Raw genomic sequence first — 123,229 nt, 5'->3', positions numbered from 1 at the left:
TACTTGGCTAATAAAAAGGATTCTGATTCTGATTCTGAAAAGCATTTTGTGTTGGTCTTTCCAGCGATGCAAAATAGGGCTCCGGGACACTTGGCTCACAATAAAAGCTCAGTCAGCAAAACTGCCAGGAAAGGATTTATGTAAGCTATGCTAAAATGCATTTTTTTTTTTTTTCCCCCCTTGTCGTGTCCGGCAGTTTAGCAAGCAGGATGTTAGTCTGGGTGCCTTATTGTGCCAACACTTTTATTTTAACAAGTGGAGCTTCGGATTTAAGCTCCTCTTGTTACTTGAGGTATACTCTTTATTAATCATTTTTATGTCAATGCGCCACAAAGCCGGAGCTGACAGGGGGGGTTAGTGGGAAGGAGATAGAGAAAGTGAGAAAGGAGAGAAAGGGGTGAGAGACAGAGGAAGCAGAAAAATAAATAAATACATAATAAAAATAAAAATAAAATAAGGAGGGGGGTCAGAGAGAGAGAGAGACAGGGAAGAGAAATAATACATAACAAACAGTAGAACAAAAAGGAAAGAGTAATAAGAGGACAGCTTCTGCATCTTGCTGCTTTACACCGTATCATCACACCAGCTGCTGTATCTGAAAGATAAGATCCAGGGACACACACAAACAGTATACACACAAAGAAACCAGTGGTACCATTATGACATGGGAATGTGCTTGTGCCAGTATCTGCTTCTGGAATTAAATACGTTAATACCAACGAAAGAAAATAAATATATATGCATAAGCAGACCACCAGGAACACTGTCTAAATATCGTCGTACCCGTATCTGCATCTGAGAGGAGGGAGTGGAAGCCACACATCAACTTTCACACACACTCTCACACACACACACACCCAGACAAGGGGAAAGAGGGATAAAATAGGGGAAGAGAGCCCTAGGCTCTCTTGTGTGTGTGTGTGTGTGCATTCTAAGTGTATGTGTGTTGATATGAAAGTGTGTGTATGTGTGTGCGTGTGCATATGTACGTGTATGTGTGTGTGTGTACGCATACGTGTATGTGTACGCATACGTGTATGTGTGTGTGTGTATGTTTGTGTGTTGTGAGTGTATGTATGAGTGTGCAGGTTAACATGGAATGATTCCCAGTGTGTGTGCGAGGCCACAACAACACCGCCCTGGGGCCCCCAGACGGCCGGGAGAGCCCCGACGGGTCATGGACCCAGCCGCCCCACAGCGGCCAGGTACCCGGGCCCCCGCCACCGGACGGCTGCGCGCCCACCCAAGGAAGGCAGGGGGGGAGGCACCGGGCGCCCCCCACCGGCGAGCACAAGGCAGGAACCCCATGGCCACAGGGCGCCGCCCCCCCCCGGGAGGCCGGCCACGCAGGCACGGACAGAGCCCGGACCACCCGCACACCCCGCAGGGAGATCCGCCCCCCCCCAAGACCCCCACCCGGGGGACCAGGGGGACGCCCTGAGAGCCACCAAGCACACCCGCCCCTGACCCCCCCTCCCCCAAGCCCAGATCCCAACCCTCCCTCCCCAGCCCCCGCACCCTCCCTCCCCCAAGTCCCCTCACTGCCGCCCCCACACCGCCCCATCATCCACATGCTCCCCGTACCAGGACAAACCTGCAGACACACAGATCCATGCATGCACTCATACACACACTCAGACACACACTCCCAGTCACACCTGCCCGTCTTTGAGGTCCGGCCGCAGATGCCCTGGACTTGCCCAGTGGACGGCCCAGAGTATGTTTCCCACCCCCCCAGATCGCAGGCGAGCGGGCACCCCGCCGGAGACCGACAGCACCCCCCAGATGCAGCCGACCCCCCCCGAGCCCACCCGCCGGCGCCCGCCGCCCCCGCCACACCCAGGTTTTCCAATTTCCAATTCACAAGAATAGTTTTCTTGGCGATGCACAAGGCGGTGAGAACCATTTGTGTTGCACTACCCTCCAGATCCATATTACTTACATCGCCTAGCAAGCATAATCTCGGGGAGGCCGGAATATTATACCCTAAATACGTAGATAAGTCTTCGCATACCCTCTGCCAAAATAGGTGAACAGCTGTGCATTCCCACATAGCGTGCATATAGTTGTCTGGTGTATTATTTGTGCAGTAAGGGCAGGTGTCGGAATCTATGAGGCCCATCTTGAACATCCTTTGTCCTGTGTAGTGTGTTCTATGGAGAGTCTTATATTGTATGAGTTGCAGATTGGGTTTTTTGGTCATTCTAAAAGTATTTAAACATATTTGTGTCCAGATGTTCTGGTCTATATTAATCGATAAATCAATTTCCCATTTTGAGGTTGGGAGAGATAGTGAGTCGTTTAAATCTGACACTGATCTATATATTTTTGACATTGTTTTAGGCGCATGGATTCTCAGTAGTTGGGTTACCTTTGTAGGTAATTGTAGATTTAATTCATCATGTCTTTATTTACCCCTTATTATAGATTTAAGTTGCTGATACTCTAGAAACTTGCTTCTCTGAATATTGTACTTTGAGACAAGTTCTTCAAATGGAATAAATTGTCCATTTTGGATAATATGCTCTAGATACCATATGCCTTTATCCCTCCATACAGTGAAATTTAACACTTTCTTGTTCAGAAGGATGTCTGGATTGTTCCAGATGGGCGTTCGTTGGCATGGGGTTAGCGAGGATTTGTTTAATTTAAGAAAGTCCCACCAGGCTGTCAGAGATGTTCTAATATTAATACTTAGGAAACATTTATGGTGTTTGATACTAGAGCTGATAAATGGCAAATCGGAGATATCTAAATTATCACAGAACTCCTGTTCTATATTTAGCCATAGTCTGTCTAGCGGGCTAGGATTAATCCATTTCAAAACATATTGTAATCTATTGGCAAGAAAGTAGTAGTAAAAATTTGGCAAATCTAAACCTCCGCATTGTTTAGTCTTTTGTAAGGTTTTTATACTAATTCTTGGTGGTTTATCCTGCCATAAAAATTTGGGAATGTGTGAATTTAATGAATTGAACCAGGCAGAAGAGGGTTTATAGGGGATCATTGAGAACAAATAGTTAATTTTGGGTAGAACCATCATTTTGATAGAGGCCACCCTCCCCATGAGTGACATGGGCTGGGTTTTCCACCGTATAAGATCGTCTTCTATTGTTTTAATAAGTGGAGCAAAGTTTAATTTTTGCAGGTCTGACAGCCTGGGGGAAATATTTATACCTAAATATTTGATATTTTCTGATTGTAATGTAGTAGTTGGCGCATTTTGAAAATCGCAGTTTATTGGCAGAACTGTGGATTTTGACCAGTTGATGGAATACTCAGAGATTGATGAAAATCTTTCTATGACTGAAATTGTGTGAGATAGGGAGGATTGAGAGTTTGGAAGGAAAATTAATACATCATCTGCATAAAGACTTATCTTATTAAGCTCATTTTTAATTTGAATACCTGTAATATCTCTATTTTGTCTTATCTTGGCTGCTAGAGGTTCAATAAAAATAGCGAAGAGAGAGGGGGAGAGTGGGCAGCCTTGTCTAGTACCCCTCTGGAGAAGAAAGCTTGGTGAAGTTTGGTCGTTTGTCCTGACTGATGCATTAGGAGAGCTATATAGAATTTTAATCCAGTTAATAAAAGATGATCCAAACCCAAATTTATTTAGTGCTGCTATAAGAAATTTCCAATTCACCCTGTCGAAAGCCTTTTCTGCATCTAAAGAAATAATTGTAGTTTCTAGTTTGTTGATGGTAGAGTAATCCATTAAGTTAATTAACCTGCGTGTGTTGGCTGCCGACTGTCTACCTTTGATGAAGCCTGTTTGATCAGTTTTTTTGCTAAAGCTTTACATATTAATTTAAGATCTGTGTTTATTAGTGATATGGGACGATAACTAGATGGGAGCGTGTGGTCCTTACCTGGTTTTAGGAGTAAACTAATATTGGCCGAGTTCATAGTTAAAGGTAATTCGCCGCTTTCTTTAATATGACATACCATTCTATGGAAAGTGGGCTCTAACGTAGTCCAAAATTCTTTATAGAAATCTGCTGGAAAACCATCTGGTCCCGGAGCCTTATTGTTGGCCATATGCTGAAGGGCATCATGGAGTTCTGCTGCTGAAATGGGTGCCTCCAGTGCCATTACCTGATCTTCCTGTAATTTTGGAAGATTTATATTGTTAAGGAATTCATCAATATCAGCCTGTGGTGGATCAATCTGTGACTTATATAAATTTTCATAGAAATTTCTAAAGGTGTTGTTTATTTCATCTGGGTCATGTGTAATGTTACCTAATAGGTCTTTTACGGAAGAGATTGTTGTTTTTTCCTTGTTCAGTTTTAATTGGTTGGCTAAAAATCTACCTGATCTGTTGCTTAGTTCGAAATTTTCCAGTCTAAGCCTTTGCACCAAGAACTGTGTTTTTTTATCGTTAATCTCGTTTAATTTAAGTTTTGTTTTCCTTAATTCATCCAGAATGCATTCCTGGGATGCGGCTGCATATTCACTTTCTAAAGTTTTAATCTTTTGCTCTAGTTCTAATATTAGTGAATTTTCTACTCTTTTCTTATGTGAGGAATAAGAAATTATCTTACCTCGCATGACTGCTTTCCCTGCCTCCCAAAGAACACAAGCTGAGATTCTTGGTGTGTCATTGTCCTCCAAGTATAGTGCCCACTCCTGTTTGAAATAATTTATAAAATTTTGATCTTTAAGTAATGATGTATTAAATCTCCAATGTTTGATTGGCGGAGTGACCTTTGTGTTAGTCAGAGTGAGGGAGACTGGGACGTGGTCGCTGATAGTGATAGGGTGGATCTGAACCGCTGAAGTGTCCCTCATTTTGGAGCTACTGATTAGAAAGTGGTCTAGGCGGGAGTATGATCGGTGTACAGACGAGAAAAAAGTATATTCTCTAAGAGTGGGATGATGAGAACGCCAAACATCACATAGACCAAGGTCCCTCATATATTGTTTCAGGATTTCTGGGGATTGCCAGTTCCTATAGCTACCTGCATTACTAAACCTATCAATTTCAGGGTTAAAAATCAGGTTGAAGTCCCCTCCTATAAGAAGTGTGGTGTCAGAATGATCAGAAAGGGCAGTGAAAAGAGTGTGAAAAAAGGAGGAGTCGTCAACATTTGGGCCATATACACTAGCGATACATATGTTCATGTTTTGGATAGATAAGTTGACTATAATGAATCTACCTTCTGGCTCTGTAATAGTGTTAATGGTAGTAAAGTGTATTTTTTTATTAATCAGTATGGCCACTCCTCTCTGTTTTGAGTTGTATCCAGCAGAATATACATGAGGGAACTGCGGTGAGGTGAGTGCATCTGCAGCTGTTTTGGACAGATGTGTCTCTTGTAGGAGGACAATGTCTGCTTGTAAATCTTTCTGGTGATTAAAAACTTTTAGCCTCTTTACTCTGGAGGCGACACCACGTACATTCCATGTGACAAACCTTATTGTGCTCATGTTTAAACTAACTCGCCGGGTGTAAGGAGCTTGCTAGGTGTGTGTGTCTGTGCGTGCGCATGCGCGTGCCTATGCTCACCTGTGCTTATATGTGCGCATGAGTGCCTATGTACCTCTGTGTGCGTGTGAAGTACATATGTGTGTGATGTGTCTATGTGTATGGTCTGTTTATGTGCTGCTTGTGTGCGTACGTTATGTGTGATGCATTTATGCATAATCATGGTGTTATACATTATATATAGGAGAAGAGAGAAGAAGAAAAGAGGAGAGAAAATAACAGCTAAATTAAAGAAGAGAAAGAGAAAAAGCAGGGTGCAGTCACTAGTAAGACGTGGGCACATCTTACCTCAGGCTATGCTTTGAGACCAGCAGTTATTATATTAACGGAGACATACCTTGGAAAAGTTAGCGTTTTTTTTTAATTTTTTTCCCCTCCGGATTATTTTACTCTAGTATAGCCAGGGGGTAGTATCCCGATCGCGGTAAAGTTGTCCGTTGACATACAACCTGTCCACGGTGATGACCGCTCGGGAACCTCCATCTATGAGACGCTTCCTTACGGGAAACAGGACCCGGCGTCGCTCCAGGATCTCCTTAGGGAACTGGTCGTTGACACTGAAGTTCGTCCCCTTCACTTCCCTGCCTCAGCTTTTAACCAGCTCCTTTTGTTTGAAGTGCTCGAATTTTGCCACGATGGGTCATGGTCTGTGGCCGTCGGGTCTTTTTCCTCCAAGGCGGTACACACTGATTCTTCTATCAGCTTGAATCAGTCGCCCATTCTCCTCTGACCTCTAGCATCAACAAGGCATTTTCGCCCACAGGACTGCCGCATACTGGATGTTTTTCCCTTTGCACACCATTCTTTGTAAACCGTAGAAATGGTTGTGCGTGAAAATCCCAGTAACTGAGCAGATTGTGAAATACTCAGACCGGCCCGTCTGGCACCAACAACCATGCCACGCTCAAAATTGCTTAAATCACCTTTCTTTCCCATTCTGACATTCAGTTCGGAGTTCCGGAGATTGTCTTGACCAGGACTACACCCCTAAATGCATTGAAGCAACTGCCATGTGATTGGTTGATTAGATAATTGCATTAATGAGAAATTGAACAGGTGTTCCTAATAATCCTTTAGGTGAGTGTATATGGATAAGATTAAGATAGGATAGAAGATAAGGTTAAGATTGTATAAAATAAGGTAATATAGGATAGGTTAAGATAAGATAAATATTGTATTTCTGTTAAATAAATATGAATTATTTTGCATTCAGTTTCTGTCTGTGTGTTCATTTAAAACATCGTGAACTTTGACAAAAAATTTGCTGAGTTAAAATAATGATTAGTTAAACTCATGTACATGTTGAAAATCGCTATGTACACTTGCTATTGAATTACAAGCTTCTTCATATTTCAAGTGCAATGCAATAAAACAGAGGCAATTCATTGAGTGCTGCAAGTACAGGGATTTTCTGTGTTAAACCCAAATTGCATGGCCATTCTGCTGCTGATACAGACCTTTAGGCCTAATTGTGCCTTAGAATTCCACTTTAAAAACATGTAAAACCGATAAAGTACATGTTTTTTTGGTTTCAACACAAATGCATCCACCAACCAGAGGGGCCTGATAATGGCATTGAGAGTCTGCAGATGTATATTATGGCAGCAGTTCATAGCCAGCCCCTGGAGATGAAATTCTCGTCACGTCCCCTCGTCCACGACCAAAAGTGCATGCAGAGAAGTGAAGTATGCATTGGCCATAAGTGTCACGTAAGATGCCTGAATTGCCTACCCTATTATCTTGAAGATAAACAATGTTTATGATAAATGCAACAGTAGACTAAACTAATTTCCCTGATTTCTAAGTTTACAAGCAATCATTTGAAGAGACAGTAAATATTTTCTGTGTGAGAAAGAGCAGTGCTTCTCCCAGCTTAATCAAGTAAAACACATAAAACATATTCTCCTTCATTTACCCCCTTACATTACAATCTATCCATTGCAATTTAGCTTTTTAGCACAACTACAACCCTTCCATTTCAGCTTAGTTGATTTTTAGCACAGCTAACTTCTCCAACAGTAATTCAGTCTGCATATATGACAAACCCCAATATGCCACTGCCTTGGCATGCCTGTGAAGTTAACTAGAATGTCACTAGCAGGCTAGCAAGTTAATCCACAGGTTCTAGAGCACAGCACTGCTGTTTGCTAATTGCTTTATTTTTCTCTCCTATAATTACATTCATTGAGCAATATTTGCTAACATATGTTCCTACATACTTTGCCATGGCAATTTTCACCGGGCACCAAAGCAGCTTCTTTCCTTGGTTTACTGGTCATAGGAAAATAATGTTCACATTGAGCAAGCTGGGCCCAACAGGGTGTCACGTGATTTACTGGTATCTAGCCAAAGACAGTGAGGGGCTACATTTAAAAGTCTGTAAGCCTGGTAATCAAAGTTCTTAAAATGACAGAAAACAAACAAACAAATACATAAAATTACTCATTTTGTCAATTATTTTAAATGCGCATAAAATACAATCTCTCAAAGTCTTTGAAATACTGCCCATCTGTTCACAAAAGCGGCTTCATTCTCTGATGGTGCTTTTATTGTGATGTGTGTGCGTGCATACAATAGCACTGACAGCATTAGGAGAGGCAGAGGTTTTTGCAAATTGCGCTGTAGTATTGGCCTATACATCCACACTAGGGAAACTTAATATACTGTCTTGACAGTCAGTTAAAACCAGCCACAACTTGAGGAATAATAGACCTCAGAATGGGCTGGGATATCCCTGACCTGTCAGCCACTTCCTGTTGGTATGTTCCAGGGCCATTTCACTTGTAGACATCATGAACTGTCATTCTGAAGTGAGTTTTCACTGGATCAAACGTTTAACCCCTTGAACTCCTGCCTGGAAACCATCACCTATTGACAACCAATGTGTCAGCAGTGGTTACATCTTCAAGTTTACTGTACTGTTACGTTACTACATGGCAGTGTCATGTACCGTGTAAAGACCGTGGCACGTGACAGCGCTTTGACGGGACAGTGGCATGCGCTGCATGACAGTGGCATGCTAAAGCCCCTAGTGGTACATGACAGTCATTACAACGTGGTTTGTCCTATGTGACAGTGGCATGCGCTGCATGACAGTGGCACTCTAGAGCCTCTAATGGTACATGACAGTCATTGCAACGTGGTTTACTCTACGTGACAGTGGGTAATCTATTGGCCCATTACGATGGTACAGAACTCCTCTCCCCTGGCGGTACATGACAGTCATTGCCACCTGGTTTGCCATACATGACAATGGATAGTCTGTGGATATTGTGCCGCTCCGTTATCGCTAAAGGCCCTGTACAAATTTGGTCACTGATTTATCAAAAGTATAATCTAAATTAAAAGCAATTATACATAAAGTTTTTTTGGTATTATATATTCCTTGCCAATTGAAAAATGTAATCCCGTTTATCATTTGGTATTGTCTATTTCAAAATAGCGATTAAACATCTGTTAATTAAGTCATAGCGATTAATAAAGTGTCTGGCTAGGATGGTTTCTCACATATTTTCTCCATTCTATGTCGCACCTCCCCAGAGTTATCCCCTGATAACTATAAGTCGTGGTGACGGCGACTGCAACAACTTTGATTGGTCCGCCTGGTTTTGGCAGTGAAACTGCAGAGCGACAGACGTGACAATGCAGACGATACAACTGCAGGCACATTCTGCAATGTGTATGTGCGCTCTATTATGCCAATAACTTAAGAAATCCTTATGTCAATAAAAGAGAAATTGGCTTGCCAGAATCACTGTACCTATTATATCAGCAATTCATTGCCCCTCAAGGTCAGATGGCATTAGATCACAAACGGGAAATTACTGGAACAGACTGCATTTGTCCATTAATATTTCACGCAGAACAAAAGTAACGAGGCCATGTACATTTCAGTACTTTTAAATGCGCTATTTAATTTGAAAACGTAATTAGTTACAGTACCCCTTATGGCCAAATGTAGGCAGTACACCTTGCTACAGCCTGCGGGTTGGGGCGGGGCAACATGTGACTCTATATGTGTTACTATATAAGGGTAACATCACGTTAATGGTACCGAAGGCGGATCAGGGGAATAAGGTTGGGATTAGGGTTTGGGTTATAGTTACAAGATGTAAAAATAGCACGGTGAGTATTGTTTGGTTGTTCAGGTTGTTGTTTCGTAATATATTTTTGATAAAATTTTTATATGCCTGGCAGTTGTAACGTTCCTCGTAATTTAAGTAGTAACATTATTGACGATATTTTCCTAATCTCATGTCAGTGAACAGCTGACCTACAGGTTAACCCAAAAACCTGCATACACACCGGCCCTTTGCGGATAAGATTGGTCACCCCTGTTTTAGGGGTTAGGGTAAGGATTTTAGGGGTTTTTTTGGGGCTAGCGTTAGGGCTATCTATTAGCACTATCCTCCTGACTCTCGGGCTTTTGTTTGGTGTGCATGTGTTATTTCCTTTAGCCATTTAGGATTAGTAGGACCTCATAATCATAAAAACCAAACATTTTTTTGAACAATTAATAGTTTTAAACAAAAATGATGTCCTTATATGAGGACGTAGGGTCTCAGGAGGTTAAGGTAGCCTAACTCGACAAAGTACTGTAGCTCAACTCGACAGAACACCGGAACCATCCGCATCTGAATGTAACATGAAAGCGCAGGAAAGCACATGCAGAAAACTTAAATATCAATACGAAACTATAGCTAACTTGCACATAAAATTTTGATAGAATTAACGCAGTAGCCCGAAACAGTAAACATATTTTAATATACATGCAAGTTTGACAGATACTAAATAATAAGATCATTTATACGATAATATGGGAGCAGAAACTTAACGTACCTCGCCATCTTGGTCCAGAAATGGAAGTGAGGCTGCGTGTTTCAAACTGGCAGCGTACGTCCCACATGCCATATGATGCCTAATACGTAACCAAGCAAAGCGGCCATAATGTGATTAAATAATAACATACCAATAATTCGCGTTGTTATGTAATAATAAGAACAGAATTCTATAAGATTAATTTTAAAGATTAGTATACAACAGCATAAAAATGATGACACTGAAAGTTTGATGAATCACACGATCAGCTCTGGATAATATCAAACAATGACTTAAAGAGACACGTGAAATGAAGTGATAAATACACGTGAAATATAAAGTGATATCGGTATGTCAAAACGTTATGTTACACACACCGCCCAACAATTCAAGAAGCTGTAGCTAGATTAAGGCCGTATTCACAATTTACCCGTGTGCCTTATACTGTAACCGAGCACGATTATCCCCGGCTGGTCTGCACTCTCCACATTGCACTTAATGATCCTGGTCTGAGCGATTTTTTGTGTTGAAGAAAACGAGCGAAGGGAAGTGCTGTGGCATAACTGACTGAAATTCATGATTAATGACTTTATTTTACGGCTTATCTGGAGTCGTTTTCAGCACGATGTCACACATAGATTAATTGACTATGCAATGCAGCGATTTTTATTTATTGACATTTACCAAAGAGTTTTTGCAGACTAGCTGCATGTTATACCGCCATTGAAAAGGTACCATGCTACCGCATTTTTGAAAGCTGTTGTGTATTACATTTCATTAGTACAGGTGTTTTGACATTGTAGCATACCTATCAGAATAGCACACTCTCAGTTAAAGCGCATGCGTAGAACAGAATTACATGTCCGCTAGCTCATAAATGTAGCATATTGCTGCAAGAATTTTCGGCAGAAAGTAAGCAATTATGCTTTCCGGTTATTACGTGCAGTTACAGTTATAATAATAATTGATACTTTTATTGATCCCTGTGGGGACTTAGCCCATGTACTGAGCCACACCCCCCCCCCCCCCAGTTGTGTATTAGTAGCATTTATGATGTTTCTCTAATGTGAGCTAGTACATAACCCAGCTAGTACCAACCGTTGCAACAATACTCTAGTTTTCTGTCATACTCATTGTTTTATTTTCTTGCATTGTCCATTTTTGTTCATAGTCTTTAATATTCCAAATAACGACAATTTCAGATAACTACTGGAACAATGAGTTCTGGAGGGGAGCAAGCTCCGTTACATGCTATAGATATGTTGATCTGATACCTTTCCGTATCAGATTGTTACCACTGTTAAAAACCACAGGTATTTTATTCTGATTGTATGTATTTCCTTATTAGGGCACATTAGTTACTCCTGTTAAAAAATCAGTTTATTCTGACATTGTAAATTTCCTGAAGAGTTTACCCTCTTTAAAATGATGGAGTTCCACTTGTGCCAAAAATATGCTGATATGCATATGAGCTTTCCGTTTCTGCCAAAAATATGTAAACAGCACACAGTCCATGTCGGCTGAGCATGTGACAAAGCATTTGTCTGTGACGACTCTATTTTGTCAATGAGTTTGTCTGTGGAGCCCCTGAAGGAACCAAAAGGTGTCTGCTAATTAGATACCCAGGAATAAACTGTGTGGCCCCTGCCCAAGCATTGCTGCCCAAACAGCAGTCTCCTCCTTATGCCGCCGAGGGAGGAGTAGCAACTGGTTCCCCTGCCCCTTCCCCTCTCCCCCCTGCAGATGAGGATCATAACCATTCAGCGCCCGACTCCACCTCCTTATCAGTGACGACGTGCCGCGGTCAAAAACTCAGGCAGTAGGACGAGGCAGAAAAAATTCTTGCCCCTATGTTGTTATTTACAAATCCTCAAGAGGGAGATAACTTTGGTCATCTGACACTGTAGATGAAGGAGTTGAAGGACATTGTCAGTGACCTGCTGGATCCCAGGCAGAACAGACCTCGCTATGTGGCAACCCTTCTGATACAGGTCGCCCCGCGCATGGACTGGATGATGATGCATCAGTTTAAGCAGGAGCCTAGTAAATCCTGCGAGTGCTACACCGAACGACTGATGGCAGCTTTCTCCAACTACAGTGGGATGGACCGCCCAGCGAACCAAGAGTGTATGTGATGTAAAATACACTAAGAGAGCTCAGTTCCTTTAAAGAGAGGTACTTATAATACTCTGTATTAGTTTTCGTGAGCTGTCCTCTTAAAAAGTACAACACCAGTACTCCATATTCAAATTGTCCCATGAAAAACTACAACCTCCAAACATCAAACTACATGCTTCTATGTCACCTACACTTCAGACTTCATCCTCAAAATCAAAGCAGTATTAACACAAGCAACATCCATCACTTAAAGCCAATATAAGTCTGCTACAACTGGACTTATATCTAAGCAAAACAAACATTTTATGTTCAAGTTTTCTTAAAACTACTGAAACAAATAAATGGCTGCCCTACAGTTCCGCTGTTTTGTTTGTCACCCTGAATTATGTCCTTCATAGTGTGGAAAAAACTGAAGGCTGAGGAATGTTACGTAACACAGCTAGAATGCAATATCTCTCTCTGGTGTAATTCACTGTGTGGTCTAAAGTGTGGTGTCTTCTTCATAACACTCCCTAACTCTTGTATTCATGACCATGAGATAGGGTGGGCTGCTTTTCTTCCTTGCTTTGGCTAGTATTCCTCCCTTTCCTCCCCAGCCTTGGTTGGTGGTTCAGGCAGCATCACCTTGTTTTAGTAGACCCAGGTGCCATACATTTTGAAAGTAGGCTCAAGTGCACAAAATGTTCTAGCAGAAGTCTTAGACAAACTCTGAATTACAAAGTAATCTGACTCCTTCTGAAGCTGTGAGAAATTGTTCATCTGTATTTGCTGCATTGTCACTTGTTGATCTGCGTGTGCCCTGCTCCAGCAGTAAAGGGGAGATCGCGTGCAGAGCTGGTTTTCTGTAGGTCTGAGTAAAAATAAAATATCCTCTTCATACAGGAACCAAGTCTATGGCTGGAAATTTCTGCAACAGAGCCATTTAGTTATTTCTAGAAAAACATATAGAGCCAATGAAGGAACCTGATGTCATAGTAACACAGGTCACTGTCCGTGGTGCTGAATTCTCTACTAGATGGGCTGGTGCTGAATGAATAGGACAGCTGGCCAACGTGTCTGTGTGCTTCCACTGACAGGCACCCTGACAACGAGGGGGAAAAATTCATACAGTAAATTAGTTAACAATAATTAGTAATCACGTATAGTTCTCATTTATCATGATGTAAAATTCAAAAACCATTTCTGACTATTAATCTGCACATTTTAATAATTTAATTAATATTACCTAATTTGTTTATCATTTTCTGCAATCACTGTGCGTTAAAGCAAGTTTTAAAACTAGCTGTGAAATTGTTGATGCTGTTGTTGATCTGAATGTTGCTGACGGAGCCTTAGGATACGTCTTCATACAGATGAGTGAGGGGATGGATGCACTATTCTATGGAGGCCTCTGAAGAGAAAAAATTATCCCAATTTTATATTGAGAGGGATGGTTAATTCCTTTTTAATGCAGACTGCGTTAAAAGTCCCTGTTCTGCCGTTGATCTTTTGCATGCATGCTATCATGTATTAGTTTACTCTGTATTTTGATCACATGTCAAACTAAAGAATTTTTGGTCGTATTTTTGTTCCTAATTTTGAAGTAATTGTAAAATAAAAATGTTGTTCTTTTCCGCCGCCATGCTTCGTCTTACTTGTGAAGGTTATGCTTGCATTGAACTTGCTTTGTAGACAGTAAGATCCTGCCGGCATTAATTCTCCACTGTGTGGTAATTTTGAGAAATTGCGCACGTTTCTTATCCCGTCAGAATCGGTAAAACTAACGCCATGCGAATGTGTCTTAGCGCAGAGTTTAGAATATTTACGGTTTCCGGTCAATGAAGGCAGTTTGAAATAAAACAAAAACGTTTAAACTTTCTGGATGCGCAAACTCTCGCTTTTGGCAAGATGGTGCAGATAGTCGAGATAAAGGACTGTTATTCGATGAGAATTCGAATCCATCACTCCTTAAACATGGAGAACATGGATCCAGAAGGTATTAATGATTATAATGATTAAATGATAATAAGGTTGTAGCTCCTGGTATGTGACAAACGAAATGAACGGCCAAGTCTGCATTGGCCTAATGCTTGTTAGTTTTGAGGTAAAGCTGATAAGTAACACATTTGGTTTTCGAGGTAAAATAACCGACCGGTTGAATAATTCAACTTTTATCTACAGAAATGAATGTATTTAGAACTGCAAACGGATACATTGGAAGCGGAGTTTTAAAATGAGAAAATGTAACGATGTGATAGGAAATGCCGTTCGTTATACTCCCCTTCTGTCTCCCATTCTTGCTCATCTTGTTTAAATAATAAGAAAATGAAAAGCAAGATCACTGTTAGTGACAAAAGTGCAGGACTAAATGTGTTTCATTTAATATTTATTCATTTGGATATGTGTGAGAGTAAGCGTATGCATGGATGTTGTCTTCTGGTTTAGCTTTCTTAGCTTTATCGGTAATTCACATTATTTCATTTATCTGACAATCTGAAGCCCATGGACTCATTTTATACGGATTTTGTAGTAGAGTATTTATCCAGTTATTGTCATGTTCTTATATATCTCTCTGTGTTCCATTTTGTCCCAGTTCATGAGTTTTTGGAGGACAAGTTCATCTCCATTCTGGTCGTGAACTTCGAGAGGAGCCCACTGACCATGGAGAACTTGCAGTCTCTGGCCCTCAGTGTCCCTTCATTTTATTGGCGGCTCACTGGGGAGGAGCTGGATCCCAGCCTATTGCACGTAGCACCTGCACGACTGCAAGTGGTACATCATGGTACAGAGACTGGTGTCCAGCATGGGGATGGAGAATCACCAGCTGAGGAGGATGACCATTACGGACAGGAGCTGCCATCATCCAGCTCTATAAGGGAGGCTTCCCCTGCAGCTCCAGCATCCACGACTGAGGATGCTAATGGGCTTCCTGAGGCTCTCCCCTTGACCTGGGGTGAAGATGAGCCCTCATCTCCATCCTTATCTGTGCCTTCTGACACTCAACCTGGAAGTCAGATTGAGCCAGAACATGCTGAGCCCTCCAGCTCCACCTTCTGGATCCCTGTGGGCCCTAACAGCACGTGGCAGCAGCTTGAGATCGAAGGCCGCAACTACCTGCGGAAGCTGGATGAGCTCAGCATCTACGATGGACTCTGGGGCATTACGGACTACGGTGATGACCACACCGTGGTCATGTCCGTGCATGTCTCCGTGCATGTGAGCAGTTCTCTGCGAACATGGGGCGTGAGGCAGGAGGAGAGGCCTCCTCAGAGGCCCGCTGGCACCAGACAGAGGAAGCGCAAGGCCGAGCCCGACGACACCAGCGGCTCAAGTTCTCCTCCACCGCACAAGAGGCCCATGCGCTTCTGACTTGATTCCATGTTTTTACGCTGTAAGTTACATTTTTATTTCAACATAATTAGAAGATCCCGCAGGAAAATATTAGTCAGTTACTTAATAAATGACCAAAAAGTAGTTGAATAGGACAGCTGGCCAACGTGTCTGTGTGCTTCCACTGACTGGCACCCTGACATATAATGATTTTTAACAACGAGGGGGAAAAATTCATACAGTAAATTAGTTAACATTAATTAGTAATCAAGTATTGTTCTCATTTATAATAATGTAAAATTCAATAACCTTTTCTGACTATTAATCTGCACAATTTAATAATTTAATTAATATTACCTAATTTGTTTATCATTTTCTGCAATCACTGTGCGTTTAAGCAAGTTTTAAAACTAGCTGTGAAATTGTTGATGCTGTTGTTGATCTGAATGTTGCTGACAGAGCCTTAGGATACGTCTCTATACACATGAGTGAGGGGATGGATGCACTATTATATGGAGGCCTCTGAAGAGAAAAAAATTATCCCAATTTTATATTGAGAGGGATGGTTAATTCCTTTTTAATGCAGACAACGTTAAAAGTCCCTGTTCTGCCGTTGATCTTTTGCATGCATGCTATCATGTATTAGTTTACTCTGTATTTTGATCACATGTCAAACTAAAGAATTTTTGGTCGTATTTTTGTTCCTAATTTTGAAGTAATTGTAAAATAAAAATGTTGTTCTTTTCCGCCGCCATGCTTCGTCTTACTTGTGAAGGTTATACTTGCATTGAACTTGCTTTGTAGACAGTAAGATCCTGCCGGCATTAATTCTCCACTGTGTGGTAATTTTGAGAAATTGCGCACGTTTCTTATCCCGTCAGAATCGGTAAAACTAACGCCATGCGAATGTGTCTTAGCGCAGAGTTTAAAATATTTACGGTTTCCGGTCAATGAAGGCAGTTTGAAATAAAACAAAAACGGTTAAACTTTCTGGATGCGCAAACTCTCGCTCTTGGCAAAATGGTGCAGATAGTTGAGATAAAGGACTGTTACTCGATGAGATTTCGAATCCATCACTCCTTAAACGTGGAGAACATGGATCCAGAAGGTATTAATGATTATAGTGATTAAATGATAATAAAGTTGTAGCTCCCGGTATGTGACAGACGAAATGAACGGCCAAGTCTGCATTTGCCTAATGCTTGTTAGTTTTGAGGTAAAGCTGATAAGTAACACCTTTGGTTTTCGAGGTAAAATAACCGACCTGTTGAATAATTCAACTTTAATCTACAGAAACAAATGTATTTTGAACTGCAAACGGATACATTGGAAGCAGAGTTTTAAAATGAGAAAATGTAACGATGTGATAGGAAATGCCGTTCGTTATACTCCCCTTCTGTCTCCCATTCTTGCTCATCTTTTTTAAATAATAAGAAAATGAAAAGCAAGATCACTGTTAGTGACAAAAGTGCAGGACTAAATGTGTTTCATTTAATATTTATTCATTTGGATATGTGTGAGAGTAAGCGTATGCATGGATGTTGTCTTCTGGTTTAGCTTTCTTAGCTTTATCGGTAATTCACATTATTTAATTTATCTGACAATCTGAAGCCCATGGACTCATTTTAAACTGATTTTGTAGTAGAGTATTTATCCAGTTATTGTCATGTTCTTATATATCTCTCTGTGTTCCATTTTGTCCCAGTTCATGAGTTTGTGGAGGACAAGTTCATCTCCATTCTGGTCGTGAACTTCGAGAGGAGCCCACTGACCATGGAGAACTTGCAGTCTCTGGCCCTCAGTGTCCCTTCATTTTATTGGCGGCTCACTGGGGAGGAGTTGGATCCCAGCCTATTGCACGTAGCAACTGCACGGCTGCAAGTGGTACATCATGGTACAGAGACTGGTGTCCAGCATGGGGATGGAGAATCACCAGCTGAGGAGGATGACCATTACGGACAGGAGCTGCCATCACCCTGCTCTAGAAGGGAGGCTTCCCCTGCAGCTCCAGCATCCACGACTGAGGATGCTAATGGGCTTCCTGAGGCTCTCCCCTTGGCCTGGGGTGAAGATGAGCCCTCATCTCCATCCTTATCTGTGGCTTCTGACACTCAACCTGGAAGTCAGATTGAGCCAGAACATGCTGAGCCCTCCAGCTCCACCTTCTGGATCCCTGTGGGCCCTAACAGCACGTGGCAGCAGCTTGAGATCGAAGGCCGCAACTACCTGCGGAAGCTGGATGAGCTCAGCATCCCCGAGGGACTCTGGGGCATTACGGACTACGGTGATGACCACACCGTGGTCATGTCCGTGCATGTCCCCGTGCATGTGAGCAGTTCTCTGCGAACATGGGGCATGAGGCAGGAGGAGAGGCCTCCTCAGAGGCCCGCTGGCACCAGTCAGAGGAAGCGCAAGGCCGAGCCCGACGACACCAGCGGCTCAAGTTCTCCTCCACCGCACAAGAGGCCCATGCGCTTCTGACTGGATTCCATGTTTTTACGCTGTAAGTTACATTTTTATTTCAACATAATTAGAAGATCCCGCAGGAAAATATTAGTCAGTTACTTAATAAATGACCAAAAAGTAGTTGAATAGGACAGCTGGCCAACGTGTCTGTGTGCTTCCACTGACTGGCACCCTGACATATAATGATTTTTAACAACGAGGGGGAAAAATTCATACAGTAAATTAGTTAACAATAATTAGTAATCACGTATAGTTCTCATTTATCATAATGTAAAATTCAATAACCTTTTCTGTCTATTAATCTGCACAATTTAATAATTTAATTAATATTACCTAATTTGTTTATCATTTTCTGCAATCACTGTGCGTTTAAGCAAGTTTTAAAACTAGCTGTGAAATTGTTGATGCTGTTGTTGATCTGAATGTTGCTGACAGAGCCTTAGGATACGTCTCTATACACATGAGTGAGGGGATGGATGCACTATTCTATGGAGGCCTCTGAAGAGAAAAAAATTATCCCAATTTTATATTGAGAGGGATGGTTAATTCCTTTTTAATGCAGACAACGTTAAAAGTCCCTGTTCTGCCGTTGATCTTTTGCATGCATGCTATCATGTATTAGTTTACTCTGTATTTTGATCACATGTCAAACTAAAGAATTTTTGGTCGTATTTTTGTTCCTAATTTTGAAGTAATTGTAAAATAAAAATGTTGTTCTTTTCCGCCGCCATGCTTCGTCTTACTTGTGAAGGTTATACTTGCATTGAACTTGCTTTGTAGACAGTAAGATCCTGCCGGCATTAATTCTCCACTGTGTGGTAATTTTGAGAAATTGCGCACGTTTCTTATCCCGTCAGAATCGGTAAAACTAACGCCATGCGAATGTGTCTTAGCGCAGAGTTTAAAATATTTACGGTTTCCGGTCAATGAAGGCAGTTTGAAATAAAACAAAAACGGTTAAACTTTCTGGATGCGCAAACTCTCGCTCTTGGCAAAATGGTGCAGATAGTTGAGATAAAGGACTGTTACTCGATGAGATTTCGAATCCATCACTCCTTAAACGTGGAGAACATGGATCCAGAAGGTATTAATGATTATAGTGATTAAATGATAATAAAGTTGTAGCTCCCGGTATGTGACAGACGACATGAACGGCCAAGTCTGCATTGGCCTAATGCTTGTTAGTTTTGAGGTAAAGCTGATAAGTAACACCTTTGGTTTTCGAGGTAAAATAACCGACCTGTTGAATAATTCAACTTTTATCTACAGAAACAAATGTATTTTGAACTGCAAACGGATACATTGGAAGCAGAGTTTTAAAATGAGAAAATGTAACGATGTGATAGGAAATGCCGTTCGTTATACTCCCCTTCTGTCTCCCATTCTTGCTCATCTTGTTTAAATAATAAGAAAATGAAAAGCAAGATCACTGTTAGTGAAAAAAGTGCAGGACTAAATGTGTTTCATTTAATATTTATTCATTTGGATATGTGTGAGAGTAAGCGTATGCATGGATGTTGTCTTCTGGTTTAGCTTTCTTAGCTTTATCGGTAATTCACATTATTTCATTTATCTGACAATCTGAAGCCCATGGACTCATTTTAAACTGATTTTGTAGTAGAGTATTTATCCAGTTATTGTCATGTTCTTATATATCTCTCTGTGTTCCATTTTGTCCCAGTTCATGAGTTTGTGGAGGACAAGTTCATCTCCATTCTGGTCGTGAACTTCGAGAGGAGCCCACTGACCATGGAGAACTTGCAGTCTCTGGCCCTCAGTGTCCCTTCATTTTATTGGCGGCTCACTGGGGAGGAGTTGGATCCCAGCCTATTGCACGTAGCACCTGCACGACTGCAAGTGGTACATCATGGTACAGAGACTGGTGTCCAGCATGGGGATGGAGAATCACCAGCTGGGGAGGATGACCATTACGGACAGGAGCTGCCATCACCCAGCTCTAGAAGGGAGGCTTCCCCTGCAGCTCCAGCATCCACGACTGAGGATGCTAATGGTCTTCCTGAGGCTCTCCCCTTGGCCTGGGGTGAAGATGAGCCCTCATCTCCATCCTTATCTGTGGCTTCTGACACTCAACCTGGAAGTCAGATTGAGCCAGAACATGCTGAGCCCTCCAGCTCCACCTTCTGGATCCCTGTGGGCCCTAACAGCACGTGGCAGCAGCTTGAGATCGAAGGCCGCAACTACCTGCGGATGCTGGATGAGCTCAGCATCCCCGAGGGACTCTGGGGCATTACGGACTACGGTGATGACCACACCGTGGTCATGTCCGTGCATGTCTCCGTGCATGTGAGCAGTTCTCTGCGAACATGGGGCGTGAGGCAGGAGGAGAGGCCTCCTCAGAGGCCCGCTGGCACCAGTCAGAGGAAGCGCAAGGCCGAGCCCGACGACACCAGCGGCTCAAGTTCTCCTCCACCGCACAAGAGGCCCATGCGCTTCTGACTGGATTCCATGTTTTTACGCTGTAAGTTACATTTTTATTTCAACATAATTAGAAGATCCCGCAGGAAAATATTAGTCAGTTACTTAATAAATGACCAAAAAGTAGTTGCTGCAGTATATATTCCATAAATTTACTGCAGTTTTATGAGTCCTTATAAAGTAATAACTGTAAGCGTTCTTTAAGTATGAAAGAGTTTAATACACCTGCAGCGGACGGGCACGTGTCCCCATAATTATAACTTTAGGTTACATTTCTGCATGACTTAGTATTCAGTAAGTTCCAGGTAGTGTTGGGTGGTACTCACGTCTCGTATTTACCATTTATATCAGTCTTCAAAGTCTTTAGATAATTAAGGTTGGTCTTGGTTGTTTTCTTGCCTGGAGAAACAGACTTTTGATGCCATGACGCCACAGCAGCACAACAGCTGTCAGTACGGTGGAGGTAAGAGTTTGAAACGTTCATCAGCCTCTCAGCCACGCATCTCGCCTGGATACGGGATTCAGCTTTTATTCTTCTGTATTACTCCCTAAGTCCCTCACTCTGCACAATCTCTATACCGTTTGCTTTATAGGAGGGAGGAGCAGCACAAATGCAGCTGACAGACGTAAAGCCATGTGCTGGCAGCAGATGCTTCGCACCCCTTAATAGCGGATCTGTTGCTGGTAAGACTGTCTGTGCTGCCTGGCATCTCAGTAACCAGGTGAAACTCCCCAGGCAAGGTAAGGATCATATTGTGTTGAGTTTGTGAGTTTCCTGTGTGTAAAGACAGTTTTAGGGTCAGTATGGAGCCTGGCACAGGCATGAGCTGGGGAGACGTGACCAAAGACTCATTCACAGTCTGCACTGTTACTCTTGTTTGTCTTTTCATTCAAATCTCTTTCCCCACAGTGTCCATCATCTTGAGCAGCACCGGCTGTGATTTAGCATGAAGGATGCCTGTTCAGTTTTCCACCTGAACAAGTGCCCTCTGGACCCAGGTGTGCACTACATGAGCACTTTATGTTCCTGACTCCTTATCAGCGTTTACATTTACATTCTCAGCCAGTATTTAATCTGTAAAGTTCCACTCGGTGAGATTTATACAGACACGAATAAAGAGCACAGTCAAAGGATGTTTTTGCTTCTGCCTCATTTAACAGGCTATTCCCAATTTCCCTCTGGGTCTGTGTTTTCACCTCTTGAATGCTGGGATTTGTAGGCCCCGAGGTGCTGCCAGCGAGGGTGAGAGGGTTCAGAGATGGAGGAAGCCAGGGTGTTGCTGCAGTCCAGCAGTCAGAGCCACATTAACGCAGGTACACCCCCTCAGTATGTGTCTTGTATGCATATCAGATCTGGCTGAACATAGTCCTCCAAAGCTGTAGTGTAATCCTGGTCAACCTCTGGGGTTAGTTGCTCTGTTGGCCTGTGGAAAAATGGGTACTCTTAATGTATTCTGTGTGTTTTGCAGGAATATTTCCAGGCACTCTACACCAACCTGGCTCACCTGGACAATAAAATCTGTTATATCAGGCTGCTGCTTGTGGACTACAGCTGAGCCTTCAACAGAATCATTCCATGCTGGCTCACGGCTAAGCTCCTGAACTTGGGGTCAGCTCTTCACCATGTACTGTAACTGGATTCTGGACTTTCTCACCGGCAGACTCCCAACAAGTGTGCATTGGTGGGAAGAACTCTTCCTCCATCATCACCAACACGGGCAACCCCGCAGGGCAGTGTGCTGAGCCCCCTGCTCTACTCCATCTTCACCCACGACTGCATAACCAAGTTTCGCTCCAACTCCATCTTGAAGCTGCTGACGACACCACCGTCATTGGTCTGATCTGCAACGATGATGAGGAGGTCAGAGATCCTGAAGGATGCTGTCGAGATAACAACCTCACCGTCAACGTTAGCAAAACCAAGTAGCTGATCCTGGACTTTGACAAGCAGGTGACTCTCCAAAGTCCTAGCTACATCGCAGAGGATGGTGTGGAGCAGATCAACAGGGTCAAGTTCCTCGGGCACACAGCTTCCAAGACATCGTCTTCACACACTGTCTGACATGACACTAACATTTCCTCACACTGCCACTATTACCTCATGCTGTACCGTTGCTGTGTCTGTCTATGTTGTTTCCATTACTTTAATTTTATTTATATTGTTTTATCACTGGTGCTCTCTGTTTATACTGTTGACGTTAGGGCTGCCACTACCGACTATTGTTTTTTTTTGTTTTTTGTTTTTTTTCTCTCATCAGCAGCGAGTTACAGCAGCTCTGTCCTGTTTATTGTTTTGTTTGGTGTGTTTTAATGTTTATTTTTTTGTTTTTCTCTCATTTTTTTAAAACCTTCATGGGGTGAGGGACCACGTGACGCTCAGTGGTGCATGGCGGCGTTTTAGTCTCGCTCCCCAAGTCCTACCGCCGGTTTCCCGTTTTTTTGAATGTCTATCAGGCACTTTTATTTTGGTTTACTTTGCTGAACTCGTCCGCATAACTTTACTGCTATTATGGATCACTCTGGGCGCAGAACACCTCCTCAATCTTCGACCGCAAGTCCGGCGAAGAAAGCACAAAAACATGTGCGGGCATGTTGCGTCAGCGCTGGCAACATGGCGGGCAGCGCTGACGCGCTGAGTTCGGATGTTTGCAGGTTAAAAGAGTTTGTTAAGGAGCAGATCGAGTCTCTCCATACAAACCTGCCGTCCTCCTTCCAGAGGAATTTTACAGATCTGAGGGCTGATGTCGGCGATCTGAAGGTGGAGCAGCAAAAGCTCGGTAAATCTTTTGAGTTGTTTCAAGGCCAAGTCCAGAAACACGAAATTGAACTGGGGTTCAATTTCGAAGTTGGTCTCCTTCGTAATAAGCTTGCCGAGCAGGAGGATAGGGAGCGGAGAAATAATATCAGGATCGTCGGGGTTCCGGAAGACGTGGAGAAGGGCAACTTACTGCGGTTTTTGGATCTTCAGTGGGCAAAGTGGTTTCCGGGTCTTACCAACTTCAGTCCCGAAGTGATGAGGGCTCATCGGGTGTCTGCCGGCAGTGGCAATGGTTTGCGCCCGCGCCCCATTGTTCTGAATCTCCTACGCTACACCGAACGGCAGATTATACTGCAGGAGGCTCGGAGATCGCCGGTTCGTTTCGAGGGACGAAAAATCCTTTTTTTCGCCGATTACAGCGCCCAGACGGCCCGAGCTCGCAAGGCTATGTCCCCCGTTCTGAAGAAGGCTCGGGAAGCTGGTGTTCCTGCTTTTCTGTTGTACCCGACTAAAGTTCGCCTTTCTTTTGCGGGTAACCAGTGGTTTTTTACCGACCCAGATGAAGCTCTTCAGGCAATCGGCGCTTTCACCTCCACCGGGTCCTGGCCAATTTAATATGCTTATTCGGTCTGCTTTGTTGTTTGCCTGTTATTATATTGCGGTCACACTGTGCGTGTGGAGTATATAAATCGGGTGCTTTTCTGTTAACGATTTTGTGTCTGTTCTATAGTTGATTTTGCTTTGTAGTTTACGCCGGGGGTGGTCGGCGGGCTTGAGTATTCACGCATGCCTTATCCCCTGCGTGTCACGTGCTGGCTTTTGGCCCCGCGCTGTTCTGGGGGGATGGGGGGGAGGGGGGTGTTTTGTGGTTGTTTTGCCTTGGGGTTCGCGCCCTTCGGCTCATTGGATGATGGTGTTCTGTCTTATGGGGTGTTAGGGGTTTGTATTACTGGAGCTTATTTGTTTATGGGTTTTCACTAATTCCTTCTCTAACGATGTGCTACTCTATTGACGTCTCCCTCTTTGTCTCTCTCTCTCCAGTATTGTGCTGTGGATCTATGTCTTTTATAGCTGCTGATGGCTAACTTAGTTATGGCTACCTGGAACGTGAGGACGCTTTCGACCCCTCAGAAGCGCTCTAGTGTCACAGACATTTTGTTTAGAAATAGGGTGGACATTGCTTTTTTGCAGGAGACACATTTGGAGTGCATTGGTGCATTTGGACCAAGCGCATGAGGCTCGTATCGCCAGGGTGCGGGCCGAACGCAATGGTTTACTTTTGCGTAAGGCTGAATTTCTTGTACATCGCACTAGGACACGGTATTACGCTAGTGGCCTGGTAAGTTGTTGGCGCTTAGGCTCCGCCAGTGTGACACTTTTCAAGTGTAAAATTCAAGGATGGAGCTGTAACCACCAACCCTTCTGAAATTAATGACCGTTTTCTTGATTTCTATAAGGATCTCTACTTATCCGACAGCCCTCCATCTCAGACAGCCCTCCATCTCAGACAGCCCTGGACTCGCCTTTTTCCCTGGCTTCTCTCCCTATACTTGCTCAGCAGGATGCCTTACTACTGGAAGCCCCCATTACATTTTGTGAGCTCACTGAGGCCCTTAAGTCATTTTCTAAGAATAAAGCTCCTGGGATGGATGGTATTCAAGCTGAGGTGCTGCTCACCTTCTGGGCACAGTTAGCCTCCCCTCTGTTTCGTATGCTGTCCTCCGCCATACGCTCCTCTCAGCTCCACCCCGCTTTAAATTCTGTGATAATCTCTTTGCTTTTAAAACAGGGCAAAGACTCTGCTGATTGTTCCAGCTACCGTCCCCTATCTTTAATGAACTCTGATGTTAAGCTATTGGCTAAGGTGTTGGCTCGCCGCCTTCAGTTAATGATAGCTAAGATTGTACATCCCGATCAGACTGGTTTTATTTCAGCTCGCTACGCAGCCGACAATATGCGTCGTCTTCTGCATATTGTTAAAAATGATTATTCTTCCTCTCCTCCCACTGCTCTTTTCTGATTGGATGCCGAGAAGGCCTTTGACAGGCTTAATTGGAGTTTCCTCTGGGAAATTTTTTTTTTGCCCCGCTTAAATTTCTTAAGTGCTATGCTTCCTTTGCCGCCCCCTTCCCACTTTTTGAAAGATGTCCGGTCGACAGTAACGTCCTTTCTCTGGAATGCCCGCAAGCCTCGCATAAGGTACTCCTTTCTTACTCTTTCTAGAGATGATGGGGGTCTCGCTCTACCGGAATATGAATGGTACCACTGGTCCTTTGTTCTCCGTTCGGTCTGGCACTGGCTTCAGCCTCCCCCATCACCGCCTTCCTGGTTTCCAATAGAGGAGAATCTGGCGCGTCCGCATCAGCTGCAACATCTCCCTTTTCTCTCCCTGAAAGCTAAGGCAGCTAAACCTGTGCTAGGCTCAATTGTGTCTTATGCTGTGCAGATTTTCCATCGGGTCGAGAAGCGCACTGGCTCTGTCCCTGTCTGGCACTCAAATACACCAGTATTTCTTAATAGAGCGCTTAACATTGGTGGTCAGCCCATCACAAACTCCCGGTGGATCTCGTCCGGAATCCGTGTTTTGGGTGATCTATTTGATGACTCTGGCCTCCTCACGTTCCAGGCTCTCAGCTCTAAATTTCCTATCCCTCCTTCTTCCTTCTTTTTCTTTCTACAACTGCGATCTGTCTTCAGAACATGTGGGATTTCCTTCTCTGCTCCTTTGCCTATTCACCCCTTTTGCAAATTTGTGGCTTCCCTGTCCAAATCTAATAGACCAGTCTCCACGCTGGACATGTTTTTGCGTAATGCTGGTCAGGTTATTCCACCTGTTGCCCGTAAATGGGGTGATATCTCTTCTCCTTCTCCATTGTGCTGGCGCACCATTTTTAAAAATATTAAGCGGGCTTCTAGAAATCCCAATCACCAGCACGTTCAGTTTAGTTTTGTGCACAGGATGTACTGTACTCCACGATTGCGCTTCGCTATGGCTCTCGATCCTGATACCCTTTGTAAATTGTGCCCACTTAGAGCCCTTGGTATGTTCTGGGAATGTCCACCTGTGGCCGCTCTTTGGTATGCGGTCTCCTCCTTTCTTTCTGATCTGCTGGATGTGACTGTCCCTTGTTCTCCTCAATCTCTGTTACTCTTAGATTTCTCTCTCCTTTCTTTTTCCCCTTCTCAGCAACAGACGATTTCTTTATCCTCTGTCGCTGCAAAGCTTCTGTTGGTCTCAAGGTGGAAAGACCCGAGTCGTTGCACTTTCATAGTCTGGAGGGCTTCCCTTTACAATCTGATCATGTTGGAGCTGTCTGCTGCTTGAATAAATGGTGCCTCAGACGTTACTATCAACAATTGGGAGCGTAATGCTTCACTTGTACTACAGTACATTGAGGAGAGCACATCACCTATTGTGTCTGGTTAATTTCTTATGTTCTTATGTTCTGGTACGGTTATGTAGATATGCTATATGGCAATATATTTGGTGTGTGTGTTGTGTATCTATGTGGATGTCTGGGGGTGTGCATGCATTTGCATTTATAGGTGTATGTGTTTTATTTATTATTGCTGTATGTATATTACTGTGTATGTATATAGATGTATATTCTTTTGTTTCCTTTAATGTCTTGGGGGGGGGGGGGGTTTGGTTCTGGTGTTTTTTTTGTTTTGTATGTTGAACAGTTTTTGATGTGTCACTTTTTTGTGCATTGTAGTAAAACCCAATAAAAAATTGGTTGCAAAAAAAAAAACCAGAATGATCATTTAAAAAAAACAAAACCTTTATGAGGTTGTGCAAAGAGGGGTACGACTTTCATCACGTTTGCACTTCTCTACATCATTTTTGGCCAATTTTTTTAGTCTTAATGGCGGTGTCATCTGAGAACTTCTTTTTATAAAATGCATATTATGTTTAAAAAAATTCCAGCTTTATGGTTTCAGGACAGAACAGCCACTCTGTTATGATGAACATTACGGTATTTTGAGTGTTATTAGTTGTGGCGCCCCTTACTGTACACTGACTACGCCACCCCTTGCGATTCACTACCTACTGAGTGTGCCAGAGCAAGGGAACAATGCTCTAATAAGAAGTACAGATGCAGGTTTTACAGAAATATAAAAGTACAACCTTTAACAACAAATATTCTTGATTGGTCACCAATTAAATAGGTCACTACCTTGATGTTGGGGAAGGGACAGTAAACAGACAAAAAGGGGAAGATGAAAAAAGAAAACAAATCACCAAGACATTGGGACAGAGGCCTATTGAACCAAGGGCGGGTAGACACACTGGTGGGAAGCTAGGGTTTCTATACCACACGTGACTGTGCAAACCCACTTATCCTAATATACACTTCAATCCAATACCCTGCAACCCTCACAGTACTCAGGTACCTTAAGTGACCATTGAAAGTCTTGCAGTTCAGGACTTGGTAGGACCACAGCAGGGGCTGACCCTGACACACACTGAATAAAGCAACACTTAACTCCCAATTGGGTAGTATACAAAACAGTTTAAAACAGCCGGGGCAAACAATACATGCAACAGGTTACCCCAGACTGCAGTGTAATGTTCTGAAACAAACAATACAACATGGACACGGTAAAAATGCAAACAGGCCAATCATAATATCCTGACATGACAAAGACATGTACAGGATTAACAACACATACCTGTCCCAGTATTAGCAGGATACGCCAGAAGTTAAGCTTGGAGATACATCAGTCCCAGCATGGTCATAGCTACCAGCGTCCACGCTGATTACACGCCAACTCGGAAGTCTTAAGTAGTTCTAACAGCGCCTGCTGTTAAAACCGGAAACGGGTGGAGTCATATTTTCATCTTCATGACTCCCGCCGACTGTGGCAAGGAATATATACAATCATGGACTATAAGAATAAACACGCCGTTGCGTTGAGCACTTACGCTGTGTTCGCTGACGAGCTGAACGCGTTCTTCGCACGGTTTGAGATAAACAGCTCTCACCGCGGAGACAACAACAGTCTGATCTCGGTGAGCGAGGACAGCAGCGCGGCTCTGGTTAGCCTGGCAGAGCGCGATGTGCGCCGGGCTCTGAAGCAGGTGAGCATCAGAAAAGCAGCGGGACCAGACGGGATTTCAGGACGAGTCCTGCGATGCTGCGCTGATCAGCTGACTGGTGTTTTCACTAAGATCTTCAATGAGTCCCTAGCTCTGTCTATTGTGCCAACGTGTTTTAAACGGTCCACCACAGTTCCCGTCCCGAAGCACAACAAGCCCTCCAGCCTGAATGACTACCGCCCGGTAGCCCTAACATCTCTGGCCATGAAGGTGTTTGAAAGGCTGGTAAAGAACTTAATCTGTTCATCCATCCCAAATTCCATAGACCCATTACAGTTCGCCTACCGCCCAAACAGATCCACTGAGGCGTTACCTGCAAGATCGCTATTTTTCTTTATGCTGCAATTGTTTTCATTATTACTTTGTTTAACTTGACACATCACATCTTTAAATTCTCATCCTTGCATTAGAATATAGACCAGTTAATACTGATGGTATCTCATCCTGTGTCATATGTTTTAAAATGACTACACACTGAATATTGAACTGAAGCTTGACATTAAAAAATTAAATCGCAAATCAAATCGTAATCGCAATTTCTGTCAGAAAAATGGCGATTCGATATTTTCCCCAAATCGTGCAGCCCTAGTTGGCACCACGTCCTGGGTTATTCCCTGCTTTGTGCCCATAGCTTTCAGGATAGTCTCCAGACCCCCTGTGACCCTGCACAGGAAGTTGACCATCCCCGGCCAGCCCCCAGAGTTCTGTGGAAGTTAAAAACACTTTAGTCAAACAACAGACTAACCAAATCTCAGGCTGGAGTAAGCTTCAAAAAAGGAGCTGGTCATTACCTGAACAGAAGGGGAACATAAGAAGGAGACTAGAGCTCAGCTGACAACATATATCTCTCCCGTTCCTTGCTGATGATGGGAGGTCACTGAGACGAGGTGAGACAAGTAAATAGAAAGTCAGCTGGCTCCTGCTGACACCCAACAGTGTGACACAAAACGGGTGGCATTGCCGAAGACCTCACAGCTAAATATGGAAAGAGGAGAAATATTTTTAAAATGTAAATAAAATGTGGAGCACCTATAATAAAAGCACAGCTATTAGGTGCTAATGATCCAGTTCACACTCAAGATGCCTAAGTTTGATCAGGTCAATCCTGCGATGTAACATGGACAGGCAGGCGTAATGTACTCACTGTCTGCAGTATGAACAACATGGTCCCACACAGACAGGTGACCCCATAGAAGCGCCTCTCCAGGTTAACAAATACCTTCACTCAGATACTTATGCTCAAATGCTGTTCGCTGTCAGACTCTGCAACAAAGTCCTTGCAGCTGACCCCACACACATAGACTAACAAACACACACATCCAATACACCATGGTAGTTTCAAGAACATAAGAACATAAGAACATAAGAACTATACAAACGAGAGGAGGCCATTCGGCCCATCGAGCTCGCTTGGGGAGAACTTAACTAATAGCTCAGAGTTGTTAAAATCTTATCTAGCTCTGATTTAAAGGAACCCAAGGATTCAGCTTGCACTACGTTATCAGGAAGACTATTCCATACTCTGACTACACGCTGTGTAAAGAAGTGCTTCCTTAAATCCAGTTTGAAATGTTCTCCCGCTAATTTCCACCTATGGCCACGAGTTCTTGTATTTGAACTAATGCTGAAGTAACTATTCGGTTGAACAGCATCCAAACCTGTTAGAATCTTATAGACCTGGATCATGTCCCCCCTCAGTCTCCTTTGCTTGAGGCTGAACAGATTTAGCTCAAATAACCTTTCCTCGTATGACATTCCTCTAAGACCAGGAATCATTCTTGTGGCCCTACGCTGCACCTTTTCTAAGGCCGCTATGTCCTTTTTAAGATATGGTGACCAAACCTGTACACAATATTCTAGGTGAGGTCTCACCAAGGAATTGTATAATCTTAGCATTACCTCCCTTGACTTAAACTCCACACACCTGGAGATGTACCCCAACATCCTATTGGCCTTTTTTATTGCTTCCCCACACTGGCGAGAATGAGACATGGAAGCATCAACATACACACCAAGGTCTTTCTCATAATCAGCTACCTTTATTTCAGTAGGTCCCATAAAATACCTGTACTTTATATTTCTGCTCCCTACATGGAGTACCTTACATTTGTCTATGTTAAATTTCATCTGCCAGGTGTCAGCCCAGTCACTAATTAAATTAAGATCCCGCTGTAGCTGCTGAGCCGCTAGTTCAGTATCTGCTACACCACCCACCTTGGTGTCATCTGCAAATTTCACCAGTTTACTGTATATATTGGTGTCTATATCATTTATGTAAATTAGGAACAAAAGTGGTCCTAAAATTGAACCCTGCGGTACCCCACTATGAACGCAGGCCCACTGTGACATCGAGCCTCTTATAACTACTCGCTGCTTCCTATCCGTTAACCAGTTATCAATCCAAGTCGCTACAGTTCCTAAAATACCTGTCGCTTTGAGTTTAAGTGAGAGCCTCTTGTGGGGAACAACATCAAAAGCCTTTTGGAAATCTAAATAGATGACATCATAGGCCTTCTTATCATCAACTTCCTGAGTAGCTTCCTCAAAAAACTCCAACAGATTTGTTAAACAGGATCTACCTCTCCTAAATCCATGCTGGCTATCCCTCAAAATGTTATTTGAGTCCAGGTAATCTACCATTTTCTCTTTGATTATAGCCTCCATAACTTTACCAGTTATACAAGTTAGACTGATTGGCCTATAGTTTGACAAATTACTTCTATCCCCTTTTTTGAAAATGGGCGTTATGTTGGCATGCTTCCAATCAGAAGGTACCACACCTTCAGATAAGGATTTTTGAAACTTCAGATAAGGATTTTTGAAACAAAAAATCTATGTGCAAAATTAGTTCTTGTCAATCCCTGTCACTCCATTGCGTGCCTGTCCATATAGATATATCCAGTGTTGTACATATATTTATATATCCACTCTGTACATATATTTATATATCCACTCTGTACATATATTTATATATCCACTCTGTACATATATTTATATATCCACTCTGTACATAATATACATACACTCTATTTATACATACATATATTTATCTGTTTACATATACACACATATATATATAAATATTTTTCAATATCCTCATCCAAATTTATGTTTCCAGATTGTTTGTATAGTGCACTTTTTATACTGTACTGTTGGTACAGTTTTTATTCTATTATTTTTAATTTTGCTACTCTTGTCTTGCACTGTCCACTTTTCTGCCGTGACGATGCAATTTTCCACTTGTGGGACTAATAAAGACAAATTTGCTGCGATCTCTGACATTTGGACATGCTTCACTAAGAACTGTGCTGAGAGTTTCACTCCAGGAGAACACATGACCATAGATGAACGGCTGTTCCCTACCAAGGTTCCTTGTCCATTCAAGCAGTATATCGTATCCAAGCCGGACAAATTTGGGATCAAGTTCTGGATGGCCGCAGATTTGGAGACCGAATATGTCTGCAATGCATCCCCTTACTTCGGAAAGGACCCCAGTCGTCAGAAGTGGGAGAGGCTGGCAGAGAACGTGGTCATGAATCTGATGGAGCCATTTTTGGATGATGAGAGAAATGTCACAACGGACAATTTCTTCACCTCACTGGCACTGTCACACAGACTGCTTCAGCGCAAAACAACGCTACTGGGCACGGTGAATAAAGTTCGGCATGAACTTCCTCCACTTGCAAAGGACACTGCACAGCGGGAGGAATTCTCCACGTCAGTGCTTTGCAAAGCCTAGCTAAGCTCAAAATAAATAAATCACAGGGCCCTGATGGCATCTTACCTATAGTTTTAAAAGAGATGAGGGATATTATTTGCCGACCTTTAACTTTAATATTCCAGAAATCGTTATCTGCGGGTGTGGTACCTTCTGATTGGAAGCATGCCAACATAACGCCCATATTCAAAAAAGGGGATAGAAGTAATCCAGCAAACTATAGGCCAATCAGTTTAACTAGCATTACTGGAAAAATAATGGAAGCTATAATTCAAGTGAAAATGGTAGATTACCTAGATGCAAATAACATTATAAAGGATAGCCAACATGGATTTAGGAGAGGTAGATCCTGCTTAACGAATCTACTTGAGTTCTTTGAGGAAGCTACAAGTGAAATTGATCACAAAAAGGCCTATGATGTGATTTACTTAGATTTCCAGAAGGCCTTTGATGTTGTCCCCCACAAACGGCTCTTGTTAAAGCTTAAAGCTGCAGGGATTTTAGGAACTGTGGCAGTTTGGATCAAAAACTGGCTAACTGACAGGAAGCAGCGAGTAGTTATTAGAGGCACAATGTCACAGTGGGCCTCCGTTCATAGTGGGGTACCGCAGGGTTCAATTTTAGGACCACTATTGTTCCTAATTTACATTAATGATATTGACACAAATACATACAGTAAATTGGTTACATTTGCAGACGACACCAAGGTGGGCGGTGTAGCAGATACTGATCTAGCAGCAGAGAGGCTTCAAAGGGATCTGGATTTAATTAGCGAATGGGCTGATACTTGGCAGATGAAATTTAACACAGATAAATGTAAGGTAATCCATGCAGGGAGCAGAAATATAAAGTACAGATATTTTATGGGTTCCACTGAAATAAAGGTAGCTGATTACGAGAAAGATCTAGGTATGTATGTTGATGCTTCCATGTCCCACTCTCGCCAGTGTGGGGAAGCAATAAAAAAGGCCAATAGAATGTTGGGTTATATCTCTAGGTGTGTGGAGTTTAAGTCAAGGGAGGTGATGTTACACTTATATAATTCCTTGGTAAGACCCCACCTAGAATACTGTGTGCAGGTTTGGTCACCATACCTCAAGAAGGACATTGCTGCTTTAGAAAAGGTGCAACGAAGAGCTACGAGAATGATTCCTGGTCTTAGAGGAATGTCTTATGAGGAGAGGTTAGCGGAACTGAATCTGTTTAGCCTTGAGCAAAGGAGACTAAGGGGGGATATGATTCAGGTCTATAAGATTCTAACGGGTCTGGATGCTGTTCAGCCAAACTACTATTTCAATATTAGTCTAAATACCAGAACTCGTGGCCATAAGTGGAAATTAGCGGGAGAACATTTTAAAACAAATTTGAGGAAGCACTTCTTTACACAGCGTGTAGTTAGAGTATGGAATAGTCTTCCTGCTAGTGTAGTGGAAGCTAAAACCATGGGTTCCTTTAAATCAGAGCTAGATAAGATTTTAACAACTCTGAGCTATTAGTTAAGTTCTCCCCAAATGAGCTTGATGGGCCGAATGGCCTCCTCTCGTTTGTAAATTTCTTATGTTCATATGTGGGCAGTGTGGTGGCACAGTGGTTTCTGCTGCCGCCTCACAGTGAGAAGGTCCTGGGTTTGATCCCCGGGTTGAATGCCCGTTGAGGCTTTCTTTGTGGATCTTGCATGCTCTCCCCGTGTGGGTTAGGGCTAGTTAAGTCTTTGTTCCAAAAGGTCCAGTTGAATTCTGTACATTTTTTGGAAGCTGTGCAGTTGTTACCTAAGGTTATTAAGGTTATTTGTCCCAAGTTGGAGACTAATTTGCTTACTGTATTTTTTCCATTTCAATAGGTAATGTGCTGAAATAATGAAAAAGCAAAATAAACTATCTTGCCACCTGATCTTTTTGTCTTTTTATGTGGTACATATAGATAACTGGTCCTTCCAAAACCAGACAAGGCTTGTTTAGTTATAGCTTAAAAACCTTCAAATTACAGGTTAAATTAAATGTTTTACAGGATATTTAAAATTGACAGTTTTCCATTTTTTTTCACAAAAATATTTAGTGATTTAACAACTTATTTTTACAGATAATCATTCAATCTTGAAAAATGTTATTAAACTTACTTAATGTGATAGAAAACTTACAAAACCTGTTGAAGTATGGCATAAATTTGTATTCCTATCAGTTAAAGTTACTGTATTTTAACAGATTTTAACCATCTTATCTGAAAATATTTTTCACCGTTAACAGGTTTTGTCTGGCAGACTTTTGACTTATTTTACAGATGTTTTTTACAGTGTGATAACACAGAGAGTTACCTAGAATAAAAGTCTGGACCTCTCAGTTTGGTGAGTAAAGAAAATCTCTTTTATTCCAGCAATTCCAACAAACGCTCCCGTCACACTCTGGCGCTCGGTACCAAGTACCCCGAGCACACAGAGCAACCAGTTGATAAAGCATAACTCCCAATTCCCTATAAGGACTTCTAAGTCCTGATTGGTCACAAAACACCAACAAATGGAGCTCAAACGTAGAGCAGTGTTCAAAACAATCTCTTCTTGCCTAAAGCCTAAGACATAACAGACCCAATATGCCTCCCCTCCCGGGCCTACCAATGTCCAATTTTTCTTCTACACTCCCCCCTTTTGAACACGCGAGATCCGCGCTGTTCACAAATAATCAGAGTCCACGGTGTAGTAGTCCTCTGGACGAAAGCGCAACGGGCAGAAGTGGGCCGGTGGCGGTTGGATGGAACACGAGTCACCAGCGGTGTTGGTGTTGCTGGTGACATTGATGACGACCGGGGTCTGAGGTCCATAGAGCCAGGCAGGAATGGGAGGATCATCCACGTATGGAAAAGAGGGAGCCCGCAGGAACATAAGAGATTTTGCCTGGGAAGACAGAACTAGCAATATGATTAGTAGCAACACTACAAGCAAAAGCAATATACTAAAAACTAATGGTTTAATCACCCCGGATAAACCCGGAATCAGTGAGGAGAACCAATTGTCCCAGCTGTACTCAAACAGGCCATGCTCTTCATGTATCTCAGACAGCTGTTTGTGCACTGCGTCCTCTAGATCCTGCACAGCCTGAGAGGAATCAGGGATGTACGTGCAACTTTCTTTCCCCACTATAGCACCTTTCTCAGCTAATAGGAGATCCAATGCCTCAGGGTTTTGCAGAGCTACCTGCTTCACTGTGGATAATTCACCTTTAACGGCCTTCACAGTGTCAAGTGTCTGACTGGTCACTTTTTCAACTGCAGCCTGCAGGGCAGCCACCTCTGTCTGAAGGTCTGCTACACCAAGGGATGGAATAAACCCCAAACCATTGCTCAGTTCGACTAAGAGACCGTCTGCTCCGTGAATAGGCACGCAGTCAGCAGAGCAGCCATGACGGACAAAGAGCCGGAGCATGTTTGATTTAGGACTGCCATATCATGATTGGTGTACGGAATCCCGTAGATTCCACACAATTGTGACCCTCTCGGGGGCCAGTCTTGAAGGAACCACCAGGGTCGGACACGCGTCTGCAGTGGACCCGATGGACCCAGGCGTCGATTCCCTCCACTTTCACTGCGTGAGGGGTCACCATCAGGACCTGGTGTGGTCCCCTCCATCTCGGCGTGGTCCATCTCTTCCCTCTCAAGTCACGAACTAACACCCAGTTCCCTGGTTCGAGCGGTGTCACAGCTTGTAATGGGTTACCGTCCGCATTCCTCCAATTGGCACGAACCTGGTCCCAGGCTGCACCTATCGCTCACCGCAGACCTGTGAGATAAGTCAGAAAATCCCCATCCACGGTCTCCAGTGTAACATATCGTGAGGGAGACAAAACACGCATCGGCCTTCCTGCATCGACCCAGGGCAGGCCTGTCGTCTCTGAAATTTTGGCCAATTTCCGTTTCAGCGTTTGATTTGCCCTCTCCACCATCCCTCTAACCTGAGTTCGCCACAGCATGTTTTGGGACTGTGGGGGGAAACCCCATGATGACACGGGGAGACTGGGGCATAAACAGCCACCACACGGTCCTTGACAGAGACAAACCTATTATCAACGGCATGGACTCCAAAACAGTTGAAGGTCCATCTCTGCTTCAGCCTTCTTCCACCTTCACAGCCGTTGTTGTGATCCACCTGCATGCCTGGACATGCTCCGCCTGCTCCGCTGTTGAGGTCTTTCTTGGGTCGCGCTTTGTCTGGCACCTCCCCCTCAACCTTACCGCCAAGGGTGACCCTACCAGGAGCGTGGCTCCAGACGGTATCGCTCTTGGGATCTTTGGCACACGCAAGCCTCCCCACCACGACAAGGTGGCGACTCTCCGGAGAAGACACACACAGACACACAGGCAGGTACACCGACAGGCACGCATGCACGCACACAGGCATGCATACAGGCACATACACAGTCAGGGACACACGCAGACACACACAGACACACACAGGCACGCATGCAGACACACACAGGCACGCATGCAGACACATACTTGCACGCATGCAGACACATACAGGCACGCACGCACAATTGCACGCAGGCAGGCACGCACACACACACAGGCCCACGCACGCTCACAGGTACGCAGACAGGCAGGCACGCACGCAAGCACACAGGCATGCACAGTTACACTTGCACACACACACACAGGCATGCATACAGGCACACACACACATGCACGAAGGCACGGAGAACACACAGGCACACACGCAGACACACACAGGTACGGACACACGCACAGTGGTGCAGTGGTTAGCCTCTGGGACCATCCATCCATCCATTTTCTGAAACCGCTTCTCCTGTTCAGGGCTGCAGGGGCTCCGAAGCAGGACACAAAGCAGGAAACAACCCTGGATGGGGCGCCAACCCATCACAGAGCACATTCACCATTCACTCACACCTACAGGCAATTTGGTAACTTGAGATAGCCTCAGCATGTTTTGGGACTGTGGGGGGAAACCCCATGATGACACGGGGAGAATATGCAAACTGCACACATGGAACCCTGGCAGAAACTCAAACCCAGGTCCCAGAGATGTGAGACGACAGTGCTAAGCACTGCAGCACCGTGCTACCCGCCTCTGGGAACATACTGAGGTTAATTGGAGTTACCAAGTTGACCATAGGTGTGAATGGTGCACACAGGTACACACGTACACAGTCAGGCACTCATGCACACAGGCACGCACGTACGCAGGCATACAGGCATGCATGCACACAGAGACACACAGGCATCATCGGCGATCACTCGCAATCGAGTATGATGGTCCACCTGGGGGGTCCTTATTGTGGATCTTCAGATGGCTGAAGAGGCCAATTCTCGAACCACAAACCTTATCCCAACAGGTGGATGCCTGTGCGTGGCTTCTTATAATGTGGGGAGACTGGGGCATAAACAGCCACCACACGGTCCTTGACAGAGACAAACCTATTATCAACGGCATGGACTCCAAGACAGCTGAAGGTCCATCTCTGCTGCAGCCTTCTTCCACCTTCACAGCCGTTGTTGTGATCCACCTGCATGCCTGGACACAATCCTCCGCCTGCTCCGCTGTTGAGGTCTTTCTTGAGTCGCGCTTTGTCTGGCACCTCCCCCTCAACCTTACCGCCAAGGGTGACCCTACCAGGAGCGTGGCTCCAGACGGTATCGCTCTCGGGATCTTTGGCACACGCAAGCCTCCCCACCACGACAAGGTGGCGACTCTCCGGAGAAGACACACACAGGCACACAGACAGGTACACCGACAGGCACGCATGCACGCACACAGGCATGCATACAGGTACATACACAGTCAGGGACGCACGCAGACACACACAGACACGCACGCAGACACATACTGGCCGCACAATTGCATACAGGCAGGCACGCACACACACAGGTACGGACACACGCATGTACACAGGCACGCACACACACAGGCCCACACACACGCACAGGCACACATGCACGCAGACAGGGACGCACGCAAGCAGACAGGGACGCACGCACGCAAGCACACAGGCATGCACAGTTTCATTTGCAACCACACACACACACAGGCATACATACAGGCACTTACAGACGCACACACAGGCACGCACGCAGACACACACAGGCACGCATGCAGACACATACAGGCAGGTACGCACAATTGCACGCAGGCAGGCACGCACACACACACAGGCCCACGCACGCTCACAGGTACGCATACAGGCAGGCACGCACACAAGCACACAGGCATGCACAGTTACACTTGCACACACACACACAGGCACACATGCCCACAGGTACGCATACAGGCAGGCACGCACGCAGACACACACAGGCACGCACGCACAATTGCACGCAGACAGGGACGCACACACGCAAGCACACAGGCATGCACAGTTACACTTGCACACACACACACAGGCATACATACAGGCATGCACACACATGCACAAAGGCAAGGACACACACACAGGCACGCACGCAGACACACACAGGCACGCACGCATACACAGGCACGCATGCAGACACATTCTGGCACGCATGCAGACACATACAGGCACGCACGAACGCACAATTGCACGCAGGCAGGCACGCACACACGCAGGCACACAGACAGGTACAGACACACGCATGTACATGGGCATGCACAAGAACACAGGCAAGCGCACACACACAGGCCCACACACACGCACTGGCACGCACGCCCATAGGTACGCATACATACAGGCACACACACACAGGCACACACGCAGACACACACAGGCACGCGCGCAGACACACACAGGCACGCACGCACGCACAATTGCACGCATGCAGGCACGCACACACGCAGGCACACAGACAGGTACAGACACACGCATGTACATAGGCATGCACAAGAACAAAGGCAAGCGCACACACACATGCCCACACACACTCACCCAACAATAGATATGACAAGCTTCAGTGAAGGTTCCCATGTCACACACAGGTTCAGGCTGCCTTGAATTTCAGCTAGCAGTATGAGTACACAAATGCAAATGTGCCAGGGTTCACAGGTAATTGCCGTGTTTGCACAACAAAAGCAGGAGGACAATGGGGCTGAAGGCCTGCACGGGCTTAGGAGGAGCTGTAGGGAGTTCTAGGGAATTTACGGAAATCTGCGCAGGATAGTAGTTCTAGTGCAGGGATTCATAACCCCGGTTGTAAAAGGAGCAAAAATGTGAGCTGCAGCACTTCCCTTCTAATGGTGATGATCCACTTCTCTGTGCCTTCAAACTGGCTCATTTCCACCCCTTGATGGCCATATATTTGACAAGAATTATACATTAATACTTTACAACACTACAGAGACTTAAACTGTGCCTTACTGGCTCTTAAGCTCAGAATCTCTCGATTCACCTTTGGGAACAGACTGGCTCATGTGATTTGACATCTGTCACACACTGGATAACTTGTTACAGTTTTCTTCTACAAATCCCATACATGGGGATGGCACAGTGGTGCAGTGGTTAGCCTCTGGGACCATCCATCCATCCATTTTCTGAAACCGCTTCTCCTGTTCAGGGCTGCAGGGGCTCCAAAGCAGGACACAAAGCAGGAAACAACCCTGGATGGGGCGCCAACCCATCACAGAGCACATTCACCATTCACTCACACCTACAGGCAATTTGGTAACTTGAGATAGCCTCAGCATGTTTTGGGACTGTGGGGGGAAACCCCATGATGACACGGGGAGAATATGCAAACTGCACACATGGAACCCTGGCAGAAACTCAAACCCAGGTCACAGAGATGTGAGACGACAGTGCTAAGCACTGCAGCACCGTGCTACCCGCCTCTGGGAACATACTGAGGTTAATTGGAGTTACCAAGTTGACCATAGGTGTGAATGGTGCACACAGGTACACACGTACACAGTCAGGCACTCATGCACACAGGCACGCACGTACGCAGGCATACAGGCATGCATGCACACAGAGACACACAGGCATCATCGGCGATCACTCGCAATCGAGTATGATGGTCCACCTGGGGGGTCCTTATTGTGGATCTTCAGATGGCTGAAGAGACCAATTCTCGAACCACAAACCTTATCCCAACAGGTGGATGCCTGTGCGTGGCTTCTTATAATGTGGGGAGACTGGGGCATAAACAGCCACCACACGGTCCTTGACAGAGACAAACCTATTATCAACGGCATGGACTCCAAGACAGCTGAAGGTCCATCTCTGCTGCAGCCTTCTTCCACCTTCACAGCCGTTGTTGTGATCCATCTGCATGCCTGGACACAATCCTCCGCCTGCTCCGCTGTTGAGGTCTTTCTTGAGTCGCGCTTTGTCTGGCACCTCCCACTCAACCTTACCGCCAAGGGTGACCCTACCAGGAGCGTGGCTCCAGACGGTATCGCTCTCGGGATCTTTGGCACACGCAAGCCTCCCCACCACGACAAGGTGGCGACTCTCCGGAGAAGACACACACAGGCACACAGACAGGTACACCGACAGGCACGCATGCACGCACACAGGCATGCATACAGGTACATACACAGTCAGGGACGCACGCAGACACACACAGACACGCACGCAGACACATACTGGCCGCACAATTGCACACAGGCAGGCACGCACACACACAGGTACGGACACACGCATGTACACAGGCACGCACACACACAGGCCCACACACACGCACAGGCACACATGCACGCAGACAGGGACGCACGCAAGCAGACAGGGACGCACGCACGCAAGCACACAGGCATGCACAGTTTCATTTGCAACCACACACACACACAGGCATACATACAGGCACTTACAGACGCACACACAGGCACGCACGCAGACACACACAGGCACGCATGCAGACACATACAGGCAGGTACGCACAATTGCACGCAGGCAGGCACGCACACACACACAGGCCCACGCACGCTCACAGGTACGCATACAGGCAGGCACGCACACAAGCACACAGGCATGCACAGTTACACTTGCACACACACACACAGGCACACATGCCCACAGGTACGCATACAGGCAGGCACGCACGCAGACACACACAGACACACACAGGCACACACGCACAATTGCACGCAGACAGGGATGCACACACGCAAGCACACAGGCATGCACAGTTACACTTGCACACACACACACAGGCATACATACAGGCATGCACACACATGCACAAAGGCAAGGACACACACACAGGCACGCACGCAGACACACACAGGCACGCACGCATACACAGGCACGCATGCAGACACATACTGGCACGCATGCAGACACATACAGGCACGCACGCACGCACAATTGCACGCAGGCAGGCACGCACACACGCAGGCACACAGACAGGTACAGACACACGCATGTACATGGGCATGCACAAGAACACAGGCAAGCGCACACACACAGGCCCACAAACACGCACGCACGCCCACAGGTACGCACACAGGCAGGCACGCACGCAGACAGGGATGCACGCACGCAAGCACACAGACATGCACAGTTACACTTGCACACACACACACACACACACAGGCATGCATACAGGCACACACACACATGCACGAAGGCATGGACGCACACACAGGCACGCACGCAGACACACACAAGTACAGACACACGCATGTACACAGGCATGCACAGAAGAACACAGGCATGCGCACACACACAGGCCCACACACACGCACTGGCACGCACGCCCATAGGTACGCATACATACAGGCACACACACACAGGCACACACGCAGACACACACAGGCACGCGCGCAGACACACACAGGCACGCACGCACGCACAATTGCACGCATGCAGGCACGCACACACGCAGGCACACAGACAGGTACAGACACACGCATGTACATAGGCATGCACAAGAACAAAGGCAAGCGCACACACACAGGCCCACACACACTCACCCAACAATAGATATGACAAGCTTCAGTGAAGGTTCCCATGTCACACACAGGTTCAGGCTGCCTTGAATTTCAGCTAGCAGTCTGAGTACACAAATGCAAATGTGCCAGGGTTCACAGGTAATTGCCGTGTTTGCACAACAAAAGCAGGAGGACAATGGGGCTGAAGGCCTGCACGGGCTTAGGAGGAGCTGTAGGGAGTTCTAGGGAATTTACGGAAATCTGCGCAGGATAGTAGTTCTAGTGCAGGGATTCATAACCCCGGTTGTAAAAGGAGCAAAAATGTGAGCTGCAGCACTTCCCTTCTAATGGTGATGATCCACTTCTCTGTGCCTTCAAACTGGCTCATTTCCACCCCTTGATGGTGTTGGAGCACGGCGTCTCCACCGGGTCCGTGGATGAGAAGAGATTCACAGCTGACACGGGGAGAAGTTGCAAATCACCGGTCTATTGTCTGACAGATTGCAATCCGGGAGCGGCCGTCTGACATACATTCAGCATGTACAGGAGGAGGCTCTGCCATATGTATCAGTTGTATCCCTTTTAAAGCCCTTTGGGCATCCCCCCCCCCTTTCTCGGTACCTTCCGTGTACGTGACAACCACATGTGTGGTTCCAGCCGGCTCGTACTGTTCTTGGCCTTCTGGAAGGCTAAAAGATAAGTAGGGGCCGCTGATGTTCTCTGTCGCCCCCCCATCTGTTCCGATTAGGTAGCCTTGGCTTGCCGGCGCGCCAGTCAGTTCTTGTTTTGCCTAGTTACAGCCTTATAGAATCATTCCCTTTATTTTATTAATTATTCCCTCAATTCCCCCTTTTGATCTCCGCAAGGAGATCACCCTGATTATGTGGATTAGTAATATTTTCCCTTATTTATGAAATTTTGCATTCCCCCTTTTGATCTCCACTAGGAGATCACCCTATTGGCGGGGGAGTTGTAGTTCAAAGCTGTCCAAATTACCTTTGCCCCTCTCCGGCCCGACAGGCAGGAGAGGCATCATCCGCGCATAGGTGTCATCCCGCTTCTCTCTCACGGTAGTGATGAGACGAACTGACAGTGCGCGCAGGCAGGGAATACAACAACACCCGCAAGTAACTAAAATCGCAGCAAAAGTAGCAAAGGATAATAAAAGCGAGCTCATTAAGCCTTTCCACTGTCCGAACGCTGAGGTCAGCCAAGCATCCCAGATGTTATTGATCCCGGATTGTGCATGCATCATTTTGGAGAGGGTCCGGAGACCCTCGAGTGCCCTGGTCACTGAGCCGTCTGGTGCTGTGTTATTAGGAATGTAAGTACAGCATACTTCCCCAAACATAGCGCACACTCCCCCCTTTAGGACTCCAAAGAGTTCCACACACAATCTGTCCATCCAGCCTAGGAAGGAGGGCAAAAACCCTGAGCTTCAGGGAAATTCCACTCCCAGCCCGCCACAGGCGCGGCCCCCCTTCGGGGTCCATGGCTGGCATGGCTCACAAACCACTAATCATTAACATTTTAAGCATCACACATAACACACTTGTTTCCCCCAACATTCCCCTTTTTATCTTGATCTCCATCCTGGTCCTAGTGTTGTCTGGCGGTGGATGAGGTGCTTTTGTTCTTTCTGGTCGTTGGAGCAGGGGTGGACTACCCTGCTCTGGTTGCTCAGGTCAGAGGATTATTCTGCCCCTTCTGTTGAGACCTGAGTTGCGTCTAGTTCAGCCGAACTGACGTTCTGGATTCCTTCCCTCAGGGCCTCCTGGATCTCTGCTGTGGTTCTCCCTGGGTCCTCTGCAGCCGCGCACTGGCTCCAGTGAAACCACGTGTCGCGTTTGCCTTTCAGACGAACCGCATGTGACGTCCTCTCCGTAACCTGGAAGGGGCCCGTCCACCTGGGCTCTGACCACTTCCGTTTGATGACTTTCAGTAGGACCCACTCTGCCGTGTGTGGTTTGGCTGGCTGGTTCTCTGGTCTCGCCTCCTGGATGTGTTTAGAGAAATCTGCAACGAGACCTTGCAAACAATCATAATATGCTCTAGGATTTTGCTCCCCCTCCTCGTCGGGGGTCCAGGTTAACCCTTTCTGGGGTCCTAGGAACTGCCTGCCTGACTGGAGCTCAAAGGGGGTGAACCCGGTCCCCCTGTTTATGGAACACCTCACTGACATCAGGGTGCGTCAACTCAATTCATTTTGGTCTGCGCGCAGATTTCTGCCAATTTTTGTTTTATTGTTTGGTTCATTCGCTCCACTTTTCCCTGGGACTGCGGATGATACACAGTTCCGAACGCATGTCTCAATCCCAACGCTTTCTCCAGGGTCAGTCGGTAATTCGGGTGAAGTTCCTTCTCTACCGTGATCATCTGTTTGGACACCACATACCCTGTGACCCTCTTTGCTTCCTCATCTGCGGCCTGATTTCCTTTCGCTACCATTGTTCCTAACCCTTCATGTCCCTTGCACTTGACCACTGCCACTTTTTTGGGAAGCATCAAGGCCTTTGCCAATTCCCTCATTTCTGCTTCGTGTTTTATTGGCTTGTTTCCCGCGGTCAAGAATCCTGCCCTCAGCCATTGGCTGAGTCCCACATGCACTGCGCCTACAGCATATGCTGAGTCTGAGTATATGGTAACTTCTTTCCCTTCTGCTAATTTCAGTGCCTCGATAACCGCTATCACCTCGGCTCTCTGGGCTGACTGGGCTCCCCCCAGTCTGTCTGCCTTCAAGGTTACATAATCCTGGCCTTGTCTGGCCACCACTGCATACCCTGCCTGCAAACCTCCTGTGTCTGTTCTTCTCTTGCCTTCTTGCTTTCCCCTCTTCCTGTGCTATTTTTTCATAGCACTCCCCCCTTGCGCAATGGTCAAGACCATGCGCATGCATTATTAAGGTGTCAACCACACGACAAAGGCACAACCAAAAATCCATCACGGTCGTAAAACAGACCATCAGAGTCCTTAGCATCCCCTTTGTTTCCACACAGAGGCCTCATAAGGCCCCTCCCGTGGCTGAACTCACACCCCAAGCATGCAGCCTGTTCTTATCAGTATTGCAGCTTAGCTTTGTGCACCTCAAGCCCCCCTTTCGCTAAGACCTTCAGCAACGGCGGCTTCAGTGCCTGTGCATATAACACAGAGCAGATCACCCACATACTGTAGCAATGTGATTCAATCCATCCAAATCTGCCCTAAGCATGTGTTCACATCCTTGCAGTATCCTCACGTGGATGAACTGCTGACCCCTATAGATGATCGCAAACAAAAACTGTGACTGTTGTGTTAGGGACACACTGAAAAATGCCATCTACAAATCCACAACTGTGAGCCACTCTGCACTGGGTGGCACATCTGTTAGCAGGGTGTGAGGACTGGGATCTCCCACCGATTGATCCTCCACTAACTATTTCGCTGCACACAAATCATAAACTAACCTCCACATTTTGTCTCCTGCCAACATTCCTCTACACTTCATTTCCCTTCACACTGCACTCCTATCATGCTCCACAGCCACAAACCTCTTAAGTCTCCTACATACTCTGCACTCCACTGACTCTCACCAACTCACCTTCGGTAGCAGCCTGCATTCCCTCACACTGAAATCTCTCCATCGCAACAAACAAGTATGTTTGTTCTATGTCCAATTCAGCCTATTGCTATATTGTTCCTGTATAAATGGGCCCCACTGTTCTAGAATTTCCCAAACTTTATTAGTAACATCTTCAATCCCGTATGAACTATGCTGTCCCCTATTGAACAACAAATTTTGTCGCAGAACGCTGTACTGTCCACTGAGCACCTCTACGCCCCCCTCTGTACATTTTATGTCTATCTGCAGCTGACACAAAGCATCTCTGCCTGACAAATTCACTGGGATATGCTCTAATATTAGTATGGGCATATTTACATGTTTGTAACCTATCTGAACTTCCACTAAACAAGATTTTGGAACATACAGGTGCGTCCTGGCTGATCACAGCTCCAGCACACCAGCTGAACCACCCTGTTCCCCAGTCTCTCCAGAGTCTGGGCTCATCAAATTTGTGGGTAAATGGGTGCCCTTTGAGGAAACCCCCATCCATTGTATCTACTCACTCTGTTCCAATTAGGGACCTGAGGCCAATTAGTGTCCTGGGGGGCCCCAGCGACAGGAGACTGTCGGTTGTCCACAGGCTGCCCCCGGGGCTTGGGTCTGGAGAGACCACTGGTGCCTGGACTTTTTTCTTTTTAGCGGTCAGCTCCTCCAGCTGCATCTGATTCCATTTCTTTGTCAGTTCCCTCTCACGCTCTTTAGCAAAGTCCTCCTCCTCTCTCTGAATGCCGGATTCTGCAGGTCCTGCTCCGTCTCAGTGCGCCGCCGCTTTTCTTGAGCTTGCAGATAGGCAGCTGGGCTCTCCCCCTCCTTAATGGGCTCCACCTTCATTTCAACCACACTCAGCCGTGGAGGAAACATTAGTCGCAGCTGATGCCAGCAGTTACAGTAGCACGGTAACCGTCAGAGTGACATGCATCATTCACAGGAGTCCCTGTCGCCGCTGCCAGGCCATTGCTTCGCAGCAGTCTCTCCATTCCGTCTACCCCCAAAACGCAAGCCAGAACCGCCTTTATGTCCCCCATCGCCAGGAGCCGACCCATAGTTTCCTCCTCAAATGCTTTTATCCATTTTCTGGTCCCTTCTGCCAGAACTGGGAGTCTGAGAATCAGGCCCTCCAGATCCTGTCCTGCCCACGGCGCATACTGTGTCTGTGCTCCGTTCACCCTCAGCGGAAGCATCGGAGTGTCCCTGGTGGGGGGCTTCACAGCCCTCCTGCTTCTCACTATTCTATGATCTGCATTATCCTCCTCTACTCCTTCCTCACTCTCTGTTTCTTTCTCCTTCCCCTGAAACTGACTCCATCCTTTAGATGGAGGGTTAGGGGTGTCCAGCAGATGCACCAGCCCTTCTGTATTACTACCACTTGCTCCGTACCCCACCTTTATCTCACTCCCTTGTTTCTCAGGCCCACATGCCTGGCCTTCTGTTCTTCTCTCACTCCCTCGCAGTCCTTCCTGCACTGCCTGCCGCAGCAATGCACTCACTTCCCTGTATCCATCTAAACAACTTGCCGTTCCGTTCTGCTCCCTACTTCCTTCATCCTTCTGTGTCACCTCACCACTGAATTCTACCTTCCCCTCTATTACTGGAAACTGACCCTTGTATGAAGGAGGGGGGGCGTCCACTAACGGACACTGACTTTGATATGACAGTGGCCATATTTCTTCCTGCCTCATCTCTTCTTTCTCACCCCCCTTCTTCTCATTTAGTGCCTTTCTCATGGCTTTCTGCTCCCTTCTCCAGGCCTCTCCCTTTGCTTTAAATAACCTCAGTACCTCCAGTTCCTCACTCCTTTTCTTTTTACGTCTTTCTGTGTTCTTATTAGCCTTATGATACTTTATCAGAGTCTCCATCTCCTCACACACTGCCACATCCCATGTGCCCCCTTTAGGCCACTTAGTTACCAGGGCCTTTGTTCTATTCCCCCACTTTTTAGACATCTTTTCTATCCTCGCTTTAAGCAGGGGGTGCTCTCTCCCCAACTGCTGTACTGGTGTTTCTGCTGCCTTTACCGGGGCCTGCATTTTAATGCTTTTCTGCACTCTACTGTCACTTGAACTGTTTTCCTGTCTAAAAATGAACAGAGTTCCTCACAGTCAACCCTTGCTCTATTCTTTTTTTTTTTCGAATTCTCTCCCTGACTGTAGCTACTTCACCTTGATGTGTGGCTCTAAATTATTTGTTGTTATTTTTTATTATTATTTATTTTCTACTTATTTCCTCTCCTAACTAAAATCCCTAACACTGCACCCAATTATCTACGGGCACACATATACTAAAACCTCTTGTCTATAAACTGTTATTTTTCTCACAAAGATGTGCTTTAATACCCTTTATCTCTAAACTTAGTCTCTATAATCCATAAAATCTATTAATCACAATATTTTATTCAAATACATTATTTTAAGATTTATCAAAGTTCTAAACTTTACCAACCCGCACTTCCACTACTGTCAATGACGTTTTATGGAAATGCAAAAATGCTCTATCCTGACCCCTGCTAACTTGATCTCTTCTACTTTGTACTTATTTCTGCTTTATACATCTTTACTTGCAACTTATCTGTTGAACATATACGTGGGCTTCCCCCGATTTAGCCCAAAACTGCGTACGTAATTACTTTCCCCACTTCTGCATCAAATTAGCGCTCGCTCTCTGGCGTGCTGCTTCATCCCTCTGCCTAGCATGCTCTCTCTCCGTTTTCCACAGTAATTCTCCCAGTGAGCGTTTATCCTCTACTCGACATCCGGCGCTCCGAACCGCCCCACACATACGCTCCCCGGCATCAGCTACCTCCTTATCCTAGTCGAATGTCCTACTAACAAACACCACCAATACATAAATCAACAACTTCTAAAATAATAAGACTATATTCAAAGCAGCTTACTGTTGTGTCCCCCCTGAACAGGGCACGTCTAAGCTCACTCCCAGTCAAACAGGCCCGCTCCCAGCCGAAACCCCCCCCCGATCTCCAGCAATGTCAACTTGGAAGGGGGTGTTCTGTGAGAACTCCCCTTCGGTTCTGACAAACTGTAAGACCGCAAGCAGTGACAGCAGAGCCACGGGCAAGTTCAACCAACAGAGAGCAAGCGACACGCACCCAGGACAGGAAGAACCCACAACACTGCTCACACACAACCCAGTACAACTGCACCCAAGCTGGTGCTTTGATTCACCCCTTCTTTTTTTTTTTTTTTTTTTCCTTAGTTAGAGAGGGGGACCTTATTCCCTCCTCCCAATCTAGAGTTCGGGGTCCTGAATTCCCTGGGTCTCCCACCCAGCTTTTCTACCACTCGTAAAATTCTATTTCCCTGCGGGGGTTCCCGTACCCTCCGCTCCTTATAATTCTATTTCCCTGCGGGGGTTCCCGTACCCTCCGCTCCTTATAATTCTATTTCCCTGCGGGGGTTCCCGTACCCTCCGCTCCTTAAGGTTCTATTTCTCTGCGCACGATACCTAGACACAATGCATACACAACACATAGACCACACAATATACTGTATAAACACAGTGCGTGCAACCTCTCCTCCGTCTTACTTTACCGACGGGCCACTGGACACTTCAAACTGCTGAATTTGACATATCCAATGTGCAGATTTTGATGTAACAGGCTCTGCTCACCTCTTCTAGTCGGCGCCTCGCAGTTCTCTGTGTCCAAGTAGGCCGCGTCTACCCTTAGCCGAATCTTGCGAATCTCCTGGGGATCCCGGACGAGCCCCCAAATTGTTGGAGCACGGCGTCTCCACCGGGTCCGTGGATGAGAAGAGATTCACAGCTGACACGGGGAGAAGTTGCAAATCACCGGTCTATTGTCTGACAGATTGCAATCCGGGAGCGGCCGTCTGACATACATTCAGCATGTACAGGAGGAGGCTCTGCCATATGTATCAGTTGTATCCCTTTTAAAGCCCTTTGGGCATCCCCCCCCCCTTTCTCGGTACCTTCCGTGTACGTGACAACCACATGTGTGGTTCCAGCCGGCTCGTACTGTTCTTGGCCTTCTGGAAGGCTAAAAGATAAGTAGGGGCCGCTGATGTTCTCTGTCGCCCCCCCATCTGTTCCGATTAGGTAGCCTTGGCTTGCCGGCGCGCCAGTCAGTTCTTGTTTTGCCTAGTTACAGCCTTATAGAATCATTCCCTTTATTTTATTAATTATTCCCTCAATGGCCATATATTTGACAAGAATTATACATTAATACTTTACAACACTACAGAGACTTACTGTAAACTGTGCCTTACTGGCTCTTAAGCTCAGAATCTCTCGATTCACCTTTGGGAACAGACTGGCTCATGTGATTTGACATCTGTCACACACTGGATAACCTGTTACAGTTTTCTTCTACATATCCCATACATGGGGATGGCACAGTGGTGCAGTGGTTAGCCTCTGGGACCATCCATCCATCCATACATCCATTTTCTGAAACCGCTTCTCCTGTTCAGGGCTGCAGGGGCTCCGGAGCAGGACACAAAGCAGGAAACAACCCTGGATGGGGCGCCAACCCATCACAGAGCACATTCACCATTCACTCACACCTACAGGCAATTTGGTAACTTGAGATAGCCTCAGCATGTTTTTGGACTAGGGGGAGAAACCCCACGATGACACGGCGAGAACATGCAAACTCCACACATGGAACCCTGGCAGAAACTCAAACCCAGATCCCAGAGGTGTGAGGTGACAGTGCCAACCACCATCACCGTGCCACCCACCCCTGGGAACAAACTGAGGTTAACTGGAATTACCAAGTTGACCATAGGTGTGAATGGTGCACAAAGGCAGGCAGGCAGGCAAACAGACAGGCACACACACAGGCACGTGCGAACACAGGCAAGCACACAGGCAGGCACACACACAGGCAGGTATGCAGAGACAAAGGCACGAACGCACGCAGACATGCACACAGGCACGCACGAACATAGGCAGGCACACACACAGGCAGGTACGCTGAGACAAAGGCACAGACACATGCAAACACGTACACAGGCATGAATGCGCGCAGGCAGGCAGAAACGCATGCACGCACACATTAACGCACACAGACATGGACGGACACAGGCAAGCAAGCACACAGGGACGCACGCACGCACACTGGCATGCATGCACACAGGCATGGAAGCACAGAGGCACACACACGTGCACGCAAGCACACGTGCATGCAAGCACACGTGCACGCAAGCACACGTGCACGCAAGCACACGTGCATGCACACGTGCAGATAAGCAGGCACGAACGCACACACGTACTCAGGCACGCACACAGGCAAGCACGCGCCACGCACGTAGCCACGCAAGCACACAGGTATGCACGCACGCACACAGGCACTCCCGCACACATGCACGCAAGCACACAGGTACGCAAGCACACAGGCAGGCACGCATGCCAGCACACAGGCACAGAGACACGCACACACATAAGCACACAGGCAGGTAGGCACGCAGGCAGTCACACACACACAGGCACGCACACGTGAAGGCACATACACAGGCACGAAAGCACTCAAGCACAAAGGCACACACGCATGTAGGCATGCACACTGGCATGAATTCACACAGGCACGCACAGACACGAATGCACATAAGCACGCACACATACAGGGACGCCCACACATACACGTGAAACCACAAACGCGCACACACAGGCAGTTATGCACATAGGCATGCAAGCACACAGACACGCGCACACACAGGCACGCACACACGCATGCAAGCACACAGGCACAGAGACACGCACACACACAAGCACGAAGGCAGGCACACAGGCAAGCACGAACACAGGCACACATGCACAAAGGCACACACGCTTGCACGTAGGCACGAACACACAGGCACGCATGCAGGCAGTCACGCACACACACATGCAGGCACGCATGCACGTACACAGGCATGCATGCATGCACACAAGCTCACAGGCAGGAATGCACACAGGCATGCACGCACATTGGCACATACACAGGCACGCACGCACATTGGCACATACACAGGCACGCATGCAGGCACACACACAGGCATGCACGCAGGCTCACAGGCATGCACATAGGGACACATGCATGTAAACACACAGGCACGCACGCAGGCTCATACACAGGCACAAAGGCACTCAAGCACAAAGGCACGCAGACACACAGGCACGCACGCACACAGGTAGGCACTTACACAGGCATACACGCATGCACACATGCTGGCAGGCAGGCATGCACACAGGTACGCACGCATGCAAGCACGCCACAGGCACGCAAGCTCACAGGCAGGTATGCACACAGGCACGCATGCACAGACACGCACTCACGCATGAAGGCAAGCACACAGGCACGTACAATAGCATGTGCACAGGCACGCACGCCCACAGAGCCACACACACACAGGCACGAATGCACTCAAGCACAAAGGCATTCACACAGGCATGCATGCACACAGAAAGGCGCTTACACACAGGCACACACGCATGCACACAGGCACGCACACAGGCAGGCATGCACACATGTGCGCACAGCGACACCCAAGCACAAAGGCATGCATGCATGCACACAGACATGCTTCAAGCAGACAGGCAAGCACACAGGCATTTACAGGCACACACGGGTATGAATGCACACAAGAACGCATGCAGGCACACACACGGGCACGAACGTACACATGCACTCAGGCACGTACACACGCAAGCAGGCATGCAGGCACACAGGCAGGCACACAAGCGACACAGGCACGAACGCAGGCACACACGCAGACAGCCAGGTATGCACGCACACAGGCAGGCATGCAGGTACGGCCACAGGCACTCACACAGGCACACACACAGGCAAGAACGCATGCACGCACTGAGGCACACACACACACACACAGGCACGCACGCACACAAAAACTCTACAAAAACTCTGGTTCTAAGCTAGGTGTCCTTAACCCAGGACTTCCAAACATAAGCAAAACAGAGTTACATTATTATTATTATTATTATTCATTATTATTAGCATTAATAAGATTCCCCTTACATTGCTAATAGGAAAGACATAAATGGATGTAGGGAAGAAACATGTTTACAATTTAAAGTGTTTTAGAGATGTTGTAAGTATGTATGTGAAGGGTACAATGGGGCTAATCCCACAATGATTTAAAACAATTTGACAAATTCAAATAAGAGGCTGAGAAGGATGTTCAGCTTCAGCAATCGGCTCTCGTGGGGTCTAATTTTGCCATTTTTTGCCTTTCTTCTGTTTCCCATGCGTTGTCTGCAGGGGCACCTTCACCACATTGCCATTTGATGTGGACACCTTCACACTGCCTGCTTCGAGATCATTTATGTTGAGGTGTTCCACTAATAATTTGTCCACTTTAGTTTCAGCAATGTCCCAATTAACAGCATTCAGCTGGAATTCACTGTCTACAACTTCTATCTCCAAATCCATCATTTCCAATTCAAATACTGAATTAAAACCCCTCTCTGCAGTCTCCTCCAATTTGACTTCTCCAATTTCTATTCCTACAATTTCAAATTTACCATTACTTTGATTTACATCATCAAGCTCAAACTGGCAGAGGTCGACCAATACGGCTTCTATTTTCAGCCTGTCTTGGTGGTCGTCTGCAGGCTTTATGGAGACTGTCCTTTCATTTAACACAAAGACCTCTAACCCATGCACGTCTAACCCCTTATCCTCCCAAGGCTGGTTGGTGGGTGGAGTTGCTGGGGAGCACTCTTTTGCTTCACCCCAGCAGATGATTTCATCCCATTTGTCCCAGGCTGCCCAATACACATCATCCGTCCAGCTAACTGCCTTGGCAATTGCCTTTCGGTTGTGTCACACGTTCAAACTGTCAGCCTGGTCAGAGGGTGATTCTGCTGGGGAGCACAGCTCTTCCTCATCTCCCCGGTCAATCACCTCTCCCCACTTGTCCCATGTTGCCCAGTACTGGTCATCACTCCAGCTGACAGCTTTCGCCATTCGTCTGATTCTGAATGAGGAAAAACAACATACAGGTAATGCAATGGAGCTGTCAGTCACTCCTGACACATGGAATACAGGTCAGGACTGATTGGCTGAAGAGTCCTCACACCTGGGTTTGAACAGCTGACCTACAGGTTATCCCAAAAACCTGCATACACACCGGCCCTTTGCGGATAAGATTGGTCACCCCTGTTTTAGGGGTTAGGGTAAGGATTTTAGGGGGTTTTTTGGGGCTAGCGTTAGGGCTATCTATTAGCACTATCCTCCTGACTCTCAGGCTTTTGTTTGGTGTGCATGTGTTATTTCCTTTAGCCATTTAGGATTAGTAGGACCTCATAATCATAAAAACCAAACATTTTTTTGAACAATTAATAGTTTTAAACAAAAATGATGTCCTTATATGAGGACGTAGGGTCTCAGGAGGTTAAGGTAGCCTAACTCGACAAAGTACTGTAGCTCAACTCGACAGAACACCGGAACCATCCGCATCTGAATGTAACATGAAAGCGCAGGAAAGCACATGCAGAAAACTTAAATATCAATACGAAACTATAGCTAACTTGCACATAAAATTTTGATAGAATTAACGCAGTAGCCCGAAACAGTAAACATATTTTAATATACATGCAAGTTTGACAGATACTAAATAATAAGATCATTTATACGATAATATGGGAGCAGAAACTTAACGTACCTCGCCATCTTGGTCCAGAAATGGAAGTGAGGCTGCGTGTTTCAAACTGGCAGCGTACGTCCCACATGCCATATGATGCCTAATACGTAACCAAGCAAAGCGGCCATAATGTGATTAAATAATAACATACCAATAATTCGCGTTGTTATGTAATAATAAGAACAGAATTCTATAAGATGAATTTTAAAGATTAGTATACAACAGCATAAAAATGATGACACTGAAAGTTTGATTAATCACACGATCAGCTCTGGATAATATCAAACAATGACTTAAAGAGACACGTGAAATGAAGTGATAAATACACGTGAAATATAAAGTGATATCGGTATGTCAAAACGTTATGTTACACACACCGCCCAACAATTCAAGAAGCTGTAGCTAGATTAAGGCCGTATTCACAATTTACCCGTGTGCCTTATACTGTAACCGAGCACGATTATCCCCTGCTGGTCTGCACTCTCCACATTGCACTTAATGATCCTGGCCTGAGCGATTTTTTGTGTTGAAGAAAACGAGCGAAGGGAAGTGCTGTGGCATAACTGACTGAAATTCATGATTAATGCCTTTATTTTACGGCTTATCTGGAGTCGTTTTGAGCACGATGTCACACATAGATTAATTGACTATGCAATGCAGCGATTTTTATTTATTGACATTTACCAAAGAGTTTTTGCAGACTAGCTGCATGTTATACCGCCATTGAAAAGGTACCATGCTACCGCATTTTTGAAAGCTGTTGTGTATTACATTTCATTAGTACAGGTGTTTTGACATTATAGCATACCTATCAGAATAGCACACTCTCAGTTAAAGCGCATGCGTAGAACAGAATTACATGTCCGCTAGCTCATAAATGTAGCATATTGCTGCAAGAATTTTCGACAGAAAGTAAGCAATTATGCTTTCCGGTTATTACGTGTAGTTACAGTTATAATAATAATTGATACTTTTATTGATCCCTGTGGGGAAATTGTCTTCTTTACACCTCCCTCAATTTGCTCTTTATAAATCAAGCTCTATGTGAAAGACAGTCACCTGTGTGGGCCCCCAGGAAGCTGGGTGTTAAGGGCCTTGCTAAAGGACGTGCTGAGGTTGGGTTTGGACCGGTGACCTTCTGATTACAGGCACAAGGACTTAGCCCATGTACTGAGCCACACCCCCCCCCCCCATCCCCCCCCCCCAGTTGTGTATTAGTAGCATTTATGATGTTTCTCTAATGTGAGCTAGTACATAACCCAGCTAGTACCAACCGTTGCAACAATACTCTAGTTTTCTGTCATACTCATTGTTTTATTTTCTTGCATTGTCCATTTTTGTTCATAGTCTTTAATATTCCAAATAACGACAATTTCAGATAACTACTGGAACAATGAGTTCTGGAGGGGAGCAAGCTCCGTTACATGCTATAGATATGTTGATCTGATACCTTTCCGTATCAGATTGTTACCACTGTTAAAAACCACAGGTATTTTATTCTGATTGTATGTATTTCCTTATTAGGACACATTAGTTACTCCTGTTAAAAAATCAGTTTATTCTGACATTGTAAATTTCCTGAAGAGTTTACCCTCTTTAAAATGATGGAGTTCCACTTGTGCCAAAAATATGCTGATATGCATATGAGCTTTCCGTTTCTGCCAAAAATATGTAAACAGCACACAGTCCATGTCGGCTGAGCATGTGACAAAGCATTTGTCTGTGACGACTCTATTTTGTCAATGAGTTTGTCTGTGGAGCCCCTGAAGGAACCAAAAGGTGTCTGCTAATTAGATACCCAGGAATAAACTGTGTGGCCCCTGCCCAAGCATTGCTGCCCAAACAGCAGTCTCCTCCTTATGCCGCCGAGGGAGGAGTAGCAACTGGTTCCCCTGCCCCTTCCCCTCTCCCCCCTGCAGATGAGGATCATAACCATTCAGCGCCCGACTCCACCTCCTTATCAGTGACGACGTGCCGCGGTCAAAAACTCAGGCAGTAGGACGAGGCAGAAAAAATTCTTGCCCCTATGTTGTTCTTTACAAATCCTCAAGAGGGAGATAACTTTGGTCATCTGACACTGTAGATGAAGGAGTTGAAGGACATTGTCAGTGACCTGCTGGATCCCAGGCAGAACAGACCTCGCTATGCGGCAGCCCTTCTGATACAGGTCGCCCCGTGCATGGACTGGATGATGATGCATCAGTTTAAGCAGGAGCCTAGTAAATCCTGCGAGTGCTACACCGAACGACTGATGGCAGCTTTCTCCAACTACAGTGGGATGGACCGCCCAGCGAACCAAGAGTGTATGTGATGTAAAATACACTAAGAGAGCTCAGTTCCTTTAAAGAGAGGTACTTATAATACTCTGTATTAGTTTTCGTGAGCTGTCCTCTTAAAAAGTACAACACCAGTACTCCATATTCAAATTGTCCCATGAAAAACTACAACCTCCAAACATCAAACTACATGCTTCTATGTCACCTACACTTCAGACTTCATCCTCAAAATCAAAGCGGTATTAACACAAGCAACATCCATCACTTAAAGCCAATATAAGTCTGCTACAACTGGACTTACAGTATATCTAAGCAAAACAAACATTTTATGTTCAAGTTTTCTTAAAACTACTGAAACAAATAAATGGCTGCCCTACAGTTCCGCTGTTTTGTTTGTCACCCTGAATTATGTCCTTCATAGTGTGGAAAAAACCGAAGGCTGAGGAATGTTACGTAACACAGCTAGAATGCAATAACTCTCTCTGGTGTAATTCACTGTGTGGTCTTAAGTGTGGTGTCTTCTTCATAACACTCCCTAACTCTTGTATTCATGACCATGAGATAGGGTGGGCTGCTTTTCTTCCTTGCTTTGGCTAGTATTCCTCCCTTTCCTCCCCAGCCTTGGTTGGTGGTTCAGGCAGCATCACCTTGTTTTAGTAGACCCAGGTGCCATACATTTTGAAAGTAGGCTCAAGTGCACAAAATGTTCTAGCAGAAGTCTTAGACAAACTCTGAATTACAAAGTAATCTGACTCCTTCTGAAGCTGTGAGAAATTGTTCATCTGTATTTGCTGCATTGTCACTTGTTGATCTGCGTGTGCCCTGCTCCAGCAGTAAAGGGGAGATCGCGTGCAGAGCTGGTTTTCTGTAGGTCTGAGTAAAAATAAAATATCCTCTTCATACAGGAACCAAGTCTATGGCTGGAAATTTCTGCAACAGAGCCATTTAGTTATTTCTAGAAAAACATATAGAGCCAATGAAGGAACCTGATGTCATAGTAACACAGGTCACTATCCGTGGTGCTGAATTCTCTACTAGATGGGCTGGTGCTGAATGAATAGGACAGCTGGCCAACGTGTCTGTGTTCTTCCACTGACTGGCACCCTGACAACGAGGGGGAAAAATTCATACAGTAAATTAGTTAACAATAATTAGTAATCACCTATAGTTCTCATTTATCATGATGTAAAATTCAAAAACCATTTCTGACTATTAATCTGCACATTTTAATAATTTAATTAATATTACCTAAATTGTTTATCATTTTCTGCAATCACTGTGCGTTAAAGCAAGTTTTAAAACTAGCTGTGAAATTGTTGATGCTGTTGTTGATCTGAATGTTGCTGACGGAGCCTTAGGATACGTCTTCATACAGATGAGTGAGGGGATGGATGCACTATTCTATGGAGGCCTCTGAAGAGAAAAAATTATCCCAATTTTATATTGAGAGGGATGGTTAATTCCATTTTAATGCAGACTGCGTTAAAAGTCCCTGTTCTGCCGTTGATCTTTTGCATGCATGCTATCATGTATTAGTTTACTATGTATTTTGATCACATGTCAAACTAAAGAATTTTTGGTCGTATTTTTGTTCCTAATTTTGAAGTAATTGTAAAATAAAAATGTTGTTCTTTTCCGCCGCCATGCTTCGTCTTACTTGTGAAGGTTATGCTTGCATTGAACTTGCTTTGTAGACAGTAAGATCCTGCCGGCATTAATTCTGCACTGTGTGGTAATTTTGAGAAATTGCGCACGGTTCTTATCCCGTCAGAATCGGTATAACTAACGCCATGCGAATGTGTCTTAGCGCAGAGTTTAGAATATTTACGGTTTCCGGTCAATGAAGGCAGTTTGAAATAAAACAAAAACGTTTAAACTTTCTGGATGCGCAAACTCTCGCTCTTGGCAAGATGGTGCAGATAGTCGAGATAAAGGACTGTTATTCGATGAGAATTCGAATCCATCACTCCTTAAACATGGAGAACATGGATCCAGAAGGTATTAATGATTATAATGATTAAATGATAATAAAGTTGTAGCTCCTGGTATGTGACAAACGAAATGAACGGCCAAGTCTGCATTGGCCTAATGCTTGTTAGTTTTGAGGTAAAGCTGATAAGTAACACATTTGGTTTTCGAGGTAAAATAACCGACCGGTTGAATAATTCAAGTTTTATCTACAGAAATGAATGTATTTAGAACTGCAAACGGATACATTGGAAGCGGAGTTTTAAAATGAGAAAATGTAACGATGTGATAGGAAATGCCGTTCGTTATACTCCCCTTCTGTCTCCCATTCTTGCTCATCTTGTTTAAATAATAAGAAAATGAAAAGCAAGATCACTGTTAGTGACAAAAGTGCAGGACTAAATGTGTTTAATTTAATATTTATTCATTTGGATATGTGTGAGAGTAAGCGTATGCATGGATGTTGTCTTCTGGTTTAGCTTTCTTAGCTTTATCGGTAATTCACATTATTTCATTTATCTGACAATCTGAAGCCCATGGACTCATTTTAAACGGATTTTGTAGTAGAGTATTTATCCAGTTATTGTCATGTTCTTATATATCTCTCTGTGTTCCATTTTGTCCCAGTTCATGAGTTTTTGGAGGACAAGTTCATCTCCATTCTGGTCGTGAACTTCGAGAGGAGCCCACTGACCATGGAGAACTTGCAGTCTCTGGCCCTCAGTGTCCCTTCATTTTATTGGCGGCTCACTGGGGAGGAGCTGGATCCCAGCCTATTGCACGTAGCACCTGCACGACTGCAAGTGGTACATCATGGTACAGAGACTGGTGTCCAGCATGGGGATGGAGAATCACCAGCTGAGGAGGATGACCATTACGGACAGGAGCTGCCATCATCCAGCTTTATAAGGGAGGCTTCCCCTGCAGCTCCAGCATCCACGACTGAGGATGCTAATGGGCTTCCTGAGGCTCTCCCCTTGGCCTGGGGTGAGGATGAGCCCTCATCTCCATCCTTATCTGTGCCTTCTGACACTCAACCTGGAAGTCAGATTGAGCCAGAACATGCTGAGCCCTCCAGCTCCACCTTCTGGATCCCTGTGGGCCCTAACAGCACGTGGCAGCAGCTTGAGATCGAAGGCCGCAACTACCTGCGGAAGCTGGATGAGCTCAGCATCTCCGATGGACTCTGGAGCATTACGGACTACGGTGATGATCACACCGTGGTCATGTCCGTGCATGTCTCCGTGCATGTGAGCAGTTCTCTGCGAACATGGGGCGTGAGGCAGGAGGAGAGGCCTCCTCAGAGGCCCGCTGGCACCAGACAGAGGAAGCGCAAGGCCGAGCCCGACGACACCAGCGGCTCAAGTTCTCCTCCACCGCACAAGAGGCCCATGCGCTTCTGACTTGATTCCATGTTTTTACGCTGTAAGTTACATTTTTATTTCAACATAATTAGAAGATCCCGCAGGAAAATATTAGTCAGTTACTTAATAAATGACCAAAAAGTAGTTGAATAGGACAGCTGGCCAACGTGTCTGTGTGCTTCCACTGACTGGCACCCTGACATATAATGATTTTTAACAACGAGGGGGAAAAATTCATACAGTAAATTAGTTAACAATTATTAGTAATCACCTATAGTTCTCATTTATCATAATGTAAAATTGAAAAACCTTTTCTGACTATTAATCTGCACAATTTAATAATTTAATTAATAGTACCTAATTTGTTTATCATTTTCTGCAATCACTGTGCGTTTAAGCAAGTTTTAAAACTAGCTGTGAAATTGTTGATGCTGTTGTTGATCTGAATGTTGCTGACAGAGCCTTAGGATACGTCTCTATACACATGAGTGAGGGGATGGATGCACTATTCTATGGAGGCCTCTAAAGAGAAAAAAATTATCCCAATTTTATATTGAGAGGGATGGTTAATTCCTTTTTAATGCAGACAACGTTAAAAGTCCCTGTTCTGCCGTTGATCTTTTGCATGCATGCTATCATGTATTAGTTTACTCTGTATTTTGATCACATGTCAAACTAAAGAATTTTTGGTCGTATTTTTGTTCCTAATTTTGAAGTAATTGTAAAATAAAAATGTTGTTCTTTTCCGCCGCCATGCTTCGTCTTACTTGTGAAGGTTATACTTGCATTGAACTTGCTTTGTAGACAGTAAGATCCTGCCGGCATTAATTCTCCACTGTGTGGTAATTTTGAGAAATTGCGCACGTTTCTTATCCCGTCAGAATCGGTAAAACTAACGCCATGCGAATGTGTCTTAGCGCAGAGTTTAAAATATTTACGGTTTCCGGTCAATGAAGGCAGTTTGAAATAAAACAAAAACGGTTAAACTTTCTGGATGCGCAAACTCTCGCTCTTGGCAAAATGGTGCAGATAGTTGAGATAAAGGACTGTTACTCGATGAGATTTCGAATCCATCACTCCTTAAACGTGGAGAACATGGATCCAGAAGGTATTAATGATTATAGTGATTAAATGATAATAAAGTTGTAGCTCCCGGTATGTGACGGACGAAATGAACGGCCAAGTCTGCATTGGCCTAATGCTTGTTAGTTTTGAGGTAAAGCTGATAAGTAACACCTTTGGTTTTCGAGGTAAAATAACCGACCTGTTGAATAATTCAACTTTAATCTACAGAAACAAATGTATTTTGAACTGCAAACGGATACATTGGAAGCAGAGTTTTAAAATGAGAAAATGTAACGATGTGATAGGAAATGCCGTTCGTTATACTCCCCTTCTGTCTCCCATTCTTGCTCATCTTGTTTAAATAATAAGAAAATGAAAAGCAAGATCACTGTTAGTGACAAAAGTGCAGGACTAAATGTGTTTCATTTAATATTTATTCATTTGGATATGTGTGAGAGTAAGCGTATGCATGGATGTTGTCTTCTGGTTTAGCTTTCTTAGCTTTATCGGTAATTCACATTATTTCATTTATCTGACAATCTGAAGCCCATGGACTCATTTTAAACTGATTTTGTAGTAGAGTATTTATCCAGTTATTGTCATGTTCTTATATATCTCTCTGTGTTCCATTTTGTCCCAGTTCATGAGTTTGTGGAGGACAAGTTCATCTCCATTCTGGTCGTGAACTTCGAGAGGAGCCCACTGACCATGGAGAACTTGCAGTCTCTGGCCCTCAGTGTCCCTTCATTTTATTGGCGGCTCACTGGGGAGGAGTTGGATCCCAGCCTATTGCACGTAGCACCTGCACGACTGCAAGTGGTACATCATGGTACAGAGACTGGTGTACAGCATGGGGATGGAGAATCACCAGCTGGGGAGGATGACCATTACGGACAGGAGCTGCCATCATCCAGCTCTAGAAGGGAGGCTTCCCCTGCAGCTCCAGCATCCACGACTGAGGATGCTAATGGGCTTCCTGAGGCTCTCCCCTTGGCCTGGGGTGAAGATGAGCCCTCATCTCCATCCTTATCTGTGGCTTCTGACACTCAACCTGGAAGTCAGATTGAGCCAGAACATGCTGAGCCCTCCAGCTCCACCTTCTGGATCCCTGTGGGCCCTAACAGCACGTGGCAGCAGCTTGAGATCGAAGGCCGCAACTACCTGCGGAAGCTGGATGAGCTCAGCATCCCCGAGGGACTCTGGGGCATTACGGACTACGGTGATGACCACACCGTGGTCATGTCCGTGCATGTGAGCAGTTCTCTGCGAACATGGGGCGTGAGGCAGGAGCAGAGGCCTCCTCAGAGGCCCGCTGGCACCAGTCAGAGGAAGCGCAAGGCAGAGCCCGACGACACCAGCGGCTCAAGTTCTCCTCCACCGCACAAGAGGCCCATGCGCTTCTGACTGGATTCCATGTTTTTACGCTGTAAGTTACATTTTTATTTCAACATAATTAGAAGATCCCACAGGAAAATATTAGTCAGTTACTTAATAAATGACCAAAAAGTAGTTGAATAGGACAGCTGGCCAACGTGTCTGTGTGCTTCCACTGACTGGCACCCTGACATATAATGATTTTTAACAACGAGGGGGAAAAATTCATACCGTAAATTAGTTAACAATAATTAGTAATCACCTATAGTTCTCATTTATCATAATGTAAAATTGAAAAACCTTTTCTGACTATTAATCTGCACAATTTAATAATTTAATTAATATTACCTAATTTGTTTATCATTTTCTGCAATCACTGTGCGTTTAAGCAAGTTTTAAAACTAGCTGTGAAATTGTTGATGCTGTTGTTGATCTGAATGTTGCTGACAGAGCCTTAGGATACGTCTCTATACACATGAGTGAGGGGATGGATGCACTATTCTATGGAGGCCTCTGAAGAGAAAAAAATTATCCCAATTTTATATTGAGAGGGATGGTTAATTCCTTTTTAATGCAGACAACGTTAAAAGTCCCTGTTCTGCCGTTGATCTTTTGCATGCATGCTATCATGTATTAGTTTACTCTGTATTTTGATCACATGTCAAACTAAAGAATTTTTGGTCGTATTTTTGTTCCTAATTTTGAAGTAATTGTAAAATAAAAATGTTGTTCTTTTCCGCCGCCATGCTTCGTCTTACTTGTGAAGGTTATGCTTGCATTGAACTTGCTTTGTAGACAGTAAGATCCTGCCGGCATTAATTCTCCACTGTGTGGTAATTTTGAGAAATTGCGCACGTTTCTTATCCCGTCAGAATCGGTAAAACTAACGCCATGCGAATGTGTCTTAGCGCAGAGTTTAAAATATTTACGGTTTCCGGTCAATGAAGGCAGTTTGAAATAAAACAAAAACGGTTAAACTTTCTGGATGCGCAAACTCTCGCTCTTGGCAAAATGGTGCAGATAGTTGAGATAAAGGACTGTTACTCGATGAGATTTCGAATCCATCACTCCTTAAACGTGGAGAACATGGATCCAGAAGGTATTAATGATTATAGTGATTAAATGATAATAAAGTTGTAGCTCCCGGTATGTGACAGACGAAATGAACGGCCAAGTCTGCATTGGCCTAATGCTTGTTAGTTTTGAGGTAAAGCTGATAAGTAACACCTTTGGTTTTCGAGGTAAAATAACCGACCTGTTGAATAATTCAACTTTAATCTACAGAAACAAATGTATTTTGAACTGCAAACGGATACATTGGAAGCAGAGTTTTAAAATGAGAAAATGTAACGATGTGATAGGAAATGCCGTTCGTTATACTCCCCTTCTGTCTCCCATTCTTGCTCATCTTGTTTAAATAATAAGAAAATGAAAAGCAAGATCACTGTTAGTGACAAAAGTGCAGGACTAAATGCGTTTCATTTAATATTTATTCATTTGCATATGTGTGAGAGTAAGCGTATGCATGGATGTTGTCTTCTGGTTTAGCTTTCTTAGCTTTATCGGTAATTCACATTATTTCATTTATCTGACAATCTGAAGCCCATGGACTCATTTTAAACTGATTTTGTAGTAGAGTATTTATCCAGTTATTGTCATGTTCTTATATATCTCTCTGTGTTCCATTTTGTCCCAGTTCATGAGTTTGTGGAGGACAAGTTCATCTCCATTCTGGTCGTGAACTTCGAGAGGAGCCCACTGACCATGGAGAACTTGCAGTCTCTGGCCCTCAGTGTCCCTTCATTTTATTGGCGGCTCACTGGGGAGGAGTTGGATCCCAGCCTATTGCACGTAGCAACTGCACGGCTGCAAGTGGTACATCATGGTACAGAGACTGGTGTCCAGCATGGGGATGGAGAATCACCAGCTGAGGAGGATGACCATTACGGACAGGAGCTGCCATCATCCAGCTCTATAAGGGAGGCTTCCCCTGCAGCTCCAGCATCCACGACTGAGGATGCTAATGGGCTTCCTGAGGCTCTCCCCTTGGCCTGGGGTGAAGATGAGCCCTCATCTCCATCCTTATCTGTGGCTTCTGACACTCAACCTGGAAGTCAGATTGAGCCAGAACATGCTGAGCCCTCCAGCTCCACCTTCTGGATCCCTGTGGGCCCTAACAGCACGTGGCAGCAGCTAGAGATCGAAGGCCGCAACTACCTGCGGAAGCTGGATGAGCTCAGCATCCCCGAAGGACTCTGGGGCATTACGGACTACGGCGATGACCACACCGTGGTCATGTCCGTGCATGTCCCCGTGCATGTGAGCAGTTCTCTGCGAACATGGCGCATGAGGCAGGAGGAGAGGCCTCCTCAGAGGTCCGCTGGCACCAGTCAGAGTAAGCGCAAGGCCGAGCCCGACGACACCAGCGGCTCAAGTTCTCCTCCACCGCACAAGAGGCCCATGCGCTTCTGACTGGATTCCATGTTTTTACGCTGTAAGTTACATTTTTATTTCAACATAATTAGAAGATCCCGCAGGAAAATATTAGTCAGTTACTTAATAAATGACCAAAAAGTAGTTGAATAGGACAGCTGGCCAACGTGTCTGTGTGCTTCCACTGACTGGCACCCTGACATATAATGATTTTTAACAACGAGGGGGAAAAATTCATACAGTAAATTAGTTAACAATAATTAGTAATCAAGTATAGTTCTCATTTATCATAATGTAAAATTCAATAACCTTTTCTGACTATTAATCTGCACAATTTAATAATTTAATTAATATTACCTAATTTGTTTATCATTTTCTGCAATCACTGTGCGTTTAAGCAAGTTTTAAAACTAGCTGTGAAATTGTTGATGCTGTTGTTGATCTGAATGTTGCTGACAGAGCCTTAGGATACGTCTCTATACACATGAGTGAGGGGATGGATGCACTATTCTATGGAGGCCTCTGAAGAGAAAAAAATTATCCCAATTTTATATTGAGAGGGATGGTTAATTCCTTTTTAATGCAGACAACGTTAAAAGTCCCTGTTCTGCCGTTGATCTTTTGCATGCATGCTATCATGTATTAGTTTACTCTGTATTTTGATCACATGTCAAACTAAAGAATTTTTGGTCGTATTTTTGTTCCTAATTTTGAAGTAATTGTAAAATAAAAATGTTGTTCTTTTCCGCCGCCATGCTTCGTCTTACTTGTGAAGGTTATGCTTGCATTGAACTTGCTTTGTAGACAGTAAGATCCTGCCGGCATTAATTCTCCACTGTGTGGTAATTTTGAGAAATTGCGCACGTTTCTTATCCCGTCAGAATCGGTAAAACTAACGCCATGCGAATGTGTCTTAGCGCAGAGTTTAAAATATTTACCGTTTCCGGTCACTGAAGGCAGTTTGAAATAAAACAAAAACGGTTAAACTTTCTGGATGCGCAAACTCTCGCTCTTGGCAAAATGGTGCAGATAGTTGAGATAAAGGACTGTTACTCGATGAGATTTCGAATCCATCACTCCTTAAACGTGGAGAACATGGATCCAGAAGGTATTAATGATTATAGTGATTAAATGATAATAAAGTTGTAGCTCCTGGTATGTGACAAACGAAATGAACGGCCAAGTCTGCATTGGCCTAATGCTTGTTAGTTTTGAGGTAAAGCTGATAAGTAACACCTTTGGTTTTCGAGGTAAAATAACCGACCGGTTGAATAATTCAACTTTAATCTAAAGAAACAAATGTATTTTGAACTGCAAACGGATACATTGGAAGCAGAGTTTTAAAATGAGAAAATGTAACGATGTGATAGGAAATGCCATTCGTTATACTCCCCTTCTGTCTCCCATTCTTGCTCATCTTGTTTAAATAATAAGAAAATGAAAAGCAAGATCACTGTTAGTGACAAAAGTGCAGGACTAAATGTGTTTCATTTAATATTTATTCATTTGGATATGTGTGAGAGTAAGCGTATGCATGGATGTTGTCTTCTGGTTTATCTTTCTTAGCTTTATCGGTAATTCACATTATTTCATTTATCTGACAATCTGAAGCCCATGGACTCATTTTAAACTGATTTTGTAGTAGAGTATTTATCCAGTTATTGTCATGTTCTTATATATCTCTCTGTGTTCCATTTTGTCCCAGTTCATGAGTTTGTGGAGGACAAGTTCATCTCCATTCTGGTCGTGAACTTCGAGAGGAGCCCACTGACCATGGAGAACTTGCAGTCTCTGGCCCTCAGTGTCCCTTCATTTTATTGGTGGCTCACTGGGGAGGAGTTGGATCCCAGCCTATTGCACGTAGCAACTGCACGGCTGCAAGTGGTACATCATGGTACAGAGACTGGTGTCCAGCATGGGGATGGAGAATCACCAGCTGAGGAGGATGACCATTACGGACGGGAGCTGCCATCACCCAGCTCTAGAAGGGAGGCTTCCCCTGCAGCTCCAGCATCCACGACTGAGGATGCTAATGGGCTTCCTGAGGCTCTCCCCTTGGCCTGGGGTGAAGATGAGCCCTCATCTCCATCCTTATCTGTGGCTTCTGACACTCAACCTGGAAGTCAGATTGAGCCAGAACATGCTGAGCCCTCCAGCTCCACCTTCTGGATCCCTGTGGGCCCTAACAGCACGTGGCAGCAGCTAGAGATCGAAGGCCGCAACTACCTGCGGAAGCTGGATGAGCTCAGCATCCCCGAAGGACTCTGGGGCATTACGGACTACGGCGATGACCACACCGTGGTCATGTCCGTGCATGTCCCCGTGCATGTGAGCAGTTCTCTGCGAACATGGCGCATGAGGCAGGAGGAGAGGCCTCCTCAGAGGTCCGCTGGCACCAGTCAGAGGAAGCGCAAGGCCGAGCCCGACGACACCAGCGGCTCAAGTTCTCCTCCACCGCACAAGAGGCCCATGCGCTTCTGACTGGATTCCATGTTTTTACGCTGTAAGTTACATTTTTATTTCAACATAATTAGAAGATCCCGCAGGAAAATATTAGTCAGTTACTTAATAAATGACCAAAAAGTAGTTGAATAGGACAGCTGGCCAACGTGTCTGTGTGCTTCCACTGACTGGCACCCTGACATATAATGATTTTTAACAACGAGGGGGAAAAATTCATACAGTAAATTAGTTAACAATAATTAGTAATCAAGTATAGTTCTCATTTATCATAATGTAAAATTCAATAACCTTTTCTGACTATTAATCTGCACAATTTAATAATTTAATTAATATTACCTAATTTGTTTATCATTTTCTGCAATCACTGTGCGTTTAAGCAAGTTTTAAAACTAGCTGTGAAATTGTTGATGCTGTTGTTGATCTGAATGTTGCTGACAGAGCCTTAGGATACGTCTCTATACACATGAGTGAGGGGATGGATGCACTATTCTATGGAGGCCTCTGAAGTAGGGCTGGACAATAATTCGATATCAATATATATCGCGATAGAATTTTTTTCAATAACGGTGATACGATTTTTAAACACATTTCCGATATTTCGATATACATTTGAATATATCAAATGTATAGAGGGAACCGCCAAATTCCCCTTTGTCTTAGCATTTTCTCATCGATTATGTCGATTCTTTTATGTCGCCGAACCCTAATATCTTGAGCACAAAAGAGGGCCAAAATCGCCTTTTAACATCGGTTATCTCCATCCCGGTGACGATTCGCCGGCTTTTAAAAATGTATCACAAGTGCTAAACAGCGCGTATTCAAATCGCATTCGCATGGTAATTTGCTGAACAACGCAGCTGTGAAACGCGATCCAGGTAAAACTTTTTTAGACAGCATAAATAATATTGAAGCATTTGTTTTCAAGCAGACTGTTAAAGGCAAAAGCAACAAAGCATTTTAGACTTTGTAAAGAAACCATAGTAACCGCGTGTATGATACTTTTCATAGCTGTGTCAGAGCGAAATGACTCGTGAATTTAATTTTGACACTGGTTAGCTTTTTGTAAAAACGAACTACAGTACACCCCGCAGGTTTTTGTGATTTTGTGAGCGATCTTTGTGTTTTCAATATAGAAGAATATATTTAATTATATTTCAAAGAATATAATTAAAGGTTTGTATCTAGAAACAACGGTGGTTTTTATTGTATACTGGTAAATCTCTGCTGTAAGTTGGTGCACATATGCCTTTTGTTAAGCAATATGTATGTCGGGGCCGGCTCTACACTGGGGCAAGAGGGGGCAACGCCCCCGTAAGCAAACGTCCTGCCCCCTTAAATCAAACTTTTAGAAGTTGAGGAAGAAAATAATAATTACCCACAAACTGAATATGGACAAGATTTACTACAGTAGCTGAAAAATCCATTGAAAAAGGCACAAACGAGATAATAAGTTTCACTTCTTGTTCGCTCTTTCCCTCCGCGTTCTGTTTGTGCAAGGGCTCACACGGCACTCGGCAGAGATCCCCCACTCACCCTCCCCCCAGCTAAACATCCAATCACTGTTAGTATGCAAATGAGCCAGTTTCTCAGTAGGCAGGGCAGAGCGAAATGAGCTGCGCGATTGCGGGAGGTTTAGAGGAAGCAGCAATCTCTCTCGTCAAAATCATCATTTTGTCTATTTGGGGGGGGGTCTTGATCGTGGGATACTGTACCCCCCAGTACCCCCCGATCAAGCACCCCACAAATAGACAAAAATAGCAGTTGGGTTAAGGTCTTAACATTTTTCTTTTGTTTTTTTTTTTTTTTAAAGAAAGATAACCTAACCTTGTAGGAAAATTTTATGTAAAACGATTTCAGACACCCCTAGTGTGGACCGTACCATTTTAACCACCTCGGTGCTAGAAGCAGCTTAGCCAGTCGGTTACGTCATTCATTCTCATTGAGCGAGTTGTTCGTTGTGATTTCAAGATTCTTTATTCGTCACATACATAGTTATAACAAGTACAACATGTAGTGAAATGAACCCTGACCGATCCTATTTTTCAGTTTTATATTTCAAGACTCGGTGAATAGATTTTTTCTTTTTCATAACTTAGCCTACCCTTTTTAGTTTTGTTAATATTGGCAATAGTGAAAAGTGTTTTGTTGGGTTCAAATATGTTTGATATAGGCCATCCAATTAAGGTAAACATAATGTTTTTACTTGTTTTAATCTGATGAGGAATATTTTATTTTATTTTTTGTTGTTTTACTTTTCAGTTTTCCCCCTGAGGGATTGCCACCTTACTGTGGTCAGGGGCTTTGCGTGCCTCAGTGACCCTAAGAGCTACACCAGCAGAAGCTTAGCCTTCAGGTGGGACACCCAAGTTGGACAGGTCTTAGGGTAGAGGCCTGACAAAGTGCAATCCAATTACATGACAAAAACAGTTATCCAGAGCACCACCCCACCCCTTTCCCGCCTTTGTCGCCACCATGTGCCCCCTTCACATTTCTGTCTGCCCCCTCATAAATGCATGTCTAGAACCGGCCCTGATGTATGTACATATTTATAGCATGCCGATCGCGTCAAACAAATTGCGGCAATGCCAAAAACACCAAAAACCCGTGCATGTACATCCTCAGTTATTAACGCACATAAATAAATTTCAAGCACATGTTAATATATTGCTGCCATATTGGTTTTCGGTTATCTCGATCATCGGTTATCTCGACGCTTTTTGGCAACACCCTAGGCTGGCGACATAACCGGGTTCGACTGTATATGAATAATCAGTCTGTTCTAGTTTAAATGGAAATATATTATTGTTAATAAGCTGAGTCTGAGAGTTTTATTTATCTGATAGTTTATTTCACATTTCTTGTTTGTAAAGGCTAAATACAAATAAAAAGTGAACCTTATTTTTTTTTGTACTGTTTTTATTTTTAAAAAAATGATATAATTTTAATAGGAGGAGCCTGGAGGTATTATAGACTTTGCAAATTCAGTTTGCAGACATCCATTGTGTGTGTCCTCGGCAGTTTTTTCCTGAGGCTTTTTAATATTGTCCATATCGATATCGGAATTATATCGTATCGACCAAAATTAAGAAATATATCGTGATATAAATTTTTGCCATATCGTCCAGTCCTACTCTGAAGAGAAAAAAATTATCCCAATTTTATATTGAGAGGGATGGTTAATTCCTTTTTAATGCAGACAACGTTAAAAGTCCCTGTTCTGCCGTTGATCTTTTGCATGCATGCTATCATGTATTAGTTTACTCTGTATTTTGATCCCATGTCAAACTAAAGAATTTTTGGTCGTATTTTTGTTCCTAATTTTGAAGTAATTGTAAAATAAAAATGTTGTTCTTTTCCGCCGCCATGCTTCGTCTTACTTGTGAAGGTTATACTTGCATTGAACTTGCTTTGTAGACAGTAAGATCCTGCCGGCATTAATTCTCCACTGTGTGGTAATTTTGAGAAATTGCGCACGTTTCTTATCCCGTCAGAATCGGTAAAACTAACGCCATGCGAATGTGTCTTAGCGCAGAGTTTAAAATATTTACGGTTTCCGGTCAATGAAGGCAGTTTGAAATAAAACAAAAACGGTTAAACTTTCTGGATGCGCAAACTCTCGCTCTTGGCAAAACGGTGCAGATAGTTGAGATAAAGGACTGTTACTCGATGAGATTTCGAATCCATCACTCCTTAAACGTGGAGAACATGGATCCAGAAGGTATTAATGATTATAGTGATTAAATGATAATAAAGTTGTAGCTCCCGGTATGTGACATACGAAATGAACGGCCAAGTCTGCATTGGCCTAATGCTTGTTAGTTTTGAGGTAAAGCTGATAAGTAACACCTTTCGTTTTCGAGGTAAAATAACCGACCTGTTGAATAATTCAACTTTTATCTACAGAAACAAATGTATTTTGAACTGCAAACGGATACATTGGAAGCAGAGTTTTAAAATGAGAAAATGTAACGATGTGATAGGAAATGCCGTTCGTTATACTCCCCTTCTGTCTCCCATTCTTGCTCATCTTGTTTAAATAATAAGAAAATGAAAAGCAGGATCACTGTTAGTGACAAAAGTGCAGGACTAAATGTGTTTTATTTAATATTTATTCATTTGGATATGTGTGAGAGTAAGCGTATGCATGGATGTTGTCTTCTGGTTTAGCTTTCTTAGCTTTATCGGTAATTCACATTATTTCATTTATCTGACAATCTGAAGCCCATGGACTCATTTTAAACTGATTTTGTAGTAGAGTATTTATCCAGTTATTGTCATGTTCTTATATATCTCTCTGTGTTCCATTTTGTCCCAGTTCATGAGTTTGTGGAGGACAAGTTCATCTCCATTCTGGTCGTGAACTTCGAGAGGAGCCCACTGACCATGGACAACTTGCAGTCTCTGGCCCTCAGTGTCCCTTCATTTTATTGGCGGCTCACTGGGGAGGAGTTGGATCCCAGCCTATTGCACGTAGCAACTGCACGGCTGCAAGTGGTACATCATGGTACAGAGACTGGTGTACAGCATGGGGATGGAGAATCACCAGCTGGGGAGGATGACCATTACGGACAGGAGCTGCCATCACCCAGCTCTAGAAGGGAGGCTTCCCCTGCAGCTCCAGCATCCACGACTGAGGATGCTAATGGGCTTCCTGAGGCTCTCCCCTTGGCCTGGGGTGAAGATGAGCCCTCATCTCCATCCTTATCTGTGGCTTCTGACACTCAACCTGGAAGTCAGATTGAGCCAGAACATGCTGAGCCCTCCAGCTCCACCTTCTGGATCCCTGTGGGCCCTAACAGCACGTGGCAGCAGCTTGAGATCGAAGGCCGCAACTACCTGCGGAAGCTGGATGAGCTCAGCATCCCCGAGGGACTCTGGGGCATTACGGACTATGGTGATGACCACGCCGTGGTCATGTCCGTGCATGTGCCCGTGCATGTGAGCAGTTCTCTGCGAACATGGGGCGTGAGGCAGGAGGAGAGGCCTCCTCAGAGGCCCACTGGCACCAGTCAGAGGAAGCGCAAGGCCGAGCCCGACGACACCAGCGGCTCAAGTTCTCCTCCACCGCACAAGAGGCCCATGCGCTTCTGACTGGATTCCATGTTTTTACGCTGTAAGTTACATTTTTATTTCAACATAATTAGAAGATCCCGCAGGAAAATATTAGTCAGTTACTTAATAAATGACCAAAAAGTAGTTGAATAGGACAGCTGGCCAACGTGTCTGTGTGCTTCCACTGACTGGCACCCTGACATATAATGATTTTTAACAACGAGGGGGAGAAATTCATACAGTAAATTAGTTAACAATAATTAGTAATCACGTATAGTTCTCATTTATCAGAATGTAAAATTCAATAACCTTTTCTGACTATTAATCTGCACAATTTAATAATTTAATTAATATTACCTAATTTGTTTATCATTTTCTGCAATCACTGTGCGTTTAAGCAAGTTTTAAAACTAGCTGTGAAATTGTTGATGCTGTTGTTGATCTGAATGTTGCTGACAGAGCCTTAGGATATGTCTCTATACACATGAGTGAGGGGATGGATGCACTATTCTATGGAGGCCTCTGAAGAGAAAAAAATTATCCCAATTTTATATTGAGAGGGATGGTTAATTCCTTTTTAATGCAGACAACGTTAAAAGTCCCTGTTCTGCCGTTGATCTTTTGCATGCATGCTATCATGTATTAGTTTACTCTGTATTTTGATCACATGTCAAACTAAAGAATTTTTGGTCGTATTTTTGTTCCTAATTTTGAAGTAATTGTAAAATAAAAATGTTGTTCTTTTCCGCCGCCATGCTTCGTCTTACTTGTGAAGGTTATGCTTGCATTGAACTTGCTTTGTAGACAGTAAGATCCTGCCGGCATTAATTCTCCACTGTGTGGTAATTTTGAGAAATTGCGCACGTTTCTTATCCCGTCAGAATCGGTAAAACTAACGCCATGCGAATGTGTCTTAGCGCAGAGTTTAAAATATTTACGGTTTCCGGTCAATGAAGGCAGTTTGAAATAAAACAAAAACGGTTAAACTTTCTGGATGCGCAAACTCTCGCTCTTGGCAAAACGGTGCAGATAGTTGAGATAAAGGACTGTTACTCGATGAGATTTCGAATCCATCACTCCTTAAACGTGGAGAACATGGATCCAGAAGGTATTAATGATTATAGTGATTAAATGATAATAAAGTTGTAGCTCCCGGTATGTGACAGACGAAATGAACGGCCAAGTCTGCATTGGCCTAATGCTTGTTAGTTTTGAGGTTAAGCTGATAAGTAACACCTTTGGTTTTCGAGGTAAAATAACCGACCTGTTAAATAATTCAACTTTATTCCACAGAAACAAATGTATTTTGAACTGCAAACGGATACATTGGAAGCAGAGTTTTAAAATGAGAAAATGTAACGATGTGATAGGAAATGCCGTTCGTTATACTCCCCTTCTGTCTCCCATTCTTGCTCATCTTGTTTAAATAATAAGAAAATGAAAAGCAAGATCACTGTTAGTGACAAAAGTGCAGGACTAAATGTGTTTCATTTAATATTTATTCATTTGGATATGTGTGAGAGTAAGAGTATGCATGGATGTTGTCTTCTGGTTTAGCTTTCTTAGCTTTATCGGTAATTCACATTATTTCATTTATCTGACAATCTGAAGCCCATGGACTCATTTTAAACTGATTTTGTAGTAGAGTATTTATCCAGTTATTGTCATGTTCTTATATATCTCTCTGTGTTCCATTTTGTCCCAGTTCATGAGTTTGTGGAGGACAAGTTCATCTCCATTCTGGTCGTGAACTTCGAGAGGAGCCCACTGACCATGGAGAACTTGCAGTCTCTGGCCCTCAGTGTCCCTTCATTTTATTGGCGGCTCACTGGGGAGGAGTTGGATCCCAGCCTATTGCACGTAGAAACTGCACGGCTGCAAGTGGTACATCATGGAACAGAGACTGCTGTCCAGCATGGGGATGGAGAATCACCAGCTGAGGAGGATGACCATTACGGACAGGAGCTGCCATCACCCAGCTCTAGAAGGGAGGCTTCCCCTGCAGCTCCAGCATCCACGACTGAGGATGCTAATGGGCTTCCTGAGGCTCTCCCCTTGGCCTGGGGTGAAGATGAGCCCTCATCTCCATCCTTATCTGTGGCTTCTGACACTCAACCTGGAAGTCAGATTGAGCCAGAACATGCTGAGCCCTCCAGCTCCACCTTCTGGATCCCTGTGGGCCCTAACAGCACGTGGCAGCAGCTTGAGATCGAAGGCCGCAACTACCTGCGGAAGCTGGATGAGCTCAGCATCCCCGAGGGACTCTGGGGCATTACGGACTATGGTGATGACCACACCGTGGTCATGTCCGTGCATGTCTCCATGCATGTGAGCAGTTCTCTGCGAACATGGGGCGTGAGGCAGGAGGAGAGGCCTCCTCAGAGGCCCGCTGGCACCAGTCAGAGGAAGCGCAAGGCCGAGCCCGACGACACCAGCGGCTCAAGTTCTCCTCCGCCGCACAAGAGGCCCATGCGCTTCTGACTGGATTCCATGTTTTTACGCTGTAAGTTACATTTTTATTTCAAAATAATTAGAAGATCCCGCAGGAAAATATTAGTCAGTTACTTAATAAATGACCAAAAAGTAGTTGAATAGGACAGCTGGCCAACGTGTCTGTGTGCTTCCACTGACTGGCACCCTGACATATAATGATTTTTAACAACGAGGGGGAAAAATTCATACAGTAAATTAGTTAACAATAATTAGTAATCACGTATAGTTCTCATTTATCATAATGTAAAATTCAATAACCTTTTCTGTCTATTAATCTGCACAATTTAATAATTTAATTAATATTACCTAATTTGTTTATCATTTTCTGCAATCACTGTGCGTTTAAGCAAGTTTTAAAACTAGCTGTGAAATTGTTGATGCTGTTGTTGATCTGAATGTTGCTGACAGAGCCTTAGGATACGTCTCTATACACATGAGTGAGGGGATGGATGCACTATTCTATGGAGGCCTCTGAAGAGAAAAAAATTATCCCAATTTTATATTGAGAGGGATGGTTAATTCCTTTTTAATGCAGACAACGTTAAAAGTCCCTGTTCTGCCGTTGATCTTTTGCATGCATGCTATCATGTATTAGTTTACTCTGTATTTTGATCACATGTCAAACTAAAGAATTTTTGGTTGTATTTTTGTTCCTAATTTTGAAGTAATTGTAAAATAAAAATGTTGTTCTTTTCCGCCGCCATGCTTCGTCTTACTTGTGAAGGTTATGCTTGCATTGAACTTGCTTTGTAGACAGTAAGATCCTGCCGGCATTAATTCTCCACTGTGTGGTAATTTTGAGAAATTGCGCACGTTTCTTATCCCGTCAGAATCGGTAAAACTAACGCCATGCGAATGTGTCTTAGCGCAGAGTTTAAAATATTTACGGTTTCCGGTCAATGAAGGCAGTTTGAAATAAAACAAAAACGGTTAAACTTTCTGGATGCGCAAACTCTCGCTCTTGGCAAAATGGTGCAGATAGTTGAGATAAAGGACTGTTACTCGATGAGATTTCGAATCCATCACTCCTTAAACGTGGAGAACATGGATCCAGAAGGTATTAATGATTATAGTGATTAAATGATAATAAAGTTGTAGCTCCCGGTATGTGACAGACGAAATGAACGGCCAAGTCTGCATTGGCCTAATGCTTGTTAGTTTTGAGGTAAAGCTGATAAGTAACACCTTTGGTTTTCGAGGTAAAATAACCGACCTGTTGAATAATTCAACTTTAATCTACAGAAACAAATGTATTTTGAACTGCAAACGGATACATTGGAAGCAGAGTTTTAAAATGAGAAAATGTAACGATGTGATAGGAAATGCCGTTCGTTATACTCCCCTTCTGTCTCCCATTCTTGCTCATCTTGTTTAAATAATAAGAAAATGAAAAGCAAGATCACTGTTAGTGACAAAAGTGCAGGACTAAATGCGTTTCATTTAATATTTATTCATTTGCATATGTGTGAGAGTAAGCGTATGCATGGATGTTGTCTTCTGGTTTAGCTTTCTTAGCTTTATCGGTAATTCACATTATTTAATTTATCTGACAATCTGAAGCCCATGGACTCATTTTAAACTGATTTTGTAGTAGAGTATTTATCCAGTTATTGTCATGTTCTTATATATCTCTCTGTGTTCCATTTTGTCCCAGTTCATGAGTTTGTGGAGGACAAGTTCATCTCCATTCTGGTCGTGAACTTCGAGAGGAGCCCACTGACCATGGAGAACTTGCAGTCTCTGGCCCTCAGTGTCCCTTCATTTTATTGGCGGCTCACTGGGGAGGAGTTGGATCCCAGCCTATTGCACGTAGCAACTGCACGGCTGCAAGTGGTACATCATGGTACAGAGACTGGTGTCCAGCATGGGGATGGAGAATCACCAGCTGAGGAGGATGACCATTACGGACAGGAGCTGCCATCACCCAGCTCTAGAAGGGAGGCTTCCCCTGCAGCTCCAGCATCCACGACTGAGGATGCTAATGGGCTTCCTGAGGCTCTCCCCTTGGCCTGGGGTGAAGATGAGCCCTCATCTCCATCCTTATCTGTGGCTTCTGACACTCAACCTGGAAGTCAGATTGAGCCAGAACATGCTGAGCCCTCCAGCTCCACCTTCTGGATCCCTGTGGGCCCTAACAGCACGTGGCAGCAGCTTGAGATCGAAGGCCGCAACTACCTGCGGAAGCTGGATGAGCTCAGCATCCCCGAGGGACTCTGGGGCATTACGGACTATGGTGATGACCACACCGTGGTCATGTCCGTGCATGTCTCCATGCATGTGAGCAGTTCTCTGCGAACATGGGGCGTGAGGCAGGAGGAGAGGCCTCCTCAGAGGCCCGCTGGCACCAGTCAGAGGAAGCGCAAGGCCGAGCCCGACGACACCAGCGGCTCAAGTTCTCCTCCGCCGCACAAGAGGCCCATGCGCTTCTGACTGGATTCCATGTTTTTACGCTGTAAGTTACATTTTTATTTCAAAATAATTAGAAGATCCCGCAGGAAAATATTAGTCAGTTACTTAATAAATGACCAAAAAGTAGTTGAATAGGACAGCTGGCCAACGTGTCTGTGTGCTTCCACTGACTGGCACCCTGACATATAATGATTTTTAACAACGAGGGGGAAAAATTCATACAGTAAATTAGTTAACAATAATTAGTAATCACGTATAGTTCTCATTTATCATAATGTAAAATTCAATAACCTTTTCTGTCTATTAATCTGCACAATTTAATAATTTAATTAATATTACCTAATTTGTTTATCATTTTCTGCAATCACTGTGCGTTTAAGCAAGTTTTAAAACTAGCTGTGAAATTGTTGATGCTGTTGTTGATCTGAATGTTGCTGACAGAGCCTTAGGATACGTCTCTATACACATGAGTGAGGGGATGGATGCACTATTCTATGGAGGCCTCTGAAGAGAAAAAAATTATCCCAATTTTATATTGAGAGGGATGGTTAATTCCTTTTTAATGCAGACAACGTTAAAAGTCCCTGTTCTGCCGTTGATCTTTTGCATGCATGCTATCATGTATTAGTTTACTCTGTATTTTGATCACATGTCAAACTAAAGAATTTTTGGTCGTATTTTTGTTCCTAATTTTGAAGTAATTGTAAAATAAAAATGTTGTTCTTTTCCGCCGCCATGCTTCGTCTTACTTGTGAAGGTTATGCTTGCATTGAACTTGCTTTGTAGACAGTAAGATCCTGCCGGCATTAATTCTCCACTGTGTGGTAATTTTGAGAAATTGCGCACGTTTCTTATCCCGTCAGAATCGGTAAAACTAACGCCATGCGAATGTGTCTTAGCGCAGAGTTTAAAATATTTACGGTTTCCGGTCAATGAAGGCAGTTTGAAATAAAACAAAAACGGTTAAACTTTCTGGATGCGCAAACTCTCGCTCTTGGCAAAATGGTGCAGATAGTTGAGATAAAGGACTGTTACTCGATGAGATTTCGAATCCATCACTCCTTAAACGTGGAGAACATGGATCCAGAAGGTATTAATGATTATAGTGATTAAATGATAATAAAGTTGTAGCTCCCGGTATGTGACAGACGAAATGAACGGCCAAGTCTGCATTGGCCTAATGCTTGTTAGTTTTGAGGTAAAGCTGATAAGTAACACCTTTGGTTTTCGAGGTAAAATAACCGACCTGTTGAATAATTCAACTTTAATCTACAGAAACAAATGTATTTTGAACTGCAAACGGATACATTGGAAGCAGAGTTTTAAAATGAGCAAATGTAACGATGTGATAGGAAATGCCGTTCGTTATACTCCCCTTCTGTCTCCCATTCTTGCTCATCTTGTTTAAATAATAAGAAAATGAAAAGCAAGATCACTGTTAGTGACAAAAGTGCAGGACTAAATGTGTTTCATTTAATATTTATTCATTTGGATATGTGTGAGAGTAAGCGTATGCATGGATGTTGTCTTCTGGTTTAGCTTTCTTAGCTTTATCGGTAATTCACATTATTTCATTTATCTGACAATCTGAAGCCCATGGACTCATTTTAAACTGATTTTGTAGTAGAGTATTTATCCAGTTATTGTCATGTTCTTATATATCTCTCTGTGTTCCATTTTGTCCCAGTTCATGAGTTTGTGGAGGACAAGTTCATCTCCATTCTGGTCGTGAACTTCGAGAGGAGCCCACTGACCATGGAGAACTTGCAGTCTCTGGCCCTCAGTGTCCCTTCATTTTATTGGCGGCTCACTGGGGAGGAGTTGGATCCCAGCCTATTGCACGTAGCAACTGCACGGCTGCAAGTGGTACATCATGGTACAGAGACTGGTGTCCAGCATGGGGATGGAGAATCACCAGCTGAGGAGGATGACCATTACGGACAGGAGCTGCCATCACCCAGCTCTAGAAGGGAGGCTTCCCCTGCAGCTCCAGCATCCACGACTGAGGATGCTAATGGGCTTCCTGAGGCTCTCCCCTTGGCCTGGGGTGAAGATGAGCCCTCATCTCCATCCTTATCTGTGGCTTCTGACACTCAACCTGGAAGTCAGATTGAGCCAGAACATGCTGAGCCCTCCAGCTCCACCTTCTGGATCCCTGTGGGCCCTAACAGCACGTGGCAGCAGCTTGAGATCGAAGGCCGCAACTACCTGCGGAAGCTGGATGAGCTCAGCATCCCCGAGGGACTCTGGGGCATTACGGACTACGGCGATGACCACACCGTGGTCATGTCCGTACATGTCCCCGTGCATGTGAGCAGTTCTCTGCGAACATGGGGCATGAGGCAGGAGGAGAGGCCTCCTCAGAGGCCCGCTGGCACCAGTCAGAGGAAGCGCAAGGCCGAGCCCGACGACACCAGCGGCTCAAGTTCTCCTCCACCGCACAAGAGGCCCATGCGCTTCTGACTGGATTCCATGTTTTTACGCTGTAAGTTACATTTTTATTTCAACATAATTAGAAGATCCCGCAGGAAAATATTAGTCAGTTACTTAATAAATGACCAAAAAGTAGGTGAATAGGAAAGCTGGCCAACGTGTCTGTGTGCTTCCACTGACTGGCACCCTGACATATAATGATTTTTAACAACGAGGGGGAAAAATTCATACAGTAAATTAGTTAACAATAATTAGTAATCACCTATAGTTCTCATTTATCATAATGTAAAATTGAAAAACCTTTTCTGACTATTAATCTGCACAATTTAATAATTTAATTAATATTACCTAATTTGTTTATCATTTTCTGCAATCACTGTGCGTTTAAGCAAGTTTTAAAACTAGCTGTGAAATTGTTGATGCTGTTGTTGATCTGAATGTTGCTGACAGAGCCTTAGGATACGTCTCTATACACATGAGTGAGGGGATGGATGCACTATTCTATGGAGGCCTCTGAAGAGAAAAAAATTATCCCAATTTTATATTGAGAGGGATGGTTAATTCCTTTTTAATGCAGACAACGTTAAAAGTCCCTGTTCTGCCGTTGATCTTTTGCATGCATGCTATCATGTATTAGTTTACTCTGTATTTTGATCACATGTCAAACTAAAGAATTTTTGGTCGTATTTTTGTTCCTAATTTTGAAGTAATTGTAAAATAAAAATGTTGTTCTTTTCCGCCGCCATGCTTCGTCTTACTTGTGAAGGTTATGCTTGCATTGAACTTGCTTTGTAGACAGTAAGATCCTGCCGGCATTAATTCTCCACTGTGTGGTAATTTTGAGAAATTGCGCACGTTTCTTATCCCGTCAGAATCGGTAAAACTAACGCCATGCGAATGTGTCTTAGCGCAGAGTTTAAAATATTTACGGTTTCCGGTCAATGAAGGCAGTTTGAAATAAAACAAAAACGGTTAAACTTTCTGGATGCGCAAACTCTCGCTCTTGGCAAAATGGTGCAGATAGTTGAGATAAAGGACTGTTACTCGATGAGATTTCGAATCCATCACTCCTTAAACGTGGAGAACATGGATCCAGAAGGTATTAATGATTATAGTGATTAAATGATAATAAAGTTGTAGCTCCCGGTATGTGACAGACGAAATGAACGGCCAAGTCTGCATTGGCCTAATGCTTGTTAGTTTTGAGGTAAAGCTGATAAGTAACACCTTTGGTTTTCGAGGTAAAATAACCGACCTGTTGAATAATTCAACTTTAATCTACAGAAACAAATGTATTTTGAACTGCAAACGGATACATTGGAAGCAGAGTTTTAAAATGAGCAAATGTAACGATGTGATAGGAAATGCCGTTCGTTATACTCCCCTTCTGTCTCCCATTCTTGCTCATCTTGTTTAAATAATAAGAAAATGAAAAGCAAGATCACTGTTAGTGACAAAAGTGCAGGACTAAATGTGTTTCATTTAATATTTATTCATTTGGATATGTGTGAGAGTAAGCGTATGCATGGATGTTGTCTTCTGGTTTAGCTTTCTTAGCTTTATCGGTAATTCACATTATTTCATTTATCTGACAATCTGAAGCCCATGGACTCATTTTAAACTGATTTTGTAGTAGAGTATTTATCCAGTTATTGTCATGTTCTTATATATCTCTCTGTGTTCCATTTTGTCCCAGTTCATGAGTTTGTGGAGGACAAGTTCATCTCCATTCTGGTCGTGAACTTCGAGAGGAGCCCACTGACCATGGAGAACTTGCAGTCTCTGGCCCTCAGTGTCCCTTCATTTTATTGGCGGCTCACTGGGGAGGAGTTGGATCCCAGCCTATTGCACGTAGCAACTGCACGGCTGCAAGTGGTACATCATGGTACAGAGACTGGTGTACAGCATGGGGATGGAGAATCACCAGCTGAGGAGGATGACCATTACGGACAGGAGCTGCCATCACCCAGCTCTAGAAGGGAGGCTTCCCCTGCAGCTCCAGCATCCACGACTGAGGATGCTAATGGGCTTCCTGAGGCTCTCCCCTTGGCCTGGGGTGAATATGAGCCCTCATCTCCATCCTTATCTGTGGCTTCTGACACTCAACCTGGAAGTCAGATTGAGCCAGAACATGCTGAGCCCTCCAGCTCCACCTTCTGGATCCCTGTGGGCCCTAACAGCACGTGGCAGCAGCTTGAGATCGAAGGCCGCAACTACCTGCGGAAGCTGGATGAGCTCAGCATCCCCGAGGGACTCTGGGGCATTACGGACTATGGTGATGACCACACCGTGGTCATGTCCGTGCATGTGCCCGTGCATGTGAGCAGTTCTCTGCGAACATGGGGCGTGAGGCAGGAGGAGAGGCCTCCTCAGAGGCCCACTGGCACCAGTCAGAGGAAGCGCAAGGCCGAGCCCGACGACACCAGCGGCTCAAGTTGTCCTCCACCGCACAAGAGGCCCATGCGCTTCTGACTGGATTCCATGTTTTTACGCTGTAAGTTACATTTTTATTTCAACATAATTAGAAGATCCCGCAGGAAAATATTAGTCAGTTACTTAATAAATGACCAAAAAGTAGTTGAATAGGACAGCTGGCCAACGTGTCTGTGTGCTTCCACTGACTGGCACCCTGACATATAATGATTTTTAACAACGAGGGGGAAAAATTCATACAGTAAATTAGTTAACAATAATTAGTAATCACCTATAGTTCTCATTTATCATAATGTAAAATTGAAAAACCTTTTCTGACTATTAATCTGCACAATTTAATAATTTAATTAATATTACCTAATTTGTTTATCATTTTCTGCAATCACTGTGCGTTTAAGCAAGTTTTAAAACTGGCTGTGAAATTGTTGATGCTGTTGTTGATCTGAATGTTGCTGACAGAGCCTTAGGATACGTCTCTATACACATGAGTGAGGGGATGGATGCACTATTCTATGGAGGCCTCTGAAGAGAAAAAAATTATCCCAATTTTATATTGAGAGGGATGGTTAATTCCTTTTTAATGCAGACAACGTTAAAAGTCCCTGTTCTGCAGTTGATCTTTTGCATGCATGCTATCATGTATTAGTTTACTCTGTATTTTGATCACATGTCAAACTAAAGAATTTTTGGTCGTATTTTTGTTCCTAATTTTGAAGTAATTGTAAAATAAAAATGTTGTTCTTTTCCGCCGCCATGCTTCGTCTTACTTGTGAAGGTTATACTTGCATTGAACTTGCTTTGTAGACAGTAAGATCCTGCCGGCATTAATTCTCCACTGTGTGGTAATTTTGAGAAATTGCGCACGTTTCTTATCCCGTCAGAATCGGTAAAACTAACGCCATGCGAATGTGTCTTAGCGCAGAGTTTAAAATATTTACGGTTTCCGGTCAATGAAGGCAGTTTGAAATAAAACAAAAACGGTTAAACTTTCTGGATGCGCAAACTCTCGCTCTTGGCAAAATGGTGCAGATAGTTGAGATAAAGGACTGTTACTCGATGAGATTTCGAATCCATCACTCCTTAAACGTGGAGAACATGGATCCAGAAGGTATTAATGATTATAGTGATTAAATGATAATAAAGTTGTAGCTCCCGGTATGTGACAGACGAAATGAACGGCCAAGTCTGCATTGGCCTAATGCTTGTTAGTTTTGAGGTAAAGCTGATAAGTAACACCTTTGGTTTTCGAAGGTAAAATAACCGACCTGTTGAATAATTCAACTTTATTCCACAGAAACAAATGTATTTTGAACTGCAAACGGATACATTGGAAGCAGAGTTTTAAAATGAGCAAATGTAACGATGTGATAGGAAATGCCGTTCGTTATACTCCCCTTCTGTCTCCCATTCTTGCTCATCTTGTTTAAATAATAAGAAAATGAAAAGCAAGATCACTGTTAGTGACAAAAGTGCAGGACTAAATGCGTTTCATTTAATATTTATTCATTTGCATATGTGTGAGAGTAAGCGTATGCATGGATGTTGTCTTCTGGTTTAGCTTTCTTAGCTTTATCGGTAATTCACATTATTTAATTTATCTGACAATCTGAAGCCCATGGACTCATTTTAAACTGATTTTGTAGTAGAGTATTTATCCAGTTATTGTCATGTTCTTATATATCTCTCTGTGTTCCATTTTGTCCCAGTTCATGAGTTTGTGGAGGACAAGTTCATCTCCATTCTGGTCGTGAACTTCGAGAGGAGCCCACTGACCATGGAGAACTTGCAGTCTCTGGCCCTCAGTGTCCCTTCATTTTATTGGCGGCTCACTGGGGAGGAGTTGGATCCCAGCCTATTGCACGTAGCAACTGCACGGCTGCAAGTGGTACATCATGGTACAGAGACTGGTGTCCAGCATGGGGATGGAGAATCACCAGCTGAGGAGGATGACCATTACGGACAGGAGCTGCCATCACCCAGCTCTAGAAGGGAGGCTTCCCCTGCAGCTCCAGCATCCACGACTGAGGATGCTAATGGGCTTCCTGAGGCTCTCCCCTTGGCCTGGGGTGAAGATGAGCCCTCATCTCCATCCTTATCTGTGGCTTCTGACACTCAACCTGGAAGTCAGATTGAGCCAGAACATGCTGAGCCCTCCAGCTCCACCTTCTGGATCCCTGTGGGCCCTAACAGCACGTGGCAGCAGCTTGAGATCGAAGGCCGCAACTACCTGCGGAAGCTGGATGAGCTCAGCATCCCCGAGGGACTCTGGGGCATTACGGACTATGGTGATGACCACACCGTGGTCATGTCCGTGCATGTCTCCATGCATGTGAGCAGTTCTCTGCGAACATGGGGCGTGAGGCAGGAGGAGAGGCCTCCTCAGAGGCCCGCTGGCACCAGTCAGAGGAAGCGCAAGGCCGAGCCCGACGACACCAGCGGCTCAAGTTCTCCTCCGCCGCACAAGAGGCCCATGCGCTTCTGACTGGATTCCATGTTTTTACGCTGTAAGTTACATTTTTATTTCAAAATAATTAGAAGATCCCGCAGGAAAATATTAGTCAGTTACTTAATAAATGACCAAAAAGTAGCTGAATAGGACAGCTGGCCAACGTGTCTGTGTGCTTCCACTGACTGGCACCCTGACATATAATGATTTTTAACAACGAGGGGGAAAAATTCATACAGTAAATTAGTTAACAATAATTAGTAATCACGTATAGTTCTCATTTATCATAATGTAAAATTCAATAACCTTTTCTGTCTATTAATCTGCACAATTTAATAATTTAATTAATATTACCTAATTTGTTTATCATTTTCTGCAATCACTGTGCGTTTAAGCAAGTTTTAAAACTAGCTGTGAAATTGTTGATGCTGTTGTTGATCTGAATGTTGCTGACAGAGCCTTAGGATACGTCTCTATACACATGAGTGAGGGGATGGATGCACTATTCTATGGAGGCCTCTGAAGAGAAAAAAATTATCCCAATTTTATATTGAGAGGGATGGTTAATTCCTTTTTAATGCAGACAACGTTAAAAGTCCCTGTTCTGCCGTTGATCTTTTGCATGCATGCTATCATGTATTAGTTTACTCTGTATTTTGATCACATGTCAAACTAAAGAATTTTTGGTCGTATTTTTGTTCCTAATTTTGAAGTAATTGTAAAATAAAAATGTTGTTCTTTTCCGCCGCCATGCTTCGTCTTACTTGTGAAGGTTATGCTTGCATTGAACTTGCTTTGTAGACAGTAAGATCCTGCCGGCATTAATTCTCCACTGTGTGGTAATTTTGAGAAATTGCGCACGTTTCTTATCCCGTCAGAATCGGTAAAACTAACGCCATGCGAATGTGTCTTAGCGCAGAGTTTAAAATATTTACGGTTTCCGGTCAATGAAGGCAGTTTGAAATAAAACAAAAACGGTTAAACTTTCTGGATGCGCAAACTCTCGCTCTTGGCAAAATGGTGCAGATAGTTGAGATAAAGGACTGTTACTCGATGAGATTTCGAATCCATCACTCCTTAAACGTGGAGAACATGGATCCAGAAGGTATTAATGATTATAGTGATTAAATGATAATAAAGTTGTAGCTCCCGGTATGTGACAGACGAAATGAACGGCCAAGTCTGCATTGGCCTAATGCTTGTTAGTTTTGAGGTAAAGCTGATAAGTAACACCTTTGGTTTTCGAGGTAAAATAACCGACCTGTTGAATAATTCAACTTTAATCTACAGAAACAAATGTATTTTGAACTGCAAACGGATACATTGGAAGCAGAGTTTTAAAATGAGAAAATGTAACGATGTGATAGGAAATGCCGTTCGTTATACTCCCCTTCTGTCTCCCATTCTTGCTCATCTTGTTTAAATAATAAGAAAATGAAAAGCAAGATCACTGTTAGTGACAAAAGTGCAGGACTAAATGCGTTTCATTTAATATTTATTCATTTGCATATGTGTGAGAGTAAGCGTATGCATGGATGTTGTCTTCTGGTTTAGCTTTCTTAGCTTTATCGGTAATTCACATTATTTAATTTATCTGACAATCTGAAGCCCATGGACTCATTTTAAACTGATTTTGTAGTAGAGTATTTATCCAGTTATTGTCATGTTCTTATATATCTCTCTGTGTTCCATTTTGTCCCAGTTCATGAGTTTGTGGAGGACAAGTTCATCTCCATTCTGGTCGTGAACTTCGAGAGGAGCCCACTGACCATGGAGAACTTGCAGTCTCTGGCCCTCAGTGTCCCTTCATTTTATTGGCGGCTCACTGGGGAGGAGTTGGATCCCAGCCTATTGCACGTAGCAACTGCACGGCTGCAAGTGGTACATCATGGTACAGAGACTGTTGTCCAGCATGGGGATGGAGAATCACCAGCTGAGGAGGATGACCATTACGGACAGGAGCTGCCATCACCCAGCTCTAGAAGGGAGGCTTCCCCTGCAGCTCCAGCATCCACGACTGAGGATGCTAATGGGCTTCCTGAGGCTCTCCCCTTGGCCTGGGGTGAAGATGAGCCCTCATCTCCATCCTTATCTGTGGCTTCTGACACTCAACCTGGAAGTCAGATTGAGCCAGAACATGCTGAGCCCTCCAGCTCCACCTTCTGGATCCCTGTGGGCCCTAACAGCACGTGGCAGCAGCTTGAGATCGAAGGCCGCAACTACCTGCGGAAGCTGGATGAGCTCAGCATCCCCGAGGGACTCTGGGGCATTACGGACTACGGCGATGACCACACCGTGGTCATGTCCGTACATGTCCCCGTGCATGTGAGCAGTTCTCTGCGAACATGGGGCATGAGGCAGGAGGAGAGGCCTCCTCAGAGGCCCGCTGGCACCAGTCAGAGGAAGCGCAAGGCCGAGCCCGACGACACCAGCGGCTCAAGTTCTCCTCCACCGCACAAGAGGCCCATGCGCTTCTGACTGGATTCCATGTTTTTACGCTGTAAGTTACATTTTTATTTCAACATAATTAGAAGATCCCGCAGGAAAATATTAGTCAGTTACTTAATAAATGACCAAAAAGTAGGTGAATAGGAAAGCTGGCCAACGTGTCTGTGTGCTTCCACTGACTGGCACCCTGACATATAATGATTTTTAACAACGAGGGGGAAAAATTCATACAGTAAATTAGTTAACAATAATTAGTAATCACCTATAGTTCTCATTTATCATAATGTAAAATTGAAAAACCTTTTCTGACTATTAATCTGCACAATTTAATAATTTAATTAATATTACCTAATTTGTTTATCATTTTCTGCAATCACTGTGCGTTTAAGCAAGTTTTAAAACTAGCTGTGAAATTGTTGATGCTGTTGTTGATCTGAATGTTGCTGACAGAGCCTTAGGATACGTCTCTATACACATGAGTGAGGGGATGGATGCACTATTCTATGGAGGCCTCTGAAGAGAAAAAAATTATCCCAATTTTATATTGAGAGGGATGGTTAATTCCTTTTTAATGCAGACAACGTTAAAAGTCCCTGTTCTGCCGTTGATCTTTTGCATGCATGCTATCATGTATTAGTTTACTCTGTATTTTGATCACATGTCAAACTAAAGAATTTTTGGTCGTATTTTTGTTCCTAATTTTGAAGTAATTGTAAAATAAAAATGTTGTTCTTTTCCGCCGCCATGCTTCGTCTTACTTGTGAAGGTTATGCTTGCATTGAACTTGCTTTGTAGACAGTAAGATCCTGCCGGCATTAATTCTCCACTGTGTGGTAATTTTGAGAAATTGCGCACGTTTCTTATCCCGTCAGAATCGGTAAAACTAACGCCATGCGAATGTGTCTTAGCGCAGAGTTTAAAATATTTACGGTTTCCGGTCAATGAAGGCAGTTTGAAATAAAACAAAAACGGTTAAACTTTCTGGATGCGCAAACTCTCGCTCTTGGCAAAATGGTGCAGATAGTTGAGATAAAGGACTGTTACTCGATGAGATTTCGAATCCATCACTCCTTAAACGTGGAGAACATGGATCCAGAAGGTATTAATGATTATAGTGATTAAATGATAATAAAGTTGTAGCTCCCGGTATGTGACAGACGAAATGAACGGCCAAGTCTGCATTGGCCTAATGCTTGTTAGTTTTGAGGTAAAGCTGATAAGTAACACCTTTGGTTTTCGAGGTAAAATAACCGACCTGTTGAATAATTCAACTTTAATCTACAGAAACAAATGTATTTTGAACTGCAAACGGATACATTGGAAGCAGAGTTTTAAAATGAGCAAATGTAACGATGTGATAGGAAATGCCGTTCGTTATACTCCCCTTCTGTCTCCCATTCTTGCTCATCTTGTTTAAATAATAAGAAAATGAAAAGCAAGATCACTGTTAGTGACAAAAGTGCAGGACTAAATGTGTTTCATTTAATATTTATTCATTTGGATATGTGTGAGAGTAAGCGTATGCATGGATGTTGTCTTCTGGTTTAGCTTTCTTAGCTTTATCGGTAATTCACATTATTTCATTTATCTGACAATCTGAAGCCCATGGACTCATTTTAAACTGATTTTGTAGTAGAGTATTTATCCAGTTATTGTCATGTTCTTATATATCTCTCTGTGTTCCATTTTGTCCCAGTTCATGAGTTTGTGGAGGACAAGTTCATCTCCATTCTGGTCGTGAACTTCGAGAGGAGCCCACTGACCATGGAGAACTTGCAGTCTCTGGCCCTCAGTGTCCCTTCATTTTATTGGCGGCTCACTGGGGAGGAGTTGGATCCCAGCCTATTGCACGTAGCAACTGCACGGCTGCAAGTGGTACATCATGGTACAGAGACTGGTGTACAGCATGGGGATGGAGAATCACCAGCTGAGGAGGATGACCATTACGGACAGGAGCTGCCATCACCCAGCTCTAGAAGGGAGGCTTCCCCTGCAGCTCCAGCATCCACGACTGAGGATGCTAATGGGCTTCCTGAGGCTCTCCCCTTGGCCTGGGGTGAATATGAGCCCTCATCTCCATCCTTATCTGTGGCTTCTGACACTCAACCTGGAAGTCAGATTGAGCCAGAACATGCTGAGCCCTCCAGCTCCACCTTCTGGATCCCTGTGGGCCCTAACAGCACGTGGCAGCAGCTTGAGATCGAAGGCCGCAACTACCTGCGGAAGCTGGATGAGCTCAGCATCCCCGAGGGACTCTGGGGCATTACGGACTATGGTGATGACCACACCGTGGTCATGTCCGTGCATGTGCCCGTGCATGTGAGCAGTTCTCTGCGAACATGGGGCGTGAGGCAGGAGGAGAGGCCTCCTCAGAGGCCCACTGGCACCAGTCAGAGGAAGCGCAAGGCCGAGCCCGACGACACCAGCGGCTCAAGTTGTCCTCCACCGCACAAGAGGCCCATGCGCTTCTGACTGGATTCCATGTTTTTACGCTGTAAGTTACATTTTTATTTCAACATAATTAGAAGATCCCGCAGGAAAATATTAGTCAGTTACTTAATAAATGACCAAAAAGTAGTTGAATAGGACAGCTGGCCAACGTGTCTGTGTGCTTCCACTGACTGGCACCCTGACATATAATGATTTTTAACAACGAGGGGGAAAAATTCATACAGTAAATTAGTTAACAATAATTAGTAATCACCTATAGTTCTCATTTATCATAATGTAAAATTGAAAAACCTTTTCTGACTATTAATCTGCACAATTTAATAATTTAATTAATATTACCTAATTTGTTTATCATTTTCTGCAATCACTGTGCGTTTAAGCAAGTTTTAAAACTGGCTGTGAAATTGTTGATGCTGTTGTTGATCTGAATGTTGCTGACAGAGCCTTAGGATACGTCTCTATACACATGAGTGAGGGGATGGATGCACTATTCTATGGAGGCCTCTGAAGAGAAAAAAATTATCCCAATTTTATATTGAGAGGGATGGTTAATTCCTTTTTAATGCAGACAACGTTAAAAGTCCCTGTTCTGCAGTTGATCTTTTGCATGCATGCTATCATGTATTAGTTTACTCTGTATTTTGATCACATGTCAAACTAAAGAATTTTTGGTCGTATTTTTGTTCCTAATTTTGAAGTAATTGTAAAATAAAAATGTTGTTCTTTTCCGCCGCCATGCTTCGTCTTACTTGTGAAGGTTATACTTGCATTGAACTTGCTTTGTAGACAGTAAGATCCTGCCGGCATTAATTCTCCACTGTGTGGTAATTTTGAGAAATTGCGCACGTTTCTTATCCCGTCAGAATCGGTAAAACTAACGCCATGCGAATGTGTCTTAGCGCAGAGTTTAAAATATTTACGGTTTCCGGTCAATGAAGGCAGTTTGAAATAAAACAAAAACGGTTAAACTTTCTGGATGCGCAAACTCTCGCTCTTGGCAAAATGGTGCAGATAGTTGAGATAAAGGACTGTTACTCGATGAGATTTCGAATCCATCACTCCTTAAACGTGGAGAACATGGATCCAGAAGGTATTAATGATTATAGTGATTAAATGATAATAAAGTTGTAGCTCCCGGTATGTGACAGACGAAATGAACGGCCAAGTCTGCATTGGCCTAATGCTTGTTAGTTTTGAGGTAAAGCTGATAAGTAACACCTTTGGTTTTCGAAGGTAAAATAACCGACCTGTTGAATAATTCAACTTTATTCCACAGAAACAAATGTATTTTGAACTGCAAACGGATACATTGGAAGCAGAGTTTTAAAATGAGCAAATGTAACGATGTGATAGGAAATGCCGTTCGTTATACTCCCCTTCTGTCTCCCATTCTTGCTCATCTTGTTTAAATAATAAGAAAATGAAAAGCAAGATCACTGTTAGTGACAAAAGTGCAGGACTAAATGCGTTTCATTTAATATTTATTCATTTGCATATGTGTGAGAGTAAGCGTATGCATGGATGTTGTCTTCTGGTTTAGCTTTCTTAGCTTTATCGGTAATTCACATTATTTAATTTATCTGACAATCTGAAGCCCATGGACTCATTTTAAACTGATTTTGTAGTAGAGTATTTATCCAGTTATTGTCATGTTCTTATATATCTCTCTGTGTTCCATTTTGTCCCAGTTCATGAGTTTGTGGAGGACAAGTTCATCTCCATTCTGGTCGTGAACTTCGAGAGGAGCCCACTGACCATGGAGAACTTGCAGTCTCTGGCCCTCAGTGTCCCTTCATTTTATTGGCGGCTCACTGGGGAGGAGTTGGATCCCAGCCTATTGCACGTAGCAACTGCACGGCTGCAAGTGGTACATCATGGTACAGAGACTGGTGTCCAGCATGGGGATGGAGAATCACCAGCTGAGGAGGATGACCATTACGGACAGGAGCTGCCATCACCCAGCTCTAGAAGGGAGGCTTCCCCTGCAGCTCCAGCATCCACGACTGAGGATGCTAATGGGCTTCCTGAGGCTCTCCCCTTGGCCTGGGGTGAAGATGAGCCCTCATCTCCATCCTTATCTGTGGCTTCTGACACTCAACCTGGAAGTCAGATTGAGCCAGAACATGCTGAGCCCTCCAGCTCCACCTTCTGGATCCCTGTGGGCCCTAACAGCACGTGGCAGCAGCTTGAGATCGAAGGCCGCAACTACCTGCGGAAGCTGGATGAGCTCAGCATCCCCGAGGGACTCTGGGGCATTACGGACTATGGTGATGACCACACCGTGGTCATGTCCGTGCATGTCTCCATGCATGTGAGCAGTTCTCTGCGAACATGGGGCGTGAGGCAGGAGGAGAGGCCTCCTCAGAGGCCCGCTGGCACCAGTCAGAGGAAGCGCAAGGCCGAGCCCGACGACACCAGCGGCTCAAGTTCTCCTCCGCCGCACAAGAGGCCCATGCGCTTCTGACTGGATTCCATGTTTTTACGCTGTAAGTTACATTTTTATTTCAAAATAATTAGAAGATCCCGCAGGAAAATATTAGTCAGTTACTTAATAAATGACCAAAAAGTAGCTGAATAGGACAGCTGGCCAACGTGTCTGTGTGCTTCCACTGACTGGCACCCTGACATATAATGATTTTTAACAACGAGGGGGAAAAATTCATACAGTAAATTAGTTAACAATAATTAGTAATCACGTATAGTTCTCATTTATCATAATGTAAAATTCAATAACCTTTTCTGTCTATTAATCTGCACAATTTAATAATTTAATTAATATTACCTAATTTGTTTATCATTTTCTGCAATCACTGTGCGTTTAAGCAAGTTTTAAAACTAGCTGTGAAATTGTTGATGCTGTTGTTGATCTGAATGTTGCTGACAGAGCCTTAGGATACGTCTCTATACACATGAGTGAGGGGATGGATGCACTATTCTATGGAGGCCTCTGAAGAGAAAAAAATTATCCCAATTTTATATTGAGAGGGATGGTTAATTCCTTTTTAATGCAGACAACGTTAAAAGTCCCTGTTCTGCCGTTGATCTTTTGCATGCATGCTATCATGTATTAGTTTACTCTGTATTTTGATCACATGTCAAACTAAAGAATTTTTGGTCGTATTTTTGTTCCTAATTTTGAAGTAATTGTAAAATAAAAATGTTGTTCTTTTCCGCCGCCATGCTTCGTCTTACTTGTGAAGGTTATGCTTGCATTGAACTTGCTTTGTAGACAGTAAGATCCTGCCGGCATTAATTCTCCACTGTGTGGTAATTTTGAGAAATTGCGCACGTTTCTTATCCCGTCAGAATCGGTAAAACTAACGCCATGCGAATGTGTCTTAGCGCAGAGTTTAAAATATTTACGGTTTCCGGTCAATGAAGGCAGTTTGAAATAAAACAAAAACGGTTAAACTTTCTGGATGCGCAAACTCTCGCTCTTGGCAAAATGGTGCAGATAGTTGAGATAAAGGACTGTTACTCGATGAGATTTCGAATCCATCACTCCTTAAACGTGGAGAACATGGATCCAGAAGGTATTAATGATTATAGTGATTAAATGATAATAAAGTTGTAGCTCCCGGTATGTGACAGACGAAATGAACGGCCAAGTCTGCATTGGCCTAATGCTTGTTAGTTTTGAGGTAAAGCTGATAAGTAACACCTTTGGTTTTCGAGGTAAAATAACCGACCTGTTGAATAATTCAACTTTAATCTACAGAAACAAATGTATTTTGAACTGCAAACGGATACATTGGAAGCAGAGTTTTAAAATGAGAAAATGTAACGATGTGATAGGAAATGCCGTTCGTTATACTCCCCTTCTGTCTCCCATTCTTGCTCATCTTGTTTAAATAATAAGAAAATGAAAAGCAAGATCACTGTTAGTGACAAAAGTGCAGGACTAAATGCGTTTCATTTAATATTTATTCATTTGCATATGTGTGAGAGTAAGCGTATGCATGGATGTTGTCTTCTGGTTTAGCTTTCTTAGCTTTATCGGTAATTCACATTATTTAATTTATCTGACAATCTGAAGCCCATGGACTCATTTTAAACTGATTTTGTAGTAGAGTATTTATCCAGTTATTGTCATGTTCTTATATATCTCTCTGTGTTCCATTTTGTCCCAGTTCATGAGTTTGTGGAGGACAAGTTCATCTCCATTCTGGTCGTGAACTTCGAGAGGAGCCCACTGACCATGGAGAACTTGCAGTCTCTGGCCCTCAGTGTCCCTTCATTTTATTGGCGGCTCACTGGGGAGGAGTTGGATCCCAGCCTATTGCACGTAGCAACTGCACGGCTGCAAGTGGTACATCATGGTACAGAGACTGGTGTCCAGCATGGGGATGGAGAATCACCAGCTGAGGAGGATGACCATTACGGACAGGAGCTGCCATCACCCAGCTCTAGAAGGGAGGCTTCCCCTGCAGCTCCAGCATCCACGACTGAGGATGCTAATGGGCTTCCTGAGGCTCTCCCCTTGGCCTGGGGTGAAGATGAGCCCTCATCTCCATCCTTATCTGTGGCTTCTGACACTCAACCTGGAAGTCAGATTGAGCCAGAACATGCTGAGCCCTCCAGCTCCACCTTCTGGATCCCTGTGGGCCCTAACAGCACGTGGCAGCAGCTTGAGATCGAAGGCCGCAACTACCTGCGGAAGCTGGATGAGCTCAGCATCCCCGAGGGACTCTGGGGCATTACGGACTACGGTGATGACCACACCGTGGTCATGTCCGTGCATGTCTCCGTGCATGTGAGCAGTTCTCTGCGAACATGGGGCGTGAGGCAGGAGCAAAGGCCTCCTCAGAGGCCCGCTGGCACCAGTCAGAGGAAGCGCAAGGCCGAGCCCGACGACACCAGCGGCTCAAGTTCTCCTCCACCGCACAAGAGGCCCATGCGCTTCTGACTGGATTCCATGTTTTTACGCTGTAAGTTACATTTTTATTTCAACATAATTAGAAGATCCCGCAGGAAAATATTAGTCAGTTACTTAATAAATGACCAAAAAGTAGTTGAATAGGACAGCTGGCCAACGTGTCTGTGTGCTTCCACTGACTGGCACCCTGACATATAATGATTTTTAACAACGAGGGGGAAAAATTCATACAGTAAATTAGTTAACAATAATTAGTAATCACCTATAGTTCTCATTTATCATAATGTAAAATTGAAAAACCTTTTCTGACTATTAATCTGCACAATTTAATAATTTAATTAATATTACCTAATTTGTTTATCATTTTCTGCAATCACTGTGCGTTTAAGCAAGTTTTAAAACTAGCTGTGAAATTGTTGATGCTGTTGTTGATCTGAATGTTGCTGACAGAGCCTTAGGATACGTCTCTATACACATGAGTGAGGGGATGGATGCACTATTCTATGGAGGCCTCTGAAGAGAAAAAAATTATCCCAATTTTATATTGAGAGGGATGGTTAATTCCTTTTTAATGCAGACAACGTTAAAAGTCCCTGTTCTGCCGTTGATCTTTTGCATGCATGCTATCATGTATTAGTTTACTCTGTATTTTGATCACATGTCAAACTAAAGAATTTTTGGTCGTATTTTTGTTCCTAATTTTGAAGTAATTGTAAAATAAAAATGTTGTTCTTTTCCGCCGCCATGCTTCGTCTTACTTGTGAAGGTTATGCTTGCATTGAACTTGCTTTGTAGACAGTAAGATCCTGCCGGCATTAATTCTCCACTGTGTGGTAATTTTGAGAAATTGCGCACGTTTCTTATCCCGTCAGAATCGGTAAAACTAACGCCATGCGAATGTGTCTTAGCGCAGAGTTTAAAATATTTACGGTTTCCGGTCAATGAAGGCAGTTTGAAATAAAACAAAAACGGTTAAACTTTCTGGATGCGCAAACTCTCGCTCTTGGCAAAATGGTGCAGATAGTTGAGATAAAGGACTGTTACTCGATGAGATTTCGAATCCATCACTCCTTAAACGTGGAGAACATGGATCCAGAAGGTATTAATGATTATAGTGATTAAATGATAATAAAGTTGTAGCTCCCGGTATGTGACAGACGAAATGAACGGCCAAGTCTGCATTGGCCTAATGCTTGTTAGTTTTGAGGTAAAGCTGATAAGTAACACCTTTGGTTTTCGAGGTAAAATAACCGACCTGTTGAATAATTCAACTTTAATCTAAAGAAACAAATGTATTTTGAACTGCAAACGGATACATTGGAAGCAGAGTTTTAAAATGAGAAAATGTAACGATGTGATAGGAAATGCCGTTCGTTATACTCCCCTTCTGTCTCCCATTCTTGCTCATCTTGTTTAAATAATAAGAAAATGAAAAGCAAGATCACTGTTAGTGACAAAAGTGCAGGACTAAATATGTTTCATTTAATATTTATTCATTTGGATATGTGTGAGAGTAAGCGTATGCATGGATGTTGTCTTCTGGTTTAGCTTTCTTAGCTTTATCGGTAATTCACATTATTTCATTTATCTGACAATCTGAAGCCCATGGACTCATTTTAAACTGATTTTGTAGTAGAGTATTTATCCAGTTATTGTCATGTTCTTATATATCTCTCTGTGTTCCATTTTGTCCCAGTTCATGAGTTTGTGGAGGACAAGTTCATCTCCATTCTGGTCGTGAACTTCTAGAGGAGCCCACTGACCATGGAGAACTTACAGTCTCTGGCCCTCAGTGTCCCTTCATTTTATTGGCGGCTCACTGGGGAGGAGTTGGATCCCAGCCTATTGCACGTAGCAACTGCACGGCTGCAAGTGGTACATCATGGTACAGAGACTGGTGTCCAGCATGGGGATGGAGAATCACCAGCTGAGGAGGATGACCATTACGGACAGGAGCTGCCATCACCCAGCTCTAGAAGGGAGGCTTCCCCTGCAGCTCCAGCATCCACGACTGAGGATGCTAATGGGCTTCCTGAGGCTCTCCCCTTGGCCTGGGGTGAAGATGAGCCCTCATCTCCATCCTTATCTGTGGCTTCTGACACTCAACCTGGAAGTCAGATTGAGCCAGAACATGCTGAGCCCTCCAGCTCCACCTTCTGGATCCCTGTGGGCCCTAACAGCACGTGGCAGCAGCTTGAGATCGAAGGCCGCAACTACCTGCGGAAGCTGAATGAGCTCAGCATCCCCGAGGGACTCTGGGGCATTACGGACTACGGCGATGACCACACCGTGGTCATGTCCGTGCATGTCCCCGTGCATGTGAGCAGTTCTCTGCGAACATGGGGCATGAGGCAGGAAGAGAGGCCTCCTCAGAGGCCCGCTGGCACCAGTCAGAGGAAGCGCAAGGCCGAGCCCGACGACACCAGCGGCTCAAGTTCTCCTCCACCGCACAAGAGGCCCATGCGCTTCTGACTGGATTCCATGTTTTTACGCTGTAAGTTACATTTTTATTTCAACATAATTAGAAGATCCCGCAGGAAAATATTAGTCAGTTACTTAATAAATGACCAAAAAGTAGTTGAATAGGACAGCTGGCCAACGTGTCTGTGTGCTTCCACTGACTGGCACCCTGACATATAATGATTTTTAACAACGAGGGGGAAAAATTCATACAGTAAATTAGTTAACAATAATTAGTAATCACCTATAGTTCTCATTTATCATAATGTAAAATTCAATAACCTTTTCTGACTATTAATCTGCACAATTTAATAATTTAATTAATATTACCTAATTTGTTTATCATTTTCTGCAATCACTGTGCGTTTAAGCAAGTTTTAAAACTAGCTGTGAAATTGTTGATGCTGTTGTTGATCTGAATGTTGCTGACAGAGCCTTAGGATACGTCTCTATACACATGAGTGAGGGGATGGATGCACTATTCTATGGAGGCCTCTGAAGAGAAAAAAATTATCCCAATTTTATATTGAGAGGGATGGTTAATTCCTTTTTAATGCAGACAACGTTAAAAGTCCCTGTTCTGCCGTTGATCTTTTGCATGCATGCTATCATGTATTAGTTTACTCTGTATTTTGATCACATGTCAAACTAAAGAATTTTTGGTCGTATTTTTGTTCCTAATTTTGAAGTAATTGTAAAATAAAAATGTTGTTCTTTTCCGCCGCCATGCTTCGTCTTACTTGTGAAGGTTATGCTTGCATTGAACTTGCTTTGTAGACAGTAAGATCCTGCCGGCATTAATTCTCCACTGTGTGGTAATTTTGAGAAATTGCGCACGTTTCTTATCCCGTCAGAATCGGTAAAACTAACGCCATGCGAATGTGTCTTAGCGCAGAGTTTAAAATATTTACGGTTTCCGGTCAATGAAGGCAGTTTGAAATAAAACAAAAACGGTTAAACTTTCTGGATGCGCAAACTCTCGCTCTTGGCAAAATGGTGCAGATAGTTGAGATAAAGGACTGTTACTCGATGGGATTTCGAATCCATCACTCCTTAAACGTGGAGAACATGGATCCAGAAGGTATTAATGATTATAGTGATTAAATGATAATAAAGTTGTAGCTCCCGGTATGTGACAGACAAAATGAACGGCCAAGTCTGCATTGGCCTAATGCTTGTTAGTTTTGAGGTAAAGCTGATAAGTAACACCTTTGGTTTTCGAGGTAAAATAACCGACCTGTTGAATAATTCAACTTTAATCTAAAGAAACAAATGCATTTTGAACTGCAAACGGATACATTGGAAGCAGAGTTTTAAAATGAGAAAATGTAACGATGTGATAGGAAATGCCGTTCGTTATACTCCCCTTCTGTCTCCCATTCTTGCTCATCTTGTTTAAATAATAAGAAAATGAAAAGCAAGATCACTGTTAGTGACAAAAGTGCAGGACTAAATGTGTTTCATTTAATATTTATTCATTTGGATATGTGTGAGAGTAAGCGTATGCATGGATGTTGTCTTCTGGTTTAGCTTTCTTAGCTTTATCGGTAATTCACATTATTTCATTTATCTGACAATCTGAAGCCCATGGACTCATTTTAAACTGATTTTGTAGTAGAGTATTTATCCAGTTATTGTCATGTTCTTATATATCTCTCTGTGTTCCATTTTGTCCCAGTTCATGAGTTTGTGGAGGACAAGTTCATCTCCATTCTGGTCGTGAACTTCGAGAGGAGCCCACTGACCATGGAGAACTTGCAGTCTCTGGCCCTCAGTGTCCCTTCATTTTATTGGCGGCTCACTGGGGAGGAGTTGGATCCCAGCCTATTGCACGTAGCAACTGCACGGCTGCAAGTGGTACATCATGGTACAGAGACTGGTGTCCAGCATGGGGATGGAGAATCACCAGCTGAGGAGGATGACCATTACGGACAGGAGCTGCCATCACCCAGCTCTAGAAGGGAGGCTTCCCCTGCAGCTCCAGCATCCACGACTGAGGATGCTAATGGGCTTCCTGAGGCTCTCCCCTTGGCCTGGGGTGAAGATGAGCCCTTATCTCCATCCTTATCTGTGGCTTCTGACACTCAACCTGGAAGTCAGATTGAGCCAGAACATGCTGAGCCCTCCAGCTCCACCTTCTGGATCCCTGTGGGCCCTAACAGCACGTGGCAGCAGCTTGAGATCGAAGGCCGCAACTACCTGCGGAAGCTGGATGAGCTCAGCATCCCCGAGGGACTCTGGGGCATTACGGACTACGGCGATGACCACACCGTGGTCATGTCCGTGCATGTCCCCGTGCATGTGAGCAGTTCTCTGCGAACATGGCGCATGAGGCAGGAGGAGAGGCCTCCTCAGAGGCCCGCTGGCACCAGTCAGAGGAAGCGCAAGGCCGAGCCCGACGACACCAGCGGCTCAAGTTCTCCTCCACCGCACAAGAGGCCCATGCGCTTCTGACTGGATTCCATGTTTTTACGCTGTAAGTTACATTTTTATTTCAACATAATTAGAAGATCCCGCAGGAAAATATTAGTCAGTTACTTAATAAATGACCAAAAAGTAGTTGAATAGGACAGCTGGCCAACGTGTCTGTGTGCTTCCACTGACTGGCACCCTGACATATAATGATTTTTAACAACGAGGGGGAAAAATTCTTACAGTAAATTAGTTAACAATAATTAGTAATCAAGTATAGTTCTCATTTATCATAATGTAAAATTCAATAACCTTTTCTGACTATTAATCTGCACAATTTAATAATTTAATTAATATTACCTAATTTGTTTATCATTTTCTGCAATCACTGTGCGTTTAAGCAAGTTTTAAAACTAGCTGTGAAATTGATGATGCTGTTGTTGATCTGAATGTTGCTAACAGAGCCTTAGGATACGTCTCTATACACATGAGTGAGGGGATGGATGCACTATTCTATGGAGGCCTCTGAAGAGAAAAAAATTATCCCAATTTTATATTGAGAGGGATGGTTAATTCCTTTTTAATGCAGACAACGTTAAAAGTCCCTGTTCTGCCGTTGATCTTTTGCATGCATGCTATCATGTATTAGTTTACTCTGTATTTTGATCACATGTCAAACTAAAGAATTTTTGGTCGTATTTTTGTTCCTAATTTTGAAGTAATTGTAAAATAAAAATGTTGTTCTTTTCCGCCGCCATGCTTCGTCTTACTTGTGAAGGTTATACTTGCATTGAACTTGCTTTGTAGACAGTAAGATCCTGCCGGCATTAATTCTCCACTGTGTGGTAATTTTGAGAAATTGCGCACGTTTCTTATCCCGTCAGAATCGGTAAAACTAACGTCATGCGAATGTGTCTTAGCGCAGAGTTTAAAATATTTACGGTTTCCGGTCAATGAAGGCAGTTTGAAATAAAACAAAAACGGTTAAACTTTCTGGATGCGCAAACTCTCGCTCTTGGCAAAATGGTGCAGATAGTTGAGATAAAGGACTGTTACTCGATGAGATTTCGAATCCATCACTCCTTAAACGTGGAGAACATGGATCCAGAAGGTATTAATGATTATAGTGATTAAATGATAATAAAGTTGTAGCTCCCGGTATGTGACAGATGAAATGAACGGCCAAGTCTGCATTGGCCTAATGCTTGTTAGTTTTGAGGTTAAGCTGATAAGTAACACCTTTGGTTTTCGAGGTAAAATAACCGACCTGTTAAATAATTCAACTTTATTCCACAGAAACAAATGTATTTTGAACTGCAAACGGATACATTGGAAGCAGAGTTTTAAAATGAGAAAATGTAACGATGTGATAGGAAATGCCGTTCGTTATACTCCCCTTCTGTCTCCCATTCTTGCTCATCTTGTTTAAATAATAAGAAAATGAAAAGCAAGATCACTGTTAGTGACAAAAGTGCAGGACTAAATGTGTTTCATTTAATATTTATTCATTTGGATATGTGTGAGAGTAAGAGTATGCATGGATGTTGTCTTCTGGTTTAGCTTTCTTAGCTTTATCGGTAATTCACATTATTTCATTTATCTGACAATCTGAAGCCCATGGACTCATTTTAAACTGATTTTGTAGTAGAGTATTTATCCAGTTATTGTCATGTTCTTATATATCTCTCTGTGTTCCATTTTGTCCCAGTTCATGAGTTTGTGGAGGACAAGTTCATCTCCATTCTGGTCGTGAACTTCGAGAGGAGCCCACTGACCATGGAGAACTTGCAGTCTCTGGCCCTCAGTGTCCCTTCATTTTATTGGCGGCTCACTGGGGAGGAGTTGGATCCCAGCCTATTGCACGTAGCAACTGCACGGCTGCAAGTGGTACATCATGGAACAGAGACTGCTGTCCAGCATGGGGATGGAGAATCACCAGCTGAGGAGGATGACCATTACGGACAGGAGCTGCCATCACCCAGCTCTAGAAGGGAGGCTTCCCCTGCAGCTCCAGCATCCACGACTGAGGATGCTAATGGGCTTCCTGAGGCTCTCCCCTTGGCCTGGGGTGAAGATGAGCCCTCATCTCCATCCTTATCTGTGGCTTCTGACACTCAACCTGGAAGTCAGATTGAGCCAGAACATGCTGAGCCCTCCAGCTCCACCTTCTGGATCCCTGTGGGCCCTAACAGCACGTGGCAGCAGCTTGAGATCGAAGGCCGCAACTACCTGCGGAAGCTGGATGAGCTCAGCATCCCCGAGGGACTCTGGGGCATTACGGACTATGGTGATGACCACACCGTGGTCATGTCCGTGCATGTCTCCGTGCATGTGAGCAGTTCTCTGCGAACATGGGGCGTGAGGCAGGAGGAGAGGCCTCCTCAGAGGCCCGCTGGCACCAGTCAGAGGAAGCGCAAGGCCGAGTCCGATGACACCAGCGGCTCAAGTTCTCCTCCACCGCACAAGAGGCCCATGCGCTTCTGACTGGATTCCATGTTTTTACGCTGTAAGTTACATTTTTATTTCAACATAATTAGAAGATCCCGCAGGAAAATATTAGTCAGTTACTTAATAAATGACCAAAAAGTAGTTGCTGCAGTATATATTCCATAAATTTACTGCAGTTTTATTAGTCCTTATAAAGTAATAACTGTAAGCGTTCTTTAAGTATGAAAGAGTTTAATACACCTGCAGCGGACGGGCACGTGTCCCCATAATTATAACTTTAGGTTACATTTCTGCATGACTTAGTATTCAGTAAGTACCAGGTAGTGTTGGGTGGTACTCACGTCTCGTATTTACCATTTATATCAGTCTTCAAAGTCTTTAGATAATTAAGGTTGATCTTGGTTGTTTTCTTGCCTGGAGAAACAGAATTTTGATGCCATGATGCCACAGCAGCACAACAGCTGTCAGTACGGGGGAGGTATGAGTTTGAAACGTTCATCAGCCTCTCAGCCACGCATCTCGCCTGGATACGGGATTCAGCTTTTATTCTTCTGTATTACTCCCTAAGTCCCTCACTCTGCACAATCTCAATACCGTTTGCTTTATAGGAGGGAGGAGCAGCACAAATGCAGCTGACAGACGTAAAGCCATGTGCTGGCAGCAGATGCTTCGCACCCCTTAATAGCGGATCTGTTGCTGGTAAGACTGTCTGTGCTGCCTGGCATCTCAGTAACCAGGTGAAACTCCCCAGGCAAGGTAAGGATCATATTGTGTTGAGTTTGTGAGTTTCCTGTGTGTAAAGACAGTTTTAGGGTCAGTATGGAGCCTGGCACAGGCATGAGCTGGGGAGACGTGACCAAAGACTCATTCACAGTCTGCACTGTTACTCTTGTGTGTCTTTTCATTCAAATCTCTTTCCCCACAGTGTCCATCATCTTGAGCAGCACCGGCTGTGATTTAGCATGAAGGATGCCTGTTCAGTTTTCCACCTGAACAAGTGCCCTCTGGACCCAGGTGTGCACTACATGAGCACTTTATGTTCCTGACTCCTTATCAGCGTTTACATTTACATTCTCAGCCAGTATTTAATCTGTAAAGTTCCACTCGGTGAGATTTATACAGACACGAATAAAGAGCACAGTCAAAGGATGTTTTTGCTTCTGCCTCATTTAACAGGCTATTCCCAATTTCCCTCTGGGTCTGTGTTTTCACCTCTTGAATGCTGGGATTTGTAGGCCCCGAGGTGCTGCCAGCGAGGGTGAGAGGGTTCAGAGATGGAGGAAGCCAGGGTGTTGCTGCAGTCCAGCAGTCAGAGCCACATTAACGCAGGTACACCCCCTCAGTATGTGTCTTGTATGCATATCAGATCTGGCTGAACATAGTCCTCCAAAGCTGTAGTGTAATCCTGGTCAACCTCTGGGGTTAGTTGCTCTGTTGGCCTGTGGAAAAATGGGTACTCTTAATGTATTCTGTGTGTTTTGCAGGAATATTTCCAGGCACTCTACACCAACCTGGCTCACCTGGACAATAAAAGCTGTTATATCAGGCTGCTGCTTGTGGACTACAGCTGAGCCTTCAACAGAATCATTCCATGCTGGCTCACGGCTAAGCTCCTGAACTTGGGGTCAGCTCTTCACCATGTACTGTAACTGGATTCTGGACTTTCTCACCGGCAGACTCCCAACAAGTGTGCATCGGTGGGAAGAACTCTTCCTCCATCATCACCAACACGGGCAACCCCGCAGGGCAGTGTGCTGAGCCCCCTGCTCTACTCCATCTTCACCCACGACTGCATAACCAAGTTTCGCTCCAACTCCATCTTGAAGCTGCTGACGACACCACCGTCATTGGTCTGATCTGCAACGATGATGAGGAAGTCAGAGATCCTGAAGGATGCTGTCGAGATAACCTCACCGTCAACGTTAGCAAAACCAAGTAGCTGATCCTGGACTTTGACAAGCAGGTGACTCTCCAAAGTCCTAGCTACATCGCAGAGGATGGTGTGGAGCAGATCAACAGGGTCAAGTTCCTCGGGCACACAGCTTCCAAGACATCGTCTTCACACACTGTCTGACATGACACTAACATTTCCTCACACTGCCACTATTACCTCATGCTGTACCGTTGCTGTGTCTGTCTATGTTGTTTCCATTACTTTAATTTTATTTATATTTTTTTATCACTGGTGCTCTCTGTTTATACTGTTGACGTTAGGGCTGCCACTACCGACTATTGTTTTTTTTTGTTTTTTGTTTTTTTTCTCTCATCAGCAGCGAGTTACAGCAGCTCTGTCCTGTTTATTGTTTTGTTTGGCGTGTTTTAATGTTTATTTTTTTGCTTTTTGTTTTTCTCTCATTTTTTTAAAACCTTCATGGGGTGAGGGACCACGTGACGCTCAGTGGTGCATGGCGGCGTTTTAGTCTCGCTCCCCAAGTCCTACCGCCGGTTTCCCGTTTTTTTGAATGTCTATCAGGCACTTTTATTTTGGTTTACTTTGCTGAACTCATCCGCATAACTTTACTGCTATTATGGATCACTCTGGGCGCAGAACACCTCCTCAATCTTCGACCGCAAGTCCGGCGAAGAAAGCACAAAACCATGTGCGGGCATGTTGCGTCAGCGCTGGCAACATGGCGGGTAGCGCTGACGCGCTGAGTTCGGATGTTTGCAGGTTAAAAGAGTTTGTTAAGGAGCAGATCGAGTCTCTCCATACAAACCTGCCGTCCTCCTTCCAGAGGAATTTTACAGATCTGAGGGCTGATGTCGGCGATCTGAAGGTGGAGCAGCAAAAGCTCGGTAAATCTTTTGAGTTGTTTCAAGGCCAAGTCCAGAAACACGAAATTGAACTGGGGTTCAATTTCGAAGTTGGTCTCCTTCGTAATAAGCTTGCCGAGCAGGAGGATAGGGAGCGGAGAAATAATATCAGGATCGTCGGGGTTCCGGAAGACGTGGAGAAGGGCAACTTACTGCGGTTTTTGGATCTTCAGTGGACGAAGTGGTTTCCGTGTCTTGCCAACTTCAGTCCCGAAGTGATGAGGGCTCATCGGGTGTCTGCCGGCAGTGGCGATGGTTTGCGCCCGTGCCCCATTGTTCTGAATCTCCTACGCTACACCGAACGGCAGATTATACTGCAGGAGGCTCGGAGATCGCCGGTTCGTTTCGAGGGACGAAAAATCCTTTTTTTCGCCGATTACAGCGCCCAGACGGCCCGAGCTCGCAAGGCTATGTCCCCCGTTCTGAAGAAGGCTCGGGAAGCTGGTGTTCCTGCTTTTCTGTTGTACCCGACTAAAGTTCGCCTTTCTTTTGCGGGTAACCAGTGGTTTTTTACCGACCCAGAAGAAGCTCTTCAGGCAATCGGCGCTTTCACCTCCACCGGGTCCTGGCCAATTTAATATGCTTATTCGGTCTGCTTTGTTGTTTGCCTGTTATTATATTGCGGTCACACTGTGCGTGTGGAGTATATAAATCGGGTGCTTTTCTGTTAACGATTTTGTGTCTGTTCTATAGTTGATTTTGCTTTGTAGTTTACGCCGGGGGTGGCCGGCGGGCTTGAGTATTCACGCATGCCTTATCCCCTGCGTGTCACGCGCTGGCTTTTGGCCCCGCGCTGTTCTGGGGGGATGGGGGGGAGGGGGGTGTTTTGTGTTTGTTTTGCCTTGGGGTTCGCGCCCTTCGGCTCATTGGATGATGGTGTTCTGTCTTATGGGGTGTTAGGGGTTTGTATTACTGGAGCTTATTTGTTTATGGGTTGTCTGTTTTCACTAATTCCTTCTCTAACGATGTGCTACTCTATTGACGTCTCCCTCTTTGTCTCTCTCTCTCCAGTATTGTGCTGTGGATCTATGTCTTTTATAGTTGCTGATGGCTAACTTAGTTATGGCTACCTGGAACGTGAGGACGCTTTCGACCCCTCAGAAGCGCTCTAGTGTCACAGACATTTTGTTTAGAAATAGGGTGGACATTTTTTGCAGGAGACACATTTGGAGTGCATTGGTGCATTTGGACCAAGCGCATGAGGCTCGTATCGCCAGGGTGCGGGCCGAACGCAATGGTTTACTTTTGCGTAAGGCTGAATTTCTTGTACATCGCACTAGGACACGGTATTACACTAGTGGAGCTAAGCCTGGTAAGTTGTTGGCGCTTAGGCTCCGCCAGTGTGACACTTTTCAAGTGTAAAATTCAAGGATGGAGCTGTAACCACCAACCCTTCTGAAATTAATGACCGTTTTCTTGATTTCTATAAGGATCTCTACTTATCCGACAGCCCTCCATCTCAGACAGCCCTGGACTCGCCTTTTTCCCTGGCTTCTCTCCCTATACTTGCTCAGCAGGATGCCTTACTACTGGAAGCCCCCATTACATTTTGTGAGCTCACTGAGGCCCTTAAGTCATTTTCTAAGAATAAAGCTCCTGGGATGGATGGTATTCAAGCTGAGGTGCTGCTCACCTTCTGGGCACAGTTAGCCTCCCCTCTGTTTCGTATGCTGTCCTCCGCCATACGCTCCTCTCAGCTCCACCCCGCTTTAAATTCTGTGATAATCTCTTTGCTTTTAAAACAGGGCAAAGACTCTGCTGATTGTTCCAGCTACCGTCCCCTATCTTTAATGAACTCTGATGTTAAGCTATTGGCTAAGGTGTTGGCTCGCCGCCTTCAGTTAATGATAGCTAAGATTGTACATCCCGATCAGACTGGTTTTATTTCAGCTCGCTACGCAGCCGACAATATGCGTCGTCTTCTGCATATTGTTAAAAATGATTATTCTTCCTCTCCTCCCACTGCTCTTTTCTCATTGGATGCCTAGAAGGCCTTTGACAGGCTTAATTGGAGTTTCCTCTGGGAAATTTTTTTTTTGCCCCGCTTAAATTTCTTAAGTGCTATGCTTCCTTTGCCGCCCCCTTCCCACTTTTTGAAAGATGTCCGGTCGACAGTAACGTCCTTTCTCTGGAATGCCCGCAAGCCTCGCATAAGGTACTCCTTTCTTACTCTTTCTAGAGATGATGGGGGTCTCGCTCTACCGGAATATGAATGGTACCACTGGTCCTTTGTTCTCCGTTCGGTCTGGCACTGGCTTCAGCCTCCCCCATCACCGCCTTCCTGGTTTCCAATAGAGGAGAATCTGGCGCGTCCGCATCAGCTGCAACATCTCCCTTTTCTCTCCCTGAAAGCTAAGGCAGCTAAACCTGTGCTAGGCTCAATTGTGTCTTATGCTGTGCAGATTTTCCATCGGGTCGAGAAGCGCACTGGCTCTGTCCCTGTCTGGCACTCAAATACACCAGTATTTCTTAATAGAGCGCTTAACATTGGTGGTCAGCCCATCACAAACTCCCGGTGGATCTCGTCCGGAATCCGTGTTTTGGGTGATCTATTTGATGACTCTGGCCTCCTCACGTTCCAGGCTCTCAGCTCTAAATTTCCTATCCCTCCTTCTTCCTTCTTTTTCTTTCTACAACTGCGATCTGTCTTCAGAACATGTGGGATTTCCTTCTCTGCTCCTTTGCCTATTCACCCCTTTTGCAAATTTGTGGCTTCCCTGTCCAAATCTAATAGACCAGTCTCCACGCTGGACATGTTTTTGCGTAATGCTGGTCAGGTTATTCCACCTGTTGCCCGTAAATGGGGTGATATCTCTTCTCCTTCTCCATTGTGCTGGCGCACCATTTTTAAAAATATTAAGCGGGCTTCTAGAAATCCCAATCACCAGCACGTTCAGTTTAGTTTTGTGCACAGGATGTACTGTACTCCACGATTGCGCTTCGCTATGGCTCTCGATCCTGATACCCTTTGTAAATTGTGCCCACTTAGAGCCCTTGGTATGTTCTGGGAATGTCCACCTGTGGCCGCTCTTTGGTATGCGGTCTCCTCCTTTCTTTCTGATCTGCTGGATGTGACTGTCCCTTGTTCTCCTCAATCTCTGTTACTCTTAGATTTCTCTCTCCTTTCTTTTTCCCCTTCTCAGCAACAGACGATTTCTTTATCCTCTGTCGCTGCAAAGCTTCTGTTGGTCTCAAGGTGGAAAGACCCGAGTCGTTGCACTTTCATAGTCTGGAGGGCTTCCCTTTACAATCTGATCATGTTGGAGCTGTCTGCTGCTTGAATAAATGGTGCCTCAGACGTTACTATCAACAATTGGGAGCGTAATGCTTCACTTGTACTACAGTACATTGAGGAGAGCACATCACCTATTGTGTCTGGTTAATTTCTTATGTTCTTATGTTCTGGTACGGTTATGTAGATATGCTATATGGCAATATATTTGGTGTGTGTGTTGTGTATCTATGTGGATGTCTGGGGGTGTGCATGCATTTGCATTTATAGGTGTATGTGTTTTATTTATTATTGCTGTATGTATATTACTGTGTATGTATATAGATGTATATTCTTTTGTTTCCTTTAATGTCTTGGGGGGGGGGGGTTTGGTTCTGGTGTTTTTTTTGTTTTGTATGTTGAACAGTTTTTGATGTGTCACTTTTTTGTGCATTGTAGTAAAACCCAATAAAAAATTGGTTGCAAAAAAAAAAACCAGAATGATCATTTAAAAAAAACAAAACCTTTATGAGGTTGTGCAAAGAGGGGTACGACTTTCATCACGTTTGCACTTCTCTACATCATTTTTGGCCAATTTTTTGAGTCTTAATGGCGGTGTCATCTGAGAACTTCTTTTTATAAAATGCATATTATGTTTAAAAAAATTCCAGCTTTACGGTTTCAGGACAGAACAGCCACTCTGTTATGATGAACATTACGGTATTTTGAGTGTTATTAGTTGTGGCGCCCCTTACTGTACACTGACTACGCCACCCCTTGCGATTCACTACCTACTGAGTGTGCCAGAGCAAGGGAACAATGCTCTAATAAGAAGTACAGATGCAGGTTTTACAGAAATATAAAAGTACAACCTTTAACAACAAATATTCTTGATTGGTCACCAATTAAATAGGTCACTACCTTGATGTTGGGGAAGGGACAGTAAACAGACAAAAAGGGGAAGATGAAAAAAGAAAACAAATCACCAAGACATTGGGACAGAGGCCTATTGAACCAAGGGCGGGTAGACACACTGGTGGGAAGCTAGGGTTTCTATACCACACGTGACTGTGCAAACCCACTTATCCTAATATACACTTCAATCCAATACCCTGCAACCCTCACAGTACTCAGGTACCTTAAGTGACCATTGAAAGTCTTGCAGTTCAGGACTCGGTAGGACCACAGCAGGGGCTGACCCTGACACACACTGAATAAAGCAACACTTAACTCCCAATTGGGTAGTATACAAAACAGTTTAAAACAGCCGGGGCAAACAATACATGCAACAGGTTACCCCAGACTGCAGTGTAATGTTCTGAAACAAACAATACAACATGGACACGGTAAAAATGCAAACAGGCCAATCATAATATCCTGACATGACAAAGACATGTACAGGATTAACAACACATACCTGTCCCAGTATTAGCAGGATACGCCAGAAGTTAAGCTTGGAGATACATCAGTCCCAGCATGGTCATAGCTACCAGCGTCCACGCTGATTACACGCCAACTCGGAAGTCTTAAGTAGTTCTAACAGCGCCTGCTGTTAAAACCGGAAACGGGTGGAGTCATATTTTCATCTTCATGACTCCCGCCGACTGTGGCAAGGAATATACACAATCACGGACTATAAGAATAAACACGCCGTTGCGTTGAGCACTTACGCTGTGTTCGCCGACGAGCTGAACGCGTTCTTCGCACGGTTTGAGATAAACAGCTCTCACTGCGGAGACAACAACAGTCTGATCTCGGTGAGCGAGGACAGCAGCGCGGCTCTGGTTAGCCTGGCAGAGCGCGATGTGCGCCGGGCTCTGAAGCAGGTGAGCATCAGAAAAGCAGCGGGACCAGACGGGATTTCAGGACGAGTCCTGCGATGCTGCGCTGATCAGCTGACTGGTGTTTTCACTAAGATCTTCAATGAGTCCCTAGCTCTGTCTATTGTGCCAACGTGTTTTAAACGGTCCACCACAGTTCCCGTCCCGAAGCACAACAAGCCCTCCAGCCTGAATGACTACCGCCCGGTAGCCCTAACATCTCTGGCCATGAAGGTGTTTGAAAGGCTGGTAAAGAACTTAATCTGTTCATCCATCCCAAATTCCATAGACCCATTACAGTTCGCCTACCACCCAAACAGATCCACTGAGGCGTTACCTGCAAGATCGCTATTTTTCTTTATGCTGCAATTGTTTTCATTATTACTTTGTTTAACTTGACACATCACATCTTTAAATTCTCATCCTTGCATTAGAATATAGACCAGTTAATACTGATGGTATCTCATCCTGTGTCATATGTTTTAAAATTACTACACACTGAATATTGAACTGAAGCTTGACATACAGTAAAAAAATTTAATCGCAAATCAAATCGTAATCGCAATTTCTGTCAGAAAAATGGCGATTCGATATTTTCCCCAAATCGTGCAGCCCTAGTTGGCACCACGTCCTGGGTTATTCCCTGCTTTGTGCCCATAGCTTTCAGGATAGTCTCCAGACCCCCTGTGACCCTGCACAGGAAGTTGACCATCCCCGGCCAGCCCCCAGAGTTCTGTGGAAGTTAAAAACACTTTAGTCAAACAACAGACTAACCAAATCTCAGGCTGGAGTAAGCTTCAAAAAAGGAGCTGGTCATTACCTGAACAGAAGGGGAACATAAGAAGGAGACTAGAGCTCAGCTGACAACATATATCTCTCCCGTTCCTTGCTGATGATGGGAGGTCACTGAGACGAGGTGAGACAAGTAAATAGAAAGTCAGCTGGCTCCTGCTGACACCCAACAGTGTGACACAAAACGGGTGGCATTGCCGAAGACCTCACACCTAAATATGGAAAGAGGAGAAATATTTTTAAAATGTAAATAAAATGTGGAGCACCTATAATAAAAGCACAGCTATTAGGTGCTAATGATCCAGTTCGCACTCAAGATGCCTAAGTTTGATCAGGTCAATCCTGCTACAATGATGTAACATGGACAGGCAGGCGTAATGTATTCACTGTCTGCAGTATGAACAACATGGTCCCACACAGACAGGTGACCCCATAGAAGCGCCTCTCCAGGTTAACAAATACCTTCACTCAGATACTTATGCTCAAATGCTGTTCGCTGTCAGACTCTGCAACAAAGTCCTTGCAGCTGACCCCACACACATAGACTAACAAACACACACATCCAATACACCATGGTAGTTTCTATGTGCAATATTAGTTCTTGTCAATCCCTGTCACTCCATTGCGTGCCTGTCCATATAGATATATCCAGTGTTGTACATATATTTATATATCCACTCTGTACATATATTTATATATCCACTCTGTACATAATATACATACACTCTATTTATACATACATATATTTATCTGTTTACATATACACACATATATATATATATAAATATTTTTCAATATGCTCATCCAAATTTATGTTTCCAGATTGTTTGTATAGTGCACTTTTTATACTGTACTGTTGGTACAGTTTTTATTCTATTATTTTTAATTTTGCTACTCTTGTCTTGCACTGTCCACTTTTCTGCCGTGACGATGCAATTTTCCACTTGTGGGACTAATAAAGACAAATTTGCTGCGATCTCTGACATTTGGACATGCTTCACTAAGAACTGTGCTGAGAGTTTCACTCCAGGAGAACACATGACCATAGATGAACGGCTGTTCCCTACCAAGGTTCCTTGTCCATTCAAGCAGTATATCGTATCCAAGCCGGACAAATTTGGGATCAAGTTCTGGATGGCCGCAGATTTGGAGACCAAATATGTCTGCAATGCATCCCCTTACTTCGGAAAGGACCCCAGTCGTCAGAAGTGGGAGAGGCTGGCAGAGAACGTGGTCATGAATCTGATGGAGCCATTTTTGGATGATGAGAGAAATGTCACAACGGACAATTTCTTCACCTCACTGGCACTGTCACACAGACTGCTTCAGCGCAAAACAACGCTACTGGGCACGGTGAATAAAGTTCGGCATGAACTTCCTCCACTTGCAAAGGACACTGCACAGCGGGAGGAATTCTCCACGTCAGTGCTTTGCAAAGCCTAGCTAAGCTCAAAATAAATAAATCACAGGGCCCTGATGGCATCTTACCTATAGTTTTAAAAGAGATGAGGGATATTATTTGCCGACCTTTAACTTTAATATTCCAGAAATCGTTATCTGCGGGTGTGGTACCTTCTGATTGGAAGCATGCCAACATAACGCCCATATTCAAAAAAGGGGATAGAAGTAATCCAGCAAACTATAGGCCAATCAGTTTAACTAGCATTACTGGAAAAATAATGGAAGCTATAATTCAAGTGAAAATGGTAGATTACCTAGATGCAAATAACATTATAAAGGATAGCCAACATGGATTTAGGAGAGGTAGATCCTGCTTAACGAATCTACTTGAGTTCTTTGAGGAAGCTACAAGTGAAATTGATCACAAAAAGGCCTATGATGTGATTTACTTAGATTTCCAGAAGGCCTTTGATGTTGTCCCCCACAAACGGCTCTTGTTAAAGCTTAAAGCTGCAGGGATTTTAGGAACTGTGGCAGTTTGGATCAAAAACTGGCTAACTGACAGGAAGCAGCGAGTAGTTATTAGAGGCACAATGTCACAGTGGCCCTCCGTTCATAGTGGGGTACCGCAGGGTTCAATTTTAGGACCACTATTGTTCCTAATTTACATTAATGATATTGACACAAATACATACAGTAAATTGGTTAAATTTGCAGACGACACCAAGGTGGGTGGTGTAGCAGATACTGATCTAGCAGCAGAGAGGCTTCAAAGGGATCTGGATTTAATTAGCGAATGGGCTGATACTTGGCAGATGAAATTTAACACAGATAAATGTAAGGTAATCCATGCGGGGAGCAGAAATATAAAGTACAGATATTTTATGGGTTCCACTGAAATAAAGGTAGCTGATTACGAGAAAGATCTAGGTATGTATGTTGATGCTTCCATGTCCCACTCTCGCCAGTGTGGGGAAGCAATAAAAAAGGCCAATAGAATGTTGGGTTATATCTCTAGGTGTGTGGAGTTTAAGTCAAGGGAGGTGATGTTACACTTATATAATTCCTTGGTAAGACCCCACCTAGAATACTGTGTGCAGGTTTGGTCACCATACCTCAAGAAGGACATTGCTGCTTTAGAAAAGGTGCAACGAAGAGCTACGAGAATGATTCCTGGTCTTAGAGGAATGTCTTATGAGGAGAGGTTAGCGGAACTGAATCTGTTTAGCCTTGAGCAAAGGAGACTAAGGGGGGATATGATTCAGGTCTATAAGATTCTAATGGGTCTGGATGCTGTTCAGCCAAATGACTATTTCAATATTAGTCTAAATACTAGAACTCGTGGCCATAAGTGGAAATTAGCGGGAGAACATTTTAAAACAAATTTGAGGAAGCACTTCTTTACACAGCGTGTAGTTAGAGTATGGAATAGTCTTCCTGCTAGTGTAGTGGAAGCTAAAACCCTGGGTTCCTTTAAATCAGAGCTAGATAAGATTTTAACAACTCTGAGCTATTAGTTAAGTTCTCCCCAAACGAGCTTGATGGGCCGAATGGCCTCCTCTCGTTTGTAAATTTCTTATGTTCTTATGTTCATATGCGGGCAGTGTGGTGGCACAGCGGTTTCTGCTGCCGCCTCACAGTGAGAAGGTCCTGGGTTTGATCCCCGGGTTGAATGCCGTTGAGGCTTTCTTTGTGGATCTTGCATGCTCTCCCCATGTTCGTGTGGGTTAGGGCTAGTTAAATCTTTGTTCCAAAAGGTCCAGTTGAATTCTGTACATTTTTTGGAAGCTGTGCAGTTGTTACCTAAGGTTATTAAGGTTATTTGTCCCAAGTTGGAGACTAATTTGCTTACTGTATTTTTTCCATTTCAATAGGTAATGTGCTGAAATAATGAAAAAGCAAAATAAACTATCTTGCCACCTGATCTTTTTGTCTTTTTATGTGATACATATAGATAACTGGTCCTTCTAAAACCAGACAAGGCTTGTTTAGTTATAGCTTAAAAACCTTCAAATTACAGGTTAAATTAAATGTTTTACAGGATAAATTGACAGTTTTCCTTTTTTTTCACAAAAATATTTAGTGATTTAACAACTTATTTTTACAGATAATCATTCAACCTTGAAAAATGTTATTAAACTTACTTAATGTGATAGAAAACTTACAAAACCTGTTGAAGTATTGTATTCCTATCAGTTAAAGTTACTGTATTTTAACAGATTTTAACCATCTTTTCTGAAAATATTTTTCACCGTTAACAGGTTTTGTCTGGCACCCCTGCTGCCAGACTTTTGACTTATTTTACAGATGTTTTTTACAGTGTGATAACACAGAGAGTTACCTAGAATAAAAGTCTGAACCTCTCAGTTTGGTGAGTAAAGAAAATCTCTTTTATTCCAGCAATTCCAACAAACGCTCCCGTCACACTCTGGCGCTCGGTACCAAGTACCCCGAGCACACAGAGCCACCAGTTGATAAAGCATAACTCCCAATTCCCTATAAGGACTTCTAAGTCCTGATTGGTCACAAAACACAAACAAATGGAGCTCAAACGTAGCGCAGTGTTCAAAACAATCTCTTCTTGCCTAAAGCCTAAGACATAACAGACCCAATATGCCTCCCCTCCTGGGCCTACCAATGTCCAATTTTTCTTCTACACTCCCCCCTTTTGAACACGCGAGATCTGCGCTGTTCACAAATAATCAGAGTCCACGGTGTAGTAGTCCTCTGGACGAAAGCGCAACGGGCAGAAGCGGGCCGGTGGCGGTTGGATGGAACACGAGTCACCAGCGGTGTTGGTGTTGCTGCTGACATTGATGACGACCGGGGGCTGAGGTCCGTAGAGCCAGGCAGGAATGGGAGGATCATCCACGTATGGAAAAGAGGGAGCCCGCAGGAACATAAGAGATTTTGCCTGGGAAGACAGAACTAGCAATATGATTAGTAGCAACACTACAAGCAAAAGCAATATACTAAAAACTAATGGTTTAATCACCCCGGATAAACCCGGAATCAGTGAGGAGAACCAATTGTCCCAGCTGTACTCAAACAGGCCATGCTCTTCATGTATCTCAGACAGCTGTTTGTGCACTGCGTCCTCTAGATCCTGCACAGCCTGAGAGGAATCAGGGATGTACGTGCAACTTTCTTTCCCCACTATAGCACCTTTCTCAGCTAATAGGAGATCCAATGCCTCAGGGTTTTGCAGAGCTACCTGCTTCACTGTGGATAATTCACCTTTAACGGCCTTTACAGTGTCAAGTGTCTGACTGGTCACTTTTTCAACTGCAGTCTGCAGGGCAGCCACCTCTGTCTGAAGGTCTGCTACACCAAGGGATGGAATAAACCCCAAACCATTGCTCAGTTCGACTAAGAGACCGTCTGCTCCGTGAATAGGCACGCAGTCAGCAGAGTAGCCATGACGGACAAAGAGCCGGAGCATGTTTGATTTAGGACTGCCATATCATGATTGGTGTACGGAATCCCGTAGATTCCACACAATTGTGACCCTCTCGGGGGCCAGTCTTGAAGGAACCACCAGGGTCGGACACGCATCTGCAGTGGACCCGATGGACCCAGGCGTCGATTCCTTCCACTTTCACTGCGTGAGGGGTCACCATCAGGACCTGGTGTGGTCCCCTCCATCTCGGCGTGGTCCATCTCTTCCCTCTCAAGTCACGAACTAACACCCAGTTCCCTGGTTCGAGCGGTGTCACAGCTTGTAACGGCTTACCGTCCGCATTCCTCCAATTGGCACGAACCTGGTCCCAGGCTGCACCTATCGCTCACCGCAGACCTGTCAGATAAGTCAGAAAATCCCCATCCACGGTCTCCAGTGTAACATATCGTGAGGGAGACAAAACACGCATCGGCCTTCCTGCATCGACCCAGGGCAGGCCTGTCGTCTCTGAAATTTTGGCCAATTTCCGTTTCAGCGTTTGATTTGCCCTCTCCACCATCCCTCTAACCTGAGTTCGCCACAGCATGTTTTGGGACTGTGGGGGGAAACCCCATGATGACACGGGGAGAATATGCAAACTGCACACATGGAACCCTGGCAGAAACTCAAACCCAGGTCCCAGAGATGTGAGGCGACAGTGCTAAGCACTGCAGCACCGTGCTACCCGCCTCTGGGAATATACTGAGGTTAATTGGAGTTACCAAGTTGACCATAGGTGTGAATGGTGCACACAGGTACGCACGTACACAGGCAGGCACTCATGCACACAGGCACGCACGTACGCAGGCATACAGGCATGCATGCACACAGAGACACACAGGCATCATCGGCGATCACTCGCAATCGAGTATGATGGTCCACCTGGGGGGTCCTTATTGTGGATCTTCAGATGGCTGAAGAGGCCAATTCTCGAACCACAAACCTTATCCCAACAGGTGGACGCCTGTGCGTGGCTTCTTTTAATGTGGGGAGACTGGGGCATAAACAGCCACCACACGGTCCTTGACAGAGACAAACCTATTATCAACGGCATGGACTCCAAGACAGCTGAAGGTCCATCTCTGCTGCAGCCTTCTTCCACCTTCACAGCCGTTGTTGTGATCCACCTGCATGCCTGGACACAATCCTCCGCCTGCTCCGCTGTTGAGGTCTTTCTTGAGTCGCGCTTTGTCTGGCACCTCCGCCTCAACCTTACCGCCAAGGGTGACCCTACCAGGAGCGTGGCTCCAGACGGTATCGCTCTCGGGATCTTTGGCACACGCAAGCCTCCCCACCACGACAAGGTGGCGACTCTCCGGAGAAGACACACACAGGCACGCACGCAGACACATACTGGCACGCACAATTGCACACAGGCAGGCACGCACACACACAGGTACGGACACACGCATGTACACAGGCACGCACACACAGGCCCACACACACGCACACACAGGCACACATGCACGCAGACAGGGACGCACGCAAGCACACAGGCATGCACAGTTACAGTTGCAACCACACACACACAGGCATACATACAGGCACTTACAGACGCACACACAGGCACGCACGCAGACACACACAGGCACGCACGCAGACACACACAGGCACGCATGCAGACACATACTTACACGCATGCAGACACATACAGGCAGGCACGCACGCACAATTGCACGCAGGCAGGCACGCACACACACACAGGCCCACGCACACTCACAGGTACGCATACAGGCAGGCACGCACACAAGCACACAGGCATGCCCAGTTACACTTGCACACACACACACAGGCACGCATGCCCACAGGTACGCATACAGGCAGGCACGCACGCAGACAGGGATGCATACAGGTACATACACAGTCAGGGACGCACGCAGACACACACAGACACACACAGGCATGCACGCAGACACATACTGGCACGCACGCACGCACAATTGCACGCAGGCAGGCACGCACGCACACAGGTACGGACACACGCATGTACACAGGCACGCACATACACAGGCCCACACACACGCACAGGCACACATGCACGCAGACAGGGACGCACGCAAGCAGACAGGGACGCACGCACGCAAGCACACAGGCATGCACAGTTTCATTTGCAACCACACACACACACAGGCATACATTCAGGCATGCACACACATGCACAAAGGCACGGACACACACACAGGCACGCACGCAGACACACACAGGCACGCATGCATACACAGGCACGCATGCAGACACATACTGGCACGCATGCAGACACATACAGGCACGCACGCACGCACAATTGCACGCAGGCAGGCACGCAATCACAGAGCACATTCACCATTCACTCACACCTACAGGCAAGATAAATTTATAGAAGTCGCGGATAAGCTTAGAAGCAGAACATCCACGGTGGTATTCTCTGGAATACTTCCCGTGCCACGTGCAAGTCAGGAAAAATTAGCTGAGATTAGGGGATTTAATTGCTTGGCTAAAATGGTGGTGTAGGAAAGAGGGGTTCAGGTTTATGGGGCACTGGAAGACCTTCTGGAACAGGTGGGACCTGTTCAAGCCGGACGGGTTGCATCTGAACCATAGGGGAACCCGTGTATTGGGGAGGCGTATGTGCAGAATAGTTGAGGAATGTTTAAACTAGGGACTGGGGGGGCAGGGAGGTCAGTTAAGAATTTATGTGGTGAGAGACGGAAAGCCCAAATAAAAATTAAAAGTAGACACTGTAAAAGGCCTACCATTAGTGGTCTGTATTTGAATGCTAGGAGTATTAGAAACAAAATTAATGACTTAGAGGCTTTAATTTCTTCAGACAATTACGACATTATAGGAATAACTGAAACATGGATGAGTGACAATGATGGTGATGAATATAATATGGATGGTTATACGTTGTTCCGTAGAGACCGGATAGGCAAGAAGGGAGGTGGTGTTGCAGTATACGTAAAAGAAAACTTGCAGGCAAGGGATCTCACTGATAAAAATAAAAATTCAGAAGCTGTATGGATCAAACTTGATGCTAAAGATTCAAATGGCCTAATTGTCGGGGTTTGTTATAGGGCACCTAATGTAGCTGTAGAGGAAAGCAGAATATTATATGATGATATCAGGATTATGAGTAATAAAAATGATGTGGTGGTTATGGGTGATTTTAATTTACCTGGGATACAGTGGGACACAGTCTCTGGCTCTTCTGTAAATGAACTTGAGATGGTGGAATTAGTACAGGATTGTTTTTTTACTCAGTTTGTTAATACTCCTACCAGGGGAGAAGCCCTTCTTGATCTCGTTTTTTGTAATAACCAGGATAGGATTGGAAAATTAGAGGTTTTAGACCCATTGTACGGTAGTGATCATAACATGGTTAAATTCGAGGTTAATTTTAGTGTCCAAAGAGCAAAGTCTAAATTAAAAGTATACAATGTTAGGAAGGCTAACTTTAATGGTATTAGACGGAAATTAGAAACTGTAAACTGGACAGAGTTAAATAGCAAAACAGTAGAAGAGGCATGGGAATTTTTCAAAAGCACATTGTTGCAAGTGCAAGAGGACTTCATACCTGTTTCCAGCAAAACTAAATCTAGGAAACGACAACCAAGGTGGTTTACTAAGGAAATTAAGAATAAAGTCAGGAGGAAAAGGGCTCTGTTCCACAACTGGAAAATAACTAATGATTTCAAAATCAAGCTGGAGTATCTAAGTCTACAGGCAGAGTTAAAAAATGACATTAGGCTATCAAAGAGGGATGTAGAAAGAAAAATGGCATTGGAGGCTAAGCATGACAGTAAAGGTTTCTTCCAATATTTTAACTCCAAGAGAGCACTAAAAGCTGAAATCACTAATTTACAGGATAGTAAGGGCCTTATAATTGATAACGAAATTGATATGGTAAATGAGTTTAATGATTATTTTTCAAGGGTGTTCACAATAGAGAACACAAGTAACTTACCACCAATTAATACGAATACAGCATCGTCTATGACCAATATATGTATAACTGAGGTTGATGTGATACTAAGCCTAGCTAAACTCAAAATAAATAAATCACAGGGGCCTGATGGCATCTTACCTTTAGTCTTGAAAGAGATGAGGGATATTATTAGCCAACCTTTGACTTTAATATTCCAGAAATCGTTATCTGCGGGTGTGGTACCATCAGATTGGAAGCATGCTAATATAACACCCATATTCAAAAAAGGGGATAGAAGTAATCTGGCAAACTATAGGCCAATCAGTTTAATGATCCTGGCCTGAGCGATTTTTTGTGTTGAAGAAAACGAGCGAAGGGAAGTGCTGTGGCATAACTGCAGAGGTGTAAAGAGTACCTGAAAACCATACTTGAGTAAGAGTACAGATACCTTACTGTATAAATTACTCCATTACAAGTTAAAAAGTCACCAATTCCAATAAGACTTGAGTAAAAGTCGTAAAGTATCCAATTTTAAAAGAACTTAAGTATTTTACTCGTACTGAATGTAGGCTCAAAGAACACCAAGAAATGTGGAAAACAAGGAACTATTTATTTATGAGGCTTTATTTCCTAATATAGACATTAAATTGAACACCTCAATGTTTCAAAATGGCAGAAGAAGAAAATAGAACAAAAAGTCAGTCTCAGTCAAACTCAAATGTTCAAAAAAAAGGTAAAACAATAAAAAAACTAATAAAAAAACAAATTCAGAGCTGACTTTAATGGTGTCTTAAGGGCAATTCTTAAGGGCAATTCTTAAGGGTATTTCAAGCAAAAATGGAGCACTCCTAGTAATAAAATAATGACTTGAATTACACCATGATAATTATCAATATCGTTTGATATGATCATGATAAAAATATTTTTGCTATATCGCACAGCCTTAATGGATGCTACCACAGTGGCTTTGCTAACTAGCTAATAACTAGTAACCCATAGGAAGCAAGCTGAACAGTCGTTTGAGCAGACAGTAATATCTGATGACGCACAAAGTCTTTAAGTGTCAAGTCTTGTTAACTACATGGAAGCTATATTATCAGCAAGAAGGTCTTTACCTAGTTACCATAGTTTTGGTAGTGAGTCGGCTAGATAGTCAGCTAACTGATGGAAACGTTTAACCAGCAGCAAAACAACCACAAACAACCATGCGGGTCCCACAGTAAAATCTTTGTGCAGTAATTGACAGTCAATAGTGTGTCTAGCAGAAACATTAACAAACAAAATAATAAATAATAGATAGCACTGTTATTACACTGGGATACTAAAGATTTTTAACTTAATGACATAACAGGTACTACAACGATTCCGTTCTGCGAGTTCGCTTTGGCTTCCGCTTTAAGACGTGTTGGACAAGGGCGTGGCTTTCGCGGTACGAATGGGCCGGGTTGGATGTGGGCGGGGTTGGATGTCCAACCCCGCCCTCCTGCAGGATGCAGCCAGACATACTTGAAGAAATTAGCCGTGGTAGATAAAGATCCTGACTTGTCGCACGCAATCACAATGTAGCGAGTAACGGTAAGCGTCCGTTCAAATGTAGTGGAGTAAAGAGTACATATATTCAGTCACAAATGTAGTGGAGTAGAGAGTAAAAGTTGCTTATATTTTTGATACTCAGTACAAGTACAAAGTAGCCAAAAAAATACTTAAGTACAGTAACGAAGTCCATTTACTCAAGTACTTTACACCACTGACACAAAGTGTAGCTTCTATCCCGAGCACAATCCACATTATTACTTAAAAGCTTATTGACCCTCTGATTCTGCTATCACTTATCAGTAATTTCAAGTAAACATTATGTGTGTTGTATTTGTATGATGAAACCAATCTTTGAGCTCAGTATGAAATAACTGAAATAAACACACAGTCATTCAAACTTGGGCACTTTTTAATTTTGTTTTGTCTTTCAATAAAAACTGCAGCATCAAATCTGATCTGCTTGCCATTCTTGCCTAAAAACAAATGCTGGGGTTATCAAAAACTATGTTATATAGCTATATTCCAGATTTATCACATCTCGGAGCTCCGAGGAACCTCCTTCCCCATACATATCCCTCTTTCCCACTATTCCCTCAAATACTGTTACATTTGTGTTTTTTCCACTCACACCCTGTCTTGATCATGCTCTGACTGCATGGCATCCATATGCATGGCAAATTATTTTACAGTCTTATCTTATATAGTAGGACATGAACATTGAATTTGATAGTTATCTTTTATTTTCACTTCTGAACACAACGCACGAACAGGAAGGAATCGTTTGCATTTGCAACCAACCCCTCCGCAAAAGCCCCAGCGGAAAACTGGCCGCGGACCGGGGTGGGAATCCCCAAGCTGGAAGGCAGTACTGCTTCATGTTCACATTAGCTAGCTAGCTAGTTAGCATGGATTCAGAATGCACTGTACTACAACTATAAAGGACGTAACGTGACACAGAAAAACAATTACTAACTGGCAATGCAGGTTAGCATTACTTTAAATGACAACTTTACCTGTTACTTACCAGAAGAGTTGCCTATACGTTAGCCGAATGACAGCAGGCAGAAGCCGGCGCATTTTTCAGTAATATACCGGAGTTAAACTTAATTACACACTTTTAACACAAACACTGGCAGCTATAAACTCATAGGACAATGGAAAGGACATTAGACAATGGAAGACTGGAAAGAGGTTGCCTGGTCAGATGAGTCTCAATTCACTGCTGCAACATCCAGATGGTAGGGCCAGAATTTAGTGTAAGCAAAATTTTATTTGCACACTTTGGGGCCCTTAGTGCCAACTGAGCAATGTTTAAATGCCACAGCCTACCTGAGTATTGTTGCTGACCATGTCCATCCCTTTATGACCACAGTGTACCCAGCTTCTAATAGCTACTGCAGCAGGGTAACGTGCCATGTCACAGAGCTCATATCATCTCAGACTGGTTTCTTGAACATGAAAATAAGTTCACTGTACTCAAATGGCCTCCACAGTCACTAGATTTCAATAGAGCACCTATGGAATGGGAGATTTGGATGGATGGATGGATGGATTTGCAACAGAAGAGTCGCTTATACGTTAGCCGAATGACAGCAGGCAGAAACTGGCGCGTTTTTCAGTAATATACCGGAGTTAAACTTATTTACACACTTTTAACACAAACACTGGCAGCTATTAACTCATAGGTGGTAGTAAAGCTGAAATTAAAATAAGACAACACTTATTTTGATACTTTTTTTGTTTGTTCTTTTTCTTAACCGTTCCTTCCTCCTATTCCTCTGTCTCTGCTTATTGACGTTTAGGAGAGAGTGCCAAACATAAATTAACGATGCAAGATTTTCAAACCAAGACAGACAAAGCACAAAAGAGACAACAAAGACACAAATATTGTATATATGTTTTATTGTAAAGCTCATATCCTAGCATATCTTATCCTAGCATATCTACAAACAAATTTACTTTTGTATAGCACGATATCACATTACACCGTCTCAAAGAGCTTTACAGCATCCCCACCCAAAGCCCCCAGTGAGTAAGCCATACATAGGCGACAGTGGCAAGGAAAAACTCCCTATTAGGAAGAAACCTTGGGAGGGACCAGACTCAAAGGGGGAGCCCATCCTCCAGGGGCTGGCAGGGAGAGTCAACTTATCTAACTTACCTACCTTAGCTTATCTAACTTACCTACCTTAGCTTATCTAACTGAAGTACCAACACTTAAACGACATCTCTATTAATACGCCGTCCCCGGCCGTAGCCCATTATTAATCCATTACTCCTGGCGGATTGCTGAGGCTGCCCCTGGCCCCTCTCAGGTCGCCGGTCACTGGAGCCATCGAAGTCCGTGCTTCGCCGTCCCCGGCCATAGCCCATTAGTCCAGCAGTATTCTGTTTAAAGACAAGGAGAGGTTATTGATATTGTATTGAACCTCTGTGGGTATTAAAGGTATATCCACAAGCAAGCCAGCAATAGTCCTAATTCACACTGTGGTGTACGCGAAACACCCCCCCTCCTAAGCGGCAGCATATACGATTCCATCCAGCACCCTCCCTTAGCACGCCATATTGCACGAGCCCAACTACCCATCCTAAAACAAACACACACATACATACACAAAGAAAATTAAAAAGGGCACTTCCCCATCTTCCACGAGAGCCACCCATAGGGTCTGGTCAGCTAACTGGCAGAGAGAGTGTTATGCCAAAAAAGGCATCCCTGTCGAAGAATGCATGCCTGTCTCTAAATGACCGATT

At 44.2% G+C, this 123,229-nt stretch overlaps 2 protein-coding genes and 1 long non-coding RNA gene across 8 annotated transcripts in view; 2 read left to right on the top strand and 1 right to left on the bottom strand.

Annotated features, from left to right (window-relative positions):
• Positions 1–14,298: 14,298 nt before the first annotated feature.
• Positions 14,299–22,329, top strand: LOC140581668 (uncharacterized). Of its 3 annotated transcripts, none has more exons than XM_072705126.1 (8): positions 14,299–14,402; positions 15,000–15,797; positions 17,442–18,239; positions 19,884–20,681; positions 21,050–21,101; positions 21,232–21,637; positions 21,859–21,952; positions 22,108–22,329. In XM_072705126.1, the coding sequence occupies exons 1-2, from the start codon at positions 14,315–14,317 to the stop codon at positions 15,773–15,775; spliced, it is 864 nt and encodes a 287-aa protein (XP_072561227.1). In that variant the 5' UTR covers positions 14,299–14,314; the 3' UTR covers positions 15,776–15,797; positions 17,442–18,239; positions 19,884–20,681; positions 21,050–21,101; positions 21,232–21,637; positions 21,859–21,952; positions 22,108–22,329. The 3 variants fall into 3 exon arrangements, with proteins under 3 accessions (XP_072561227.1, XP_072561229.1, XP_072561228.1); XM_072705128.1 differs by having other exon boundaries at positions 21,044–21,101; XM_072705127.1 differs by lacking the exon at positions 15,000–15,797 and having other exon boundaries at positions 14,307–14,402; positions 22,108–22,328.
• Positions 22,330–58,431: 36,102 nt separating this feature from the next.
• LOC140581633 (uncharacterized) lies at positions 58,432–103,062 on the top strand. 4 transcript variants are annotated; one of them, XM_072704956.1, is made up of 22 exons: positions 58,432–58,528; positions 59,126–59,923; positions 61,568–62,353; positions 63,998–64,795; positions 66,440–67,237; positions 71,513–72,310; positions 73,955–74,752; positions 76,397–77,194; positions 78,839–79,636; positions 81,281–82,078; positions 83,724–84,521; positions 86,166–86,963; positions 88,608–89,405; positions 91,051–91,848; positions 93,493–94,290; positions 95,935–96,732; positions 98,377–99,174; positions 100,819–101,616; positions 101,985–102,036; positions 102,167–102,572; positions 102,794–102,887; positions 103,043–103,062. In XM_072704956.1, exons 1-2 carry the CDS (start codon positions 58,441–58,443, stop codon positions 59,899–59,901), a joined length of 864 nt encoding a protein of 287 aa, XP_072561057.1. In that variant the 5' UTR covers positions 58,432–58,440; the 3' UTR covers positions 59,902–59,923; positions 61,568–62,353; positions 63,998–64,795; positions 66,440–67,237; positions 71,513–72,310; positions 73,955–74,752; positions 76,397–77,194; positions 78,839–79,636; positions 81,281–82,078; positions 83,724–84,521; positions 86,166–86,963; positions 88,608–89,405; positions 91,051–91,848; positions 93,493–94,290; positions 95,935–96,732; positions 98,377–99,174; positions 100,819–101,616; positions 101,985–102,036; positions 102,167–102,572; positions 102,794–102,887; positions 103,043–103,062. The 4 variants fall into 4 exon arrangements, with proteins under 4 accessions (XP_072561057.1, XP_072561056.1, XP_072561058.1 ...); XM_072704955.1 differs by having other exon boundaries at positions 101,979–102,036; XM_072704957.1 differs by lacking the exon at positions 100,819–101,616.
• A 19,298-nt stretch (positions 103,063–122,360) lies between these two features.
• LOC140581698 (uncharacterized) overlaps positions 122,361–123,229 on the bottom strand; it is a 1,380-nt gene continuing 511 nt past the window's right edge. The window contains exon 2 of the long non-coding RNA XR_011984832.1: positions 122,361–122,863. This is a non-coding gene — a long non-coding RNA (uncharacterized lncRNA). The remainder of the gene's footprint in view (positions 122,864–123,229) is intronic.

Source organism: Paramormyrops kingsleyae, chromosome 22 (genome assembly GCF_048594095.1).
Source record: "Paramormyrops kingsleyae isolate MSU_618 chromosome 22, PKINGS_0.4, whole genome shotgun sequence".
In the NCBI taxonomy this organism is placed as follows: Eukaryota; Metazoa; Chordata; class Actinopteri; order Osteoglossiformes; family Mormyridae; genus Paramormyrops; species Paramormyrops kingsleyae.
This window is presented reverse-complemented; position numbering and strand designations above follow the sequence as displayed.

What these genes read in the sequence shown, in the direction of transcription:
- LOC140581633 (XM_072704957.1), top strand. Translation starts at nt 58,441, where the DNA reads ATGGTGCAGATAGTCGAGATAAAGGACTGTTATTCGATGAGAATTCGA. An exon ending in GGAGAACATGGATCCAGAAG is followed by an intron (nt 58,529 to 59,125) that starts GTATTAATGATT and finishes ATTTTGTCCCAG; the next exon opens with TTCATGAGTTTTTGGAGGAC.
- LOC140581668 (XM_072705126.1), top strand. Translation starts at nt 14,315, where the DNA reads ATGGTGCAGATAGTCGAGATAAAGGACTGTTATTCGATGAGAATTCGA. An exon ending in GGAGAACATGGATCCAGAAG is followed by an intron (nt 14,403 to 14,999) that starts GTATTAATGATT and finishes ATTTTGTCCCAG; the next exon opens with TTCATGAGTTTTTGGAGGAC.